General features: G+C 39.8%; 3 protein-coding genes and 1 long non-coding RNA gene across 7 annotated transcripts; 3 read left to right on the plus strand and 1 right to left on the minus strand.

The window, feature by feature from the left end:
* The first annotated feature begins 5,166 nt into the window (after positions 1 to 5,166).
* fgd (faciogenital dysplasia) lies at positions 5,167 to 64,975 on the plus strand. The gene is made up of 19 exons (XM_086213651.1): positions 5,167 to 5,467; positions 41,574 to 41,747; positions 43,646 to 43,847; positions 44,227 to 44,833; positions 48,007 to 48,096; positions 50,048 to 50,184; positions 51,069 to 51,225; positions 51,455 to 51,593; positions 56,074 to 56,132; positions 56,493 to 56,639; positions 56,723 to 56,815; positions 56,915 to 56,994; positions 57,958 to 57,988; positions 58,669 to 58,773; positions 59,204 to 59,257; positions 60,146 to 60,247; positions 60,381 to 60,509; positions 62,310 to 62,450; positions 63,089 to 64,975. Exons 1-19 carry the CDS (start codon positions 5,446 to 5,448, stop codon positions 63,332 to 63,334), a joined length of 2,715 nt encoding a protein of 904 aa, XP_086069777.1. The 5' UTR covers positions 5,167 to 5,445; the 3' UTR covers positions 63,335 to 64,975.
* LOC147255734 (uncharacterized) lies at positions 62,293 to 67,270 on the minus strand. Its single transcript, XR_015117869.1, has 4 exons — positions 66,972 to 67,270; positions 64,610 to 64,716; positions 64,434 to 64,500; positions 62,293 to 62,432 (listed from the first exon to the last, which is right to left on the minus strand). It is a non-coding gene; the product is annotated as an uncharacterized LOC147255734 (long non-coding RNA).
* Positions 67,271 to 70,784: 3,514 nt separating this feature from the next.
* susd3 (sushi domain containing 3) lies at positions 70,785 to 83,537 on the plus strand. Of its 2 annotated transcripts, none has more exons than XM_086213653.1 (5): positions 70,785 to 70,865; positions 79,541 to 79,735; positions 81,924 to 82,071; positions 82,161 to 82,325; positions 82,413 to 83,537. In XM_086213653.1, the coding sequence occupies exons 1-5, from the start codon at positions 70,859 to 70,861 to the stop codon at positions 82,738 to 82,740; spliced, it is 843 nt and encodes a 280-aa protein (XP_086069779.1). In that variant the 5' UTR covers positions 70,785 to 70,858; the 3' UTR covers positions 82,741 to 83,537. The 2 variants fall into 2 exon arrangements, with proteins under 2 accessions (XP_086069779.1, XP_086069778.1); XM_086213652.1 differs by lacking the exon at positions 70,785 to 70,865 and adding an exon at positions 77,549 to 78,052 and having other exon boundaries at positions 82,413 to 83,536.
* Positions 83,538 to 83,586: 49 nt separating this feature from the next.
* On the plus strand, positions 83,587 to 91,154 carry LOC147255736 (caspase recruitment domain-containing protein 19-like). Of its 3 annotated transcripts, none has more exons than XM_086212624.1 (6): positions 83,587 to 83,863; positions 85,550 to 85,704; positions 85,787 to 85,943; positions 87,025 to 87,093; positions 88,777 to 88,842; positions 90,309 to 91,154. In XM_086212624.1, exons 1-6 carry the CDS (start codon positions 83,857 to 83,859, stop codon positions 90,407 to 90,409), a joined length of 555 nt encoding a protein of 184 aa, XP_086068750.1. In that variant the 5' UTR covers positions 83,587 to 83,856; the 3' UTR covers positions 90,410 to 91,154. The 3 variants fall into 3 exon arrangements, with proteins under 3 accessions (XP_086068750.1, XP_086068752.1, XP_086068751.1); XM_086212626.1 differs by having other exon boundaries at positions 85,853 to 85,943; XM_086212625.1 differs by having other exon boundaries at positions 83,587 to 83,854.
* Positions 91,155 to 106,153: the final 14,999 nt, after the last annotated feature.

Below are 106,153 nucleotides of genomic sequence, written 5' to 3' on the forward strand. Positions count from 1 at the left end.
AAAGGACTGATTAAGATATGCATTCCATGCAGTTTAAAGTAACAAATGTTTCAGCACACTGGCCGTCTTCTCTGCTGAGGGTTCTTCATTTTGCTTTCAATCTGTTTTGAAGTCAGAAGAAAAAAATAGATAGTTCCACTTTAGAACTAAACACATCATAAGTCTCTTTTGAAATATAATTTGTGAATAGAAGAGATATTGTTGATCAAATTCAAGTGTAATAGGCTAGTAAAATGCAGGTACTTGAAACTTGAAAATGCTCCCACTTTATAAACTGTGAAAATAAACGGTGTCATCTATAACTTACCTTAGTATAACTCATTTTAAAACTCCCCTCTTCCATTGTACAAAAGTACTCTTTAAAAATGAATAATGTACGTGACATTTGTGAGGAAAAACAACCATAATTATCATGTGAAAATCTTTGGAATGCTACCTGTTCTTTGTTAAAAATTCCAGAAGTGATCTTACCTGTCATACTCAAAGAGCTGCTATGATATGATTTTCGATGAGCACAGAGCAAATTAATACTTTATGTAATGGCATTAATCCCGTTCTATAAAAAAAAAGTTGTTCAGGATGGAGGGGGAAATCACGTCAACAGTTTCATAGCTCTGCTAGTAGATTGTTTTAAAGTAACCACTTGGGGTCGCTATAACACAGTGGATGAAAAATTTGTGAGCTTGACGCTTAAGCAGTTACTTAAAGGTTCGGGGTCGGCCTTCACACAGTGTTTTTTTATGCTTACAAAGTCTTTTTTTATGTGTATCGGCCTGCGGTGCCATGTGATCAATCCATCTGGGGCCTGAAGGAGCAGAGAGATATCAGCTCGAGCAGTAATGATGACAAACAATGCACACACCTTACTGGCTTCACATGGATCAGCTTCATACACACCGTAGAGCTCCAATGGAGCAGAGACAATGCCATTGAAGATGTGAACAAATGTATGACCTGTGGAGGAGAGCTAAGACTCATGATGCATTCAAACATTCCTGAGTCCTGACACTGAACACAGCAGGGTGGGAGTTTTCTCCTTACTGTGACTCATGAATTATCTCCTCAGAACTGTTGCTGCAGTGGTCTCAGAATGGCACGTCTGTGCTTCTGTGTCAAATCACGGATGAGTTGTTGAGTCAATCAGTATGAGACCTCAATTTGCACCTAAAAAGAGGATAAAAGAAAAAGGACTTACATCAGACTAGATTGTGATCAGTCAAATGATTGGACCATTTACTCTAAGAGGATCTCAGTTATGTGTAAAATGGTAGCACAAGCACCAGCAGGCTCATGTCTCACTTATCTGTGTCAATTTACAGACCTGTGCTTCAGCTTCGATCCCCACCCGACATCTTCCAATACTCTGATCATTTCTCTCTGCTATATATGCTTATGATGCTCCCCAAAGTAGTGGACAAAAGGGAAAATCCCAGGGGCTGTTTGGTGGTCTGTTCTCTGTGGACTAGCTTGTCCTTGGACAGCCTAACAAACAGCAGCCCCCGGTCTGTTTCAGAAACAAATTCAGTCATCCATCAAAAGCTTTCTGACTCTGCACAGAATTATTCTGTACGACAAGGTTGGAATGTTGTTTTTGTATTTGCTTGGATCTACAAAATGAAAGTCAGAGTGTTGCCATTGCGCTGACATAAATGGGGGAAAGGTTAACAGCTCATTTTCTGATTGACAGACTAGAAGTCAATATCATCAGAGTCCTTACACTTGATAGTCACTATAGTGACAATGTGACCGTGAGGGTGAAAAATGCCTGCTGTGTGTTACGATGAAGCCTTGAGAAGTGCTTGTTGGAAAGGTTTTTTGAGCCATCAAACTGTCAAGCGTATCGTCACATGCTTGCGTGTGTGTGTGTGTGTGTGTGGGGGGGGGGTCTGAGTTTAGTTGTGGTGGTCCAATGGTCACTGCCACCTCACATAAACACAACATATCTGGAATGCCTTGAGAGAATTTTTTGAAATTTGCCACAAACATTCAGTGAGACTTTAGAATCGCCTGAAAATATTTTGGTGATCAAAGATCAAGGTCAATTTGAAAAGTACGCATCGCATGTTCATACAACTGGGATGTAGTATCTTTAGTAAATTAATGTTTTAGTGCAGTTCATTGTTTACTGCAAAATTCTGTTGTTCTTTTTTTAATCCAGTAGCCTCCATGACACGTGTGGTGGGATCTCAAATCCAGTGCCAGCTGTAAGTACGACACCAGGAATACAAGAAGTGCCTCTTTTGATCGCATCATATTACCTCCCATATGTTTATGAATATTTCAAAGCAAAATTAGTTGTTTCTTCATATTCTGAAAAAAATCCTTTTTTTTGTTGTTTTTAAAAAAAATATTTTTACGCTAGCTTCCATGTAACGCAACCTCCAAATCAGACTCAGCTATCAGTACCAGATTGAAAATATAGGTCACATCTCTTTTTATCGGCTTTGCTGTTGTATATGAATATTTTAATGCAAATTTAATTTCAAAACGCTTTACAACGTTGCATCGTTTGCCCATTCACATACACACCAACACACTAATGGCGGAGGCTGCCATTTGAGATTCCTCGTTAGGGGCAGTCAAGGATTCAGTATCTGGCTGAAGGTCACTTTGACAGGGTCATCTCGGGGATCAAACCAGCTGAACTTCAGATCCTAGATGGCCACTTTACCTCAGAGAAATGCAACTCCACGGTAGAAAGTACTTAAAAAAGTGCAAAAATAGGGATTGTATAATGAATACTAACAGTTTAAATTATGTAATAATTAATCTAAATATAACTACACACTATTTTATCCAACTTCAGCAGCTGTATAATCCTAGTTAATGGTGTTGTAGTCTCATCATGCTCCTTGAGAGCACGCCATGAAACCTACAGAAACTACTTGAAAATACTGCCGAAATGATTAAGAAAAAGGACTCAGATGAACATAAATAATAAACTGCACAATCTGACCACACCGTGGCTGACACACAGCTGATTCACAGTGTGTTGGTGCTTACAAAGGGTCTTTTTTATGTGTAATGGCCAGCAGTCCCATGTGATCAATCCATCTGGAGCCTGAAGGAGCAGAGACACGTTATCAGCTCCAGCAGTACTGATCACAAACAACACACACACCTCACATGGATCTTCCTCAAAAACACAGATACACACTGTACAGCTCCACTGGGGCAGAAATAATACCACTGAAGATATGAACATATGTATGGCCTGTGGAGGAGAGCTAAGACTCATGATGCACTCAAACATTCCTTAGTCTTGAAACTGAACACAACAGGGTGTGAGTGCCCTCTCTACTGTGACTCCTGTATTATCTCCTCAAAATTATTCCTGCAGTGGTCTCAGAATGGCACATTTATGCCTCCGTGTCCAATCACAGATGACATATTGAGTCAGACTTCAATTTGCACCTAAAAGAATAAGGACTGACACCAGTCTAGATTCTGATGAGTCAAACGATTGGAGCATTTACACCAAGAGGATCTCAGTTATGTGTAAAAAAAAAAAAGCTCTGAGTTGCTCACGTTACACTTATCTGTGTCAGCTTTCCAACCAATGCTTCAGCTTCGATCCTCATCTGGCATCTTCCCACTTCCTATTGTTTTTCCTTTTTTCTTTCTTTTTCTTTTTTTTTTTACAATAGTTCTCTGTTTATTCTCTAAGACAAGGTTGGAATGTGTTTTCTATTCCTGTATTAGCTTGGGTGGACAAAATGAAAGTCATGTCCTGCAAATTATGTGATCAGAGTGCTGTCTGTGAGCTGCTATAAATGTGGAAAATGTGATCAGCTCATTTAAGAGGGTTCCTGGTCCGTAAAGGTTCTGGCGAGCAGCCAGATGAGGAGACATTAGTATTAGAGACCCTGCTGTTGTCTTTGTTGATCCGACGCAGATGAAAAGCAGGCAGCACCGGCCACAAAAGGGGTTAATGATGCGTAGCTGAGTCGACACGTGTTTTAGAGGGATGGGAGGGGGCAGAGAGACTGACAGACACAGAGGGGTTAAGAGGGTCTGTGGCCAGGTCACAGGTTTAAACAAGAAAATAATTAAATTGACACACAGGTTAAGGAAGTATCAATTCCACACATCTGACTGAAGACTACTGAATCAGACTTTAACTTCAACAAAAACAGTCCCCTGTTCTTTCTTTCTCTGTCTGCCACTTCCTTATTACCCTTCACAATGATTCACATAGGCAGCACCCATCCATTTGGCCTGGAAACTCTATAATCAATTTAAAGATCAGGAGAAAGCCTGAGCAGTGACATGGAAATGCAGTGCCAGTTACAATTCTCATCTCAGGATATTTTTCCACACTAATAGGCAGCTGTGGGGTTCTCCAAGCAGAGCTGTTTCTTGAAATAGGTTTCATCCTTTTCATGACTTCACGTGACATCCTATGTCATGTGTCCGCCTATGGGCACATCATGGCTGACATGCAACATGCAATTTCACTTAGGGATAGAAAAGTACATTTTGAGTGCAGACATGGAAATGATGAAACACTTGTGTTAATGCAGCTGTTTTAAATTAGCCTATAAAACTGGATAACATCAAATATTAGTCAGCAGAGGAAGAAGAACACAGCAGAAATACCCAGATAAAATAGCACATTGTAAACGTAAAAGTCTACATTCAAAATTATTTTTTGGTAAAGAGGAGTTTATTTGATTTTGAGTATAAAAAGTAAAGGTTCACATTCTACATTATGTATGTGTAGCCTAATAAAGTGTTTAGGAGAGTTCAATAAACATCCACTGACCTCTAAAGACCTTGTTAAAGATTAACTATTCAAAAGAAGTAATATTCATCAGATTTGATCATGTTTTCAGTGTAAAGTATTTTTCTTCAAAGCAATTACTGATTGGTAAATGGAGTTAAAAATACATTTATATTAAATTAAAGTGGTGTAAAAGTACAGTCTCCTAAAATGCAACTCCAACGGTATCCAACTCAAGTTAACATACCTTGAAATTGTACTTCAGTGCGGTACTTCAGTCAAACCACTGACTTTTCCACCACTGCTATTAATTGTCCTCTTATTCTCCCGTAACACTCAATGAATGGGGTTTGGCGTGCATGCGCGTCGCACCAGGAACGCGCATTTGCTTTTTTTCCAGCGGCACAGAAAAGCAGAGAGTTCTTTTTCTGGAGAGAGGGAGGAGAAAGGACTACATGGAGGACCACAGTGCTTCTACTCCACACACACACACACACACACACACACACACACGCACGAAAAATAACCCGGGTAATCTCTGTCGCGTCCGCAACGACACAATGAAGTGTCCTTTTAGTGTGTTTTCATCCGGCGAAGAGGAAAAAAGGGACCTCTGAAGTGGAGACGCTCGTCCGAGTTTGCTGTAAGAGCTACTGTTCCCAGTTTCTCCAAGAAAAAGGACGGGTTCTGCAGAGAAACACCGGAGAACAACTTTGTGCAAGATGCAGGGGGTTTCAGCTACTGGTAAGTAAATATTGTATTGATTTTGTTGACTCCAAATCGTCTCCATTTGCGCACTGAATTTGAGCTCCAGTATGCGTTTGCCAGCTGTCAGCAGGACAGCTGCGGGCCTTTATCAACTCCACAACAACGTAAAGTTGCTTTGCTCGTCAGGCTGTTCCGCTGACATTCCGAGAGGAGTATTAATGGTCTGCGGAGAAGTGAGCTGACATGGCAGAAATAAGAGTAAAAGCCGCGCAAAACCCTGAGACGAAGCTCACCATTGCCCCAGTCTGACGCAGCTCTCTCTCTCTCTCTCTCTCTCCCTCCCTCTCTCTCTCTCACACACACACACACACACACACACACACACACAAATTTATACACACACATTTAACTGCTTCAGAAGAGTTTATTTGAACTCTGATAATGTTAATTACCAGCAGTCTTTCATACACCATCTACCTATTCAATCAGTGTTGATTTTAATGGAGTGCCATGCAGAGCTGAGATTAGAAATGTGCAAACAAATGCTTGCTTCTCCATATGAGGATGCTTGATGATAGAGTTGTACATGATAACTGACAATTAGTAAAAGATGCCTTCTTGTGTAATTGCTGTCTCTTTACATGTACTGTCAGTCACGTCGTACCTGAAACATTACCTGACAGATAAGTGTGTGGACTAAACTTTATAAACAGTGTCTAAATCTTAAGAATTTTCACCCATGCAACAATCAGAATAAAGCGGTAGCAAGCAGACAAAGAAGGGTGAGGATGGGAGAGAGAGTTTGATAGAGATGAAGTGCTGATGGGACAATATCAGGCTGCAGAGGTGAGCAATGCAGGGACAGTGTGAGTGTGTGTTGGTGTGAGATACTCAGGGGAAGAATCGATCTGATATCCTCCTGGCTGACTTTCTTTTTCCGGCTGTCCAGCAGTGTAATGTTTCTCTCCCACATACACACACTTTCAAGGCCTTGCTTTTTTTTCACAGTTCCCTCTCCCCCACACTGTCCCAGATCAGTCTCTGCCTGCCTTACCCCCCCCCCCCCCGCCCCCAATATATCAATTTTTTTTCTCCTTTTTTCCTGCTGTATTCCTTCCACATGGGAACTCACACAGCCTATGCACTCGTATTTTTGTCTTCACGATGGGACGGTCAAAAGGCGGCTTTGTGCATCAAATCATCGGAGAACCTATTAAAACAAACCACATCACAAATACACTGTGGTGGGGTAGATAGCTCCCAGTTTGAATTCCACGTCAGTTCTTCAACTTGTGTCTAACTCCACAAAGATCATGTGACAGAAGTTACTGTCAGTCTGCATGTGCTTTGAGAAGTTTGCCTCCTCTGGTTTGCAGATGCAAAACAATGGTTGTCCACATGTAGCAGCTACATGCCACAGCATGGCTGTCGTGGCTGGATATTTTGGTTATTTATTATTAACAAAAGCTACATGGGCCTGTCCATGTTTAACCAAGCCAATGTAAACATCTCCCCTCTGTGTTAGATAAACACAGAGCGAGGGAGTAGCAGAGGAGGATGGTGAGAGTATTATCTGCCCTGCTTCCCTTGTTCCCTCGTTTTACAGAATCTAGGTAGGCTTGTGAGATACACAAACAATCCCTGTCATGATGTCTGTTGCTCCATGTTTGGCACGGATGAGTATTAACAGATAATACAACTTTTCTGCAAGAGTTTCCTTAGTCATCCAGGTAGTTCTAACAATGTAGAAAGTTGAATCACAGAAGTTATAATTCAAAACTTTATCTCAGATTTAGCCTTATCAAGCCCCTTGCAGGTTCACTGGGAATTCTTTGTACAATTCTGACATAAGGATGGAAATAAAAATGAATTATTTGAACTATAATGGACTTGTTTCCCCTCAAAAGGTTGTTGCTTTTTTTTTGGTCTTGTTTTTCTCTGTCACTGGATATTCCCGTATTTTTCCCTACGGAAAACATTAATGTGCACACATGCTAAAATACATTTGAATGAAATGAATTTGCAGGTGAGCTAAGAAATGCATCCAGGTTTAGGTAGGGAAAAGGAGAAAAATACATAAATGAAAACAATTTCATATAAGCAAATCAAAAGAAATATACAGTGCAAAAAACACTAGAATGTAAAAGACAAAAAAAAAAAGACAAAAAAAATTCAAAAGGTAAAACCTTCATCAATCTACCCTGTTTAAATGTGACAGCTTGATGATACCTCTTTTGAAATTATTTAAAAATGAATATTGAGGGCAAGCTGCCTTGCAGCTTTCATTCCATAGTTGCACACCTCTATCCCTCTAATATTATTTGTGTTCACTGTTTTGGAACATCCTTTGCTATTAATCTCATACATAATAGTTGAGAAATTCAGTAATTCAGAGAAGGTGTTGTGTCCATGTCAGCTTGACATAGACACAGAGACCACCTAGTTAGCAATTGGGCGCCTAGCAACTCCAAGCTAGTGTTTTGCCAGTATGCCTGTGAAAGAGTTTGTCACTTTTGTTCAAAGTGGCCTTGAAAAGTCTCAGACATTACCAGTTAAGGGCGTCATGGTGGTGCAGTGGTTTGCACTGTTGAAAGAAGGTTCTAGGTTTGAGCCCCGGCTCGAGCACGGGATCTTTCTGTGTGGAGTTTGCATGTTCTCCCTGTGCCTGCATGGGTTCACTTCGGGTACTCCGCCTTCTTCCCACAGTCCAAAGACATCAAGAGGGAACTAGGCTGATTGGATACTCTAAATTGATCGTAGGTGTGGCTGTGAGTGTGAATGGTTGTCTGTCTATATGTGTTGGCCCTGCGATGGACTGGTGACCTGTCCAGGGTGAACCCTTAACAGGATAAGTGGTAGAAGATGGATGGACGGTTCCATTTACTCTTCTGGGACAAGTGTGAGTACAGCAATCAAACAATAATGCGAACTGAGACCACCTCTTCAAGGAGATCTTGGTCTGGTCTGACCATGAATTTTGAAACAACGAGTTAAGGATGCATCATGCATTCTTTGATCAAACCAGCCACCGAAGACTGCTGCTAGGTCTGAGTCAACAATGCTGCTTGCTATCAATTAGCTGTTAATTGTGCAACATAAACCGAGGGGTTACTTGGTTACTTACTTCCATGTTAAGGTTATAATCCTGAAGAAAATAAGCTGTCCTTTATCTGCCTGTAAAACCCACTTGATGTCTAACCAATTAAAAGACGACAGTTTTCACATTGCTTTTGTTGATACATTTAGGTGTGCTTGATATTTTGCCTGTGTGAGATCATACCAATCAGAGGGAAGCACACTGAGTCTGCCTGTTGAAATAAAAATTGATTCAAACCACAGAAAATGAACTGTGGGTGTGAAAACACCCCCAGAGACCAGAACCTTTCTCTGGGCAGATGAACTGGGTACATGGAAGAAGGAAGGAAGATGTTCCTGTATGTATACAGAGCTTGGCTACAGATACTAACTTTTCTCAGCTCTGTACTGAATGATCATTTATCTCATCTCTCCCAGAGAGAAATCAAATAACCTGAAATAAACTACTGGTAAGTAATTGTATGATGACATGAATGGAAGTACTTCCAGCTGGCTGCTTTCAGTCGACACAATTTTAGCCAAGCTATCTACAAATTGGTGTTAACATTCTCAAGTAGGTGACCAACAGGCTGGTCACCCAAATGTCAATACAATCCTATAAACCCAATCAGCAACATCCCCCACATTTCTCCTCTTCTGCATATCCTTGTCATTCAGTGGATGCGTGAGACAGCATGACTCAGTTTCAGGGCTATTCAGAAGCTTCAGGCTCTTTCTCTGCCTGCCTGAGTGTCACATTGATTTTCCTAATGGTGGTCATGTGTGGGTCTTACTGCTGCAAAGACCTCAGCCAAGACACCACTGCAGTGCATGTGTGTGTGTGTGTGTGTGTGTGTGTGTGTGTGTGTGTGTGTGTGTGTGTGTGCACGTGCGTGCGTGTGGGTGTTTACACTTGTAGTACAGGGCTATAGGGTGTGATGGATCCCTCTTCTTGACAGGCCACTTTTATATATTAAATATTTCTCTACATGGCCTGAAGAGTCCAATCTGAAGTCCTTACTCAAGTCTATTAATAGATCATAAATATGTGTTATTATGTCAGGTTGTCAGTGGTCACATGACTCTACTAGTTGGAGATAAGATAGTAAATTATTACATTTGCTGGTTTCATATTACACTGGTGTGGCACAGAATCCACCCATAAATTCAGTATGAAGTGAGATAGAAAGCATTTCCACTTGGGATTGGAAACCGGTTTATTTTGACATAGCAATGTAGAGATGACAGTATACTGTAGGCACTTGTGTTTAACTGGTTCTTGAGTCATTTACAGGCATGCTTGTTTGGCAGGTATGTTTTGAATTGTGTTATTGTAAAGATACAACGTGCAACAAAACATTTTTCTGTTGTCTGTAGTTTGCAATGGCATACAAAGCAGTTTTTATTTTCCTTCTTACCCCTGAACACAATATTTCACCCAAAAAGTGTATTTTGCCTTTCAACTACTCATAAATAAGTATCTTGAATTCATGGAGATGTGCTCCCTTCTGCTTTACCTCTGTGCTACTCCAGAGTGCAGAGTGCTTGTCTGCACTGGGTCACTATTGCACAAAACTGGAAGGTTATAGTTTGTTTTAAATTGTTGTTGGCTATCAGTCACCATTAGCTAAAACGTAAATATGTATGGCTGCTCTTTCTGCACTGTGGAAACACAAAGAAGTAATGCAGGACTTTTTAAGTTCAAGGCACATTTGTGAGTACGTTAAGTACGAGGCATTGCTTTAATAGGAAATGATTTCAGATTATATCAATCCAGTTTGAATCACTTCATGAGTCCTTGTGTGATCTGTGCAGCGGTGAGTCAAAGCTCACGTTCTATCCAGCTGATGAAGCACAGATCAAAGGCAGTAGGTTGAAAATGGTGGAAAAAGCCAGATTTGAACAAATTTGTGTGTCTGAGGTGGGGTAGTCTTTGCACTGTATTTTGTCACAGTAGGGATGGTGTGGCTTTGCAGGCTGGCATTTTCAAGTACTCCAGTCAATAAGACAATGATCAAAGAAATTGTGGCTGATGAAGGTAGTTAGGAGTGGTGCTGTAGTGATTCCAGTAATGATTGTATGTTTTAACGATCATAAATGGGACCACTACAGAAATTGTAGAATAGCTTTCAATATCTTGGAAATCACATTATAGACACACTTAATCAGCCACATATAGAAAGACTCACTCTACATCGTCCTCTTAATTGACTCTTGTTTGGTGTGGTGCCTGTGATTTCTAGAGCTGAAGCTAATAACAATTAAGTGTCACTTAGAATTTGAATCAATACCAGTGAGAGGCATCAGATGATCTTGCTTTAGTACTTTTGCAGATGACCGAATGTGTATGATGAAGAGGCCTGGTGACACCATCCTTATCTAACCTCTGAGAGGGTGGAGCACTAACCTTAACAGACACACTCCTTCAGCCAATCAGTGTTACTGTGACATCATCACATGCTAAATTTAATTAATCATCTCTGCTGAGGAATTGTACTTATGCATCCTCATTTTCTTGTATAATTGGTGTTACTGACTATTACTAACTGTATTTACAGCTGTGTATATTCTACTAATGTTACTCCTTGTTACTTCATCAACCAATCAGGAGCTACTTTACTTTTGGGTGGCAGAACAGCAGTCAGAATACAGCTAGGGTTAGTTTAATTACTAGGGCTGTAATCAACCACAGAAATTCTTGGTCGACTGAAGCCCTCAAATTTCGACTAAAAATCGACGAATTTTATATATGAAAAATATACTGTGTCAACTGTCAACACAAAACGTGTTGAGGAATATCTAGACAATTGTTTTCGCCATGTTATAATATTTGACCGACACTATCATTTGTCCTGCACACAGAGCGAGACTGAACAGAGGAGCTCAGCATTGCGGCTGAGACACAAATTGACTTTTAAATTAAAACTTTACGCTCAAGCAAAAGGCAAGTCCATGGTAAGAATTTTTACAATTAAAAAAAAAACAATTATTAGACTAAAACATTGAAATATCAATTCTGATATGTTCATATACTCAAAAGTGACGGGGCAACCTCAGGTGGACAAGTTAGCTTACCGTTTCTAGGTGATAAGCTGTCGTGTTTGTCGTGGAGCTGTGATATGCCAACTGTTGTTTGCAAACCTTGCATTAGACTTTTTTTCCATTATCTATTTTCATGAAATGCTGCCACACTGCAGATGTCTTTGACATGGTGGACGAGGACTGACTTTAAATGAAACCGTCAAAATTAAATATACATTCATCAAACCACCAGACGTCGGCCTTCTAGTACTCTTCAGTCTGTCTGTCTCTAGCGGGTCGGGCGAGTCCAAAATAGCAAAACAAGGGTGCTGTTCAAAGATTGATTGTTATCTGAGAAACAGGGGTGCTTTGAAAACACCCCCATTACAACTTGGTACTTTCCTCATGATGAAATTAATGTGGCAAAAAATCGACCAATCAGAATTTTGGTCGAACCAGAACGTATTGACTAATAAATCGACCAGTCGACTGGGAGATTACAGCCCTATTAATTACTTTGGGATTTCTCCAAGTGGTTTTTAGAAAGTAGGGGTTCCAGATGTAGGTGCAGATGAGTTCGCCAGATCCGGAGTGTCTAACCAAACAAAGTGACAGCAGAGCTCTCACCGGTGTGAATGAGAATACTGTTTGCTATTAGGATCTTTCTGTTCAGAGTAGCAGTCCTTCCTGCACAATATGTTTATTCTGGAGGTCTCCTGGCTTTTTGTAGGGTCTATCTGAGACACACACACACACACACACACACACACACACACACACATTCGCAGACACACAGAAGACGGAAGTGACCTAGTTTTCCTAAATGATACCAACTGTAGAGGCCTTCTAGAAAAGGACTCAGTGTCACCCAATAAAGGACTGACATGTTAAAGGTTGAGTATAACCCTTAGAGACTAAATTAATTTCATCCTGGTTGCCTGGATAAATCAAGATGTGTGTGAGCCAGATGCTAGTATGGAATATCTTGTGGGAGTGCAAACTGGGGCCCACTGGCTGCTGAGTGTAAAAATGTGAGGGGGGGGGGGGGTCATGTGAAATCAGTAAGTTTTCTCTAAGATTTCAGAGCAGTTGTTTTGTTTAGTAGCTTTACACACCCTGAAAGTCTTTCTTTGTGTATTCGACCGTCTCAGTCACGGGACTGGAAGGTCAATCCCTCCACAACCCTTCGTCTGTCTGTATCTATGCCTCTTCTCCAGTCTGCTGTCTGCCTGTCTGGATCGGACCTACCCTGATGAGGGGGATTTTCCTGGGAAAGTCATATGGAAAGAAAAAAAAAACAGTCTTAATAGTAAAAGCATGTTTCATTCTATTCCTCTCCTTTTGTGTGTGTGTGTGTGTGTGTGTGTGTGTGTGTGTGTGTGTGTGTGTATTTTATGAGTTGAGCTCCTTTTTAGCACACTGAAGGCATTGTGTTTTTCCTCTGATCATCAGAAGAACTGGCTCTCTGGAATCAGGACTTCCTGTACACTCTGGGGTGGGGCAGGGGGATCTGGGAGTGGGGGGTGGAGGAGTGGGGGTAGAGAACGATTGGCTAAGGTCGAGGTCACTGCTAGGTTGCAGATGGCAACCAACACATTCTTGGAGCTTGGCTTTTCATTTGTTTAATATTTGCGTCAGCTAGGGCCAATGTGTGGCTGCTCAGCATTCGGAAGCTCACGCACAAAAATTCCATGGTACAAATTTCAACCCTTAGACAGTAACACTGAAAAAAAAGATAATTTTGTCATAATTTTCTGAAAAATTGTAATTCTAATTTTGGCATCCAACAATTATGAAAACAAGTTTATCCAGAAAGAATAATTATTGGGTGTTCAATTTCATTCTGCCGCTCTTCAGTTTTGTGCTATAAATCAATTGGTCTGTTATAGTCCTTAATGGCTGTGTTCCTCTCACTGAATACAAAGGGTTTTGTCTACACCACAATTCAGTTTTGTTTGTTTATTCATGTATTTTACTTTTTGTTGGTTGTCAGGGGAATTACATTTAAAGTTTAAGGAAATCCAGTGGAATGCATGTCTTTACAGTGAGGAAAATCACAATTATGACCATAATTATCAAAATTACTGTGGTTGTGATTTTTGCAGTTATCAAGCAGCTCCATAATATGTGTTACTCTTGACTTCCAAGCATTGAGAGGTTTCCTTATGAAAACTTTCATCATTTACCTTTATATTTGTGGCAGTTACTTTATTTTTTTCATTTTACTCTGTTTAAAAACTGCAGGAAGTATCCGAATTAGAAACTAACTTATCAATAGCAAAACATGGACATTGGACAGTGTGAGACGATTTTTTTATGGCTTGTACAATATAAATCTCCGTGCTTGCAGACAAATGGTGATAAAATGCAGTAACAGTGAAATTAAACCAGCGTCTCCCTGAAATACATGAAATTAATCTAAAAGTCCATTCGACATGTTCTAGAACGTGGTCAACAGTAATTGAAAATACGCACGTTCATCCCTTCTGCTAGTCCACCCGCTTTACCGTCTTCTCCCATCTCTTAATCACCACACTCTCCAGCATTCACTCACCTGATGAAGCCATAAACCACATAGTAAATGTCTGAGTCCTAGTCTGGCTGATTGCCACTAACAAAGACGGCCTGTGTTGAATTCTCCATGCTCGCTCCCCTGGGTGCCCTACAACCCTCTACCCCCCTCTGCTCTAACCCTCCTGTTGTCATTAACCATTGTCTTTCGTTCTCTTTTCCTTCCTGTAACCCTTCAAATAGAGCAAAATTTGCCTGTGCAGAATGAATATTTGCCACTTTTCATATTCTTTTTTATAACAGCATACTTAACACATCATGGTAGACTACAAACACAACCTCAGGCCTTGTCTGAAACATTGTCATGCTCTATTCTCGGCTCTCTTCATCACCAGCGTGTCATAGATTTGCCTGTTTTGAAATGGCATGACTGTTTGAACAGGGCCCTCATTTATTTGTGCACTTGTGTAAGAGAGTGAAACTTTCAGCTTTTTTGCATATGTATTTAATAATCACTGCTATAGTCATCTTATGTCACTTTTTATGAAACAGATTCTTGCTGGGATTTATTATGACTGCTAACCTCTTACTCCAAATTTACAGCTTGTCACTGTTTTATTGTCAGCATAAAATAAAGAAGATTTTACGTATAATTCAAGTATCTTAAGTTATAATGGATTTGTAATCAGAGTACTGATCATATTGCCACCAAATTCCCAGAAACCGCAGTGCTTTTATGCAAGATTCCTACTCCACCACTAGATGGTGCTGGTGTTTCACTCCTCATTCCGTATGGCTTTAATCAAGATTTCCTTCAGCTGCTGTTTAAAAAAAAAACTTAATTCCATTCCCAGAGATTCTCTTAAAAGAAAGCTGCTGCTGAGAGTAATATATTTGCAGAGTTTTATTGGCTCAGGTCTTTTTTTTTTGTTTTGTTCTGGCTTTACTACCCCATCTAACTGGGGTCCAGAGCTCAGCTTGGACACGCTGCTCTTATTCTTGGTGACATCGAGGTGCTTCACACTAAAGGTCACCCTGGCAACAGCATGCAGACGCGCCACTTACTCCTCTCCTATTATAGTCTGCACTGCCTCTTCAGCCATTTATCACGCTATACTGCTCTGCCTCTGTAATGAGTTTCTGAAGCTAGATAACACCATTTTTATGGTAGTGAAAGTTTGGTTGCTGCCGCAGGATGACTTGCATCTTTTTAAGAATGACTTCCTTCTGATGGGAAGATGTAGGATCTAGATAATCCCCTAGTTTTATAAGTGTCATCTCAGTGATTTGAACATGTGATCTTCCCCAGACAGGGCATCATACTGCTGTCTTCCAGCATGCATTGCACTCTAGAGCTGATAATATGCTGAAATGAAGTCAACTGAATGAGTGACCTGAGCAACTTTTGTCTGTCAAAGGCAGAAACTGATCCAGTCACTGAAGAGGAGTTGGCCTGTACAAGCGAAATTAATTTATCATTAAAATACAATTTTTTTTGTTTGCATTTCATTTAGTCCAGGTAAATATTCTGGGAATTTAGTCTTTTTTGACTTGTCTGTAACAAAAATGTTGTTTCAGTAGTAAAATAGTAAAAAAAATGGGTCCAAATTTCTCTATTTCCAGATGTGCTGCTAATGTTAGCTCTAACTGCTCCCGAGAACTTTGCATTGAGGCTCAAATACAGTACACTTTTCAACTCTTATGTATTTCTTCTGACAACGTGGTTCCTTAAGGTTCATGGTGTTACTATGCATGGCAAACTTTTCATCTCACATGACAGATTTGCAGTGACAGAACTGCAACAATCGTTCTGAGTCGATAAAGCCCCAGCTATTTTGAAAAACGGTTAATCTTTTCAAGTAAAAATGTCCAAAAAGTTGTTGCCGCATGTGATGATTTGGTGCCTTTTATGTCATTTATGACAGAAAATAAAGAGTCTTTGGGTCTGTGACTGTTGGAATTAATAAAAAGAAATATACATTTTGATATTTTTGGACTAAATTATTCATTGATTAACCATCAATTGTCAAATTATTCATTAAAATAAATGCTAGCCACAGCTTTTGAACAGGTACTAGGCATTTGTTACTTAGGTTGGTACCCTATAAAGTACAGCAATTGGTACCAAACCCTAGTTTCTGAGGAATGATTTTTTTTAACATTTTAAAATTATTTTATCAGAGAATTATTTCATGTGAAAATTGCATATGTTATTATGTTGTCATGGCTGATTGTATTGTAATTTGGGTTTTTTTTTCTGCCCACTCCCAACACTTAACTATTCTTTAAACCGTGCTAAAGTAACACAATGCCATTCTGATCAGTGGTGAGCTCACCCTGAGGTGAGATAATACAGAAATCCTGCTTATTTATCACCTTCATGTCATCAGTAAATCAGCAAATCGTTGTTCCTCTGGCCTCTCGGTGGTCTTAATACTGGCACTTTCCCTGCGCCATATTGTACAAGCCACAGCTCTCATCACAGGACAGTCATAACACCCTGTGCCTAATGAGGAGATGAGAGCTACATCCACACAGATGGATCCTGTTCCTCTGGCCCGAGTGGATTATCCTCCTCAGTTATATTAGGCTCTCAGCATTTTTTTTTCTTGTGGAGGCCCTAATTCACTAACAAGCACTTCATTTGATTTCCAACGATCCTGAAAGGTTAAAATGTAATAAAACAACAAACTGCCTCAGACTGCTCGGCATCTGTGTTTTAGTGCATGCATTTAGGTGTGTGTATGTGTGTCAGGAGCAGATTACCTGAGCAGCTGTGTGCTACTTTACGTGCCTGAACCTGAATTGTTAATTACCTAATATGAATGTGTACATGTATAATATGTAGCATATTTTGTTAAACTGTCATCTTTCACTGAGCTGTTCTTAAAAACTAAATGAGTGACATTCTGTGATTCCACACATACAGACACAGACACACATATGCACACATAAACACGGGGCGCTCTGCAGCATGACCCTGCTGCCATGTCCGATTGCATTCGGTAAAAACAAATACAAAACACTTCTAATCTATTTGACAGCTGGGACAGCGAGCCAAGCAGTATACTGTAGAAACACATCTGGCCTAAAACCCCATTATAGTTGGTAGTGTTCAGGCTTTCTTATCTGAATGTATCTTAGGGAAGGATGTCATCATTTGGAAGAAAGTATGACTGGAGTGCTTGTCTCGGTTCCAGTGTAGGTATAAATGTGCCGGTTCATTCACAAGTGAAGGTTTTGGATGTTTTACATTCTGCCTTCACCCTGACATCTTCTCTGTTTTGTTTTTATATCACAAGTATGTAACTATGATGGTGAGAGTTGTTACAATAGTACAGAAAATCCCTTCTGGAATCAGTGACAAGTTTTTTTTTGGTTTGTTTGATGTTAGAAAAAGCAGATTTATTGCATTTGTCTGAATAAAACTAGACTTTTACAGAAGTCATTGTTGGCCTTTTCAAAGATGGACCAACATATCAAGATAATGCAATTTGGATCAATATATTTTGATATAATCATAACAGTGTATGTTTCAAGTTGGGCATTGTGTTCATTTTATATTGCTCCTACATCAGTGTTTAACCCAGGGGTCAAACAGGCACATGATGGGTGTTACGCACTAAAGGAAAATTGTGCTAAAAGAGTTGAGCAGTATAGTATTTACAAGTAAATTTTTGAATAAAGCCTCCTCAAAGGTCCCCTGTCAGCTCAGTTATGTCTGACTAATATTACCTAAAGGAAATCAATTCTTCTTTGCTCTAAAACAATAGCCCCCTTCAGCAAATGCATCCAAAGTTAAATGCTGTTTGTTCAGTGATGCACTGACCATTTTTTCCACACTACTCTTTAGGGTGTGCTTTACTTACCTGTATGTGATCCATCATGTCTGGCAAATGCCCTTGTGTGTATTTCTTGCAGGAGACATTTTTATCAGGCACACACAGTCAGACAGAAGGACACAGACTGACCTAATCTGTCAACTGCAACTTACAGTATACATGCCTTTTCTCATTGGACATGAAACCTTGGTTATCACTTTGTATGCAGACATTCTACTATGATGCCAGAATAAAAGATAGTTGAACATACAGTTTATTGAAAGATTTTATTTTCTTATGGCAGATGGTGTTTATAGGATTTCTGTGCATGTTTGCCCTCTGTTGATGCTGGTTTGATTTGCTTTGCATCATCACCTTCCTCACTTGATTACTTTGACCTTGCATACCTCATGCTTTCATTTTGTTCCAACTTCATCCTCATTTAATATAAAATGTATTTTTACTCCCTCTCTTTGTATTTCCCTCTCTGTGCTGCACAGTAATCTCTGCTGAGCCGTGCATAATCACAGGCCATCTGGGCGCTGCAGGAGAGATGAGCCTGCAGCTCATCAGTTGACCATAACTGCTGTGTTTAGATACATGCACGCTCACAGTAACACCTTTAATAGTTACAAACCTTCACAGGGATGGTCTCTGTCATCACACCTTTCAGGGCCATGTTCAAGGGCATACACACCTTCCATCGAAAGAAGCCGAGTGGAATTTTTTAAAAAATCATTTAACGCAACATAATTATACTTTTACAAACAGCCGGGTATTTGTTTTTTTAATTGCTATGTCCTATGAAACCAATGTGTAAAATGTATGCAGAATGAGTTTTTAGATTTCCATCATGCAGTCAGTTTTGCCTTTACCAGTGCCAAATAATCTGACTCTTGAATTTTTTTCATGTTTCTAAATATTCCTGGACTCTCTGCTCACTTTATCTGAGCAGCATAAAAAGCAAAGCCCTCATCACTGAAATACTCATTGATGCTTGTCTAGTTTATGATATCCATCCATCCATCCATTTTCTTCCGCTTATCCTGTTAAGGTTCACGGAGGGGCTGGAGCCTATCCAAGCAGTTTTCGGGTGAGAGGCAGGGTTCACCCTGGACAGGTCACCAGTCCATCACAGGGCCAACATAAATAGAAGACAACCATTCACACTCACAGCCACACCTACGGTCAATTTAGAGTATCAATCAGCCTCATCCCCATTTGCATGTCTTTGGACTGTGGGAGGAAACTGGAGTACCAGGAGAGAACCCACACAGGAACAGGAAGAACATGCAGACTCCACACAGAAAGATCCCATGCTCGAGCCGTGGCTTGAACCTGGAACCTTCTTTCAACAGTGCAAACCACTGCACCACCATGACGCCCTCAACTGGTAACGTCTGAGACTTTTCACGGCCACTTTGAACAACTTTGTAATATTTCATCAAGCCACATGTTAATATGATATTTTGTTAGAATAATTTGCTATCAGATTAATAGTAGATTATTGGTACAGATTCATGACATGCCAATATTTGGTCATAAAATAATCTTATATAAATTAAAACAGTATAAAATAGATTGATATTCATATGGCCTTTCAGCAAAATGTACATAAAGTATTAAAAGTAAAATTTATCACACTAAACGCTTCATTCTAATTTTCATTGAACGTATTTAATTTTCATATTTTGACACAGTTGGCCTTTAACAAATATTATGCCTTTGTGCGATTGAAACATTGCAGTGTGCCATGTTGTGATTTTGATCAGACCTACGTCCATGCAGCATTTTAATGTTGTCATAGTAGAGGTCATTTTTTAAAAATGACATTTTTTTTCATACATTTTCAGCAGAGTATTAAATAAATGGTGCTTAATGGAAAAAAAAATCTTCAAATTGAATTTAATATTAAGTTGCAATCGCAATAATGGGTTGAAATTTTAGGTCTGATATAATTTTCAGGATCCCTTACTTTAGCTCCTTTTTAATTTGTTTTGCTTCTTCTTTTTAAGGACCCAGTATAATTAAGTCCCATTAGCTCTCTTTCTTGATATTTTGTTGCTGCTCTGCATTCACCATCCTCACCTTCCTTGCCTCAGGACGAGGAACCCTTAAACAGCGGGGGGGGGGGGGGGGGGGGGGGGGGCGGTGTAAAAATACCATCTCCAGATCTTTTCACAAGCAAAAGCCTCTCTACCAGAGTATAACCACAGTTCTTTCTGGAGGGGTTAATATAGATACATTTATTATGCTAGACTCCAGCTTCTTTGTAATTCAAATAAGACCTCTCTACTCCACCAGATAGATTTAAAATTAATAATGAATTAAAAGATCCTCCTCATGGGTGAAATATTAATGACTGCTTCTTTAAAGACAAGCTTTGACTCCTAGAGGAGGGAGGATGGCAGTGGGCTTGTTAGTTTAATTTAAGATGATTTGATTTGAACGGCTGAACGTTTGAGGAGTTAATGTAAAGGTGGCTGTCACAGATGAGAGTTGAGCAGGCACATTTTTAGTAGCAAATGTAAATGTTATAATGATAATGATGTTTTATTTCAGTTTGTGTCAGTAGTAACTGAGAATTTTAATGGCCTGTTTTAAATGGAGATTAGAAGAGAAGGGTTGAAACGTGTAATTCTGGCAGTATGAATTAAGGGAGAAAGTACTCACAAGGAGGGAGAGGCTCTGGACTGAGCTTTGTTTTTTTTTAAATTATATTAATAGATAATGTATGAACCACCTAAGTGGACTTTGCCCCCTCTGACGCAATCTAATGGTCACAATGATAACTGATAACATGCCCATGTGATTGGGTTTACAACATCTGCAGCGTGTGTTATTCATCAGACTTTAAACCTGCCCTGCCGGCAAGCTGACCTGTCCTTTTTAATTTCCTCCCCATCTGTGCTCAGCTTTTCACTCCACTTTATACTTATTTGAACCCAAATCATGAGTTTCCCTTTGACCCATCTTTCTCAAAAGCAGACCGCATGTTGGTACATTATAAAACGTCATTATTTTTAAACAATGATTTGTACTGGGTTTGTAAGGCAGCCTGATTTGCACTGCTTCCCCATCTGCTTTGCCTGCAGTTAAGCGTGGCAAGTCAAACCTTCACTACCCACATCTCCTGCCACATGTTATGCAGGCCTGGCAGTGATGTAAATTTGGTTGCTATGGCACTGTAACTCTTCTAATGATGCATTTGTAAAATATCTAGTAAATTATAAGCTGTTTGTAAATGATTAAGGAATATGACAAACATTCTTTTGCTTTCATTATTTTTGCATATTTGTTGTGTGTTTTTATGATGATTTAGATTGAATGGATCTATTGGTCATTGTATTGAACAATTTTCATTTTGTTTCAATGACATGCCTATTGCTTGTGTTGTATCAACAAGAGCTTTAACATATATGTAAACTTTTAGCTACATTTTAAAATTTGTGACTAGAAAGGTGATTCAAATCCAAGTTTATTAACATGAATGTGTGGGTAACTGGGGAAGACTCCATCTGCATTAGCTGTGTCCTTCCTCGACCTCGGCCTTCTGCTAATGTTGTGTCTTGATGGCCCTTTAAGACCTTGAGACATTTGGATGCTAAAGATATTCATTTTCCCAGGCTGAGCTTGTGTATGTGTGTCTAGCGTGTTTGTTAGCTTGAGTAACAGTGTGTAGATGTATTCATACGTGTCTGTTTTGTCTTTGTGTGTGAGGGCTTTTTTTGTAAAAAGCCTGGAGTTGGGTCAACATGCTGTGGAATGTGACTTGTCTCCATGACAACAGCCAGTGTCCTACCTCAGCTTTCATCTGGAGGGTGCTTGCCAAGCAGCCAAACCAAGTGTGCCATGCATGTTGTGGCATCAGCTCTTTGACTGAGTGGAGCTATTCAAATTCTTATTTATCTATGCAGATTTCTGTATTGGGTCCCCTCTGACTGCAAACAGGCCAAGTCCTCAGTGTCCCTGCAGTCAAAATTGTTTGTGCACATCAAATTCTGCACAATCCTTTGAAAGGCAGCTGGCAGACCTTTGGCAGGCATTCAAACAGATTTCGGGCCTTGTTTTGCATATAGATTGTTCTGCATTTTTCTTGGTGATGATAAACAGCATCATACAATATGCTTCTATTTCAGAGCAGTGGTTCATAGACAGAATACCATTGGTTGACCTAATTCTTTGTATTACATCTTTATATTAAAAAAGCAGGCAGTGAATGGTGTCTTGTTATGGCTGCTGCTGTGTGGCTGTTTGTGTGTGTGGTTATCTCAGAGGCAGATGTGTTACAGAAGCTTGCCTTAGGTCAACTGGGGCAGATGGGTGCACTAAAGAAGTGATCCAGAGGATTTGGTAGTGACCGAGGTGACAACTAATCACACAAAATTCTATTTTTGTAGAAAGATGGAAGGAGATCGTCATTGTAGTTAGTGAGAGTGATAAATAAAGACAGAAGCGCTGTCAGTTACTTAGTCAGACACGCAACAACATATTTTTGTTATTTGTTATGACAGTGTCTGGTTTCCATCTTGATGTGAAGCGGATCTTTTGAATGTTTGTAAAAAAGGAAAAAAAGAGGAATATGTATAAGGTGCGTTTCCATCAAGAGGATGGAGCAGATAAACGACGGATGTGTTGGAGAGATTGCAGTATAGGCAACATACCCTAACATGTCTTTTAAAAAGAGAAGAAAAGAGGTGACAAACAGGGAAACAAGGCAAATAGTTTCGCTTGCATGGTCCACATTATTGTACATGTTTTTTCATAGATGAGGCCGAGAAATATTTACATTGATTCATCAGTCCAGGTGTATCTGTTGTTGCGGTGTGTGTTAAGTCGTAACTTACTCATCAAGGGTGTTTCCATGTCCTATGTTTCATCCCTTTTTTCCAATCTGAGTATTCAAAATGTGCATTAAAAAACCATGGAAACCCAGCAAATAAGGCCAAGTCCAGCTCAAGAGGCTGACCCCCTTACAAGCGCACCTCCTTGGGGCACCAGCAGTGTACAAGTGTGACATTGACTGGATGAATGTTTTTTAGATAATCAAGTTAGGATTTCGTGCTTTTATAGAATAGAATTACTCTAATAGGAAAACAAATAAGGGTACAGGAAGGTGGGGGACATGTATGTGTTTTTGAGATTCTCCATCCAGCTGCATTGTTTTCATGATAACCCTCAAAGTAGCAAGCTAGCAAAAGCTCCCTTTCATAAAAGGAGGTGACAAGATGGCGAGAGGTTCAGCATTCCTCCCCAAACCACAGCTCACATTCCTCTCTTTGGTGTAAAGAGGGGGCACAAACCTCATGCCTCATTAGATAACCCACAAAGGCAAAGGGTCTATTCTTATTTGAAATGGGGTTTTCCCCTCATGTTGATCGCTCCCTCAGGGTGGCGCAGCACAGATTCTCAATCTCCTGTTCGAGTGAGAATATCCCACCTCAGCAGGTCTGTTGAGTCGAGCAGCCAGGTTTATTACCGTGGAGAGCGGCACCTGTTCTTCTGTCCAAGATGGTGCATATTTTACTGTTCAGCCAAAGGTGGCATAGAAGGATGAGGAGGGTTCAGATGTTGTCTTTTCCTCTGCTTCGACAACAGGATCAATCAGGGGCCCATTTTAACCTGTCTCTTCTTGCCCCTAATTTTAATACTCCTGCGTTTCCAGAATTTAAATCGAACACCCATCCCCCCCTTTACATTCTCCCTCTGTGCCGCACCTCTCTGCACACCCACATATAAGGTCCTGTATGATATTAGAACTGGGAAATATTCTAGCACTGTCTCAATGGTTTAGAGCTGCTATCAAGCAATGTCACCCACGCTTTCAGGCTGACATCAGCCTAACTATTGAATGTGTGTGTGTGTGTGTGTGTGTGTGTGTGTGTGTGTGTGTGTGTGTGTGTGTGTGTGAGTGGGGGGCTTGTCGTAATTATATGTGCATATGAAGAGGGTTGGAGCAGCTTGGGTGCATCATCCTGGAAGCTTTTGTGATCTGGTTGTTCATGGGGGGAAGTTGCACAGAGACATGGATGTACTCCCCAGAGGCTCCTAGTAAAGAGCCCTTCCTTAGGGATACAACTGCATGTCAAAAATACATATTATTTTGGGAAAATGCAGCACGGAAATCACAGAGTAAAATTTAATGGACAATTCTTATCAATTGTCAAGCAAAGCTGTTTCTTTATCAATCTGTTGTTTGACTAATTTAAGAAGAGAGTATTGTGAAATAAACGTGTTTAATCCATTTTGCAGCATAAAAACGAGGGAAATTTTGTATCATTAACTTTTTCTGATACTTAATAAACTGAAAAATTAACTAATAACAATAGTAACAACTGTGGTTGCAGCCTTGAAAGGAACACTCCATATTTCCAATGAATATCCTCCATATTTTCCAGTTCACTCACATCCTCTTCACACACTCATGCAACAACTGTGCTGTCACACCCACTGATACGAACACACACTTCCCCCATCTTTCATTCAGCCACTTCTTCTTCTCTTGCCCTCCTCCACTCTTTCTCACTTAACTGTCCCTCTCCCCACTTTCTACCCTCCCTCCCACTCTCCCTCCCCTCCTGCCAGCTCAGGTCGTCATTAGTTTCCATGGTGACAGTTGGGAGGCATTATTGCCGGCTGAGAACTGCTCCTGGGTTCCTTTCAGAACGGTGGCGGCGGCGGCATTGTTCAGTCCACTGCTCTGAATGGTGCGGGGATCAGGAAGGGGAGAGTGGAGGACAGGAGTGCAATTTTGCGGCTGGCACATTTGTAGAGGGTGAGGGCAGGAGGGGACAGAGGAGGAGAAAGAGGAGGAGGGGAGGGAGGGAGCAAGAGAGAGAGAGAGAGAGAGGGAGAGAGAGAGAGAGGAAGCAGGGTGGTTGAAGTGACTCAATGAGGGAACAGGAGAAGTAGCAGATTCATACCGTCTCCCTCCTCAGACAGCCTCCTCGTGCCACCACTCTGGACAAGATTGGACTTTTTATGTTTATGTCGCACTGCAGAAGACGACAGGATCCACAGTTTTTAGAGTAAAAACAGAAAACATCGAAAGCAGATGGCTAACTGAGGTTAGCTGGTGAGTAACTAATTGGATTTATAATGTGAAGATTTGAATGTATGTGCACACTTTAATAACGATGATTTTGGTTTGTGTATTTTGCTGTGAATATAGCAGGTGCTGTCGCTCAAAATTGTGTTTTCCTTTCTAAACCAAACCACTGTCTGGGTTATGTTTGGGTGTGTGGGCTCATAGCTGTCTGCTGAATGTAGGATAATTCTTGCTGCCTTCTGAAATATACATGTTGGTCTGCATGTTTTATTAAGAACACACGTTGGGGGCGATTTTCTGCTGCCTTGATTCTTCCCTGCAGTGTTTTTTCAGGGAATTGCTGAGTGGGTCAACGTACGAGTGTTTAGGTTCTAGTTTGTTTGGTTTTCTCTTTCATGTGTACTACACTGGGTAATTAGGAGTGAGAGCTGAACCCTCTGGCTGCTTTACCAAGTGATGTGTGGTGAGTGAATAGTGAACATTGTTTTGCTTTTTTCCAGTTCATTTAACCTTGTGCAGTCTTTATGATAAAGCAGTAGCTGTCTCATACCATATCACAACTTCCATTCAGCACATGTTCAATACAGTTGTATTGAATCAATGTGACACAGTGATGCTCAATGATGTCATGACTTCAATGATGATTAAAAGCTTGGCTGATTGCTCATCCATTGTTCGGTTTATCTGTTATCCAGTGTTGGTATGTTGGTATTCAGCCCGTAGGATTTTTTTTTTTTTTTTTTTTGCACACTATAATTTAGCTGACTGGGGAGTTGTCTTAAGGAGTGGAGTCTGAGTGTTTCCATGACGACCGGCAGCAGCTGTGTGAGCTGTGCTAAGGCTGAGTGTGTGGCAGACACTGTGGCATTGCCTAGAGACTGTGAGGCTCTAATCAACGACCTTTTGACCCAGATCAATGGGATGATGCTGAACCAAGTAACCGCAGGGTTGCTGACATATATTCAGTTGTATGAGGCCTGTGTTGAACAGCTGTACGGCTGTGGCTGCTTCCATTTCCTGGATGATCGTGGGCTTCACTAGCCTCAGAGTGATCTGATCCTCTTAAATTGGTGGGAGTATTAGAGTAGAAACAGGCTTCTCATGTATCAACATAATCATGTCAAGTTGATGAATTTATCTTCAAGTGTCACTTCTGAATCGTAAATGATATGCTGGTACTGGATTTCCAAATCTTGCTACCCTTGAAGTGTGGAAATTTAATACACACTGAATGAACAAAATCAGGATGCACCACGTGAAAAAGGACTTTGAAATAATATAAACTACAGAAAAACTGCAAGTCTAAATGGTATTAGGTCGAGGCTCTGTTAACAATGTGGATTATCTTTAACGTTTCGCTTTCATTGTGTCTTATACTATTGATAGTATTCCGATTTTCAGACACAGATCAATAATGCTTTACTGATAATAGAAAATGGTAAAAGAAACACAGACGACGTGTAAACTTCCAAAGTAGAAAAATGAACTCATGAGTCAGCACCTCTCTACACCAAATCAAACAAAAACAGCAGTTCCTCACAAGCGGTCAATCTCACCATAAACACCACAATCTCGTATTTATGGTAACCGGGCTGCCATTTAGAAACCACTTGTAGTCAAGGAAACACACAGTAACCCTGTGTGAAAAGTAAAGTCCTGGAACCCCTGGGCAGTGGAAAAAGTAGTGAGTCATGTTTCACCCTTTTTTCCAAAGTCTGGACAGGTTTACATTTAGAGAAAGCCAAAGTAAAGGATGTCTTTTAACCCACAGTGTGCACAACTAGTTATGCAGAGCTGGGTTTGTAACAGCAGCAGCCATTGTGTGGAAGATTTGATCATTTCTCTGAATGGAAGTGAACATCTGTACGTTGGCATTTTCCTTTGTGAAGCTATGTTTTGTTTTTTTTAATTTAGTTCACTTTATGTAGTCATTCTAGTGGTTTTCTCTTCTTTCCTCGATTGAGTCAAGAGTGTTTCTTATTGGTTAGATATTTTGGATATGATGGTGACCAAGCTACACACAAACTGAAAAACACACCAACATAAGGATGCCATGTTTAACAGTCACCCTGATTAGCATACATCATCACCTGGTAATTACACCCACATCTTCCTCTTTACCCAGGGCACCTGGGGTCTTCCTCCACTTTGAATTGGTGATGGCATTTCCTGAAGTGTTGGCATGATAATTATAGGAACCCACAAAAAAATACAAGTGATAAGTAAATGATGAACCAGCAGACTCCACTTTTTTTTTTTTTTTGCATCACAGATAAAGCTGATATTCTTATCTTGTTGCAACATTCTGATATTGGGTAAACTTCTGCTTATGTTCCTAAGGTTGGACAGACAGACAGATGACACAAGTGTTTTGTTTTCTAATATTGTGTTCACTCTGCGTGCATACACCAGCCGTCGTGCGTTCTTTACTTCTCCATTTGGTCGGGGCAGTCAGTCGGAAAGTGTTAGAAGCTCTCTTGTCTCCACTGAAGCATGTGTGTTTTCTTTGTATGAGATTTTGGCATCAGACAGAATGACCAGAAAAAAATCTCACGCAAACACACATTAACAAACATAACTAATCTCCTGTCAAACTCAATCAGGGAGAATATTTTACATCTTTCAGCTTGATCTCCTTCATAAGGGGAGGCCTTTATTCGCTTCTAATTGACCCCCATTTTAAAACCGCTGCTCACTTCAAAAGCAGTAGAACTGTCTTTGTAGTTGTATCCTACTGCTCTAGAGAGAGATGAGGGATGGCTTCCAGAGACCAGTAACAAGATATTTAATGAATTTCTGCTGCAGGGCATAGTGCGAGTGCATGTGCATGGTATGTGTTTTCTACAGTCTTATTTGCATGCATTCATGCATGTGAGCTCCCAGACAGCTTCTTGAAATATATTTTCCTTTAGGGATGTTTTATGCCTTTCTGGTCTATTCACATCAGTGGCCAACTTAAATGTCTCCTCATAAAATGGGAAGTCAGTACCTGTGCACACATGGAGCCACTTGCAGTGATTGAAGAACGACCATAAATGGTAAATCTCAGAACAGTAAGCTGTTCTTACTGTTATTCTCAGTTTTGCTCTTTGCAAAGCTTGATCAATGTTTCTTGGCAGAAAAAATGCATAAATGCTGAAGCATGTAAATGGTGAAGTATGAAAAATGTGATTCTTGACTGCCATTTATCTTTGACATCTCAACACCCCAACTGGGGCGAAGCAGCACTCTAAGATACATGAGCAGTGTCTCACAAGCATGCAGCCAGTATGTCCCATCACATAGCAACGACTTGTTCAGGGCTGTTTTTATTCCTCCCCAGTGGGTCTTTGACGTTGACCAATAGTCAAGTAGCAGCCGCCGGTCCTCCTCGGTAATTCCTCGCTTGACTCGCCTCGCCCTTCAGACCTCCTTCACAGACAAGCTGTTGCATGTGACACAGGTGACAGATGACAGGTGGGCAGAGCTGCTGCTTTGGTTCAGCTCATTTTATAGAAAGTCTACCAAGGCCAAGACTGGGCCAGCGGTCAAATGAAACACTCGCCGTCTCACTGAACTTGAGTCATCTGTACGATTAGATTATAGTTATATTGTTATTAGTAGTCGTAATTGTGAACGCTATGATAAAAAAGGATGTAGATACTTTTGATTTTTTTGGAGAATATCTGATTGTTTAAATCTTTAAACACTGACTCCACTAGTTCATGCAGCAATGAGTCAGTGTCTTTATGTTAAGTTAGCTCTGAAACCAGGGGTCGTATTACAAAAACTTCTAAATTGAACTGCTGAATTAAAGTGGTGCTGTAATTGATTTAGAAAGTGCCTTTCAACGACCCATAAATACTGTTGGTATCTTGAAGTCACAAAGCTTTTTAATTTTGACTCCTTCATTACTTCTTTGTGACTCCAAGATGCAGAAAAAGCCAGCCTCATATATTTAGCTAGAAGCTATTGACGACTTACAGCTGCTTTATCAAACCCTATGCTCAGTAATCCAAAAGTACTTTGATTTTAGCTGAAACCAAACTATACTTACAAACTGTAACCATTCTGGTCTGTTGCTCATTCATGGTTTTATCAATCACAACTAACCAATGCTTTTGATTAAAACCAAATCTAGCATAACAGAAGCAAATGCTAACTAACTCTTGGAACACTGTTTTACCTTACGTCATCTTATTTTATCTCAGGCTAGGACTCAATCCAAAACATGTTTTCAACTTTTATGAGAATGAAAATACATTGTGTTTATAGTGTTTTTAACCTAGCAACTTTTCTCATCTGAGCTGAGCTTTTTTGTAAGCCAGCCATTCCTACATTTAAGAAATTCGGGACCTAATTGAATGGCCCACCCATACCATTAATTACAAATCTCATCAAACACACAAGGCGACAAGGAAGTATTTCCTAAGTAGTACAATTGTACAATGCAGTGCAACAATCTATTCACAGACATGTAACAATTGGTAAAGACAAAATGTAAGAAACTGTCCAACTATGGCTGTTTGAAAATATTAATAACAGTGAGTTATGGTTTCACAATAGCCTATATTTTATGGTCCACTTGCAATAATTTTATGGACCACTCTGGAAATCTCTGTCATAAACCATTAGGGTTTCTCATTGAAATATACCGTACAAATAAAATGGAGCAAAAATGACGACAGACACTTAAACTTGAAGAGACTTGAGCTAGATTATGGCCCGGGGGTTGCTTATATCTAGTAACAGGAGTTTTGTCATCAAACCGCAACACACGGTTCGGGTCTACCAGAAGCCTCTCAATGAAAAACTTCCGCTTGTTGACATTCTGTTGGCTGTGTTAAAGCTATAAAACAGCAGCCATACTTATTGTACAATTTAACAAAAACTGTGGTGGTGATGTACATCCTATAGTTTGGTGAGCTTAAGATTTTAGGAAGTTAGGAAAGCTTGTGTAATGTTTCCATTTTGAAGTGAGAAAAAAAAACAATGAAGAGCTGTTTGTTATATCAAGGATCTGCACGTTAGGACTTTTTAGTAATACAGCCTCTTTGCCTGAATGTTAAAAGAAGCTGTCTGCTGTGGTTCACTGACATAGCTCAGAGCAGGGCAGTGTGGTGCTGCTGTAAGTGGAAATACTGGAGCCATTAGAGAGGAAATTAGAGCCTTTATTAGTCTGTCTAGTGTACACCTGGCTTCTATAACAGGCCTCTCCTTGTATACTGATTTGTGAGTGTGGGCGTGGGTGTTTTCATGGTTTTTAGAATGTCTTGACTTCTTTCTCTCATGTCTTAGCTGATTCTGTCCTCCACCATTTTTAGATTCCTACAACTTATTTTTCCCTCATTGGCATTTGAAAGACTTCTCACTTTTTAAAGTATAGCAACTCATTTAAGAAGCCAAGTGAACTGCTTTTGTTCAAAAGACAGACCTGATAAGAGCTCCTTGATGAGGAGGTCTCACTGCTGACTGTTTTCCAGAAGCCAAGTGACATTTTGAAAATGATTCTGACGTCAAAGAAGGCTGCATAGTGACCTTTTTGTCTCTTTGTGTATGTTGGTGAGGCTCCACAAAAGATTAGTTATCCCTGACCCCTTCTTCTCATCCATCCAGCCCTTTTAACATCTACACCCCTCAAGCAGACCGGACAGGATTGGACTGGAATGGACAACACCTTGACCTCTATTGGGCAGGGATGTCCTGACCGGCTCTGGGACTTGTTGACTGTCAGGAGACATCACTCCCCTCCACATGCTGACATTCATCCTGCCTAGAACAGATGCAGGGTGTTGTGGCAAGCCCTTCCACCAAATCTAGAGTGGCAGTGGCACAAGATTAACAATGAATGCTTATACTTTTGAAAGTGGATTGACGGTAAATATAAGATCTCACTTAAGTTTCCTTAACTTCACTTTTTGCCCAAATTAGTCAGACAATTGGTAACTAAATTACTATGTAGTTTCACTTCATTCATTGTGGCTGCAATAAAAATACCTTTTCTCTGTAAACACATAACTTAAGTGTACTGAAAAAGCTGGATTTCATGCACTTGCTCCGTGTTTTTTTCTGTTGAGGGAGACAAGCTTTTCCAGAGGTGTAATTCTGCGATCATTAGAGGTGTGTTTTGGTTGTCTGTGAAATGTTCTCTAAGTATGGTTTGCATTTCAATTGGACAAGGTAACGATTTTTTTTTTTCTGGTAGCTGCTGAATGTTTTTATGCAGCCACATTGGAGCACTTTAGAACATGCTGTAAAAAAGATCACGTCTAATGGTTAAGTGTATAGTATATATATAGTATATTTGTTTTGTTGTGTTTTTTTTTCATTATCGATTGGTTACTGTGGTTTGGTTCGATTTGACGATAGATGATGCATGTTACTGTGTATGCAAGAGATGCACTGATCCACATTTTTTCAAGTCTGATCTGATTTTGGCACACATCTCCTGATACAGTACTGATTCCAAAAAGAGCCAGAGCTCTTTTCTCTTTAATATTACAGTGTTGTTATCATTGTTTTGTTGGTACCATATAACTAAAGATAATCCACAATACCTTAAATTTAAATGCTTTCCAGAGCTATTTATTTGAATTATGCATGGATTGTTGATATGTCTCATTTTACTTTATGGTGGTTTCATGGTACAGTGCAAGCTATAATCTGGATCAGTGTGTGCCTCAACACCCAATCACGATTATTTGCGATTTAATATCCCATCTCTAGTGTACACATGAGATTGATGTGATGAGAGCTCCCGGAAATGCTGCACTCATCCTTTAATCAATCTATCAATCATCCCTTTAACCCTATTGACAATTTTTAACTGATTCACGGTGATTGGTTGATCCCACTAATCAATATGCTGTAAAATAATCAATTTTTCACACCTCAGAGATCCTCAATCATTTTGAAGAGTGATCAGGTTTGGATCCAGGAGATTAAATTGTATAATCCTCATTAGAATATGGCCTACTTCGGACTGGGGATGAGTGGAATGTGTTTTGAAAATGCTATTTCAGGCTTTGGATGTTGATGACTCATGGAGCTGACCTGTGCTTGCTAAGACCTCCCCTCCCCCCACTCGCAATGGGAATGAAAAGAGCAAAAATATTTATTTCCAGCACCAACAGTTTGAAATTTGAAAGTGTGTTTTAAGTAGAATTGACTGAGATGATGGGCCCTCCTCCACAGCTTTGCCTTGGGTTTATTGTGAATATTCCAGGGTGAAAGCCACCATTGACAACCGCTACAGCATGCTTCAGTTTTTTTCTGGGACAGTTGAGCAGTCATCTCCACAGGCAGGTTTGTCAACCCCCTTGTTCTCAATCTCTCATGTGTGTTGGCCTAATTGCCAATCTGTAGCTGCTTCCTTTACATGAGTGCTGTAGGCTATTGTAGCGCTCTGCATCCAGACAAACAGAGGCCTACTTGTCTGTGTCAGTCTCATAAAGGCCTCTTATGAGCTATTGTGGTAAAGGAAGGAGGCTTGACTCAGGGAGGCCAAGGTGGTGCAGCCATGTTATCTATTCTCACATTTCATGATCAAAATGAATAATCCAATTGTCTTGTTCTAACTTCATTATGATACTTACTGTAAACTCTGACTGTGCCTCAAGATTTATTTCTGGAAGCTGACAAGTAATGACGCTGAGTCATGCTGTTGAAAAATGGTCTTAGGTCAGCAACTGGATCATTCACCATCCAGCTTCTCTTCTGTGTAGCCAGCAAGAGGATCTGGTAAATAAAGGCGACTGTTTGACCTTATTTTTATGTTTAGTGACGAGTCACCAAGGGTGGTTCATCACTTCTGTGCTCTCATCTACGAATGACTTATTAATGTATGGAGACATTTTATAAGTCAATCTCTGCCAGGACTTTGGACTTGTAGTTCCATGTAGTTCACCATGACCTACCTACTATATTAGCAATGTGGAGCAGATGTGTTGCCATGGCAATAGCCCCTTCGTTGGTTTACCCAGGGCGCATTGAAGGAGAAAGTTTTCTTGATTTAAACTGCGTCCTTATTCTGCAATATTTAAAGGTCAAATGTGTCACAGCAGCGGGAAAAGTTTCCTTTGAGTGCACATGAGAAATGAGGCCATCTTTTCCTGAATTTGGTCGATCCAACAGATGCAGCCTTTGCAGCCCAATCTATCCCAAGATTAATTGTAATTGTTGTCAGTAATGATCAATGATGTCCCAGTGGCAACTTTCCTTCTTGATATAGATTCTGATACTGATCATTACCAGTGTGTTAGGCTATGTTTTAGAGCAATGAAGAAGAATAGATTTACTGAATGTAATATTAGCGATAACTGAATAAATTAGTGGCAGGATCCCACTTCAAGGATGATTTTTCAGGTAGTGTCATGGACTTGCATATTTGCCAATACCCACATTTGTAGCCTGTATCGGATGGTGATAGTTGAATCTAAACATTTAACTCAACTCCAGCAAGACCATCATCACTTGTGTTGATAGTTAGTATTAAGTTTTAACTCATCTAAAGCGATACTAATGTTAAAAAAAAAAAAAGTTACAGGGACCTTAAAACCTAAACTTTTGGTTAAAATGTTGCCATGTTATGTGATGAACAAATCCCAAATGCAAATAAACAAACAACACAATATTTTAGCAGTGATTTTTTCCATAACCTAAATAGGTAAGAAATCAGTTCCATTTCCAAGTTTATGCCACTACTACTACGATTACAATTACTACTACTAGTGTGATGCAGTTGTCAAGGTTGTGAGGTGACAGGAACAGTATTTCATGTTGCAAGGGTAAAGATGGGAACAGCTGGTGAGGAAATCCTCAGTGGACAAGCATAGCATTCATAGACTGCAGCGTGACTTTTTTTTAGCTCCGTACTCTGGAGGATGTGCCCTCTTTAGTCAGTGACGTCATTAGGATTTTGCTTCATGACTGGAACTAAGAGCAGAATTTTTCCTTGCATTTACTTTATACACAACTGAATATCTTCAATAAGATTGTTAACATTCCTCCCCACTGTTGTATGTTTTCACACTGTCTTGCTTTCACAACAGTGTGCTGAGACTTTCCTGCAAACTTTTCAGCCATTGGATGCTTCCTCATCCTCTTCCAACATCTCCATCTCTCTCTTCATCTTATCCGCCTAGAATTGCATGGTCCCAATCCGTGGGAGCTGGTTGAAATCCTCCTACTTAACTGTGGGGGACATGTCACTGTGCTTGCTGTGCCCACTGGCCTGATTAGGGAGAAGTGAAAGGACTAACAAGTTGGACCCCCACCCTTCAGCCACCCCAGCCCCCGTGAAGCAGTGACACCACTGAAACTGCAGAAGCAGCTTGTAAAGGACGCAACAGAAGGATCCTCTTTAATGGCGGCTTTGACAAAAAGATGTGTCTGGTTATGATAACAGAGTTTGATGAAAAGGGATGTATGGATTTAATCTGGGCCCAGATGCTGCTGCACGTGACTTGCTAGTTGTTAATCCTTTTGTATATGCGTGAGCAGACTGTGGGCGTTTTTAAATAAACCCCGTGATGAAGTCTGCTGATTGTCTGATTGAGGATGTAGCAAAGTAGATTCTGGAGCAGCAGTTGTACTGACACCAATATTTCCTCTCTCAGTTTTGTGTTCCCTTCTCTGTGTGTGATAGATGCTTTAAATTGGTACTGCACTCAAATATTTGTAATGATCTCTCACCTTCTGGTAGCTGGAAAGGTGACTGTAGATGATTTGTTTTTTGATACGTTTCAGTGGGTACTGCGTGACTCCCCTTTTGCCATCACTTCACATCTTGCATGAGTCAAAGCCAAGACACTGTACTCGCCTACAGGGCAGTATGTGTCACAGTTCCTCTGGACCATGTCCACCTTTAGTTAGGGCCCTATTATGTTTCTTGACTCAGTTTGGACTCTATTATTCTTGTGTTTTTGTTTTTCTCCTTGTTTACTTGTTATTTTTCAGTCCCTTAAAATCGGACGTAAAATGAACTAAGTCAGATTTCCTAAAAAGATCATTAAGAAATGTTTGGCATTTCCAGCTTTAGTTCATTGTACCATACCTCTCATTAATAGGTAGGACCAATTTAATTAGTTTTGATTGGATTATCTGATGTAATGAGAAATTCTGATACGTATTAAAAAAAAAACAAAACCTAATCACTAAATTTCTTGATATTCATTTGTACACATTCTCATGCCTAAGTTTGTGCCCCCCTTGTTGATTTCTCTCCAGTAGCTGAAAGGTAGATGGAAGTCAGAGCTCTCCTCATTACTGGGGAACAGAGAATGACCAGACAGGGTGAAGGGAGCAGAGAAATGTCTGGATAAGTGGTGATAGATGACATGCTGTTAAAAGTAATGGTGGTGGTGTTTCTCTTCCATTACATTTGCTCTCTCTCGACTTTGTTTCTACTATTTGTCACCCTGTTCTGTCTTTGTTTTCTTGTCCGATACATTTGGGGCTTGGTGGTCGTTATAAATGCATGATTGTCAGTGGCAGAGAAAGAACTGGGCGGTTGTGATGCAGTGGGATATCTGATAGTGATAGAGGAATAATGAAGTCTCAGACACAGGGAGGATGTCATCGGGATTCAGCTTGGAATCAGGAGGCGGGTGAAGTGATGGGAGCTGTCGGGTTGTCATCTCTGCCTCGGCACGGGTTTGGGGAGAGGACCTGATTGACTGGTTGCCTTACTGTTTGGTCTCTGCTGAATCTAAGTGATCTGTTTCCCAGACAGCATTGGGGCGAGAGGACTGTACTCTCGGGATGATGGGTGATAAATGACTCTGAGGGGGTCGCCTAAGGGCTGACAGTGACTGACAGTCAGCTAGGTTTGTGCATTTTTTGATGTATGTGTTCCAAATCTGTGTGTCTCCAGGGTGTAGGAGGACAGAGCAAAATGAGGAGTTTGCACAAAAAAAGGGGCATTCACTTTAAAGAGATAAGAAACCTGGTAGATAAATATGATTTGAAGTATTCAATTTAATGTAGTTACTCTGCATCCGAAGCATTTATCAGGATCTGCTCCAACTACAACACACAATAGATATAATCGGTGTAAATATATAATCAGTGTATAATATGCTTTTCATTAAATCTAGAAAATAAATGAATTCAAAATTATTAGGGTTCTTTCCTGGATAATTCTACACCCTTGTGAAATTTGGCCTGGTAATTTATGATTAATATCATACAAATTAAACAAACAAACACAAATATAATCCTTAACTCCTTGATGGAGATAATTATGGCTTAACAAACTTGCTACAACTAACTATTATTTTGTTTAAAATATTTATTTTCACAATTTATCAATGAGTGGCTTGGGCCCTAAAATGTCAAGAAATTTAGTAAAATGTGCACGATTTCCCAGGGACCAGTGACGTGTTCAAATGAAAAACTCTTCATGACATGACAACAAAGGCAGCAAATCTTTATTTAGGTCTGAAATCAGTAAATGTTTGACATTAATGCTGGAAAAATGACTGAAACAATTAATGGATCCAAAGTTTAATCAGCAACTTGGATTTATTTGGCAAAGACAAGACTCGTCAATCACTATTTTCGTTGTCATGTAGTGGAAATTTGGCTACCTACTGTGGCTTTGATTTAAGGGAATAATATTAATAAAAAGAAAAAAAAAAGGAACAATGAAAACAATGTTCACATTTGCAGGGGTGAATATGGTACACACAAAAGCTGTAAATTAAATTATGTCTACAGCTCTCATGTCCTTTCAGCAAAGCTCTTTTCAACAACTGAAATGTGCAGGTCTTCGACTGAGAACACTGAACTTATAGAAGTACTCATTTTAACAACTTAGCCCCATGCCTTGGTTATTTTTCCCATTTAGTTTGCCTAAAATAAGTTTTTAATTTGATTCCACTTATACTGATGTAGAATAAAGTAATTCTTAAAATAACTATTATAATTACTATTTTAAGTTGGGTTTGGTGCTCAAAAACAAAAGTAGCATCAACATCTGAGTGTCAGCGATTCATCATCATAGTTTTACTTTATTTTTTGCAAAAAAGTGAATGAACTTACCCTTGGCGTTTGTCTTGTAAAAAAGCTTGTTGCTTTTTAAAGATGCAAAACTTTATGTCATCAAAAAACATTTATATTGAAGAAGCCACGTATAATGTACAATACAATACAAAATTGTTTTGGGACCATATGACTTGCTGAAAATATTTTCAAAGCAGAGTGGAAAAAGTCCAATAGTTTTAATTCTTGCATATTTTAAAATATTGCCTTAATCCTGTGTTTTTTTATTGCAGAAAGGTGAAAGTACTCAAGCACAGACTGTAGTGACGTAACAGAAGCATTCCGCAAGGTTTTCCCTTCTGACTACATCAGCTGAGATTTGGCCGGCTGTGTGTTTCTCAGTCAGACCGAGAGAGGCCCAGAGTTTCATTATGATTCCAACATGTCTGTGTCAAATACCTGAAAGGCTCTAAATATTTCCATGAGTCAGGTACACAGCCATCTTTCACTGTGTTTATAACTGTTTAGAAATTCACTTTAATGTCGTCTTACAGGTTACGACTGCTCCATTCTCGTCTGGAGTTTGCGTTACATCACAGTTGTGAACGATGGCTGCTCATTTGTTACTTGGTTCGTTTAATTAAGGGGATTTATGGTGACAAAAAGAGACTGAAATATTTTTGAGCGGGGAAGGTTGTCATGGCGATGTGTAGCTGATGCCCTCGGATGGGTAATTCCTGTCTAAGTGTACTATTCATGTTTCTCTTTCTAACTGGAGCTGAGAGAAATTAATGAGCTCAGATCTGCATTCCCCTGTGTGTTTTGACAAAAGGCCTCTTAGAATGTCACAATTAACCCTGTCTCTTAGATCTCTAAGTCCAAATCACTCATGCAAATGTCTCTTAACTTCAAACACTGTTTGGTTAAAGTCGGATGAAGGAGGAATTGTTGTGATTTGTGTTGTGGAGTGGCTGGGCTGCACAGTGACGCACATGCACGTGACTTTGGCTGCAGGAGAAGGAACCTGGATCAGGTTTGGCAGGGCAATAGACAAGTGCAGCTCTTTACACACACACACACCTGGGGAAGGATATAGGTGAATGTGTGGCTGGGTGCAATTCAGGTCTAAGCTTGAAAGGACTTTTAAGGGTGTGTGTTTGCCTTAAACTGTCTCTAGGCTAGTTTCAGTTACACGAGGATTCTGTATTACAAGGGCTTGACTTGTTTCAATTGGTTTGCTGGGTTGGAGATTTAGCCTTTCTTGTTCTTTGGACTTTGGATATGTGAAACTGAGCAATTGGAGGCGAGGTAATGTACGTTATCCAGTTCATTGCTATCTCATGTTTTTACTTTAAATGAATGCATGCTTTAACAATAGCTATTTTGACTTGGCACTAGCTTTGATTAGAAACATTTTAGAGATCACTGTCATTTCACTGAAGGACAAAGATAATTTGTCTTTGAGATTTGAACTTAAAGAAAAACTCTATGTCAGTTCCTCTCTTCATTGTGCAGTCAGTTCCCCTTTCAAGTCAGGCAGTTTGAGATGAGGGCCAGATATTTCTCAGGTAACCATGGCTACACTGAGGTACTAGCCCCTATGCCTCCATCTGTTTGTTTTTCCCAGGAACGACCCCAGCCAGTCTTGGGTCAGAGAGCTCTTCACTAGGCAGTCGTTTACCTGAAGGTCTGCACGTTCACTTGATCATAGGTCAAAATTTTCCTCTTACTCATCCTACTAGTCATCTCTGATTTAGGTATAAAAGCCAGAATAGGGCTAACAAACATGATAGGGTCTTTGCCTGAAGTACCTTCAGGCTCAGGCCCTAATAATTAAGGTCAAAAGCAAACAGCAGCCATTTTTACACAGATACTCAGCAAAACTCCACTGTTATGATGCTTTGTTTGTTTACACAGAATGTAGTAGCAACATGGTTTACAATTTATTTAACGTCCCAAAGCGATGGTGTTTTGAACACAGCCTTCAGTTTAGTGCTGCATCTACCTCCGCTGGCTGGTGAGAGGCACAATCCTTTCCCCCATCCTGTCTCCTTGTAGTTTTGTACAAATCTTAAAAGTTGGACAATTATTCCGCTGTTCCAGGATGTGCTTGCTCATGGAGAACTGTTGGGTGTAAATTCATTGAAGGAGCGTGGTACTCGACCTGCTCCACTAATAAGTTGTCATGAGATAACTTTTGCTGTGATTTGGTGCCATACAAATAAAATTGGCTTGACTTGACTTGACAATTAGTTGTGTCCTGATAACAATTTTTTTGGACAATGTTTGCCGATAAATGACTACAGTGAATGACACTGTGCATTTATGACACTGATGTAATAATGATATGATTAGATACAGTGATTAACTTAATGGAACAGCAACTAAATTAAATTAACCACAACAAATTTTTGGTAACACGTAAATGCAGTATATTCAGATCAGCAAAAATATTGAGTTCATGTGTATTTGTTGTGCGATTGGTCGATATACTAATTATCATGACAAGTCTAGGTTTAAAAAAATGTGATCTACTTAGAAAGAAAACATAATTTCATATTTCATCTTTATATTTTATATTATAGAGTTATTTGCATTATACTTTCCCACTTCTTATCCTTGTGGGATATGCGGTTCAACATGGGGCCCAATGGTGTAGCAGGACTCATTACTGAGAGAATTCTCTCCTTCCACTGCCTGGAGCATGTTTGAAAAACATAAAATTAGATGTGCCAAGAAGAGGCTGTGCAGGCTTCATGCTATTAAGGGTGTAGTTTAGTTGTGTTGGAGTAGTAGACTGAATCCATGAGCCTCAAGAGACAGAGCTGCGCAGTTATATTTTCCGTAGTTATTGTCAATTATTCACAAAAAATGCACAACTTTTTACTTCAGCTTTGTGTGTGTGTGTGTGTGTGTGTGTGTTTGTGTGTGTGTGTGTGTTCCTAGCTATGTAATTTGTGGTAATATTGGAAGTGAGCAAGATATCCTGATGTTTTTAGAAGCATCCAAGCAGATTTTGTTCAATTAAACTTGTGTGGGAAATCCACAAATACTACTACAGAGTGTTTAATGGCATATTCTGCATCTGCTAGGTATATAAGAATGTCATCCACCTAGGCCAACAATGTGTGAGACGTATGTATCTCGTCTATAGGGGATGTGACTGGATTTTACTGTAAGTGCTGCGCAAGCAGTTCAAATGAGAGAGCAGACTCAGAGAAAAACCATGGTCTGGATTTGTGCTACAATTCTGACTATTTGTGCTGATTGTGGCAGGTTAGTATCCAGAACTTGGCCTAGGTTAATAAATGATTCACCAAGCTAAAAACCCTTACAGAAAAGTCCTTCAAATAGTCACACGGCCTCTCATGGAGCCAGATTGGTCAATATGAACGAGGTTAACAGTGTATATGCCTCCAAACATATTGCCAGCAGTTTAGAAACTATCTTTAGATCTGAGTTCATCAGGTAAATATGTCTGGCAGAGATTTCCAGGGCATGGATTGATAATAATGCTAGTTTCAAACTAAATATTGATGTGCAAAAATGTGTCATTTGTTTTCTCAATTTTAACTGGTAAATTTCTCAAGAATAAAATGACGCCTTCTATCACGTTGTTATTGTCATGATCTCCTGGCTTTTTGTTCCAGTGGACAGACATGTTCTTCTTGACCATAGAGAGCTCATATAAAAATAGTCCCAAAATCACATTAAGAATTGGTATTTTAACAAATGGATGTAATATTGCTTCACTGAGCTACAAGGATGTTTTACGGTTGCCTGTACTGGTACATCTTAATTTGAAAAGAAATTAATCAGATAAAAGTTAGGGCCCCGACTTATGTATTTCCAATTAATGGCCTGTCATTAACCTATCAAAGATATATCGTATCAGTTTATATGTTTTCCGATATGCGTTGATATTTAAAATTCTACCTTTACAGCACATAAAATCCAGAAAACAATGGCTATTTTGATTTTAAAATAGTGCGATGTATTGTGTCCAGCAGAGTGCGCTCCATCGCCTTCACCGTTATTATTTTACTATTTTATATTGGTCGTCATTTATAACGGAATTTTGTAAATTGTTTAAGACAGTACCTTTCTGACTACCTTTACATAGTGATTTTGGTGCAAAATTGGTGCACAATGAACATAGAAAGTGTCTTTATTCAGTCCAACACAGTAATTCACTATATCAGTTGCACCTATCTGTGATATCTCTGCACCACTGAATATATGATTTATCTGCTTTTACATATCAAATAAACTTGTTTTTATACAAATTATGTTGACATCTGTGAATATTGACTATCAGCCAAAATTAATCTCCAAAATGAGTTGACAGAAACAACTCTCTCTCTCTCTCTCTCTCTCTCTCTCAGTCTAACTGCAGACAGACAGAAGATTAAATGTAGTCAATCAGATGCAGGCCCATCAGAAACCAATGTGCAGCACTGTATCCATTGCCCCAAGCTCAGATATAGGATCAATGGAACAGAGATTCTCTTCCCCTCAGTTCGACAGTAGCATCCTGAAACACTCTCAAGGTCACTGCTGCTGCAGGGTTGTGTGTGTGTGTGTGTGTGTGTGTGTGTGTGTGTGTGTGTCTGTGTGTGTGTGTGTGTGAGACCTGAGTAGGAGAATCACATTATAATGATCAATACTCTATATTAATATCTCTCTTCATCTTTCTCTTTCACAGATCTCCCTGCCTCCTCTCTGCAGTACCAGTGTGGATCAGTGGACTACCTTTGTTCTCCACAGCTGGTAAAAAAAGGTCAGACCCCCAGACCATGTCACGACAAGCCGGCCATCAAAGTGCGGCCTCAGCCCTCCTCCACCTCACCCAGACCGCCAGCTGCACAGAAACCTCAAGGTAAATCACAGTGACAGAGTGCTGACCCTGTTCACGGACAGTTTTGAAACTGATGCTGTTGCTGTAATTGGAAGTTGCAGCAAGATCAGACTCTTTACAATGGAACTGTCATGAATTCTTTTCTGACAGACTATAAAATGTCTTCTGTCTGGCTTCATGCTGCAGCTGCTGGTTTAAAGCAAACCAGCAGCTGCCAAGTGTTGTGGCATCATTTTAAGAATGCTAAATAGGAAGAACAGTATTTACAGAAAAACAAGAACCCAATACAACAATACAAGAACTGAAATCCAAGGGATCCATAATTGCCAGTTTGCTTATGGAGAATTTTTTTATACATAATTTAAGGCTTTTTAAAAGGGTTATTCAATTATTTGATCAGGATTGATTTATTTGGATACATTGCTCATTTCCAGTCTCATGCTTGTTATCAGAGATGATTAAGATAGTATCTGTTCAACTGGGGTAAGATTTGGTGGCTTCAAAAGGCAAAAGTAGAATAGCAAAAATAGCTAATTCCTGTCAATCCCCAAAAAAACAGTTCTGTCAGGTCCATTCACATCAAGAAACACAAGAGATGATAATGAGCTTGATTTGTTTATTATAGTACAAATTGGCGGTATGGCTCTGTTCAGAGGAGTCCCCTGAGAATTTTTCATGAGCACCATGAAACAGGAGACCAGCAGCGTGAGGGAAGGTTCTCCCAGTTTAAGACTGGAAGAGCAAACATACCTCCGTGAACAGAGCAGCAGCATGACATGGAACGAACTATGCCATGTATACACGACAAGGTGGAGCTGGGGAGGTGGAGGGTAGCAAGTTGCGAGCAGAAGCAACTTTACAGCAAATTGCAGATAGCAGCAGATAGCAGTACGCAGCAGCAGTACGCAGCAGCAGTACGCAGCAGCAGTACGCAGCAGCAGCAGCAGCGATGCCAGCAGGCAGAGCAGCAGCCAGAAAAGCTAGCAGAGCGGGAGTTGAGGCCGGGTGACATTTAAGTTGAGAGGGGCCAATCAGAAGCAAGGGATTTGATCAGCTGATGCTGAGCAGCTGTGATCAGCTGATTGATCAGTTTGATTGATGGACGGGAAGCCAGTAGCGCTTGACTACCACGGCCTGACAGAACTAACGCTAACGCTTGATTTCAGTGATCTAAAACCATATAAATGAGAAAGCATCCTTAGTCTCAGAATTGAGAAGCTGGAACTAGAGAGTGTTTGACATGAAGATAACTCAAATCGGTTTCCTCTTGGTCTCTGTCAAAACATCTGCATTCATTTTGTTCATCCATTCATTTATTTGTCTTTGGTCATTTGTGCATGTCCATTCACAGTTTGGACACTTGCATGAACATTCATTTCACTATTTATCTTGTAGCTTTCAAATTTCTACAGCTTCTTGTTGTCAGACACTGACACACAGAGTAAGAGGACATGCTCAAAAAACTAACATCATCAACACATCACACAATTTCCTGATTTTAAATGTGTATTGATGTTTATATGTACGTGCACCGACTGGTCAGATCATTCAGTGCAAAGAATGATGTGTGCATTCATGTACATCCCTTTCTCTGTCTGTCAAATTGTTGTATTTAACTGGAAGTGCGTTGGTGTACGCACGCACTCATTTCAGCATCCTGTTCCGAAATGAGGAAGTTGGCTGATAGCTGAGTAGAACTCTATCTACACCTCAACTATATGTTTCTCTTCTCTGATTATTTTGGACGGACTGGACCTTTTGGGTTTTTTTTGGATCAACCAAGCACACCTAGTACATGGACATAGTCATGGAGGTTTTCTCACCTGGATTCATACATGTGAGCTAATGTTTTTGTCAGCAGACTCATGTTTCTCTCTTGCGCTGCTCTTCTTGCCTCGTCTGGTCTCCTGTATTCATAGTGCCCCCTAAACCTGCACACCTGCTTGCTCTTGGGCAAGACAAGAAACCGAAGAGGATCCCGCCAGCTCCTTCGAGGCCTCTTCCAGCACCTCCTCCTCCGCCTAAACCAAAGCCCAGTCTAGCGTCTCCTGGCCTTGTATCACAGCCACAGAAAGAGGTCCAGAAAGTAGGACTGCTCATCGAGAGATTCGAGAATTCAAGGTATTTTGATGTGATGGTTTGATATACAGATGCACCTTCAGAGAACAGTCTTGCTGTTTACTTCTTTATGACTGCCACTAAAGAGGCAATCTGGTCACTGGTGTGTTAGTTCATCTGACTTTTAGCAGGATAACTTAAAAAGTGGTTTTTGGATTTTGATGAAATTTGTTAGGGTGATGGAGTTTAATTTGAGGAACAGTTTGATTTGAAAAGTTTGACATGAAATGAACCTGAGTCTGATCTGATGACATCATATCGTTTCAGCATCTATATCCTCTTTCAATTTCTTGTATGCCATACAGTGTTTTCATTTCTTGTTTTGCTACGATTGTTAATGCAAATTGTTGTTTTGTTGTGTTTTTCACCATCCCATCCCCAGGGTCCCCATCCTGGGGGTGCTTCCGCGGTCCCAGCTGCACCTGTGTCTGAGAATGGACCCTGCATCTGACATCCCTTCCTCCTGCAGCCAGGACCCCACGATAAAGGTGGCAGGAGACTCCTGCCCTGTGGACAAACTTGCACTTGGTACATCTGAACGGACTGACGATGGGTCTGGACTGTCCTGTCTGGCTTCTGTGCACATTGATGGTTCAGATGATGCCCCGCTGGATGCAGAGGTTGACATTACAGATAGCGTTGGATGCCTTGACGAAATGGAGCGGGAAGAAGGGTCCTCAAATGGGCTTCTGGACAATCCAGACTCCTCTGAGCAGATGAAGATTCCAAACCGGGATAGTGGCATTGACAGCCCGTCATGTGCTGTGGAAGGGGAGGTGTTCCCCAATGAGGACGCCATTAATGAGGAGGATCATTATGACAGTGTCACGGAAACAGAGAGTGTCTCATGCTGTGTTACCCTGGACAACAAACGAGACTCAACGCAGGATGAGGACAGTGACTTGGATGAGGGGAGCAGTGGAGAGATACACTCTCTGACAGACACACAGACTGGATATCTGACAGACACACACTCTGAAGCACCCAAAGTGAGTAACTTGCACACTGAACTCTTATCAAGTTCGAACCACAATGACCATGTTTTAGCATAATTTTTCATGACATGGTTCAGTTAAGGAGTGTCAACATCAAAGGTTCTGCTCATACATCAGACTGATTTTCAGGCAGTAGAAAAAACATCTTGTCTCTACTTTAGCCTGGATAAGCATTTTCATAGAATACGTCAGCATGACATATTATACGCTGTTACAGTTTGGCGGTCTCAAGCGATTGACTTTTATCTAAAAGCAGCTCTGCCACTACATAAAGGATGAATAACTGCCCAGAGGCAACAAAAGTAACAGGAGCCTCTGGTGGCGGCCAAGTGAAAGAGTCTGAACATTGAGATGTCCCACAGCTGAGCTGAAGTTTTGGTTTACTTTCGTCCTTCAACTTGATAATTGATTGTAAAAAAAAAAACACTGGCAGTGTACATATCTTCCTGTCAGCTTACGTGCTGCGCTGTATACTTGAATCATGTGCAGTGTGCAAACTTAGAGCTCGACCTTAATCCTAGTAACTCTATTAGTTGAAAACTTGATCCTCTCCCCAACTCCAAACTTTTGAAAATGATGCCATAAATAGTGTTTAGTGAAAAAAAAAATGTATCTGCTAACAGTTCAACTTTGGATCTGCAGCCAAAGAAATTTCACTGCTGTAGTATATAATTATGAATTTAATATATATTAATATATATTTATAAAGAATACACGGGGACAATTTTAGGGCTAAAACATTTCAAACTTGGGGCATGCCTGTCTTGACAGTCCCTGAGTCAAGACCCACAACTTATTTAGGACTTGCAAAACAATTACTTAGTCCCATCTCTGCCTGTCACTTCATTTCAATTTAGATCAGTCTGGAGCCTGCAACTCTGTTCAATAGAGAAGAACTCCATTTATTTCCTATTGAAATCTCAGGAATCTCTGACATGCATGCAAAGCTCCTCCTCTGTGTTTATTTTTATTCTGGTATTTGCCTTCAAAATGTTGAAAAACTGAGTTTTATGCTTGATTTTATAAATACTTGACAGTGTGCCAACAAAAACAAGCTGACAGGCTACGAGCTAGCTAAAAGGCTATAGCTACCTCTATAGCTGCAGATATCATTAATGAGGCATTAATGTGCTGTCATTGTGTCCTATATTTGAGGCCTACAGTTTGTGATATACAGCATCAGTATAAAAACCAAACACTTACATCCAAAAAAGTATTGTAATGAGAGAGATTAAATGGTATATTTTGTAGCCGATCTGAACAAGCTAGTGCTTCATCTTCTCGTGTCTTCTTGTAACTTTTTTATCTGAGGGTGAGATATTTTTCTCCCAATTACTTAAAGTTTCCCATCTGGATGCCTACATAGGATCATTATTGTAAAATTATTGTATCACTTTACCATATCTGTAATGAAATCATATACATTTCTAGGTGTTCTACATGATGTCCTTTGGTTACTCTTTCACTTCCATTCATTGAGCCGCTCCCTAACTGTCTGGAGCACCCCAAGGGATGCCTTTCTCACATATTGAATACTCACTGCATGCTTGGGTAACTCACTGTTGCCCCAGAAGGATTAAAACAATATTACATTTCAAAAAGCACTTGTACTTGCTTGTTCAGACCAAAATGATCATCTCACTAATGTTTCTTCTCAAGACAGAGTAACAGAACAAGATAGATGACTGACACTTGTTGTCAGCCAACGGACACATTAAATTCAATTGCATTACAGCATGTTTGCAGCAATTACAGACTCATTACATACACAGAATACACAGTGTAAGGCCTCTGCTCACTGCCCACACATGCAGTCTATTGGGAAAGATATCTCCAAAGTCCGTTCTTCCTGCAGCTGCACTACAGAGAGGAAGGGTGTGTTGTTATATCTAAGTGTGCTTGTGTCTGCATAACTGTCTGTGACACTGCAGTCGACAGATTGATAGCTTTGTAATGACAATTTAGAGGATGTGGCTTTTGTCAGTGATGTGCGTTGCCAAAGTTTAGTGGAGAAAAAAAAGTTGCTACCTTTGTGTGGAGTCACACACAATATAACAATTATTAGCATAGTTATAGTGGTTCATTCTAGATTTTGAGACAGTAAAAATCAGCTCCAGTTTATGTTAGGACCTGTGTACAAGTGCATGAGGTCAAAACCATTTGAAAATGAGGAAATTTTACTTGATCCTCACATGAGCTCTTTTCTGGGTTTCTTGATTCACTGTTGTTCAAGGTTTTAAAAACATGAGTTATGTACGGTGGTGCAGTGGTTAGCACTGCGGCATGTTCTCCCTGTGCCTGTGTGGGTTCTCTCTGGGTACTCCGGCTTCCGCCCACAGTTCAAAGCCATGCAAGTGGGGAGTAGGCTGATTGATACTCTAAATTGACCGTAGGTGTGACTGTGAGTGTGAATGGTTGTCTGTCTACATGTGTTGGCCATGGACTGGCAACCTGTTCAGGTTTTACCCTTCCTCTCACCCAAAGACAGCTTGTTATTGTGAAAAAGGAAGACTAAACTATAAAATTTACTTGCCCATATACAAAGTGGATATATGAGAACAGAAAAACAGATACGGCATCTTACAGGGATATATGATCCCTAAATACCTTGTGGGAACAAATCAAAATATGTTTCATTCATTTCATTGGCTCACACATATGTGATGCCTCTGGGTCAGGTGTGGTCACAGGTGTTCATTACACACTTGTTTTGGTGAGGAGGGGCAGGTAAGATGTCATTCCGGTTTACGAAGAAAAAACAAGTATTTCTTTGTTTTATTGTTGATCATCTGAGTTGTGGGAACAAATTAATTGTTAATGAAAACATTCAGAATGGTTTTAGATAAGGTTCGCAAACAGGCACAGAACCCCTTTGACATCACTTTTCAAGACACTTTCAAAGTACTTGGTTTAAGCTTGATGTCAGACAAAGGTCCACATTCATTTTAGGTACAGGTGGTAGTTAGGCACTTGAAAAAGAATGGAAATGTTATATATCGTTTCCCATAGAAACTGGTCACAAAGTGTAAGTCTAGTGTTGGTTCAGCTTAGTGTGTTTGCTTTCCCTGGTCTAGGACTTGTTTACTTGTCTTCATACTCTTAAGGCTCTCTGACAACCAGTTCTGATGACTCAGTTTTAACCTTCACACTCCTTATGTCTCCATCAGTGCTCAGAGGCGCAGCGGCTCCTGAATATCGCCAAAGAACTTCTCCACACTGAAGAGGCCTACGTCAAAAGGCTCAACCTCCTTGACCAGGTAACACATGCATGTCACAGCATGTTAATTGCTTTGTGAGCGTGAGAGCGTGTTTGGATGGTCCAAATTTCAAAATTGTGCATGTGCCAGTGGTCTTAGTGAATGAGATCAGGACTGAGCTGGTTTTAATCCTGCAGTGGACAACAACCCTTCCTCTGTTGACAGGATTATGCAGAGCAGTGTAAGCATGGTCATGTGAGAATCCGGCTCTTTTTTCTCGCTATGGCACTTTGGGTCAGAACCAAGGCTGTGCGCTGACTTACTCACTCATAGGGGCGACATGAAGTGACATATAGTACCAAATTTATTGAATCATCGAAGGGTCATTTTCCTCTGTCATTTCCCCATTGCTGAGCTACATTTTCCTTTCTTCACATAATACGATGCATTATGTCTCAGTTTAGTCAGATAAAACAGTATTCAGGAAGTTGCATACTTTCTATAAATGCAGATGACAGAGTTCTTGTGTTTATTTTTCTGGTGAGAAATTTACCTTTGACATCCCCTGCTGGATAAAATTCCAATGAAAAACAACAGTCATGTCTTATTAAATCTCATGTATTCTGCTCTGCTGGTTATTATAATGGGTTGCATTCGTGCTGGCTTCTGTTTATGATGAGAATTTACCCCCATGGTTGAAGCTTCTTCTTTTTAATTCGGTACATGTGGCAAAGGAGATGCATAGCTGGCCTATCAGAGAACAGCAGTGGTTGTACTGATAGCAGTGAAGCCTCTGTTGACTTCCTGTTTTTGTCATCGACCGCATTCACAGTTGCTTTCATAGTAAAAGTAGTACTCATCCATTGTTGTTACTGGCAGGGAACCGTTATGGATACGCTCAATGAAACCATTTTCAAAGCAATGTGAACATAAGCTCAATCATATGCGATGGGTTATTAATCAAAGGATTTATGTCTAATTTATATAATTGCTGACTATATTTTGGCTTCTGATCTTGGGCCCTGGGTTGTTAAGACTTCAGTTTTTCTCAATATTCTTTTATGTAAAACACTGAAATTCTCAGAGAGAATAATGAATCTTGGTTGATGTTATGATGATACTTTTAGTTTTTTTATTTCTAGATTTATTTTTCATGCCTAGTCTTTACTAGGGTTTTGATTTGGTTTGATTTTCAAGCCTGGACATCATCAGATCAGTGTCAGGGATGTTATAAATTATATGACATGCCAAATTATACATATTTTACATCTTATTTTGATACTTTCCCATCTTCCAGTTCATCTTATTAAAAAATGTTTCCTATTTTGTCATTTCCTAAGTAACATTTTTATTTGAGTCCCTGATTTGCTATTGTCCATTGGAATTTCAAATGGATTGCTCTTAACATCGAAGTTGATACTGATCCCACAGTAAGCTATCATCGTGTCTTTTTTTCTTTTTTTTGCATATTGTGTAATAAAAATATGTTTCAGATTTTTACATTTAAATGCTTACTGTTCCCAGTCTATTGATTGCAGCCCACTAATTATTAGGGCCTGAGCCTGGAGGTACTCCGGGGCGAAGACCCTATCATGTTTGCTCGTTTTAACTCTCTTTGTTTACCTCACATCTGGTCACAGCAGAGACCATAAATAAGAATCTGTTTTGCATTCCATTTTAGTTCTGAAGAATTACCACCACTGATGTCTGTGCTGCATGACACGCTTCAACTGTCTCTACATATTGTTTTACTTAAGACGGTTATGATTGCAAAGCCATGATCGGACAAACATTGTTTTGAGGGGCTTTGATGTACAGTCTGATGCAAACTAATGCTTTACCATCCAAGCTTATCTCTATGTCTATAGTTCATACATTGGTTGATAGCAATCCCACAATAGCACATGAAAAAAATTCTCTTTGCATCTCCCTGAATAGAGTCCAGGACTTTTTTTTTGGGAAACAGATGCATTCTTGTTATATACATGTGTGTTGCATGCTTTCTCGGCAGGTATTTTGCACTAAGCTCACCGAGGCGGGAATCCCTCAGGATGTCATTACAGGGATTTTCTCCAACATCTCCTCTATCTATTGCTTCCATGACAAGTTCCTGCTTCCTGAGCTCAAGACACGTATTACTGAAGAATGGTGAGAAATAAATGTGGCAATATTCTTAAGGTAGCTTGCCTTTGTAGTGGTTTGGTAGGCTGTCAGTAATGGTTGTACATTTCAGACAGCCGAAGGGTATTTTTGTCAGGGTTTATGTCGTGTCAGTTGCCAGGTTATGGGGCTTTTTATATGTGCCAGTGTATGTAAGGACTTTTTTTTCTTTTTTTCACAGTAAGCAGGAAAGTTATCTCTACTGTTATTGTGCCAACGTCAGCCACCCACGCAAGATAAAAATCCTCCAGAGAGAGTTGTGTCACATCATTATTTCATAGAACTCATTAAAATTTGCAGGTGTTTGTATATTGGTAAGACCAAAATAAAGATAACAGTATAGATATGCAAAAAATAGATATTTTAACCTAAAGAGCTCCCTCTCTCTCTCTCTTACTCTCTCTTTCATTAGCATTAACTACCTTAGATAGAAAAACTCCAAAACTGTGTCACACAACCAGGATGAGTCCGAAAAGTTCCTTCACTAAATAAGAAAGTTCATTAAATGCATTCATTTGTACAATCCCTTACTTCTGTTCAGAAATTTGACACTTCTAATCTATGATGAATAACATGAGTTCTCTCTGTAAACTTTAGTTGATGGTAATATCACTTTTTATTAAGATATTGTACATTGTGTTGCACAAAACTGTAAATGAAATTAGGAAATACCAGAACAAAAGAGACTGTGTTTGTAATCTGCTTCAAAATAAACTACATTATGTTATCTGAAACAAACGGAAGATAAAACACCCAAACACTGAAACAACTCTTTTTCAAATTAAGTATGATGTAAGTTATGGGTGGAAGTAGCTCCTTATTTTTCCCTTTGAAGGTTCTGTGACTTCAGCCTTAATTTATTTTTCCTGCAGGAAGTCCAACCCTCGCATTGGAGACATTCTCCAGAAATTGGCTCCGTTCATGAAGATGTATGGAGAATATGTGAAAAACTTTGACCGAGCAATGGACCTGGTCAACACCTGGACGCAACGGTCTTCACAGTTCAAGAGTGTTGTCCAGAATATACAGGTAGAGCCATCAGTGTCTTTTGTTTGATTCCCATCTTCACTGATTTAGCTGTCCTGAAAAGCGTGTTTGTGTAGTTACTATGTCAAAATGCCTAAAATAAATATAGAAAATCCCCCCCAAAAAAACCAACTGCCATTTGTTCATCAATAATAGAATGCTTTCTATTTATGTTACTGTGTTGCTCCACGTAAGTCAGTTTGCATCTTTTTGTGTGCGTTTACATCAACAGAAACAGGATGTGTGTGGGAACTTGACACTGCAGCATCACATGCTGGAGCCAGTCCAAAGGATTCCTCGCTATGAGCTGCTGCTCAAAGACTATCTGAAGAAGCTGCCTGATGATGCACTTGATCGAAAAGATGCTGAGAGTGAGACATACTGTATAATCCTCTGTTTTTAACAAATACACGCCTCTCTGTCACTAACAGCTACAGGATGCAGAGAAATCTTATCCATGCTTCTCATGGGAAACCTGTTTTTGCATTATTTAAAACTGATTTGGATATTTTATGACAAGTATTCTGATAGTGAGTTTGTGTTAGGGCGGCACGGTGGTGCAGTAGTTAGCACTGTCGCCTCACAGCAAGAAGATTCCAGGTTCGAGTCCTAGCTCGGGCACGGAATCTTTCTGTGTGGAGTCTGCATGTTCTCCCTGTGCCTGCCTGGGTTCTCTCCTGGTACTCCAGCTTCCTTCCACAGTCCAAAGACATGCAATTGGGGACTAGGCTAATTGAGACTCTAAATTGACCTTAGGTATGACTGTGATTGTGAATGGTTGTTTGTCTCTATGTGTTGACCCTGCGATGGACTGGCAACCTGTCCAGGGTGAACCCCGCCTCTTGCCCGTAGCCGCTGGGATAGGGACCCTTAACAGGAATAAGCAGAAGACAGTGGATGGATGGATGGAACTGTGTGTTCGCTGAACTCTGGTGATGCTGCAAGCTGCAGATGTCATTATGAAAGTCTGATTACATTTTCATCAGAAGCAATTTGAATTGTGAAAAGGACCAAGTCCTGACTTTGTGGGAGGTCTAAGGTCTAATTGTTGATCATGAAAAATAAAAAAAGCCCAGAAAAATCAAGCTCAGTGTGAAGAAGCAAAATGCTGTTAAACACTTGTTGAGGCTCAAGTAGTAAAAATTTAGAGCATCTTGCAGCAATGAAAAACTTACCTGTACATGCTTCCGAGTTGGCTTTATGTTTAACCCACTGAATCTCCATTTTATATCGGTTTATGCTGCTACCTTTCCCCCACTGTGGGTGTCTGTGGCTGAAAAACATAAATTACAAAACTATTCCAGTGGTTAGGAGCCAAAATGTCACGATATGTTTTATGTGAAATATACTTGCTTGTGGTCTTACCACTAAGGAAGGCATTCCATACTGCACCAATTTTATTCTATGCAAACCTCACATCTGATTTGAGAAATAATGAGATTAATCTACATTATGTAATTTTAGGGAGCGTTTTTATACGAACTGACTTACTTGAATAAATACACAGTTATTGTGTTGCACCTGTTATGACCTAATTTAGATAATTTAATATATCGTGGAAATCAGGGCAGGATTTTTTGTTTGCTGCATTACCCTAAAGTTTCAAATAAATGTGTTCATCTGTGTATTGACAGGTTACATACACAGACCACGCATCCCTGTCAATTAACACACTCTTAACTTCACCTCTCTGTGATGTTAAGAATCTATGGGAGGGTTTCTCTCATCCATCTAACATTCCACAGCAGTTAATCACAGTGGGTTTGGCCTCATTTCCCTGCCTGTGTCCCCCCTCTGTTATTGTAGGCCATGATTAAGATGGCTGACTCAGGTGCTGGCAGGCTCTCTGCTGGCTAAATGCCAGCCGAGTGCACACCATGTGGTCCATGCTAAACCTGCAGATGTTACGCTTTTATCTATTAGCTTAACACGTAAGATAATAAGAACAAGATAATATGTAATAACCCAACTGATTAAAACACAATCTTATGTTTGTGAATTAAGTGATGGCACTATATATCAATTCTGTAATATATCACGATACATGTCTTGTGATACATTATCAGTATTGTTTTATTTGACCTTTATTTAACCAGATAGGAACCCATTAAGATCAGGATCTCTTTTACAAGGGTGACCTGGCCAAGAGGTCAGCAGCACATGTCTTTAGAACAGTTTTAGGAAGTGACAGTACAAATTAACAACAACGCAGTAACACAACAATAAAGCAACAATAAAACAACAATTTAAGATTTTAAAACCACAGGCACTGTTCAATGGCCTCACACTGTCACTCTCTCAGTATAGAATGGAAGGCTCCTAGTGGAATAACTTCAGGGAGTTTCAGTTCAGGCTATAGCATATTCCATGCCGAGGGGGGCAGCAAAGCTATAAGCTCTTTTTCCTAATTCAGTTCTTTCCCGAGGAATAGATAAAACAAGCGTAATACAAAGACACAAGGCATAGTGGCTGCTTGTTCTCTGCAAAAAGCAAACATAAATAAGGCAAAATCTAGCATAAAAGAGCCTTATGAGCTTGGATTTATCTGTGTTTAAAACTAATTTAAGATCAATAAACAAGGCTGGATAACATTAAAAGCAGCTTAAAAAAACCTTGAAAGCCTTAATGAGTGAGGTTGAACAGCCATAAATAACAGTATTGTCTGCATAAGAATGCTACAATGCATTTGACAAGTTATTACAGAGATTGTTTATATCGACTGAAAATAAAATGGGTCCCACCACTGAACCTTGGGGCATCCCTTTGGTAACGTCCAGAAAAGAAGAGGTAGTTCCAGCTACCTGAACACATTGTGCTCTGTCGGATAGATAGTTGGCAAACCAGTCAGCTGCATGCTTAGATAAGCCAATGTTATGTAAGGCTTGTATCAGCAGGCTGTGGTCTATTGTGTCAACTGCTTTTGACAGATAAATAAAAAGAGCAACACAATATTTTTTGCTGTCCAGAGCCTCAGTTAAACCATTTAAGACCTTCAGGGCAGCTTTAACAGTGCAGTGCTTCAAAGCAAGACTTCGTTGCCTTTGAGTGGAGTAGAGCTGCTATATTTGATGATGGAGAGTTGGCTCTGGAATACAGTTTTTGATGAATTCCAACATATAGTCAACTAACGTGCTCCTTTTGGGTGCCTGATTGGAGTAGAAATAAAATATTATTTGATTCTAAAAAAATTCTTCAGTTGGTCACTGATGATCCTCTCAAACAATTTAACTAAAATACACTATTTAGATATTGGTTTGTAGTTGTTTACTGTTGCGTGTTCACCCCTTTTTAACTGGGGGAGAACAAAGGCCGACTTCCAGATTTTAGGAATTTTATTGCTGGTAAGACTTAAGGTTAAAAATATGAGAGAGAGGCTCAGCAATAAAATTAGCAGCCAACTAAAAAAAAAGGTTCAATTTTAACAGGTCCCACGACTTAACTTGTGTCCAGCCTCTTTAGTGCATTGTTTACCTCAGCAACAAATACAGACATGAATTCAAACAAGCAAGTGATGGGTCCACACTCATATCTTGCAGAGTCTAGGATGTGTTAACACTTGCCAGTTCAGCATTTGTCAGTTCAGGGTTTAGCGACTCAAACGGAGAAATAAAATGATCATTAAAACAATTTAATACATCTGTCTTATCAGACAGTGTACCAGACTGAGCAATTAAAGAACTTGGCAAGTCATTAGTTGTCACATGATTTGAAGATTATGATTTGCCAACATTTTTTAGGGTCATTTATATTTTTTATGGATTAATTCAAGTAGAAGTCAGACTTACTGTAGCACTCTTACTAAGGGGAGTACATTTTTCTAAGCTGGTGAAAACTGATTAAGTCTACCTCTGTCTCTGTTTTCCGAGCCCTGGCCAAGCAATGTCTCTCTCTTTGAGGAGGTTTCCAATTTCAGAGGAAAACCAGGGATTATTTTGGCCCTTCACCCAAAATTTTCGAAAAGGAGTATGTTCATTGACTATTGACTATTGACTCGTTGGAATTCATCATAAGAATATTCCAGAGTCAACGCTACATCATCAAACACAGCAAGTATACTCAACTCAAAGGCAGCTAAGTCGTGCTTAAAAGCTTAGATGCAGAAGTTTTTAACATCTTTATTGCATATAATATTGGGCTTTGACTTTGGAAGCGGGCATCAGGTGGTGCAGTGGTTAGCACTGTCGCCTCACAGCAAGAAGGTTCCAGACTCAAGCACAGAGTCGTTCTGTGTGGAGTTTGAATGTTCTCCCTGTGCCTGCCTGGATAACAATGTAACATGAAATTTGTTTTTATATATGTAGCCACTCCTCCACTTTCACATCACACTGGAAGACATTATAACCATCGATCGCAATGTCTTTGTCAGAGACTGTTTTACTCAGCCAGGTTTCTGATAAAATAAGGATATCTGCATTGGTTGAAGCTAGCAGAGGTCCAGGCTTAGCAGATAAAAAATTCCGAATGAATTCAGAGCACCCTGACAAGCAGACCAACAAAGGAGATTGCTGGCAGCCATCTTGGATCTGTATTTGTTTGTTGAAAACATTAATATAAACAGATCTTTCATGCCAAGGTAACAAGTTTATTTTAGATCTCTGTTAAAGACTCACTAAGGGAATAGTCTCTCAGCTCAGTTGTATTTCCAAACTTTTTCCTTTTTGGGAGTATTTTTCATTGTTTACTCAGATATTATGATGTATTATACATGAATTGTCTTATAGTATATCAATTATCACTGAATAGCTGTATTGCAATACTATTATTGTGTACAAAGTATCGTGTTAGTATCCTATTGTGAGTTACTGTGTGACTTCCACCCCTAATGTTTGTGTGCATGTTTGTGTATTACAGAGGCACTGGAGTTGATCGCTACTGCAGCTAATCATTCCAATGCAGCAATCAGGAAAATGGTGAGAATCATTAAGCTATAGCATTATAACTACCATTTGCCCAGTCAAACAGTTGCTCATGCTTTACATTGCAAGTGTCGGAGGGAGTGAACAAGTTGAATTTGTACAGACAGGAAGTTGCTGTTTCCTGCCTCAAGTTTCACAGCTTGCAATAGTTTGACTGTCTCCCCTGTCTTACAAATGCCTGTATTTCTCACATCCTCGACACAGCGTGACACAGTGTGTTTTTTGTTTTTTTAATCAATAGAGTTATGAGTTTAGTCTGCCTTGCTGGAAAACCCATAAAATAATAAAAGTTGTAGGTCTTAACATAATAAAAGTTTTGTTTTCAGCTCTATCCCTGTTGCCTAATATTTTCAGGAGAAGATGCACAAACTGCTGGAGGTTTACGAGAGGCTCGGAGGAGAAGAGGACATAGTTAACCCAGCCAATGAGTTAATTAAAGAAGGACATATCAAGAAGATGTCAGCCAAAAATGGAACAGCACAAGACAGATACCTCTACTTGGTGAGAGAAGTGAAATATGAAAGTAGACAACTGTCCGACTCTAGGATGGATGAGACCCTTATTATCTGTTGGTTCTATTCTAGTTCAACAATATGGTGCTTTACTGCGTGCCTAAACTCAGACTGATGGGGCAGAAGTTCAGTGTCAGAGAGAGGATCGACATCGCCGGCATGGAGGTGCAGCTTTGCTTCTCTTCCTCTAAGATGTCCTTCTTCTCATGGCATTTTTGTTCATATAGGTTTGTATCTTATGTTTGGTGTGTGTTTTGATCTCAGGTGCAAGAGAACGTGAAGCAGAATCTTCCTCACACGTTTGCCATTATAGGCAAGCAGCGTTCACTGGAGCTTCAAGCCAGGTAAAAACATTTGGATCTGCACCAGAGAAGCCTCTGAGCTGGATGGTGAAAATGGGCTGTTAGCATATAAAATGTGGTGTATGTATTTGCAACTCAGACATGTTACATATTTAAGAAAAATAGTATTGTGAAATACATAAGGAAAAAACGTGCATTGTGAAATAATTTTTTAAGAAATCCTAGAATTGGTCATGATGGTGGTTTGTATGACTATTCCTTTGACACTGTTCGCATTATCAATAATCCTCTGTGTAATAACAACATCTTTTGCTCTTCAAAGAGGAGTAACAAGTGTATTTTTGCTCTTCAGAGTTGTTTATCTCTGTTAAACATGTTTAAAATCCAAATAAAATAACTATATTTTAATATAGATAATATAATTATCCCCAATAACTACCAGCAATACTGGCTACTTTATTCCAACGCTAACTAAGTAAAGAACCAAGTAGTTCTTCCATAAATAATGGAATGGTAAATGGACTAAGTTTTATATAGAGCTTTTCTACCTTAGCACTCAAAGTGCTTTACAGTGTCATGAGTGTACAGTGTCCACTGATGGTGGAGGCTGCCATGCAAGGCACCAACCTACTCATCAGGAGCAATTATGGGTCCAGTATCTTGCTCAAGGACACTTCGACATGGTCACCGGGGTCGAGGATCGAACCAGCAACCTTTCGGTTACTAGACTCTACCCCTGAGCCATGCCGCCCAATGGACACAGTCATTTCGTGCAGACCCTCACAAGGCTTAGATGCCTACCATTTACAAAGCTATTTTATGAATTATGATTATAAATGCCGTGTCTTGCTTGGTAAATATTGATTATGTTTGACTTCAACTTCAATGTGGGTTTACGGTCTAATTGCAGTACAAATAAATGAATGTTAAATAAGTCCAAGCCATTTCATTATCATGGTTTTTGTTCATATGAAATCATTTCATGATTCTTATTTACACTTACAGGACAGCTGAGGAGAAAGAAGACTGGATTCAGGCAAGAAGCACACACAATCACTTTCATATCACTCTTTATTCAGTAAACACAGTTTCTGTCTGTCAAAATGTGGGTTCATTCTACTTTATTTTAGAATGCAATTAGAAGAGATTACTCCCCAGATTCATTGTGTTTGTGAATTATATTCTCTAATAAAAGCCCTCATTATTGCTCATTTATCCAATTACAACAGAGTAAAGCTGATTAAAACATTTTCCCCAGCTTGAAGAGGAGGCATAATACACTGAGGGTTTGGGGGTTTAAATGAATACAGGGAGGATTTAAGTAGCTGACGATGTAAATGATTTTAGAGAAGGAAAGGTTGCCTCAGACGCTGCAGCAGTAGGAGGACAATGATGTTTTTGCAATCATGATGTCATTGTGACTGTCAATTGTTTTTTAAGGCCAGAAAACCTTTCAGTCACATAGTTTCTTAATTGCAAAGCTGTTTTCTACTTCCTTTTGTCTTATCAAATTAATCCTTTTAAGATAAGCTCCTGTTTCTGTAGTAGACAAAACATAGATCTGACACTTTGACATCATGCCATAATTATTCAATATACTGTAACATACTTTCTCTTTTTTTGGTCTTATGATTAAAAAAAATGACCCTAATGATGTGTCTGATAAATAATCCTTTTTTCCATCCTCCACCACTCGAAATCTCTTCTTTCTCACAGGTGATCCAGGCAACTATCGAGCGACACAAACAAAACAGCGAGACATTCAATAAAGCTTTCAACAGCTCCTTCTCTCGGGAAGATGACCATCTCCCTGAGTCACCGGTTAGTCCTCCTCTCCTTTAATCAATCGATAAATTGATCAGTCAAGTAATCGGCGTATAATGGAGAGATTCATCAAGTGGGTTTGTCATAGTCTGGTCTTTGTCTGCCTGAATAGCGCTCCATCTATGGACGTGGTTGTGTCATTCACACAAATCACATACAGAAAGAAGCTCTTTCTTTCCCTCCATGAGTCTCCACTCCCAGAACTCTCTCATGACCTAATAGGGAAAGCCCAAGTCTACGTGTATACAAAACTCTTATGGATCAGCTTTGACCCACTTTGGGTCTGCTGGAGCTGGAAGCTTGCCAAACATAACTTGACACTAAACAGGAGGAGCATGTTCAGTATGACACCTAGTGGTTGAGATATGTTTGTACAGGCAGAAGCTATCAGCTCTTAATGTATTTTTTTTGTTTTGGTTTTGTTTAGGGTCCGTGGTGCAACACATCCATCGATTCAGACGGTGACAGACTGCATGAAAGGGTAAGATATTGTCAGACTAAAATAGCTGAGATGATGAAAAATATATTTATAAAGGCATTTGGTTAATTGACAATTTATTTCAAGATTCAAAGTGTTTACTGTCATATGCACAGTATGGAAACATGTTTCCCTGTACAATGAAATTCTTACTTTGCTGTCCACAGAATGCCTAACAGTGTAAGGAATATAAAAAGTTTTTTTTTAATGGCAAATTTACAGTAAACAAATAACGTAAGTTATGTTTATAGTTTGATATATATGTTAGAGAAAGACAATTTAATTCTAAATTGATATATATTACATAAGATAAAGATTATACATTAAGTAAATTTGCATAGTGGACTGCATTTTTTTTTTTAAATATCTGTTTACAGTTATTTTTGCTGACTTTTTAAGAATCATTGAAAATCCCCTTAATATTCTAATGGTATAATTTTTGTGATGATCTGTATCAAGCAAAGATGTTTTCTTTAGTCAGTAGAATAACCTTGTATGCAGGATATTAGTCTTTTTATAATCAACAAGCCTTTAACAAATATTGTGCCTTCTTGTGATTTGAAATGTGCAGTAGGCCATATTGCAATTTGACAAATTGTGCCGGCCACTGAAATGTTTATAGGTAGAAATAATCCAAAAAAAGGAAGATACTACATAGACATTATTAATTAATGATTAGTGCATGATTGGAAATCAAGTTTTACCCTTAAAGCTAATTACTTTTGTTTGTATCTTATGATTGTATTAAAATTGTGTTGAATACCTGGCATCTCTTAACAGACACAAGAGCTGTAAAGCAGACAGCCAGACAAATAAATGACTGACAAGTTGTTAGCAGTTCATTTCAGTTTAGTTATTCTTGACATGTGTATTTGATGTGTTGTTTTACAGAAGAGTTCCAGGAAAAAGGAGAAAGAGAAGCAGACGTGTAAAGGCTGCAACGAGAGCTTCAATTTCACCAAGCGCAAACACCACTGCAAGTCCTGTGGAGCGGTGAGCACAGATGGAACAAGAGACACTCTGCCACTGTTTGCTAGACATGAAGAGATGGAATGAGAAGTCAGGGAAGAAGTGGAAAATGTGCTTCTTAATAGTCTCTCTCTCTGTTCTCTCTGTGCTTCTGCAGGCCATCTGTGCAAAATGCTCAAAGACCTTGGACAACAAGACGAGTCGAGTGTGCCCAGAGTGCTTTGAGGCTAGCCTCAGCCTGGAGAACCTTGGTGTCTGTGAACAGAAAAGGAAAGCAGCACCTGAGGTGAGACAAATTAAAACTGGTACTAACAAAGTGAGAATGATAGGGTTTGTTGTTTATTTGTCTGCTTTGCCCAATCCATCGAGATACATGCCCCCCAGTAAGAGTAGTTTCCTGAATCTGAAGAAAAAGTTCTAAAACTCTTCAGGATCATGGGACAATAATCGGACTCAGATCATAGAACTGTGAATCCAGTGTCATCGTCAGAAAATCCTTGAGTGATTGTGGTCAGATTTCTGTGGTTGGCTGATATTGTAATATTGTTTGGGTTAGTACTTTTCCTACTACTTTCCATAAAATTGTGGTGCTCCAGAAACATTTTGTCAGGATTGCAACCCAATCAGAATCACACATCTCTTCTGCCTCTCTCGTGCAGAATCAGCAGTTTAGGAAAAATTCACTGGTCCATTACTCGCCTCGCTGATTATTCTCTTAGATTTGTATAATGCATAGTTAAATTTTCTTTTTAAAGTCCCAAGTAATAAAATGGCTTTTCCCACCTGGGAAAAAGCTGTTTCTTTGCACAAAATAAACCAAACCAAACCACCGAAAAACTGATTATAGTTGTATCATATATCAACTAGAGCTTTGTGTTCTACTCTTACAAGACGCACCACTTTCAGTCATGTCCTCTATTTGTTTCACGACTTTGGTCACTGCCTCACTCTTAGTAAGAGGTCCTGGGTCTTCACTCCAACAGGAAAAGTGTCTTATTCTTTCAGCCACGATTAAATATTAGATCCATTCTTAATATCACTCTCCAACTGGTTAAACAGAACAAAACAGGGGCTTAATTGTGACGTAAAATGAATTATAAGTTAAAACTTAAGTTGCTGCCAATCATCCACTTGATGTTCATAACACTTTCAAACAAGATGAGCAGAATTGCAGGAGAGGTGGCCACACGATCATAGAAGACAGAAGGTGTCGAACCACTTACATTGGTGCAGCTTGTAAAAATTCATCTTTGCTCAAGAGGGTGCTTACTCTGTTTCATGCTAATGAAGTTTGCTTCATTTTTATTCCATCAATTGGAGGGATGCCATGACTTTCCATTATTGTTTGGAGTGTGGAACATGAGAATGAGACCAAAATTGCTTTATTATCAAAAGTCTTCCGTGCAATTGTATTATCCAAATTCTTGTGCACAAATCTTACCCAGTGCATAATATCATTCTCCGTGTGTGAATATAAACACACAGGAAGATCAGCTAATCCTTGTGTGATGACTAATACGATAATGAGATCTCAGCTTAAGGAGGACCAGCCGTCTCTGCTTAGTCAACAGTCTGGCTGATTCAGATGTCCGTCCGGGACATTTAGGTTTCGATGTACCATTAACTCCTGTTGCACTGAAAAGCTGACACATATATTATCTATATTTTATATATATGGAGGCTAAAGTTCATTCAGTCCAGCATGTCATCAACATCCCAAGGAAAAAATGAATTTGCAGTAAAATTCATCACCACATGGGGGAGACGGAGGGTTTGGACAAGAAGCAGCAGGAGATTGAACAGCTGTCCAGCCACAAATATCACTGTGTCCTACGTTTGTGTTATGTAATGGTGAACAGTGGAAGACAATCAAATCTAAATCTTTAAAATAAAGAGGATTATATCCATCACAGACTAATTCAAAACTGTAACAATAATGCAAAATGTTTTATACAGAATCAAGTGTTGTTAAGTTGCGTCAGTCTTGATGAATCATTGTGAGTAAAGAAATGTTTTTGTCATCTTATCTGTGCAGTGATATTTTATGAATGATGATAGTTGTGCTCACTGTGTATCATTTCTTTAGAGACAAACATCTTTAACGGGGGAGAACTGCCTGCTGTGTGGCCACCTTCAGGTGCAGGAGAAAGGGAAGAGCTGGAACAAGATGTGGGTAGCTGTTACCAAGGCTGAGCCACTTGTGCTGTACCTGCAGAGCAGTGGACAGGTAAGGGTGAAACAATGGTGGAAGGTATACCACCTTTTTGATTAGTTCTAGTGGTTCCAAACCATTTGTTTGTTTCCCCATGTGCATCCAGCACCTTGTATACATCCAATGATTCGTGCTGCACCATTCTGTCCTCTTTTCTGTCCTTTCTCTTTCCTCCTTTTTGAGCAGGATGTCTGTGCAGTGCAGGCTCATGACTGAGGATGTGTAGGTCAGGTTTATCCAACCTAGTCTGTGCCAGGTTGCTTGCCCCAAGAATCTGACCTCATCTATTCGTGCTGCTGCTGTCAGCATTGCTGTTCCAGTGTGTGTCTTGACTAAAATCTTGAAGTCTTATGTTTGTAATCTGATCAGAATCCCAAGGAATGATCTAAATACTATCATTTATAACTGATGTCAGAGAAGTGATGTTAGCTTGTTAAAGCCTCTCGGGTTTCATTTCTAAGACTAATATCCCACTGCAGCAAACTGCCATTCCAAAGATTAGGATTAATGGCAGCTGGAAGAAGGGAGAAAGGACTAGATGAAGTTTACTGTACTTTGTTGGTAACATTTATTCTGCAACTCTCTTATTCTCAAGATTTAAAGTACAAGCTGATTTTTTTTTTCTGATGTATTTATTTGACTCATTCTCGTAGGACTTCAAAGGGGCACGGGCGGTGCCTCTTCCTGGGTTTGAGGTTAGTGCCGTGCCACCATCAGGAGGCGAGAAGTCTGAGGTCAAATATGCCCTCCGGCTGAGTCACACCCAGCAAACTCTGCTCCTAAGTGCCCAAGATACAGAAAATCAGAGCAAGTGGATGGACATCCTCTTGAAAGCTGCCCGCGGAGAAACACCCATGGAAGCATCAACAAACCTGACTGAACACAGGAATAGCCAGTAGCTGACATTATGGAGCCATAGGACTCACTTCCCCTCCCTGTGTATAGAGCACACATTACTTGAATTCACTTTACCTTGGCACTTTTTGATTTGTTTCCTTTGATAGGACAACTCAGTCCTCCCTATGCCACTTCAGTTTTATCCTGACACACACGTCTCTCTTTTTCTTTCTCACTTTCTCTCTCTCTCTCCCAAATACACACAAGGAAAATGCCACAATGTCATCACAACCACTGTGCGTGTGGTTTGGATATTTTATTCCTCTTCTCACAACCAGAGACAAGTGTTGACAAACTTTTTTATTTGTAATATAGCCGAAGAAGGTTCCTGTATGATTTTCTTTTTTAAAGATGAAGTTGTGTGTACATTATCATGTTATTATTGACGGTGTTGTGAAGCATTAATCCTTGTGTTGGTCTTTCTGTTTTTGTGTGTGTGTGTGTGTGTGTGTGTGTGTGTGTGTGTGTGTGTGTGTGTGTGTGTGTGTGTGTGTGTGTGTGTGTGTTTGTGTCTCCCTCCCTTGTTATTAAGTATTGAATGTTAGTGTAAGAAACCTGTGCCACCTCTCTGTCATCTTCATGCCTACAGTGGCAGTTCAGTGGGTATTGTACAGTATGTATACTATAGTGTGATGTAAGCAAAGGAGAAAAAAAGACATTTTAACTTAAAAAGACACCTAGGTGTATACACTTGTGGCTGGCCACCTGATTGTCCCACTGACAGCTCCCATTTAACAAACCCAACATACTTCTGTCTCTCTTCCCATTAAACCTCCGATCTGCCACACTATCATTATCCAGCCTCATTTAGAGCCAGAACCAGATCAAATACTCTCAGCTGTTACCCTGCTGTGCTGGAGGTTCAGTAGCTCGACATCTCCACTTGTACACAAATAAATGAATCTTTTCCATTTATTTTTCTCTCTCTTAGCATAGCAACAACTTGCCTGCTTCTCTCCAGTTGGTGATGTGATGGAAACCAAGTACTGTACTGTAAAACTATTTATTCTGCCTTGCCCTACGTACCCTGCTCCAATCAGCACCAGCCTTTTACGCAAAAGTAGCAAAAAACTTTGAATCTCTTAGTGCATGTGAACTCACTCATATTTATGTACCGTACTATGAAAAAGTCCCCCGTTTTTATGCTCCAGAAGTCTTTCTTGTCGTACTGTAAGTGAGCAGAAACAACATATGAGTGTTTTTAAACATGGATTGTGCACAGTGGAAAAGCAGCAAAGCCTATCATCAATAAACAGACAATGTGGTTTGCTCAGTACCATGCTGTCAAAGAAGATCTTCAAGTGTCCGGAGTGTCTTTTTGCAAGTGTGCATCCAACATGACAAATCCACAGGGAAGAAGGGCAGCCCATATTTGATGTAATACCTCAAGTGAGATGGAAGAGGATTAATGATTTCATGTAGTGATTGTGCGCAGATATATGTATATGTGTTACCTTCGAGTGCTGTGCAAAACACACAAAGAAGAATAATACAATTGAAAATAACAGAAACTCATTTCAAAATGCAGCAGCAAATATTATAATGCAACAAGGGATTGCAAATTAATGGCAAAGCAAAAACTGAAAACATTAAGCAGAGTAATACAGCAATACAGGAAGTGGCGTCAAATAGATTTCATCTCTGCTAGAAAGATAAACAGTTCTTAGTTATAGGTACCTACCTTTTCATGTTGTGTTTTCTGCTCTGCTGTCCCGATTCCCTTTTTTTTAAAGTTGATTTGCAACTTTTTTGTTACATTTTGTTGTTTGTTGTTGTATTTTCCTATTTGCTGTCATTTCTAATTATGCCTTCAGTCTGTTTTGTTTCATCATGACTAATCTTGCTTTTCCAGTGTGCGTTTTACTGTAATGTCAGTAGGTCAAACTTTAACTGAACATTTTAAACTACTTAGATAAATCAAAGCCTTTTTAAGTCAGCCAATTGCTTCGGTTCAGTCCACTGTCACATCAGTGCTTTGATATAAACTCATTTCACAACCCCACAAACAGAACAAGGTAGAAACGATAGCCTTTAAAAACATGATGTCAAGCACACTGTGTGAAGCAATGTACTCTGTCACAATGAGGACAGCATTGAAACTGCTACTACTAACTAACTACTAACTACTATGTGCCTTCTCAACACTGAGCAAAATATAGAGCACTTTTAAGGTCACCACATTACTGCTTTCTCAATCTGGTGCCAGAGGATAATGATTACAAAGAGCAAGCTGTAAAGTAAAGTACAGAACATTTCTGCTTGCTTTCAAATTTAACAGTTTCTGTGTTGAAAATATGATACTCAAGCAGTCATAGATTGCAAAATCAATTTCCTTCGGTTCCTGCATGCGATCTTCCTATGTAGAGATTCACACCATACGAGTACAAAACCTAAAGATATAGATAGTAACACTTTTGGAAAATATGAGTAAGTGAGGAGGCTTGGGGCTTGAAGTATGGCTGATATAAACTCTCAGATATGCATTGTGTACATAAAAGAAGGTGTGGAGTGGGTGGAGAAAAGCTGTTGCAGCTGCCTCGTGTCCATTTCTCTACATCTTGATTCAATTTTACCTCCCTCCCTCCTCCTCTTGCTACATCATCTAATTTTGCAGTCACCACATTTGTTTTTCGGAGCTCTTCATAAACCTATTGATGTGCAAAAACAGAGGACAGATATTGATAGGTGGTATGAACCATAACTTCTTTGTTTAGCAAGTCAACACTTTGTGCCACAATGATTAATTGGAAGGCCAGCGTGTCTGACGAGCTGCAGGACTGAGATAGAGAGCAAACTGCTGACTGCTACCTTCTGTCATAGTTTTACATGCTGGGACACAGAGTGGAGCTGGGTGGGTATCTGGTGCAGGACAGAGACCATGCTGAGATAAGCTCTCATCATCTCTCCAGAGTCCTAGAACTCACTATCTGTTTTGTTGTTGTTTTTTTCAGCCAATCTTTTAATATTTTCTCTGAAAATATAATTGAGCAGCTGTATTCACCACAGTACAATATGTTGTTTTTTTGGATAATAAACCACAAAAAAAAAATATGTGGCAGGAAGTCTTGCCACATTTTGCATTCACCTGGGGCATACATTGATTCTGCTTTTCAGAATTTGTTTTCTTGGAAAAAATAAAAAACTTAACCTCCTTTTTGCTCCACATTAACCTGTTTGGTTTTTTTAATGAAAAAAAGGGTCCTCTTTTTCTGAATTGAAGAGAAAATATTTAAACAATTTTCCATCTTTTTCCATAATAAGATACATTTTTCATGAATAAAGGCTGATTTTCTGTGTGCTATCCATCTGTACAACAACAAGGTCCTGAGGTGTCTGTACAAAGTTTACAAAATTATAATACTACCATCTACATAACAAAGACATGAGTATTTCCCAGTGTTTCAAACCAAAAGCAAGATCAAACTGAATTACACTGGGTGGCTTACATCAGCTCACATTTAGGAATGAAAACCTTCTCTTGGGATCTTCCAGGATTTTGGGGTATTTTGTTAAATCCCCAAAACACAACTGAAATCTTTTTTTTTTCCTGTGAATAATATACCTTGATTTTTCAGAACAAAAAAGAAAAATATACGTCTTTTCACGAGACAGGATTTTTTTTTTTAGATATTTCTTTACCTCTGTCTCTTTTCTTTCTTCCTCTTCTTGATGTATGTTGGCCAGTTGACTCCATCAAGTCTGCAGTTATCCTGCAGTATGTTGGCTTGCCCTCTATCTGAGCCCTGAAGCCACACCAATTGCTTAATTCATCGAGGGCACCGACCTCTCGAAGACAAAAAGTTAATGTCAGTTGAATGGAGTTGTTATTGTTGACAGAATGGAATAGAGGACAGATGTAGGTGATAGAAAAGCAAAATGAAGATATTAGTTTTTGGTTTCAGGCTTTGGCCATGGTGGTTCTGCGAGGTTTGATCCTCTCTCACAGCAGCTGAAGAGAATGGTTATAATGGAAAAGCTGTCATACTCCACTGAAGCATAAGCCTCTTACCAGCTGTTATGTAAGTGTGTGTGTGTGTGTGTGTATATATGTGTGTGTTTGTGTGGTTATGAGTGTATCCCATATGTGCCCTAGAAAGGTTTTGCATTTTGCATTTACAATATATAACCCTGCTGACCTACTAATTTGGGGACCTGTGGCACCATTAAGATTTAACAGTAATAATAGTAATAATTTAGCACAGTGAAATTGAATACAACTCAGCCTGTCACTGTATGTGTGGTCAAACTATATAAATGATGTTTTGTGACTCAGACACTTCTGTGGTTTGGATCATTTCAAACTTTGTCTTATAAGTAAACCTAACTTTTTAAAATAATAATAAAAGAAGTGTTGTAAATGATGTATGTATATTACCCCAATTCTTAGCAGAGACTTCATGACAAGGGTATAAATGAATAAATAAAAGGAATTCATAATAACACACAAACAAGTGCTCATAGTAAATAACTAACATTAAACACTAAATAATTAAAACTACAGCAGTTTAAATATCATCCTCAAGTCATATCAATCAATAGTCTGAGTTGATGAGCAAAACAAAACCAAATGAAGCTTTGAGGGCTAGAAGCTCCAGGTTTTTGTCTGTCTTCGTGTGAAATTTGTTTGTCTTTGTGTTTTTATTTACATAAAAACAATTAGCTTTAGAAAATTTAACTGTGGTTGAAATACTGTCAATCCTTGAAAGGTTTTTGTAATGCAATGACGCTTTAGGTCGCCTATAGACATCGAGTCTGTTTCAACACTGGCATGCAAATGCACATCTGCCCTTTGTCTAGCAAAACGAGACACTGCTTCATTTTTGCAAAGGAAGTGGTTGCAACTGTTCTCTGGTATTTTTGCATCGTTTTATCACCCACGCAAAAGAGGAGTTTTGTTTTTGCTTTCATTTGCTTTCATTTCCCATGTATCAGGTTCAACTTAATCTCAGACACAGGTTCAGCTACAAAACTGGTGTTTGTGATGTACATTTTTTATTAATCTTGGTCAAAACTGAACATGTCACCCTGAGGAAATCATATCCATTTAATCAGAGAAACAGAATAGAGGCTTACAAGATGATGATGATGATGATGATGATGATGATGATGATGATGATGATGATGATGGCATGCTATAATGAAATAATACATCACTGGAGACATCATCATCATCATCATTATTCCTCTGTAACAAGAAAGCTCACTCAGATTCATAGCCATTGGAAGACATCACTCATCTTATCATTATAGGTTACTTAGAATAAAACATATGTGATGATGACATTAGGACTATTCCAGTTAGGTTTCAGCGGCACTCCATAATCTATACTGTCTTTGTCTTCAGCAGTTCTTTCTTTCCCCCAAATCTCTATCCATCCCTGAAACTGAAACACTAGTTCATGGAACATTCGTGTGTTTTCTTCAGATTCACACCAATTTTAATTTCTAGACTCATAATTGTGCATGTACATCCTGTAGGTAGGTAGGTACTTGATGCACATCTAATGAAGAAATTGAGCCAATCAACAAATCTATCTGTATCTTATCATATAGAACATTAAAAATCTCATCAACATGTACGTGACACTGTGAAATTTCAAGGTAGCCTCTGCAGCTTGTTAAAAGAAACGGAAAAGAAGGTGTTTAGAATACCAGCCATCATCTCAAAATGACTCACTTAGGAGTAGCGTATGAAAATAAAAAGTCAAGTGATGTGCAGCCAAACAAAATCACTTTGTGCATGTATAAAAAATTAACTTGCAAATGTGCTACTCATCTATCAAAAACAAAATCCATATTAAAATCCTATCTTCCCCCAAATTTTGAAAAAAAAATTACAAATAGGGCTGCACGGTGGTGCAGTGGTCAGCACTGTGGCCTCACAGCAACAAGGTTCCGGGTTCGAGTCCCGGCTCGGGTGCGGGATCTTTCTGTGTGGAGTTTGCATGTTCTCCCCTGCCTGCGTGGGTTCTCTCCGGGTACTCAGGCTTCCTCCCACAGTCCAAAGACATGCAATTTTGGGGACTAGGCTGATTGGATTCTCTAAATTGACCGTAGGTATGAATGTGAGTGTGAATGGTTGTTCGTCTCTGTATGTTGGCTCTGCGATGGACTGGCGACCTGTCCAGGGTGAACCCCGCCTCTCGCCTGTTGATGCTGGGATAGGCTCCAGCCCCCCCGCGACCCTTACTAGTAAGGAATAAGCGGAAGATGACGATGGATGGAATTACAAATAGGTGTCCTGAGGTCACAAAGACTTTTTTTTTTTTCCCTCCTGCATTATGACGGACTCCAGTATGCAGAAAGAGTCAGCTCATGTACTGTTTGATGCTCATAGCAACTGAAAAACTGTCAGAGGTCAAAATGTCTATTTACAAACTCTCAAGTGTATGATCTGGTGCAATGTCCTTTTTATCCAGTTGTGCACACAGACATCCATATAGATGTTGTTTTGAGCAAAAAACAAACTACAACCCTTGTTGTTCTGTGCTTGTTCACAGTAACACTAAGACAGAAGGTTTAAAATTAGTTTTTTGCTCAAATCAAACTTCATATGGCTGAAGATGTGTAGTATATCGGACAACGCACGTGAGAGTTTGTAAATGGGCCTTTTTAGATTTGTTATTGTTAGCCAGCATCCACCAATAGCTTCAAGTTAAGAACAGGGGCCGGCTCGTTCTAGAGTCACACTAAAGTGGAGAGAGGGACAGAAGTCTTTGTGAGGTCGACACATATTTATGAGTACTTTGAATTTGCTAAACACTTTGTGGATGAAGTGTTGCTTGAGACTTGCATATTTTTTCCCCTTTTTTCCCCACACTTACTGATAATGTGTAGTTATGTGTTAGTTACTCCCTTATCTTTCATTTTCCATCCATCCATCCATCCATTTCCTTCCACTTATTCCTGTTAAAGGTTGCGGGGGGGGGCTGGAGCCTATCCCAGCGTCTAGGGGCGAGAGGCGGGGTACACCTCGCCAGTCAGTCGCAGGGCCAACACATATAAACAAACAACCATTCACACTCACAGTCATACCTACAATCAATTTAGAGTATTCAATCAGCGTAGTGTCCAATTGCATGTCTTTGGACTGTGGGAGGAAGCCGGAGTACCCCGAGAGAACCCACGCAGACACAGGGAGAACATGGAAACTCCACACAGAAAGATACTAGGACTCGAACCCGGAACGTTCTTGCTGTGAGGCGACAGTGCTAACCACTGCACCACCGTGCAGCCTCATTTTACATCTTCAGTAACTTTTGGTCTTCATCATTGTCTCCATTGAAATCATCCCCCATTGCATCAGAAATAGTAATACAGATTGTTTCATGAAGAACTAAATGATTTTCCCTCACAATGTGTCATACTGTCACTCTCTTTTGCCATCCTGCTTACGTGTCTGTTTCTGTTATTCTCTGGATGACAGGTGCTGAAATGATCCAGGCCTTGAGAATGGCTGTAACACCCTGGGATTATTGCTACAGTATGATAAAGCAGCTGACTGGCAGCTGCCCTCTCGTGTCTTCATGAAAGGTAGCAAAAAATGTTGCTTCTAGCAAACGTTGGCAGTTTGGCTCCAAACAGTGCTTTACACATTCTGCAAGATAAGTCTCAAATTTACTGTTGCAACCATAACCCTCTGGAAAGGTGTGTGCTCAATCTAAGCTTCAAAGCTGGCATGGGCGAACATATTTTATCAGCTTGAAGGCTACCATTAGTGTGGTCGGCTGTCATACTGTCTGATTTTAGATTGGCCGGTTATCTCCGCAACCCACCCACTGTACAGAGTAGTAATAGATTGATGCCTCAGGTTGCGCGGTGGGTCCAAAGTTCCGGTGGTGGTAGGGCCCTCATCCTGCCTGTCTTCCAGTGTATGTAATTGCATGACGAACAATTCTGACCCTTTTCCTCACTTCAGGCTTCAGTCAAACAATTGACAGATCCACAGTATGATTACTTGAATGTGAGAACATTTTCATTTTTTTCATTTCTGTATTTTTTGCCCTGGATTTCAAGTGTTGGGGTAAGTTTTTTACCTGTGTTGGCCCCAGGAGGAGTAGCGGCTTCCATCTGTGTAGTAGCTAATGGGTATCATTTAAAAAACGTTTTCCTGTTGACTATTGTAACGAGCTTGAGGAGCCAGTCTTGCATATTCCTGCAATTATGTGAAGATTTGGCTTTTTCCCACCAGGCCCTTTTCTCCACTGCTGCATGGTTACCAAGCACCCAGCCAAACATTACAGGGTATTGCAGCATTCATTATTCAGCCTTTTGGAAAAATGTGCACAACAATACCATGATGACAACATCACAAAAATCATTCCTGGTCAAATTTTGGATGAAACTACAATGTATGAATGTAATTTGGTTTTGAGCAGGGGTGAAAGTGGCTTAAAAGTCTTGCTGGAACTGTTAAAAAAAAAAGCGCATGCCGAAAGGGTGGCCACTGCTGACGAAGTTTTACAGTTTTTAATCGGCTATGGGTGATTTTTATTACAGTTTTCAGGTGTCTATTCCCCACACAACTGCTGCCCCCATAGCTCCACCCTTCTCGCGCTACCCCTGGAAATGCTTTGAAAACTGCAAGGCGCAGGCTGCGCGGGGGAAGTCCATTCATTGCGTATGTGGGTGCGCTGTGACGTCACATGAGCGCAAACCAGGCCCAGCAACTGAATAGCGCTGTGCGTGCTTGCACCCCACCCCGTACAGCGCGCCGCGTCTGCCGCGTTCAGTGTGAAACCGCCTTCAGACGTCGTTTTCTTTATTTAATATGGGATTTTGACAGCTCCCTTCTCCTCCTTCCTTTAACAGAACTCTGTTCTGGCCGTGAATATTTTACCGGAACTGCGTTCCGGCCCGTTCCAGCTCCCTTTCACCCAAAGCAAAGCAAATCATGTAAACATATTCATCAAAATATAAAATAAGGTCAAAAGTCAAATTGCTTTCCAAACAAATATAGTCTCATCGGTGTTTGTTTTACAAGGACATTTCACAGAGGGCACCTTTACTCTCCTCCACCTGGACCTCCAGCCATATATGGCCTAGTTGGAGCAGCAGGGTTGATGTGGTTGTTGGCAGCGTGAGAATGTGCCCCTCCAGCTCTACATAATTACTTGTGTGGTGGAGTGGTTCCCTGTGGCACAGTCAACATGTCACATTGTGTCAGAGGTAGGGTGGACATGGCGAGCTGACCAGTCCCTCCTGTCTCACCTTCCTCCGTTTCTCTTGTCAAATGAGATTATTAATTATTGTTTCTTCTTGTTATTGTATGCTGAGAAAGTTTCCTGTGACTGAAGTTCCTGCTCCTTTTGATGCAGAAGTGATTGGTGTGTGCCGCATCGGGCACAGGGTAGGTGGGCTCTGGATAACTGTTTTTGTCATGTAATTGGATTGCACTTTGTCAGACCTTTACCCTAAGACCTGTCCAACTTGAAGCTGAAGGCTAAGCTTCTGCTGGTGTAACTGTTAGGGTCACTGAGGCACGCAAACCCCCTGACCACGATAAGGTGGCAATGCCTTACAACATAAAACAACAAAAACTAAAAAAAAAAAATTCTCATCAGATTACAACTACAAATTGATATTTACCTTAACTGGATGGCCTATATCAAATATATTCTAACCCAACAATAGCACTTCTCACTATTGCCAGTATTAACAAAACTAAAAAGGGTAGGCCAAGTTATTAAAAAAAATCCCTTCAGCAACTCTCGAAAAACAAAACTGATAAATAGAAAAAAAATAAATGAATGAATAATAGTAAAGAAGAAATAAAGAAGAAAATAAAATATCCATCCAGATCTTGACAACAAAAAACATAAAATTATCTTCATTGGATGGTCTAATTCTCAAATAAATTTGCAAAATATAGTAAGAATAAAATAAGATCTCTCAATCTAGCCAATATTTACAAAACTAAAAAGGGTTGGCTTTATAATAAATCTCTTTTTTTGTCTTTCTGTCTTGTTTTAAGCTTGTTTGTTTTGCAAGCAACTGAACTCTCTTTTTGCAACTGAACAGCTCCACTCTCCTTTTTCATCAATCCACTCTACAAAAACAGTCTCCTGTTTCCCTTTGCAAAAACTCCAAGTTATTTGTTATGGACTTCTCAGGGGCCAAGATCACCAAATTCCTCTTTCTTTTCTGTAATATGGTGCAACGATAGGGGGTTAGGACCCGTGACAAAGCAGAGAAGGAACTTTCACAAGATGCTGAAAACACACCAATTACCAGGGCATGGACTCAGGAGGGATAGAGCGAAGAAGAGGTGAAACCTATCATCTCATTTGTGCCTTTTCCAGTGGATTTTATGCTACTGTAGTAAAACTTGTCCATATTCAGTGTGTGGGTAATGTATTATTTTCCTAAGGGAGAGAGAGAAAGAGAAACGTCATATTTCGAGTGCAAACGAACGCAGCAAAAGACAGCAGGGTGGGTTGCATGACAGAAAAAAGAAGTTTGAAAAATGTATGACAAATCTTTATATAATTTATTTTATTGTTTCTTAAAATATAAATGCTTAAGATTAGAATAAAAATAGCAGTTTATTTTTTGTTTTAAATTGGCACATATCACCATCACCTATTAGATGGCCGTGCTATCTTGGAGTGGGGGGGCGGGGGGGGTGCAAACCTCTATGGTCTTCTTGCTCATCCCTAGTCATTACTGCCAGTGTTTCAACAATTTCAGTACGACCATCATTTGGCCAACTAAATGGTTTCAACAATGTCACTCCAAATCTATCAACCAATCAGACACTCTGAATTCTTGTTCTACTGTCTTCTTGAAGGTAAAGTGGAGAGGACCACTGAGTAACTACTTGGACGTGTCTGACATAGACTGGGACACCTCTAGTGGAAACCAAATCGATTAGATCAGCCATGATTACCTCAAGCAAGGCAGTAATACAGAAGAGACTTAAAGAATCTGATATTTTTATTATTTATTATTTTTATTATTATTTTATTTTTGAAAAAAGTGGGACTTAATGGCACCAATAAAAAGGCATTAGAAAAGGTTGAGTATGGCAGCCACAGGTTTATCTAAACTGCACACTTCAGAGCTTTTCCTGGGAAAGTTATCTTGCAGCTTTTGTAGACACTATCTCAGTACTTGGCTGATTTTGCTACTGAGAAGCTATTTGACTAAGAAAGTAATGATGTTACCACCGGTGGTCGGTGGGCCAGTTACTACCTTCCTTTCAGCGGTATTATATAGTTATGCAATTTCATTTGTACAGCGTGCAATCATGTTAATTATGTGGTCTCCACCAGTCACTGTGGTCTGCTTTTGATGGGCCGTTGCTGATGAAATGTCTTCTGCGATTGCAGGAAACACCACATGGAGGTCTCCTGTTCTCCTCAAGGTTCTTCTGCTTACCCTGATTGGGCCGATCATAACGTTGCTCAATTAGAGCAGCCTTCTCTCTGCCAGAACTGCGTCTGTCAGTCTCCTTCCTCCACCAAGTACATTTTTCACAACATGATAGGCCAAATGTAAGGTGTTCACCCAGGGACCCACCACTGGGATGCCCCCAGTTCTCTGCCCTGCTCTTACACCAACTAGCAGGTCAAGTGAGGGTCCTCCATGTTTGGTAACTATCCTCTTCAGTCTTCTCTGGCTCTTTATCCAGGCCATGTTGTCCTCCTATTTCAACATTGTCTTTTCTTGTGGAGTAGATGTCAGCAGGAGCCCCATATGTGGGACCCCTGGAGTCGTCATTGCCCTCATTTTGATAGTTTTCAAGTGAACTCATCTTCACAACTGGACAATCATTGCTACCCCTGTTTTATGTCTGTGCTGCTTGTGGACAAATGGTTCCATTGTCAGTGAGAATTTTCAGAAGCTTATGAGTTTGCCTGGTCCTTTTACCTGGCTTGGGGAGATCTTCGTCATATTCTATACATGTGTTAGAGGTTTCAAAGTCATCTCCAAAGTCAAACAAATTGAAGATCATTTTTGCAAGTTTGCAGCGATATGTTTCTGTCATCTTATATATTTTGTTGACTTTGTGATTGGGCTGCACGGTGGTGCAGTGGTTAGCACTGTTGCCTCACAGCAAGAAGGTTCCGGGTTCGAGTCCCGGCTTGGACACGGGATCTTTCTGTGTGGAGTTTGCATGTTCTCCCTGTGTCTGTGTGGGTTCTCTCCAGGTACTCTGGCTTCTTCCCACCATCCAAAGACATGCAATTGGGGACGAGGCTGATTGGATACTCTAAATTGACCGTAGCTATGAATTTGAGTGTGAATGGTTGTTTGTTTCTCTATGTTGGACCTGCGATGGACTGGCAACCTGTCCAGGGTGAAACCCGCCCCTCGCCCGTTGACGCTGGGATAGGCTCCAGCCCCCCCGTGACCCTTAATGTAGGAATAAGCCGAAGACAATGGATGGATGGATGACTTTGTGATGATCAGAATTCTAACCTCAAAGAATTCAGGATGTAATGAAATGCACAGTGGAACTTTAAAACATGCTGTGAGGATCACAGAGTAAAGGGGCCTGTGAACTGTGCATGGCTTTTGCTGCTGGGGAGAGGACAGAGCAACTGATGGCTGGTGACAGTTTTTTGCATGTTTCAGGTTTATTTGATGTAGTGTAGTACCTTGGGAACTGTCTTTAATAATTGACTTTGATCTCTGATCAAATAGGCTCGACACATCCATCAGTAGTCAGCTTGAAATGAGACCTGGGATGGCATCCTACCCTTATCCAGGAGAGGATCATGGGCTCGGACTTGGAGGTGCTGATTTTCATCCTGGCTGATTCACACTCGGCTCCGAACCAGTGAGAGCTGAAGTTAGCAGGACCACATCGTCTGTAAAGAGCAGAAACCCAATCCTGCAACCACCAAATTAGACCCCCTCAACACCCTGGCTCTGCCTAGATTTTGTCAGTAAAAGTTATGAACAGAATCGGTGACAAATGGCAGCCCCGGTGGAATCCAACCTTCACCAGAAACAGAAACAGCCCACAACACGTTAGACCTGGCTTGGCTAACTATAGGTGATCCTGGCCTAGCTGTAGGTGAACCTGGCCTAGCTGTAGGTGAACCTGGCCAGCTGCGCTAGCTTCCTGCTGCAGTCGATTTTGAACGTCAACATGACCGCTGCACCTGCCTTCGTCGCCGCTTGTGGAGGCTTTTCTGAGTCGTTGTGAAGCGTCATGCAACTCTTCTTTCATCTTGAAAAAAGACAGCACATTTTTCACATGTTGGTGTTGATATAGTAACTGTTTTTTCCTCTCGGCTTGTTCCTCGGATGCGGCGAATTTCAAAAGGGATTTTTTTGTTTTTTGGGGGGGTTTTTCTGTGTCAGGGGCGTGGTTTGTTGGCATCAGTGCATCAACAGATCTCCGACTCTTTCAAATGACGTTAAGTCTTAATAAACAACATGAAATTCTTTAGATTTGTTCTGTAAATTAATATATGCACATTATTATTTTATTTTAGACATTTTTACACGTTTTTATATATGTTTATTTATTTTTAATACGAGAGGTACCGGCTCTGCCAAAATACTGTAAGTACCGGACCACAGGGAGGCCAAAATTCAGAGTTACAGGGTCTTGTTCTGGCAGGATCCGGCTCAAATTAACCCCTGCTCCTTGTACTGTATGTGAACATCAATAACTGTCCTGAAGTGTGATGACTTTCTCCATTGTCTGTTGCTGTGGAACACCAATGGGTTCCCACCCTCACCCCATTTGTCTTGGGTTGGCTGGCCCAAGATGCATGTTAGGAGCCTTCAGTACAGGCACACTTTTGGAACTTTCAGGTGCACTTCTGCCTCTAAATAAATTGGCAGAAGGACGGAAACGGAAAGGGTATTAAATGACTTGGAAATTCACTAAAGGGTTCATAATTGTCTTTCATAATGGTATGCCTCCAGCAGACAGCATTTGGAACGCTTTAGATATGCACCTTTATTTTTGATTGTGTGGCCAGTCAAGTGTGTGGCCAGACATACACACTGAATGAAAGACTTATTTGACTTTGTTTGTGTAACTTGTTACCCAAGAAACAAACATCTTCAAGTCCCTTTTCTATTTGGAACTCGAAACCAATTTGTCCAGAATCCTGACATGGTAAGATTGTGGACTGCTCAGTGGCCAGCATCTCTTTATGGTTTTTCTACTCATCGGCTTCATGCCTATGAAGCCATTTTGCATAGTTGCAGCCCTGCCTGAAGCGCCACATGACAAACACACCGTTGTGCTGCCTGCCACATCCTACCCCCGGAAAGTGGCTAACTACTGTAACAGACTGCTCACAGAGCGCTACTCTGACATCCAATTTGACCCGACCTGGTGTAATCCACAAAGTCATTCTTGCTTTAGCTGACAAGGACTCGAACACTCTCTCCTCACCCTGTCGGGCGCTCATCCGCTTGCGCCAAAGTCGAGACAGAGCGCTTCTCAAACCGGATTTTAATGTTGCATTGAGGTGAGGAGGCATTGTGTGGAGGACTCTGTGGATGACGAGCTGCTCGTTGGGCAGGCGAGAAAAATCGCAAGGACAAGCTCATGCCCGACTCCAGCTACGGAATATAGGGTTCTCTGCGTACCCGGAGCATCGAACACCTTAGCGCAGCTTTTACGCACCATCAAAAGAGAAGATTGGTTCTGATTACTACCATCATGTCAGTGGCAACTGCTTCAATAGCAGATGTGTCTCGAATGGATTTCACCAATAGAAATACCAGCCAAACCTCAGGGAACACGGGTAAGTCGAATGAAATAGTAAACCAAGTTGCATTTGAGCTGAAGACAGACAATGGTTTTGGGCACTTTGCGCTTACTCCAGCTCTGTCTTTAACATGAATCGTCTGTATGGTCGGATTTTAACTCACAGTACAATGGAAGAGAGTCATATGCCTACCCACAAAAAAAGCTCACCTGACATGTCCAGAAATTTAAACGGGGTGCATCTGATGTGTGTGGGATTCATTGTAAGATTTACAAATACAATCGATAGCTAAAATATAGCATCGAACAAAAATAAATTGAACAAACAAAATGCGCATCATACTTTTTTTCAGAAAAGTTGGAAGTGGAAAGGGGCTGTAACATTGCGGTTTTAACTTCTCTAAATGTCAAAAACGACTGACAGATGGTCGGCTCTGTCACGCGCGCTCGCGCACTCACACACATACACACTTTGCATGCAGTTAAAGTGCTCTCTGGTCGTATCAACATGTTAGAGTTACATAAAATTTAAAATGGTAACCTAGCACAAATTAACCCAAGGTGATCTCGCCTCAGTCTGGTCCAAGGTCATTCTGTTGTCTGGTTAGAAGCCTGTTAGATTATTTTTGGGATGAAATATCTGCTTCAAATACCCTCACATCTTCTTTTTTCTTTATTATGCCTCTCCAATTGAAACAAGGAACTTTTGGTTGATTTTGTTGTCTCTTAGGGTGTTCCACTTAGATATTGCAAAGCCCCTGTCCTTTTTTTGAGGGGGGGGGGGGTAGTTTCAACAATGATTAATGACTTCATAGAGGAACATTGTAAAATTCCTCCTCTAACATGAGTCCATTGTTGTTTTTGTTTAACAATTTAAAGCAGAGTGAGATTTCCCAATTAAACGTGAAGTCTAGACTTCTCCTGAAGCTGAACCGCTCCAGTTAAGCTGGAAATCACCGAACTGATGTCAGTATTTATGTTCATTCCAACAGATTGTGTCATGATGAAGTGATACTCTTCTGTGTTGTAGTTCATCACACCAGACTGCTGGTGTATACTGGTCTGACACAATAACAGACCAACCCTCCAGCATGCTGAGCGCTGTGCTGTGCTGGGAGATAACTTGTTTAGCATGGCTCCAAATGGAACATGTATGTTTTCACCAGACTTGAGGGCCTTTTGTTTAACGATTTATCACATTTCCTGCTTTGATACTGTTAGAATTTGATGCATTTCAGCACCAGGCTGTTATTGGCTGGCTGTGTTTTGTCAAGCACACTCGTGCAGCCTTAGGGTGAGTGCTGATAACTGTGGAATCTCATCTGCTCAGTTGTTCTTTGTCAATATAATTTATACTGATTTGTCATGTAGTTTTCTAATCAAGTTTGTCTGGAATATATTTTAATATCACATATTGCTACTCATGGTTTGAGTGATTTTGGTTATTTTACATTTGCCAGCATCAATAAATCCCAAGTGCTGTATCAGTCTAGTTCATCACCAACTGACCGGCTCTCTATTTTAGGTCATTCCCAGGCTCAGTGCACTCCGGTACCACTACCAGCCCTGGGCACCCAGAGGATCATCCAGGGCAATGGTACTGATGTGGGAACAGTCATTTCCCTGCAGTGCCCAGCCAAACACAAACTAATTGGAAGTGAGCTGATGTGTGTTACGGACACAAACAGTACCCACTGGGTGGGCGAAACATACTGTAAACGTGAGTAAAACACACACACACACACATAAACACACACACACACACACACACACACGCTTTGAGACAGAAAGAACGACCCTCGTAGGGTTGTTCTATAGCTCAATTTTTCAAATATTCTGTGTGTGCATATCTGGCTTAAGGCACTTTTGGGGAAACAAACCACACTAAAGACCAGACAATGTGGGGCAAAATGCCGATTTCTGGGTCAGGCAAGAATTAGGAGAATAGGGTTATCCCATTGAGACCCTCTGCCTCATCCGGTGACTGGGCAGTTGAATGGCCAAAAGCTATGTTTGGGCCATTGCACACAATCAGCTGTCCTCTAATTTTTTATGACCCCAGAGGAAAGGAAAGTGGATAACTTAATCTTGTCAGTCACCTTAGGGGAGGTATAAAAGTACTGACTTCAAGTTATTTTGGAGCTAAAGGAAAAGATCAGAGTACCAAAAATCATGAAAACTGATTATTTTCACCCTTTGCCCGTCCTTTTGGAGTTGGAGCTTTTATGACGTACCACAAAAACCAGCACTTCAAGGGGATACATCATCATTAGTTGTAGCGGTTGTAATTTTAACAATAGGGTTTCTTGTGGTTTGTTTTGGGGTTTTTTTTGCATTTGTTTATGCTGTTTTTTTTTTTAAACAAATGGCATACAATACATGGAAACAACAAGAAACAAAAATAATACTTAGTGAAATATTATCATTACTCCATTAGAATATGCTTCAAATATTGTAGGTTATTGTTATTTTTGAATTTGTTGATATGCATCAATGAGAGGTGGCAAACCATTTACCATCAAAATCTTTTTTTATTCATCCTTCAGTCTCAGGAGACAATTAGCTAAATTTGAAGAAATTCCCTCAAGGTGTTGCTAAGATCTCACATTAACAAGAATGGAATGTACAGGCAACCTGAAAACACAACGACTATGGCCTATGGCTTTTGCCAGCAGTGTGGCATAAAACCATCTATTTGGGCACTGATGCAGCAGGAGTGGCCATCTTGGCATTGATTGGCAGTATAATCTGGGAGAGGTACTTTAACTTTCACTTTGGAGAGCTAGATAGTTCTGCCACTCAGATCTATCCCCCAATCCAAGACCTGCCCGACCCCTATATGCAAAACAGAGCGACAGACCTAAAAATGTAGGGGCCTAAATTAATTTGATAACTCCAAAAGTGAGTAATGTGTGTGTGTGTGTGTGTGTGTGTGTGTGTGTGTGTGTGTGTGTGTGTGTGTGTGTGTGTGTGTGTGTGCAGATTAAATGCCTCAAATTAGTTTGCTGAGAGAATTGCATAGGTGGCAAAATTTCTCCTGGTGTCTCTTCTCATTTTCTCCGGAGAGATGGAATATGTATTAAACATTATGGGACAGGCATTGTAGCTATTTCACAAACTTAGGTATAATTTGGCTTGAAATAATAAATGCTATAAACACAAATTAGATAGGAAAATGTGTTGTTTGGGGATAAAGCTCATTAAAGTTAAGATCATGTGTTGGAGAGGGAAAAAATAAAGCATGTGAATTGTTCGATTCTAGTGGTTAAATATCCTTAACTTTCTCTGCTCACTATCCAAATGAGTGACAAATAATGCATATGTTGTAACTGTTATTCTTCCCGACTAGTGTTAATTTTTTCCTGTTTGGCCAATTCAAAAACAATTACCAACGGAGAGAAGAGGCTGTCTGATGTGAAACGGAAATAAATTTAGAATATAATTTATGTTTTACTGTCCCTTGTGTGATTAGATGGACAATGTGGTGGCCCTTAGAGCTTAGCACCCTAAAAAAAGAATAAAATGCTGTCATTAATTTTCCAACACATTTAACTGCAAAACCAGAAAACACATTAAAGAAAATGAACTACAACTCCTTTTAGAATTTTTGGGGTTATTTGCACGTTTCCAAAAGCTGCAGCATTTTGGCTTATAGGAACTTGCAATTTCCTTTGGAATGATATATGCTCCATTAATGTCTTCTGGTTGAATTATAAAACACTTGTGATGTATTTAAGTGTTCTACATAGAACTTTATTGGCAATAGCTCTGCAAAGTACTTTGGGTGTAGTGCTTCAATTCAACGTTCCACTAACATCCTTGATAAATGAAGTTGTTTCAGAGGAGGACTGAACATATAACATGAAAACAATAACTTTGTTAACAGTCGCACTCTCTTCACACTCCAGCTTTGTCCCCCTATGAAGAATATGGTTTCCGTGTGGCTGTGCTTGCATCTATTGCAAGTTCAGCCATAATACTGTTCATGTCCTTGGCCTTTATAACCTGCTGTGTGCTCGACTCCATCAAAGAGGACAAAAGGAAAAAGCAGGAGAGGTGAGTAACGCTCAGTGGTTGAAACAAAAAGAAGTCACTTTACTGTGAAACATTTTTATTCCTAATTTTTTTTTTTTTTTTTCCTCCAGGGAGTCTGCAATGTGGCAGTGGCAGGAACAGGCCCGGCATCAGGATCACAGGTCTCATTTCATTCATTCAGGCAGGAACAACAACAACAACAACAGCCAGGAGAAGATGCTATCACTGTGGGATACACATAACCCACTTCTATGTGACAACATACCAGTTTGCAGGTGAGACGGGCTAATATTATGCTTAAGTCAAATCCTCAAAGTTGTAAACACCACACAAATGTAAGGATCCTGAATTTTCCTTCACAGATGTCATCTGCAGTATGCCTATGGGCCTGTCTGCACTTATGACCCTACTCCTCCACATTCTGCTCTCCCTGGACTCAGCTATGTCCAGCCTCTCATTCCCCCGGATTGTGCACAGATTTCTGGTCCACCTCAGTACTTCAGAGCAACTCCATCCTCCTGTCAAACGATGAGCCCAGGCCTGGTGCAGATATCAGCACTGGGACCCAGTTCAGTGTGGCAGTATGGAGGACAGCAGAGCAGTTTGTCAGAAATGAATGCTGATGATGAGTCCCATGCTAGGAATATAAACTCTGACAAAGATTTTTCCATACGGATTATTTCAGTGTGAGGCAGTGTTGAATTGGATATGAATACCATCAGTCAAGAACTCACTGGCTAAATGTGGACGTCATTTCATCAGTAACAGAAAGTAATAACTGAGCATCCTTTGTCTTGTTGCAATTGTTTGTACTAAAGCACAAAATGAGCCTCAAAAGCCAGCCAAATTGAGACTGTGTGCCTTCTGTACATTGTGGTGGCACACTGCCCCCTGCCTGACAAAAGTAGCCATTACAAGTGTCAGGACGCCAGCCTTGTTAAATTATGCTCTCTTCAATTCTAAGGTCAAAGGCCTCTCAGAAAGTTATTAACTTGTTAAATCAAGGTAAAGATGGTAAAGTTCACAAAACATTGAATGCAACTTGGTAATTTGTCTGAGAAAGTCTCGTGAGAGAGGGCGAGTCCACTTTGTTGGAGAGGGAAATCCACATGTAACTGTTATTTCTAAGGATTGTAAATAAAAATGAGACTATAAAACAAAGATGAGAGTTTACTGAGTAGGCAGAATTCAAGTGTGTTCCTTCTCCATAACACAAATTGTATTCCAATCCTGCACAGTGTTGTGATTGTAACCTTTCTGGGTATTCATGTCACTTGATGCAATTTTTTGTTGTTGTTTTTTACTGAAAACATAGTTGGAATAAGTTGTACAGACAATGCTCAGATAAATGGTGTACACAACTTCGAAATAATACTAGAAGGTATTATACCAGGGGAATTGTTACAATTAAGGACAGATATTTAAAAAGATTATCAAATAAATTTTGTAATCTAATTAAAAAGGTTGCTTGTTTGACCCATTTATGTTTTTTTTGTGTCTGTTTTTGAATTAGAAATGTGGGGGGCAGTGCTTGATAATGCAGTCGAATCGAGGAGGTTTGGCTTTTTGCTTGTGAATTCTTATTTCTAAATGGGGGAATATAACCAACGAAAGGAGAAATTTCATCCAATATATCGTCTGCAGCGGTCTTCAAAAGCGGGTCATAGTCACGTGACCCTAAGGTCAGTCATGTGACACCAGCGGCCGGTGTTCAGAGGAAACTGTTGCTGACCGACAGCACTTACCGCAACGACGGCGAGACGGGGAATATTAACCGCGAGATCCACCCCCCGTTCAGCTATCAGTATGTCAGGTTTGTAACGATGTTTTGTCATATTTGGATTATTATAACTGTAATTCATCTACATTGGCCGCTGTTACTGGTGATATATCTGTGTGCTGGGGACACTTGTTGCTTCCTTTTAGCCTTCAGATTAACATTTGTCTCTCCCTATTAATATTAGGTGTATTTCAACAACAGCTGTGAATAGCCGTGAATGTCAACATTTGTTGCATATATATATATATATATATATATATATATATATATATATATATATATATGTACACACATACACACACACATACAAAGAGAGGGAGAGCGTAGGGTGCACCAAAGAAAACCAGTAGCGTGATCTTGACCACACATCTACAAAAGATCAGCTGGATGATGACAAAAAAATTCACTGGATGTTCTTATTTGATTTCTTACCTGCTCAGTGATTTGATTCCGTTGTCTGACAGTAGCATCTGTGAAAGAAGGACATTGACTGTACCTTTTAAACTATAGGGTTCTTGCTCCGTATAGTTTATAAAGTATCTTCTCTCCTCAAGGACCAATTCTTAACCTCGCATCGAAACATCACTGAGGACATCAGCACTGAGAGAGCAGAAGAATTCAGGATTTGACAACTTTAGGGCAGACTGTACAGTTTATGAACCCCTTACCCTAACCCAAATTAAATTAAAAAGTTATTCAGGCCTTGTAGGCTCCTTATTTTAATTGTGGATGTACAATATTGGATTTTTTTTTTGCCATAATGCCTATCCTTTTTGCTTATATTTTCAGATGACGCTTTTCGTTGTATGAAGTTTATATGTACATTTGTTTTACCTACTAAAACACATTCAAAAACTATACATTTGAAAAGTTACGATTTTCTTTGTTTCCAAAATACTTGGAAAAGCTTATAAATCATATATTAACCCAATTATTTCCTCACCATCACCAACAGCTGGGCAAAGAAGAAGAGATTTAAGCAATATCTGCTGATGCCATTGAAGTGCCTGTGTCGTCATGCACACCTGTATCATCTTTTGATGCATTTTTACATACATTGATTTTGAGTAGACACATTACATTTACCTAATGTTTGACAATTTAAAATAAAATGTAGTCTGATTAGGGCTGATTAGTATATAACAATTTTATTTGAAAAAAACAACAGCAATATGGCTTCGTGCAATATCCAAATTGCAGGAGGTACAATATTTGCTAAAGGCCAAATGTGTGTCTGAAACATTTCAAATAAGTATTGTGGACCTGCAGACATTCACTCTTGAAAAGAAAAAAAATCTTTGTTTGGTACAAATCCCTGCAAATCACACTATCATCATTTAATTTGTATTTTCAATTACAAAATGAATAATGACACAAGCGAGATAATACCTTCTAATATTGTGCATCATATGAGTGAAAATAATGGCAAGTGGATATTTTTTCCAAAATCATTAAGCCCTGAGACAGAAAGATAATTTTGTAGCAACAGTATTCACCTTTCTTGAGGGGAGAATAAACCGCTTAGTCATTTATTCTGAGAGCAGGACTGATGCCAAAACCAGCTTATCAAGAAACTCTTTTAGACTAGACATAAAATCTGCAGGCCTCTAATTACAGCTCAGGAGCATGCTGAGGGTTATTAACGCCATCTAACCCGCCCTTCAGCTGTTAATTTGTTTGTGTAGTGTACCTTCTTCTATCTTTTCTTTTATATTCCAGTGTGGCGAGACTGTGGTGGTTACCATGAGCAGCTCCAGAGGGACTCTCACTTCCTTTGCTCAGACCAGAGGACAGATCCTGACCTTGTTGAAAAACTGGTGCTGCAGCTCAACAGGATATACCCACAGATACTCACTGACAAGGAAGCCCACAGGGTAGGCACACATGCACCTCCTAATTATAAATGCAGTATGCTGTGATGTACATTAATTCAATGCAGCAAGTGTGTCCCTGCAGTTCAGGAACCTGAGCCTACCTGCCACAGTACGAATGGCTGAACTCTTGAATCATTTGCATGGGAAGGGCGAAGAGGCCTGTTATGAGTTCTACATAGCGCTTCACATCCACGCTGAGCACATCTATTCCAGCCTCCCCTCAAGAGTCAGACAAAGAGGTAAAAAAAAATGAGTTGCAGATTTTTTTAGTGGCTGAGGATCACCAGGTTAGGTGAGGACATCAGCATGTGTTATTTGAGAGGTGATCCAGAGTGACTTTAGTCTACCATTAAGATAAAATGAGAAGCGATGAAAGTGACATCCATAAACAAAATAAATGCTTGGTATGTAACTTTGTGATTATTTTGTGTTCATCGATGTGTGTACAAGTGTTCTAATACATTATTTTGTAGTTTCAGAAATGATTACTAACAAGTAGTTGAACTCACAAAGATGTGGTTTCCCTGCGCATTGCTTTTTTTGTGACTCCAGAATGCAGAAAATGCCAGTAACAAATATTTAGCTTGAAGCTAATGGCGCCCATGGCTGGCAACTATAAACAACAGCAAGATACTTCCTCAAGTATATTTATAGATTTATTGCTGATGATTATACAGCATTTTCAGATTTTCCTGAAAAGAATGGTGGGGGGGGGGGGGGTATTTTGATTACTTAATTAGAAATCCACTGTTTTTCAATTGGGGGTGGCATGGTGGTGTAGTGGTTAGCACTGTCGCCTCACAGCAAGAAGGTTCCAGCGAACCATAACAGGATAAGTGGTAGAAAATGGATGGGTGGATGATTTTCAATTGCTTGTTTGCCCACTAGTTACAGCCATGGATCAATGTGCCTTTAAATGCAGAAAATTTAAGACATCATCAGTCATAGACACATCTTCAAGGTGGTAGTTGTCATAGAAATGCTGTGTCGTGCATAAATAGAAAGGCCTATAACTGTAGTTTTTTTTGGGGGGGGGGGCGGGTTTACACTTGAATTGGGTCATTGGTATTTCCATACTGGTAGAATCGTGTGAGGATGATAACCTTGTTGCCATCAACAGCTTAGCCATTATTACCCTGTAATTGCCACATGTGGCAGCAGAGGCAGCTGTTGTTACTTTTAAATCAAATGTTATATTTTATTTTGGCCTGTCAGATATTACCACATGAAATTATTCTGAAATTGAATGTGTTTCTTTTTTTGTTGTTGTTGCTGTATTTTTTTTAATGTTACCAAATTTTCATTTTCGCTCTGTTCTAGAGATGACGGACATTAATTGGACTAACAGTCTGATCATTCATCCAGAGCAACATATGGTTAATGACCAAGGTAAATCAAATCAACATCTCAAGCCACTGTGGACACAGTAAAGCATTATTTTACACATTCAGTCTATTGATTTTTAAAGTCAAATTACACATCTGCTGCCAGGGTGCAAGTGTAAGTCATGTGGAGATGGTCTAGCCCAGTAAATACCAACTAACTTACTTTCCAAACCTCATCTCATGTTTATTGATTACAATTTTATTTAAGAGACGCTTTCATGCAAGAGGCACCTCATTGCAATAGGAAGTCTGTCAGTTTTAGCGATTGTCAAGTGTTATGCCATCATACCCAAGCTGCAAGCTACAGCTAACTGTAAACCGTTCATCCATGGTGTGTTCAAGAATACTCAAACAGCTGTAGCATACAAGAAATGACAAAGTCAGCATAATTTTTTCTCAGTATATATTTATTTCAATTTGTTACCTTGACATATGACAACAGAGCTCATGAATACTCTTGGAGGAGTTTATCATCAGTACCAGTCTGAATCTGCATTCATTTAAAATGAGTTAACATGACACTGAAAAGGGCGGCATGGAGGTGCAGTGGTTAGCACTGTCGCCTCACAGCAAGAAGGTTGTGGGTTCCAGTCCGGGCTTGGGCACAGGATCTTTCTGTGTGGAGTTTGCATGCAAAGACATGCAAATGGGGACAAAGCTAATTGATACTCTAAATTGACCACAAGCGCGGCTGTGACTGTGAATGATTGTTTGTCTACATACTGTATGTTGGCCTTGCAATGGACTGGCAACCCATCCAGGGTGAACCCCGCCTCTCGCCCAAAAGCTGCTGGGACAGGCTCCAGCCCCCCTGCAACCCTTAGCAGGATAAGCAGAAGAAAATGGATGGATGGATGGATGACACTGAAAATGAAAAGTAGAACAATAATTGTGATGATTTTCTGTCTTTAATAGGGTTTGAAATTTTAGCTTCGCTGTTATAAACTGATGCCAGTCACTTTTCAGGAAAAAGGAAGTGATTTCCTGAACTCAAATTAATTTTGGAGAACTGCAGATATGAGGGTCATGTAGTAATTTGTAGTTCATAGGTCAAAACCTGCCTGTAATCTGCAGTTATAGAAGTTTGAAGTTTTTGCAGTTTTGTGATCTTAAATATATGAGTGTCTGGTGCCTCTGTACCCCTCACTGATCCACAGATGAAGCCCCTTAAGCCCATCTAAGCTTTCTCTTCAACAATCATAGCCGTCTATTGAACCTTTTAACCCCTGGCGTCAGAATGTGGGCCCCACTGCTCTGCACTGCTACACCATTCATCATCCCATTACATCCAGGGCTCAAGCTTTGTGGGTCAGTTAAGCTGACATGTAAACCCCCCATCCAAAACAGCTTCCTCTGTCCTGCATTCCTTTGAACAGTCCAGGCTGCATCCACTGGGTCAAAGGTAAGCCCGCAAGGAAATGGGTCATCAGGGATGGAGTGAGGTATCAACTCCCAGTTACACATGGAAGGAGTGGGTGGTTTTGGATATAAACAAGATCAGAGACTTGGACCTCACATACACCTGTGCTGAGTTCAATTTACATGTATTTTATTTTTTTTAACCACATACAGACACAATTTTCAGATTTATTTTTCCCCTGTTGATCAGATACCCAGAAGTTTGAAGTTTTATGGGCTTTATTTTAACTAATGAGAACTACTTTTACAATTGTCTCTCCCTCTGCAGGACCAATGTTCTTCCTGAGCTGTTTCAGCTTTGTGCTTGGTATTGCAATGCTCTACTATAACAGAGGTGAGTACAGAATGATAGACAAGTACTTGGGCAGTTTCATGAGCAGAAATTTTAATGAATAAAAGCATGGTAGGATTGAAACTCTCCAAACTCTTATTTCCCATAAAACTACACTAAAAATAAAATAGAGCATAGCACTTTTGTTGTTGTTCCAATTTTTCATGAGTTCAAGTTTAAGATCCAAGAAAACCTCACAACATGCATCAACACATCAGCCTGACAAGTGTGGCACATCCGCATGCTGCAGTATAGGAAACACCTCTTTAATTGCATCCTATATTTTTATATGAATATTTTAGTACATTATTCATTGCTTTGTTCATTGCACAAATCAGTACCAGCTATTTGTAGTAGACAAGGGAAGACAGGACACAATTCTTTTTATTGCATTTATTGCCTTTTATATGAAGTTTATGGTGGAATATGCAGCTTTTTTCATATATGGTAATATATAAACATAGGACACACCCCTTTTCTGTGTGCTTTTCCTCCTATATTTTGATTTTTTTTTTGTCTCTCTCATGTACTGCATAAGGGTTTTTTAAATTAAGTAACTTCCACAGGGTCATTTGACCCAAGGGATTCCAAATTAGGACCAACTATTATTTCCTAAATAGCATTACTACCAACAGCATGATTATTGCTGTACTGCATACAATAAAAGAAAAAGCACTTTGATCACATGACACCTCAGATGTTAGATGTTTGGAGGGAGTGTGCAACTTGGTGTGTTAATATCCACCAGAGATTTTGCCAATCTATTCAATTTTCATTTCACAACAATAAGTAGTCTTCAAAGTTACATCTGTCAATTTGTTACTACATCCAACTGGCCTCACTTCCACAAGCCACACATCTGCCTTCTACAAACTGACAGAAACCATCCGTAGGAAGCTGACCTGAGTGCTTTTGTTGTCACCAAGTTTTTGACCAGACAAGCCAGGCATTGTAGGTTGTGATGAAACTGTATTTTTAAGACCAGTTTACACCAAAGATTCAAAATGAGACTAAATGACTCTTGGATATGTTTGCAACTGCCTTGTCTGCAACATTCTCAAACCGGCCAGTATACATCACTGCAAGTAGACGAAATATTATCAATGGCAACTTGACAAGCTGAGTTGGTGGTAGCCTAAATTGGCACAGTTCACACAACTGCAACTTCCCCTGCAACTGTCCTGTTATGCTTCTTTGGTGTAAATTGAGTATATTAGAGTGTCTTTTTTATTGTGACCAGTTCAAAGCACACCTTTGCAATAATAATGTCATTTAATCAGCATGCTGATATGTCACAACTCTCAGGTGGATAGATATTTGTGGAAAAGGAAGCACTCACTGACATGTTTTTAAACTACAAAACTGAAAAAAAGTGAAAAAAATCATCTGATTCTTATTTTTGAGTATAACCTCCTGTTCTGTTTGCTCCTTTTCTGTATGACATAAAACATTTTATTTTTAACCCACAGAGGGTGAGACATTGAGATGTACCGGACCTTTACTTCACTGCTCTGCCATAAGACTGAGTAAAGGCGCTAAAGATGTTTTAATTTCCTATGCAGAGGTTTGAAAGGACTAAAAAGAAGATTAAAAAATGTTTTAAATGCTTAAGAAGTCCGAAGAGAAAAGAAAAAACATGACATTTGCCACGTTTGTGCCAAATTCATACATTTAAGACGGCTATGAATGCTTTTCCAGGGAATAATCTATTTCTCAGCAATCACTTGTTTTTTAATCTCTGAGAAAATGTTATTGGTATGACTCATTGTGTCACAAATTCCCAATGCTGACATCTCATAATATGAAAACAAGTCTGTTTTGTTCTCTCGTTGCATCTGTGTAGGAGTCTTGCCTTGGTTCATTGTGTATACAGGGAACATTTGACTCTAGTAAAATAAGATGTTATATTAACTGAGTGATGATCAACTCACTCTGCTCACCCACACAGGTGCTTTCAGTGATTTAAACTCAGAATCTCATTCATATTCTTTGTCAATCGTCATCATGTTTCATGCTGCAGCAGAGACCATAATAATTTACAGGGAGTTTTTCAAAGCACATGAAACAAACATCAATTAGAATTTTTAACTGTAATATCTATCTGAAATTTCTTGACAAACTCTCATTGTAAAAAATGGTAACTCTTTCACAAATATGGGTGAAAACACCTATGTGATGAGACTGTCAAAAATACTAATTTGTAATTGAAAGGTTTTCCTCTGCTCGCCCACCTCAAGTGCCTTTTGCTACTGGTTTAAAGATGCTTGAATCACCTATCTAAAGTGTACAATACCAACATTCAACATTTGTTGAAATAAAACACAAAACTGCAAATACCTTAAGCTGTTTGTTTTATTTAATCTAATATATATATATATATATATATATATACATATATATATACATATATATATACATATATATATGTATATATATATATATGTATATATATATGTATATATATATATGTATGTGTATATATATGTATATATATATATATATATATGTATGTATATTTGGTGCAGTCATGATGAAAATGATTATTTGTAGGTTTGTGTCTGTTTAGTTTGCAGTGAGCTTACTATCATGAAATAATGATAAATCTTTCTCTCATTGAATGAACAACAACATTAAATGCACTAGGGGGCACTGCTCTCACACTCCGTACACCAGCATGAGAACCAATGATGATGGAAAATGTTCAGGGCTGCTATCACAATGCCAACAGACATCCCTCATCAATTAATAATACGATCAATTGGTTGAATGAATAAAGCCAACTTAATTAGTTGCTGCATGAAATGCTGTTTACTTGACTGCTTGTGAAAGACTTCAGTGCAGTGTGCAGGAATTTCATGCATTTCAAATACTTTAATAATAATGAATCAGCAGAAAAATAAAAGAAAAAAGTCAAAGATATGGAAGAGGTTTAGGTGCTGATGTCAGGAGATTTGTTGCACTGAGCACATCCTGCAGCTGTCAAAGGCGAACAGATAAGAATATTCAGGATAGGGACATCTGTGATTCATCATCTGGGAATATATTATGAAAGGTTTTTTGGTTCTTGGTCATGCACGGAAATGTGGTCACAATTTGTTTCATTAGAGGTAAAAGGGACATGTCCTTCCTTTCCTTAGTAATTATAATCATATGAAGTTATGATAGATCAGTTCAATAACCTTACAAATCCTAACTTTTAAATTGATTTACAAGAAAAGGGAAAATTCTAGGAAATCTCAATAGATCAATGCTACCATTCTTTTTATACTGATAATAGTGTTTATTGTTAATTGTCCAGCAACAAAATTTAGAAGTGGAAAAATATTCTGAAACTTTCTGAAAATATTATGAGAAATGGCTTGAATAGAAATACAGAAAAATAGAAATGGAGATGTTTTCAACAGATTTGCCCTGAGTGAAGCTATGTGTCATCAATCTGCTTATTTGGTTGTCTGTTCTGTTTCCACGGTTACTGATAATAGCTGTGGAGGAGGAAAAGGATACAGATGCGACATTGGTTTGTCATCTGAAAGGTTCTTTGTTACGTCATTAAAGAAATTATAGTTTCATATATATATATGTATATATATATATATTCATATATATTCATCATGTATTAAGCAGTTAATTTTGCAAAACAGATTAAATTCTTCATCTGCATTTGTATTCTTGTATTAATCCATTGATGTGTAGAAATGTAACAGTTGCTTGGGCTCTAATTGGGGTTTCAGTGATGAAACAGTCTAATTAAAGCATCAGTTTTAACAAGCAGTTCTGCTGGTCTGTGTTCTTACTCACCAGCTGCCGGTCCAGAGAACCACAGACACACTTCAGCTAGGCTCTTTGCAAAGAGAGTCATGGCACAACCAAACATTGTTATAATTGAATGTTAGGCATGATGTTGTGCTTGAGGACAGATGTGCTGGCATGCTGTGAGGGTGGGTTAGAGCGTTGAGTCAGCTTTGGCACACCCTGTTCTACATTCATGTTCTCAGTAGACCCATTGAACCTACTGGTCTGAGCTGTCTGGGAAAGAATGATGACATCCTCCTCATCTATCATCCATGTGATTAAATATTGAAGCCTATTCTGTGTATGTGTCTGTGGCTGAGCTATCTGTATATGGTTTAGGTCACTTTCAGGCAGAGGAGTAGACGGCATAAGGTCACATGTGCATGACTACTGTTTTGTCTCCAATTTCCTGTTTGTCCAACAGAAACAAATGTTGTGTTGTTTGTAGAGGAGACCTCTTCGTCATGATCTCTCTCTTGTCCCCTGTTTTCTCTGCAGCAGTGTAGAACAATGTCTTTCTGGTATATGAGCAGCAGTTAGATTTTGTGTGGAAATTTCTCCGAAAGGCTGGAGAGGTCAGGGTGTTTGTAGGTCAGGTTGGGGATTGTGAAGGTCAGGAGAGGAGAGGCCCAAAAAAATGCTGACTACATGGATGCCTATGATCCTAAAAGGCACAGAAAACACCTGTTTGTAGAGAGGCACAGAGAGAGAAGTTGAGGAAAAGAATATGGGATTAGCAGAAAATACCTATGTGTGTCCTAGGTCAGTCACTGTGTTTTAGCCTGTGGATCCCATAAGCTGTAATGAAGATGTTCACCACCACAATTATAAAAACCACACCTGTGGTCACATTTTCTATCATGTCCAGCTTTTATGTTTTTGCTCATCATTCCGGTTCCATTGAACTATGGGGAAAAAAAGGAAACAAAAATCAACATCTCACAAGCACAAACTCAATAAATCTCTGATCAAAATTATGAATCTATTTGGGACACAAGCAGCTTATAATGATAGATTTACTGTCAATTATACATAGAATTGTGTCCCAGTCAGATAGTGATCGCAGAGATATTACATTTTGAAAGACGAGGATGAAGTGTTATGATTCAAACCCACAGATGAGTAACAGCTTTCATTCTATCTCATCAAAACAATTACATGACAGTAAATCTGTAAAATAAAGAAAATTAAAAAGAAAAGAACAGGCTTATTTATTTATCAATTATATAAAAATACTTTATTGGTATTTAAGAGTGTAGTTTTATTCTCTAGAATTAACATGACAGTTTTCAATAGTATCTTACCTGCAGCTAAAATATCGTGCAATATTTAAAGGCTAGACTGGATATTCATTCGCATATCTCCATGTTCAAGTATCTGTAACTATGTTGCATAAGACCTTTTATGAGGCCTAATTAAGATGCAGATATTAGTCAAAAATACATTATAGATATCAGATACTGAATTGATTTCCACAGATTCATGTATGTTACATGTCGTATCTTGAAACTTTTTTAGGATTACTTGCAAACATGGACTCTGGACTGACATTTTTTATGAGCCCTGTTGGGGTCAAACCAAATTACTTCTACAAAATTCAGTAAAAATGAATAGAATGAAGTGCTTTGCACAAGTTATTGTTCTTTGTGGTGTCATTCACATTCTCCTATTGTTAAAGTTATATATCAGTATTTCTATTCAAGGGTCAACAGGGTTTTCAGCTTCTGTAGGATCTAAATAACCCAAAATTAAAGTCACTCTCTAATATCAGTTCTGTGAATGCCTTTTTGTCAAACAAAAGGAATACAAGGCAAAAAATATTTTATATAGAATATGAAATATCTTCAGATTCTGTGTAATAACAAATTTCCATGGTAACATCCTTAATTTGTCACATTAATTGAATATAGAAAGACATTTAAAATATAGTTTTATGTGGTTGTCATAGAGGTATATCCTTTTTAGAATTTAATTGGAATGTAATTTTCCCATTAATCATCTGTTAGTTGTTTTATTATCTGCAAAGTATAGTTCTTATCACTTTTCTGCCCAAAGACAGAGTTACATATTCTTCAAATACGTGTATTTATTTTAAAGCAACAAACATTACAGGGATGACTTTAAAACAAAAACTAAACAACACTGCATTTATCTGTGCACATGAATAAAGGCTGAAAAAAAAATAAGAAAAACTATGTCTGATGGGATTTTGCAGAAAAAAGTATAATTACCCCATGAAATTTCTCTGATATGTGTGTGTGTGTGTGTGTGTGTGTGTGTGTGTGTGTGTGTGTGTGTGTGTGTGTGTGTGTGTGTGTGTGTGTGTGACTAACAAAGGTTAAATGGTCAACTAACCCCGCCTGGCTGTGTGTGATCTTCTTGGGATGGGGTGGAGAGGGGTTGGGGGTGGTTTGAATGTAGGCCACTCTAATCACGCACCACTGGCTCTATTAGACAGAACTGGTGGGAGGAAGGGATAGAGGGAGGGAGGGGTGCAAAACGGGTTTCAAACTTTCAAAGAAAATGAAGGAAGACGATTGAGTAAAGCGATGAGAATGAGATGTGTTTGATATTTTTATAGTGATGAGGGGGGCTGCTGGGGGGGGCCAGTGGAGTCAAAGGGGGAGGGTATTTTTCGATGTGTGTTGATTCTCACATGCTGTCTGACCTCTTTTCTGACACGTGATCCTTTAGAATACAAAAAACAATGTGCACATCTTACCTTACAGTTAATTATGATTGATGATAATGATGAATTTAAAGTCCCCTCCTATGTGTGTTTGTTTGTTTTGTTTTTTCACTTGTTCCCACTGATGAATGTTTTACAGTTAGGTAGTGGAATGTTGTTTTCACATTTATCGCTGAAAGAGTCAAATTTGTCTTATCTCAGTGAAAATCAGCTAGGAATTGCTAGGAATCATTTTAAGGATCTTAATGTGGTGTTTATATAATTTTTCTGCAAAAAAAAAAAACATGTGATTCAGACATTATAGTGCACAATGGTGTATTTTTGTGAGTCTCAGTACACTTGTGTGGGTATCATTTTTATACATAAAGCAACAAAATGTATATGATTGGTATCATTTTTGGAAAAATATAAATTATAAGAGAGATTCAAGTATAAGGGAGAAACTATGCTATATTTCATAAGGGGTGTTTGCCAGGGAGGATATTTCTTCCTGCTCACTAACCTGCTGCTCAGTACCTCAGGACACAATAAACCATGTTGTGCAGCTGATCTTAACACATTTCCTCACTTTACAGATCAATCTAACCCCAGATGTGGCTGTCAATGCAGACTTTCCCCAAATGTGTGAACAGAAATGATGTTTTTGTTGAATATCTTTTTGGATATTTGTTTCTCTCTGAGACATGTTTAAAGATACATATCATGTGATTCAGGCACATGTAGACCAAAGACAAACCAAGCTCCCTTCCTCTCTCAACTCCCCAGAGTGCTGACAGCAGCACTAAAACCTTGTGAACTCTGACCTGGTGTCAGGTCTGGTTGTCATGGTTACAGTTAGAGTCCAGCTGGTAATGGAGCTGTTTGTCAGGAGTCAATGGACTTGACATTGGTGTTGGTGGAGGTGGTGGTGGTGGGGGTGGGGGGTATTGCAGGGTAAAAGGTGGCGTATCGTTAACTTCAGGCAGGAGAGGAGATGACACAAAAGGTTTTTGAAGATCATCAAATGTAAAGCTCACCACACAACAAGGACACGTCAGACAGAGGGAGATACTGATTAAGGTTGTGATGGGTTTGTAAAAGGAGAAATTTGCCTCTGCTCCAGCACTGCCTTCAACTGGGAGGCGTTGGCCAGCAGTAGAACCACATCCAGCATGCTCTCAGCTGCACTTTTCTTGTTGGCATAGTGGAGGGGAGCAGTCAGACCAAGCATCTGGATCGAAGGCCGAGAGAAAATAAATAGCACAGAAATCGTGTTTACAGGTTTGACGCAACACCTGAAAGACTGGTGCGTGGGAATAAACTGAGGCATGCTGTATGTGTGCTTTCTTCTTGCAGTAAAGCCACAAGAGGATGGCAATGTGTGTTCCCTGCACATTGACGATGAAGATATGGGCATCATTCTGACCTAATTAGCACAACAGGCAGGCATTACAGAGGAGTGACCTTTGAAAACAGACCCATTAGTACAACAGAGATGCTGACACTGGCAACAAAAACCCATTTAAACATGGCGAACATGAACCCTTTAGTGCAATGTCCCAGGCTTTCCCACAGTATGTGATTTCAAATATATGTATTTAGCAGCTACTTTGCTTTGCTTGCTGCCATCATGGAAGCTCTAACTACGCTGTACTCTTACTTTGAGAGGACTTTTTGAGGCACACCAGTGAGTCTGACTGTCTGTCTTGTGTTTGTATATATGCTTGTAGTCAGTAACAGAGTGACCCATTGGTTGGTCACGTCCTGCTCATTTTGCTGTCCCTCAAGCAGGATTATAGAGTTAGCTGGATAACTGCACTGACTAAGCCCAGAACAGCCCTTTTTCATAAGCAGTTTACTTTATTAATCCTGCTCTCTGAAATAGGCTGATTTTTAGGACTACAATTTTTATATATAAACAACCAGCTAAATTAAGGGAATAAAGGGAAAAAATCTGAATACATCAGTATATTAACATAAAGATGCTTAATGTTTTGATGAGTGTTATTATGTTAATAACATGAACTTCACAGTCACCAGATTAAAGATCCTATTTTATATTACCTGTTATGATTCTAGATTTTATTATGTTCTGAGGACATGTGTTATTTATTTGACATTTGTATACACAGCTAACTTTGTATGAATGTCTTATATGGTAAATGGACTCAATTTTATATAGCGCTTTTCTACCTTTGCGGCACTCAAAGCACTTTATAGTGTCATCTCATTCACACACACACTCACACACTGATGGTGACGGCTGCAATGCAAGGTGCCAACCTACTCATCAGGAGCAATTATGGGTTCAGTATCTTGCTCAAGGACACTTCGACATGGTCACCGGGGTCAAGGATCGAACCAGCGACCCTTCGGCTCTTAGACGGCCACTCTACCCCTGAGCCATGCCGCTCACACCTTATATGATTGCATTATTGTACTGCATGACCTGTCTCAGGTTAAACTCTTTTGTAAATGATGAGCAAGTACAGAGAATGAAGTCATGGCACTTTCTTTTATCTTCTACTAAGAGAGTCACTCCTCAACATGACATCCTTGTAGTGCTCATGTTGCAGTTTTGTGGGATATTTTTGACATAAGAAATTACCACATTGCTAACATTTCATTGTCTCCATCCTCCATTGTAATATATCAGAGGAAGAATAGATTTCCTGTATGTAATTGTAATCAGAGGTAACTGAGCAAACTGGGAAGTAGCAGGATCCTGTTTCAGAACTGATAAATTATGCGGTATGAAATCAGGTCACGGACTAGCATATCCGCCAATATCGACTGCACATTTTTAGCAAGTATCAGAGGCATGTCCAATGCTGGTATCAGAACTGGACTAACTCCACACCAGACCTTAATCTAAACCCTATGTGTAATTCTGGACAGAGTTAGAAAGCGCTCCATCAACCCTTCCAAGGGCTTCCAGAGATTTGCGCTAAGGTGCATGGAAGCTGCTCAGGTAGTTCATGTTTTTCCACACTTTTTTTCACCATCTGTTTTCTGGGCTTGGTAGGAAATAATTTAAACTATATTCCTGAAGGTGATGACAAAAAGTTTAAGAATGAAACTGTTTTTTCAGTTTCCCATTAGATTCTACGTCCTATTTATTTTTGTGTGGGTGACGATTATGTAACAAAAGATTAGCTCAGTTGTGTGCATTGTGTGTGTGTGTGTGTGTGTGTGTTTCCACTCCATCCAAGTGGACTCTGTACTGTGAAGAGAAAAACATGCACTGATACAGTATGTGCTAGATAATTACTTACTTTTGTAGATTTAAAAAAAAACATTTCATATTTAAAATGCCTTTGCAGTGCCCTTGATGAATAAATATCCACTTAGTCCTACAGTTCAGTGATGCTTGGCTAAGACCTAAGCACCATCACTGAAGATTTGGTTGTGTCAAGGTCAAAACCTGCATGCTTGCACTCTCTGTGAACAGGAAATAATCAGCAGTCTCTAATTTAATGCTGAATCTCCTCTTTTTCTCACAACACACCCCTGCAGCTGTGGAGCATATAGTTTTTGTAGAGATTAAATGAAACACAGAGACGGTACACTGTCTTCCTTGTGCTCAAGGGATAAAAACAAGAGGAGAGAAAGAAAACTCTGCACCTTCTAATTTGCAACAGGCTAGGCTACAGTTGAATTATAATGTCTTGAGGAGATTCGTAGAAATCAGTTGGCATGGGTTAAATTGATGTCTGAGGGAGGAATTACAGTGGTCATGGGGATTTGTGAAATTAGATTGCACTAATTATTTTGATGGGATTTTTTTTCCACTTCCATGATAACAAGGTTCTGTTAAAGGCCTTGCTTTTAAGAACATGGATTGCATGTGTACAAATGGACAAGTTTTCCATCTGTCAGTTCAGATTTCAAAATTTGGCGTATCTTAACATGAGGGTCGCAGAGATATCTTGATGATATTAACCCATCAAAAATATCGTATGGCCTGTGATAAAGCTCCAAACAAGGAATGCAAATGTTCTTTAAGATAAGTGTCCCTACATTCCTTAGAAAAAAGCAGTGTGATGGAGTGCCCTTGTGACTGTGACTTGTTTGAAATGCCACACATGGCATGACATGTCAGAGTGAACCTTCTGCTCACAAACTCTGACACAGGCTTTTCAAAAAGTAACCCTTTATCACTGAGTCAACATGCCATGGTGAGATAATGCTTAATGTTATGAGAAGTTAATGCAGACAGTAGGTCTGGAAAAACAGTGGATGAAGTTTGTCCACAACATATATATATACACACACACACACACACACACACACACACATATATACACAACACATGTGTGTGTGTGTGTGTGTGTGTGTGTGTGTGTGTGTGTGTGTGTGTGTGTGTGTGTGTGTGTGTGTCTGTATAAATCTCCCTCTCACCCTTGTCAGGTGGTTCTGTGTCATCTAGTCCTCTGACAGACGTGGGAGCTCGAGAGTTCTACACAGTATCTTAGCTGTTCCTAGGACTGCGCTCTTCTGAACAAAGGTTTCAGATGTTGGTCCAGGAATCTGCTGGAGCCACTCTCCCAGTTCAGGGGTCACATTCCCGTGTGCTCATCAGCCTTGACCTTCCACATCTGTTCTAGCTGTTCTTTTAACCCCTGCTACTTCTCAACCTTCTTGTGTTCCTTCTTCCTGATGTTGACATCAGCTGGTATCGTCACATCTATGACCACTGCCCTGTTCTGCTTTTTGTCCATCACCACTATGTCCGGTTGGTTCGCCAATGGCAGTTCGTCAATCTGGAAGCTCAAGTCGCACTGCACCTTAGCCCTGTTGTTCTCCACTTTTGATGGTATGTCACATTGAGAACATGGGATTTGGGTACTTCACTCCATACTGGGTACAGATGTTTCTGTACACTATCCCTGCCACTTGGTTGCACCTCTCCATGTACACTTTTTCAGCTAGCATCTTACACCCCTGTACTATGTGTTGGACTGTCTCAGGAGCATCCTTACACCGCCAGCATCTTGGGTCTAATTTGGTGTGGTAGACCTCTTGTGTTTAGGGCCTGCTCTTGTGCTGCCACGAAGAGTGCTTCTGTGTTGTCTTTCACTGCAGCATGTTCCAGTCATTGGTAGGTCTTCTTGATATAAGCCACTTCCTCAGTCTGGTAGATGTATATCACATGTATGGGCTTGTCCTTCCATGTCTGCTACTCTCCCTCCTCACTCTCATCTGGTTTCAGCTGCCTGAGGCATTCACTGAGCAGCTCATCCTGTTGGGCCATCTTCTTGACATACTCTTGGATTTTCAGTGTGTCACCCCAGGCAGTGGCTCTGATGCTGACTATTCCTGGTCCTCCATCTTTCTGCTTAGTGTACAGCCTCAGGATGCTGAACTTCGAAATCCTCCCTGCACGGTGAGGAGCTTTCTGGTCTTGATGTCTGTAGCTTCTATTTCCTCCTTTGGCCAGCATATGATCCCAGTGGGGTATCTGATGACCAGCAGTGCGTACATTTTGATGGCTCGGACCTTGTTCTTACCATTCAGCTGACTTCTCAGAACTTGTCATACTCTCTGGATATATTTGGTAGTGGTTCACTTCTTTGCTGCCTCCTCGTGGTTTCTGTTAGCCTGTGGGATCCCAAGGTACTTGTAGTTGCTCTGGATGCCACCTATATTTCCTTCTGGTAGGTTGACCCTTTCAGTTCTGATCATTATGCCCCTCCTTGATGCCACATTTGTCCAATCCGACATCCCTATGTTGTTGCTGTAGATCCTGGTGGTGTGGATCAATAAGTCAGTTTCTCGCTCCTTCCTGGTGTACAGCTTGATGTCATCCATGTAGAGCAGGTAGTTGCCCCACTTTGGAATCGGTATCTGTAACCACTTTTTGTGATGATCTGACTGAGGGGGTTCAGACCTATGCGGAAAAGCAGTGGTGACAGTATATTTTCTTAGTATACAGTATGCCACACTTGATGTTAACTTGAGCTATTGGCTTTGAGTTGGCCTCTGGGGTCGTCTTCCACATCTCCATCGAATTTCTGACAAATGCTCTCAGTTTACTGTTGATGTTGTACAGTTTCAGACATTCTAGTATAGTGTGTGTGGCATTGAGTCGTAGGCTTTCTTGTAATCAATCCAGGTGGTGCACAGCTATCTGCTCTTATAGTCTCGGACGACTGCTCTTTCAACCAGTAGCACCCTCCGCGGGAGTTAGTGCCTATTCCTTTCTGAGCCCTGTTCATGTATTGGGCCATGTGCTTACTTAGCTTTCATGTTGCCAATGATTTTACACTTTGGCTGGATCGGTGGAGAACATCTTGTTTTATATATATATATATATATGCACACACACATATATACAGTATATACACACACACACACACACACACACACACACACACACACACACACACACACACATATATATATATATATATATATATATATATATATATATATATATATATATATATATATATATATCAATTTGTTACAACATTATAACATTACATATGCTTGCTACACATCCAAAAAACAAAATTACAAGACATCTGATCCAGGAATGTAGCTGAAGGACAGCTCATATTTTCATACTGTATTTTGCACTGACTTTTGTTTTCCTAGAGCAGCTGTCAGTCACCCTGCCTTCACAGAACCATCTGTGTCTTGTACAATATAAAAGGAAAGGTTCTCATTAAGTCAGTCACTCTGTGCTGGTCCTAGGTTTCGATGCTTATTTTTGTGATGAATTATTCAAACTGCATTCCTTGTTTGAACAGACTCAGGGGGTACACAGAAGAGAGAAAGGGAGGAGGCAGAGGTAGAAGGGAAGGAAAGCAGTTATGTTCCACACTGGAATAAGAGAAAAAAATCATGCAATAACATTTAAAATATCCTGCTGTCAGGAGAATCATATCAGCTGTCATGAAAATGATGATATGCAAGAATGAGAGAATGGTTAAAAGAATCAGCTAATCACAGTATGAAGAACTTTCATGAATTATTAATATTGACCAAAGTGCTACACTAAGAGGTTAAGAGTGTTTAAATCCTTTCAAAACATATGTGAAAGAATGAATACATGAATGGCCAATCACAAAACAATGACATTGTTAAAATAACATAACAATGTTACAATAACACTGATGTAGCCAGAACAGGATAAGATGGATCATCTACACAGGATATTAAAAAATAATTATAGCTGTTGTGCAGCTGTGAGTTGCACCAAGGCATTTTAAGGGGCAAGATGAAAAATAGGAAGACATGAAAATCAAAATATATTTGGAATTTCATCGGCACACATACAAGTTCTGGTAAGTATTGTGCAATATTTATTTTACAACACCTGGGTCTTGAATTTATAATCTTTAACACCAAATACAAGTTATGATCAGTGAAGAACGTGCCCAGTAACAAACCTCATTCAGACCATGCAGGGACAAGGTAGAGGCATTATTCAGCTTGGGGGGGGGGGGGATCAGTAACTAAGACAAAATTCTAATAATATGTGTACTTTGTCTACACTATAATGAGGAGGAGAAGAAGAATACTGGCAAAACCAACAAGATCCTGGCAGCAGAGCAGCCCCTGAACTGTGGAACTGATTGAAATAATTGCGCAGAAAAACCTGGAGGTATTACAATCAAAAATTGGGCAAAGAGATTCAGATATTTAAACTGATGGCAATTTATTCATCCACAGTTACCCCTCCAGTCATGAGTGAATAAAGTGTCCCGTCACAAATAACTACTAACATGTCTGCCCAGTAGCTGGTTGGAATGCAACAGGTTGCCTGATTTAAAGTTACAGCCTGCAATTTTTAAATTCCTCCAATTGAACCCAAGATGAACTTTACAAGCTGCTTTTCATTGTGTAAGGCCAACCACAGAGAAGGCTGACTTCCAAGAAAATAAATGATTGCACACCTGATCATAAGACTTCCCCTCTTCAAGCTTTGTCTGAATTACGTAATGGAGACAAAACCTTTTAGGCAGTATATCTGACAAAACTCTCATGGTGACGTGTGTGTGTGTGTGTGTGTGTGTGTGTGTGTGTGTGTGTGTGTGTGTGTGTGTGTGTGTGTATTAGCAGATTTAACTTGCTACAGTTCAGCCACATGATGAAAAAGGAAATGAACTTACACTGTAACAGCACTGATGTGTGTCTCCCTCATACGTCGGCACTTTTGTGATTTCCATCCATCAAGTCTTATAAGAAGCCTCCCTCTCTTCCTCACCTTAAACTTTGGCCCTCCTCCAGATACACATCGACCCAACTGTAAATCTAATTTCCATGATTCTCTGTAGGGCTTTTAGTTTTACAGCCTTCAACTGAACAAAGCAAACATGGTTGCTCTATCCCACCATGGCACTCAGTGAATGAAATGCTTACAATTGCAATTCAAAGTCTACTGATTATCAAGAAAGAGAAATGTGCTAATGCTATCCTGAAATTTGATCTGATTGTTCTTAGCTTTCAGTGCTCCACAAACAAAGAAATCCTGCAGAAACTCTTCATTCCATGAAATGACCACTGACTGACTCCATTCTTATTGACTTTTGAGAGACGCATTGAAGATGAGACCAGTTGCTCATTTTATTGTGTGTAAGCCTTTCACATTTTGGGTACATTGGCTGAGGTTTTACAGTTACAGGGAAGTATCTCTGGCTGCCCTCCTCCATCTCCCTTGTTCCCCAAACACATCTATTTAAAATTAAATGGTCCAATAATGATTTGCTGACAACAGTGACACAGTGAGTAGCTTTGTCTTCCTCTGTAAAACTGGATGCAGTGCTGATATAACTTGTCAAATGGCAACTTATATTGCAACATAAAACACAATGAACACTCACTGTGCCTTGCAATAATCTAGTTGTGGTATGACATGATATTAAAATCAAACTGTGTGTGCATGATGCCCCGTGAAGTGGAAACAAAGTAGAGCATTCATTATTTATAAGGTCAGTCAGGTGCCAAACTCCTCAAGTGAACCCGACTATCATCTGACCAAGCAAGTCTGCAAGAAACATGACCATTTCTTAACACTTTCTTTGATTGACTTTTTTTTGTGTGGGCATGAAGTTTTTTTCACATTTGTCAACATTCTGCTCTGCAAAATCAATGCCCCCTTATATATATGATATAATAGCATGAAATACAGGGACGCAACAGAACCTGAAACAATGGCTTCCGAAATCATTCTGCAGGTGGAGCGATGCATTGTTAATGAAGTAAAAATGTCACATTATATCTTTAAGTTTAGGCTGTTGCAGTAAATTGTACTATATTTTGTAGCTTCTCCTTGCAAAAAGAAACTCATCCTAGCATATTTTTAACCTTGCCTTTTTGTTGCATTTTTCAGGAGTGGGATTATGCACGTATCCCTTATGTATTCCACTCTGCAGTTCCCTCTATTATTTGCAAGACAGCAAGAGTGGATAACCTTGGTCGGCAGAGAAATAATGCATCCAGCCCTCTACAGTGGCTTTCATCTCTTGCAGTCACACTTTGTGTAGCAAACCCATACAGTCTAGTATGGCAGAGTGCAGGATTGACCTGTTTAAGATATAAAAAATTATCTCAAATGTCTTACCTCAGTCCTACTTCTCCTGTTGCTGTTGCTGTTGCTGCTGCGGCTGTTCATCATTCCTCATGTGTAGGCTACTGCGCCTCTGCTCCAGGCTGCAGCACTGAGGAAGTGTCCTGCTGTAGAAACAGAGCAGTCTGGGTTTCTAAAACATTTTGGGGTATTTGTATATTCTTGAAAATTAATAAAGGACAAGAGCAAGTAGCATTCTCAGGATTGCAATGAAGTTATTATATTTCCATCCATCCATCCATCCTTTTTCTATGCTGCTTATCTGTTAAGGTTTGCAGGGCAGGAGCCTATCCCAGCTGAAATTGGGCGAGAGGTGAGGTACACCCTGGACATGTTGCCAGACTGTCGCAGTGTGTGTTATTATTTTTCCACTGCAAAAAAAACCCTATATCAGACACATTACTTTTGCTGAAGATGTCATGTTTTCTGTGTCTGTCTATTGGCAGGACTTCACAAAACCTAGAAGGCCAAGCTTCATAAAACATGGTAGAGGGGGGAGATCATGGGCAACGACAAAATAAATTTTGGAGTTAATCTTCAGCTTGCGTTGGATGGACATGTCATTTTTTTCTTAATATTTTTGAGATGTTTAGGATGTTTAATTGATTATATGTTAAGAGGCTAGAGTTGGTGACTTCACAAACAGAATGAAAGGTGTCATATTTAAAAAAAAAAAATTGTCCTCAACCGTATTTTCACGCGTCAAACATACATACATACATTTTTGACCGATTTTAAACAACTTTGTCTGAGGGAAGAAGTTATAACTCCTGGTCTTAAAATAATAATATTTAAAAAAAAAAACTCTATTTCCCCCTTTCTCTATGGCCATTCCAGGGCTCCAAATTTTTGTATTCTTGTGAATGAATTTCATTATTAGCATTTATTTTAAACAGTCTCAAGTGGTTTTTAAATGTGAGACGTGTGTCCCTTGCTGTTTATCAGTCCAGCAGTATGCTCTGTGTGGTGTCCCAGTGAGTCGTTTGATTGGACAGTCCCTCCAGTCGTTACCAGGGGCGTGGAGCCAAGCAAACTGAATGGGAAACGCATTTCTTTGCCACACCGGTGTGCAAATCTAATGGGGAGAGGCGATGACAAGCGAAAATAGTTGTCCGCATGAATTAATTGCCAAGGGGACGACAGGCAAGCTAAATCCCTCCGTGTGGTGAAGCGGACAGAGGGGACGCCGACTACACGCTCAGAAGAAGCCGCAGCAGCAGCAGCAGCAGCAGCAGCTAGGAAGAGACAGCTCGGCATCGATAGCTGCAACCGAAGAG

This window comes from Aulostomus chinensis, chromosome 9 (genome assembly GCF_037954235.1).
Source record: "Aulostomus chinensis isolate RoL2024-O1b breed Wild chromosome 9, RoL_Achi_v1.0, whole genome shotgun sequence".
NCBI classification, from domain to species: Eukaryota; Metazoa; Chordata; class Actinopteri; order Syngnathiformes; family Aulostomidae; genus Aulostomus; species Aulostomus chinensis.

Coding starts and splice junctions, on each gene's coding strand:
- susd3 (XM_086213652.1), top strand. CDS start 77,968: ATGTCAGTGGCAACTGCTTCAATAGCAGATGTGTCTCGAATGGATTTC. Junction 79,736..81,923: donor GGGCGAAACATACTGTAAAC/GTGAGTAAAACA, acceptor TTCACACTCCAG/CTTTGTCCCCCTATGAAGAA. Junction 82,072..82,160: donor AAAAGGAAAAAGCAGGAGAG/GTGAGTAACGCT, acceptor TTTTTCCTCCAG/GGAGTCTGCAATGTGGCAGT.
- fgd (XM_086213651.1), top strand. CDS start 5,446: ATGCAGGGGGTTTCAGCTACTG. Junction 51,226..51,454: donor GTGTTGTCCAGAATATACAG/GTAGAGCCATCA, acceptor TTACATCAACAG/AAACAGGATGTGTGTGGGAA. Junction 56,816..56,914: donor TCGACATCGCCGGCATGGAG/GTGCAGCTTTGC, acceptor TTTTGATCTCAG/GTGCAAGAGAACGTGAAGCA.
- LOC147255736 (XM_086212624.1), top strand. Junction 85,944..87,024: donor CTCAAGAGTCAGACAAAGAG/GTAAAAAAAAAT, acceptor GCTCTGTTCTAG/AGATGACGGACATTAATTGG. Junction 88,843..90,308: donor AATGCTCTACTATAACAGAG/GTGAGTACAGAA, acceptor TTTAACCCACAG/AGGGTGAGACATTGAGATGT.